Source organism: Mirounga angustirostris, unplaced genomic scaffold, assembly GCF_029215605.1.
Source record: "Mirounga angustirostris isolate CCGP_5_RB_7025 unplaced genomic scaffold, mMirAng1.0.hap1 SCAF_1, whole genome shotgun sequence".
NCBI classification, from domain to species: domain Eukaryota; kingdom Metazoa; phylum Chordata; class Mammalia; order Carnivora; family Phocidae; genus Mirounga; species Mirounga angustirostris.
In genome coordinates, this window is record NW_026991709.1 from 180,000,292 (window position 1) to 180,144,470 (window position 144,179).

General features: G+C 39.5%; 4 protein-coding genes across 11 annotated transcripts in view; 3 read left to right on the top strand and 1 right to left on the bottom strand.

Annotated features, from left to right (window-relative positions):
* Nucleotides 1–11,333, bottom strand: part of ARL6IP5 (ADP ribosylation factor like GTPase 6 interacting protein 5) — a 22,023-nt gene extending 10,690 nt beyond the window's left edge. Inside the window, exon 1 of the mRNA XM_045861992.3 lies at nt 10,860–11,333. Within this exon, the coding sequence (XP_045717948.1) occupies nt 10,860–11,035 (176 nt within the window). The 5' untranslated portion in view covers nt 11,036–11,333. The remainder of the gene's footprint in view (nt 1–10,859) is intronic.
* Nucleotides 11,334–15,001: 3,668 nt separating this feature from the next.
* UBA3 (ubiquitin like modifier activating enzyme 3) lies at nt 15,002–39,147 on the top strand. Of its 3 annotated transcripts, XM_045861989.3 has the most exons (18): nt 15,004–15,119; nt 15,305–15,346; nt 17,194–17,314; nt 18,663–18,743; nt 22,503–22,585; nt 25,151–25,231; nt 30,427–30,470; nt 30,790–30,854; nt 31,161–31,316; nt 32,195–32,297; nt 32,624–32,737; nt 36,313–36,366; nt 36,864–36,900; nt 36,984–37,065; nt 37,383–37,483; nt 37,817–37,880; nt 37,990–38,044; nt 38,352–39,147. In XM_045861989.3, exons 1-18 carry the CDS (start codon nt 15,100–15,102, stop codon nt 38,438–38,440), a joined length of 1,392 nt encoding a protein of 463 aa, XP_045717945.1. In that variant the 5' UTR covers nt 15,004–15,099; the 3' UTR covers nt 38,441–39,147. The 3 variants fall into 3 exon arrangements, 2 of the variants coding, with proteins under 2 accessions (XP_045717945.1, XP_045717947.1); XR_010412190.1 differs by lacking the exon at nt 37,383–37,483 and having other exon boundaries at nt 15,002–15,119; XM_045861991.3 differs by lacking the exon at nt 15,305–15,346 and having other exon boundaries at nt 15,044–15,119.
* A 1,443-nt stretch (nt 39,148–40,590) lies between these two features.
* TMF1 (TATA element modulatory factor 1) lies at nt 40,591–72,724 on the top strand. Of its 2 annotated transcripts, none has more exons than XM_064593799.1 (17): nt 40,591–41,576; nt 44,849–46,041; nt 47,722–47,825; nt 48,876–49,002; nt 51,292–51,397; nt 56,841–56,983; nt 57,230–57,396; nt 57,658–57,838; nt 61,393–61,485; nt 62,204–62,360; nt 65,515–65,707; nt 66,470–66,539; nt 66,766–66,858; nt 67,732–67,833; nt 68,120–68,272; nt 69,427–69,552; nt 70,517–72,724. In XM_064593799.1, exons 1-17 carry the CDS (start codon nt 41,435–41,437, stop codon nt 70,658–70,660), a joined length of 3,294 nt encoding a protein of 1,097 aa, XP_064449869.1. In that variant the 5' UTR covers nt 40,591–41,434; the 3' UTR covers nt 70,661–72,724. The 2 variants fall into 2 exon arrangements, with proteins under 2 accessions (XP_064449869.1, XP_045717949.1); XM_045861993.3 differs by having other exon boundaries at nt 40,609–41,576; nt 57,682–57,838.
* Nucleotides 72,725–79,888: 7,164 nt separating this feature from the next.
* EOGT (EGF domain specific O-linked N-acetylglucosamine transferase) lies at nt 79,889–116,642 on the top strand. Of its 5 annotated transcripts, none has more exons than XM_064593850.1 (18): nt 80,402–80,664; nt 80,843–81,065; nt 81,712–81,764; nt 83,532–83,755; nt 85,048–85,148; nt 86,003–86,111; nt 88,889–88,983; nt 89,335–89,439; nt 93,372–93,478; nt 96,083–96,186; nt 102,115–102,207; nt 102,551–102,622; nt 103,206–103,292; nt 103,810–103,878; nt 108,979–109,040; nt 112,323–112,442; nt 114,107–114,209; nt 114,647–116,642. In XM_064593850.1, the coding sequence occupies exons 4-18, from the start codon at nt 83,546–83,548 to the stop codon at nt 114,791–114,793; spliced, it is 1,584 nt and encodes a 527-aa protein (XP_064449920.1). In that variant the 5' UTR covers nt 80,402–80,664; nt 80,843–81,065; nt 81,712–81,764; nt 83,532–83,545; the 3' UTR covers nt 114,794–116,642. The 5 variants fall into 5 exon arrangements, with proteins under 5 accessions (XP_064449912.1, XP_054360615.1, XP_064449910.1 ...); XM_064593851.1 differs by having other exon boundaries at nt 80,843–81,061; XM_064593842.1 differs by lacking the exons at nt 80,402–80,664; nt 81,712–81,764 and adding an exon at nt 79,889–80,045 and having other exon boundaries at nt 80,843–81,061.
* The last annotated feature ends 27,537 nt before the right edge of the window (nt 116,643–144,179 follow it).

The window sequence follows — 144,179 nt, forward strand, 5'->3', positions numbered from 1 at the left end:
GAGGGCTAGCAGCAGCCCTGCCTGTGGTCTTTTCCTATGCCACCTCCTGATTCTACACCCCGTCCTCTGGGGCTTCGATCTCCCTCTAGACCTTGCCCTGTCTCTGGCCCCCACAGGCCTGCGCACAAGCCATTCTCTGCCTGATTCACTCCTACTTCCTTCAAAACCCAGCCTAATCAGCCCTTCTTCTGTCTCTGGTCACATCAGAGCCCCGTATAGTGGTGCTCCTCCTTCCTAGCCTCATCACAGTGGTGGTGTTACATTTACTTGAATGAGGATTGGATGCATGTTTGTCTCCCACTGGATTAAGCTCTATGAGGGCAGGGACTGTAACATTTTCTCCCTGGCACCTAGCACAAGGCCTGCCTGGCACACAGTAGGTATTCAATATATGTGTGTTGAAAGAAAGAAAAAGGGCGCCTGGGTGGCTCAGTTGGTTAAGCGACTGCCTTCGGCTCAGGTCATGATCCTGGACTCCCAGGATCGAGTCCCGCATCGGGCTCCCTGCTTCTCCCTCTGACCCTCCCCCCTCTCATGTGCTCTCTGTCTCTCTCATTCTCTCTCTCTCAAATAAATAAATAAAAATCTTTAAAAAAAAAAAAAAAGAAAAAAAGAAAGAAAAAAGGTAGGTAAGGATCTTGCGTATTTTCATGTTATTTAAAGGAAGCTCAGCAACTTTCCATGGGTATGAATCAAGTGACAGGAGGTTTCTCCCAGACAAATCACTATTATTCTCACTGCACACTAGACATTACTGGAGAAATAGTCCCTGTCTTTGTACCTTCATAGAGTTGTGATGAAAGGAACAGAGGAAAAAGAAAAGTAGGAAATATCATGCGTATGCCCGTGCAGATGTGAGGTAGAATGATTGTGACATGGTCAGAAAGGGCCCTTGGGCTTGCTGGCAGGAGGAACTTTGTAAGTCTTGCCACTGGTACGTGCTGGGGGTCAGGAGGGAGAGTGGGAAGCACAGGAGACTCATACTCCTGCAGACATGTCTAGATAGGCCCCTTTTGCTCTTTGATCCCTCAGATAACCCCAATGGCCTTCCGTGGTTATTTTGGTTTCCCAGCATGGCTTCCATCCTGGCAAGTACTATTTCTGACCACAAAGTATAGATGTAAATGTATAAATCAGCTTTGAGTCAATGTGATCAGGGTCACCTTGGCCTAATAATCACCAGGTAAAGGAGACTTTGGAGCAGTTAAGGTGGGATGGGAGCCCGCCTCTTTTGTCACAGAAAGGGCGTAGTAGCCTAACGTTGAGATTTTTCTTAACCACTTGAATTAGGAAGACCCACAGTATTTATTGTATCCTTGTTGATACTATTTGTTGCATCCTGTCCACTTGGCACCATGAAACTAAACATTCAAATGATCCACTGTCTTGGCAGCAGCTGGCATGTTTAAAGTATTCACAGTAAGACATACCTTATGAACTTCCATGTTTTCTTTTGTGTTTATTAAGCTAATTGCTTATTTTATTCTTAATAAACAGTGAGTTGGGCCTGGTTTAGAAGCCATATATCTCAGACTTCCCACAGTGATGGAACTTCAAATGATCTGATTAGCTTGCAACTGTTCCTTTTTAAACTTTATATTCGGGCAAATTTCTACCATATACAATGTTAGAGAGAATGGTATAATGGACCCTCATGTATACTCATCATTGCTTTCAACAATTAGGAACCTATGGTCACTCTCACAACAGATAGTCTTTTGGAACTGAGGTGGAAAGATCTTTTGTTTACAAACTGTTCCTTCTGAATCCTTTCGGTAGAGTAAATTCAATTGTTTTCCCATGGCAGGTTCTTACAGCGCTGAGAAGGCTGGGGATGGGGAAATGAGCCCGGTGACACATAATCTTCCTTCCTATAAGGAGGCTCCTGTCTGTTTACCTCCCACCAACACCCAATTTCTGCATTCCCTTCTGTTTCTCTGAGACAGGGAAAAACCACACTGATGGCGTATGGAAGCGGATTATAGAAGCAGGAACCAAAGCCTTGGTTTTCTACTTCAGACGGACTTTCTGCCTTCTGCGTGGTGTCTCCGTTAGTGATTGCTCCATGGAAGGGCAGGCTGGGAAATCCTGTTTATGGTAAATCCTTGCAGAAGGGAGAGGCAGCCTGCAGCTTTTGTCTGAGATCACAGGCATGAAAGTGTTCTCTGAAACAAGGAGCAAGCCTATTGCAACAAGACAGAGGAGGATGTTATGGGTATGTATTCTGAAGCTGAGTGATAAGGGATAGAATTCATCTGTCCAAAAGGAAAAGAATAAGAAATTTCCAACAGTGCTGCACATTTTGGTATTAAGGTCAAGTTCATCTTTTAGAATTGGATTTCTTATGCAGAGCTCTCGGCCCCTACTAAGTAGATTGAGAGCTTTTGCCTTCTAAGAATGGGGCCAGGAATCCAAAATATGCTCATTTGTACACATATCCAGAATCATTATAAATCCTAATGTGGGAAGAAGGAGACAGAAACTACCATCCCCAGGCTGATGGTGGCAGGGAATATATTTTTTTTAAAGTGTCCGGGGAAAAGTCAAGAACAAGGTTGCATAAGTGGTGTCCGAGGATTTAATAAAAGGCAATCCTTATTTGACGAAGAATTTTGAGATTAAAATTTTATTGAGCACTGACAGACCTCTTAAAGTTCTGTACTCAGAAGAAGCACGTAACCCATGAAGGAAAGACATATGCCTGCATTACATGTGCCTCAAGTGCAGATAAAGAGGGATGGGAGGGCAGGAAGGGATTAATTCTGGGAGGACTGGGAAGGCAGGGTGGAGCTATACTCCTGCTCGTATCCTTGGTGCCTACACAGTATCTGACACACAGCAGGTGCTCAGTAAATACTTATTCAACTGAATAAAAGACATCTGAGCTGCAGGGGAGGATGGGAAGGAAAGGTATAATTATCCTTTCCCCCGTCCACATACTCAATGCCTGTCCCATTTTCAACACCTGAGTTTTGAAATTTGGGATAATAATGCACAAAGGAAAGAAGGTAAGTTGAAAAGAATGTGTTTATGTAGGTGCATATTTTTGTACACTTGCTATCCTTGTATAAAAATTAATTATGTCTGTAGTTTCATCTTGCTGCCCCTCTAGACTCTAAACACGATGCAAGTCGGAATCACAGTGTCTTACTCTCCACTGTATCTCCTAGCCCGGTGCCTGAGAAGTTGGCAAATGCTTCATAGTCTTTGTGTAGCGAAAGAAGCAAAAAAGAGAAGCAAAAAAGAGAAGAGTAATATTGTAGCATTGGCGTGGAAGCTGATTAATCTCAAAAACAGAATTTTCTGCTAGGTTTTGGCATAAAAGAACTGCAATTAATTCCATCTGCAAATGTTTTCATACATTCCCATCCAGGGCTCTCATATCCTTTTCTTCCTTTACCAACTAGAAACTTGGGTTTTTCATCCTTGCAGCATTAAAAGGTACAAACAGTTTGACTATTTTTCAATACCAGACATTGGCAGCCATAGGCCTCAAATATATTATGGGACCACACTCATTTTAAAAAGATTAAAGTAACGCTCTTTTCAAACAGAAGTACAAGCCTTCCAGAAACGCCTTGCCATTTCAAGCAACTACAAGCATAAAGTGGCACCTGGAATTTCCACCCTCTGGAAACACCCCCACAGGCCACATGGTGAAGAAGTACTTTAAGAATATATGGGCTCATTCAGCAGCTACACTGTGCTGTCTTAAAGGGGAGGCCTGAACATACACATCTGAAAATAAATGAGCCTTTTAGCTGGAGATGTACTGGAGGCATTTATATATTTGAAAATTTTGTGTGTGGTTGGTGCTTTCTGATGCCACGCCAGGAAATAAGACTCCTGATGGCAGGGAGGAATTTGTGAGAATAAGAAAAGCAAATAGAGCCCCCGGGTGGCTCAGTTGGTTAAGCAACTGCCTTCGGCTCAGGTCATGATCCTGGAGTCCCTGGATCAAGTCCCGCATCAGGCTCCCTGCTCTGCAGGGAGTCTGCTTCTCCCTCTGACCCTCCCCCCTCTCATATGCTCTCTCTCATTCTCTCTCTCTCTCAAATAAATAAATAAAATCTTTAAAAAAAAAAAAAAAAAGAGGGCGCCTGGGTGGCTCAGTTGGTTAAGCGACTGCCTTCAGCTCAGGTCATGATCCCAGGGTCCTGGGATCGAGTCCCGCATCGGTCTCTCTGCTCCTTGGGAGCCTGCTTCTCCCTCTGCCTCTCTCTCTCTGTCTCTCATGAATAAATAAATAAAATCTTAAAAAAGAAAAAAAAGAAAAAAGAAAAGCAAATAATACAAATGTGTGAGTTGGCGATGGAGCTGAATTTGGTTAATTAGGAGCTTCAGAATATTTGCAATATGACTTAACAGAGAAAGTATTTTACTTCATAACAATAAAAGAGGCTACTAATGATTAGCAGTTTTTGGTCCTATTTAGCCACACCAACTCCAGCCCTCACCATTGTGAAACTGGGAGTTTGATGGGATCAGTACTTCTCAACTTCAACCTGGGGGTGTATATCAGAATCACCTGGGGAGTTAAGATCCTGGACCCACCCAAGAAATATATATTCAGTATTTCTGAAGTTAACACCTGGGCATATGGGTACATTTATTTAAATTTTCTCAGTGGTTCTTTTGAACCAGACCAGACCAGTGCTTCTTAAATTTTAATGTGTCTTTGAATCATCTGAGACTCTTGTCAGAAAGCTGACTGATTCAGCAGGTCTGGGAGGGTGCCTGAAATTCTGCATTTCCAACAAGCTCCCAGGGTGAAAGATACTGCTGTTCCATGGCCCATACTCTAGATTTCTCCAGCTCAAATCTTTTGGCATTCTGTTAAGCACAGAAATTCCTGTCCATAACCAGAATGTATCACATACTGAGCACTTAAACTGCAAGGGCAATTAGGTGTTGCCTTTGCTTTTCACTTTGAAAATAGAGGCAGAGACTTCTATTGCTGTTTATGATATAAAAAGAATATCGAGGGGCGCCTGGCTGGCTCAGTCAGTGGAGCATGTGACTCTTTATCTCGGGGTTGTGAGTCTAAGCCCCACGCTGGGAATAGAGATTACTGAAAAAAAAAAGAATATCTAGTGCCAAGATGTATTGTGTAAAGAATGGAGGAGGTAAGTCATATCTTCTTCAATCTTAGGCATTTTCCTTTCTTGATTTAAAAAATGCAAAGCCACTTTCAGCAAAACACACACTTCCCAGCTTGTTATTCATGCTATTCCTTTTAAGTCACCCAATCTCTTCTGAAGTGACACCTAAATCTCAAAAAGAAACTGAAGTCTTCAAGGGAAGCAACACAAGTGTTTATAAGAAACACAAGTTACAATTATGACAAAACCACTAAAGTATATCCATCATCTAATACTTCTAAGAGAAGTCACAAGCTGTGAGAATTCCAAATATACCTAGAACCTAGGATTTAATATAATATCAGCAGCTACTGTTTAAATATTATCACTTGCTGGGCCTTAATGCACTTTATATTAATTAAGTCATGTAATTCCAATTTTATGGTAGTGGAACTCCAGAGCACATGAACTTTTAAGCAAAAATGAAGAAAAGCAACAGCCAGAATGCTGTCAAAAAATAGAAAGTGAGTTTGTGGAATCAGTAGAGTCTTCCAGGCAGATTAATAAAAGAATGATAGCATAACAGATTTAATAAATCAAGGATAATGATCAAAGCCATGTAAACTTCAAATCTGCTCCATTCTTAATGTTTGAAAAGTCAGAAGCCAGGAGCTAAAATCAAATTGTTTTGCTAAGAAACTGCCAAGAACTGTTTTTTGTAACTTGTTATAAACTAACTTGCATTTAGTGAAAGTGATCACCAAATTATCATGATTTTCTTAGCAACAGAGCTGTGGTTCTCCACCAGGGGTGATTTTGACCCCCAAGGGACATTTGGCAATGTCTGAAGGCAGTTTTTTTGAGGGCCTGGGGGCTACTGGCATTCAGAGGGTAGAGAGCAGGGATGTTGCTAAATATCCTAAAATACACAGGACAGCCCTCTACAACAAAGAATTATATGATCCCAATTGTCCATAGTACTGGTGTTGAGAAAGCTGGCAGGAGAGTATTTCACCAAAATTCTACAAGGGCAATATGAATCAGTGAAGAGTTTGAATTATAACCTTTTCTAAATGGAATGTTTACGCTGTAGTCATCTTAACCAATATGTAGCAAGTGCAGTCAGCAATGACCCAGTTAGAATCACTTTAGGAGCATGCTGTTGCTATGTACTAGCGTGCTGCTACGTGCTTCAAAATAATTTGTTCCATTAGGTAGGTTAAAAGTTGCCCCCGTGACTACATTGAGGCCTTCTGTTCATTTATTTACTCTGCATTCATCAACTGAGCATCTGCCAAATAGCAGGCCTCAGGGATACAGCAAGTAAAAGTAATGATAACGACGACAAGAAAAAGAAAAAGCAATCACAAACAAAACCCACAGTCTCTGGCCTCAAGGAATTTATAGTCCAGAGTGGAGACAGGTAAACAGACAACTTAAAAGCCTGTGAGGGGATTACCAGGAAAAATACAGGCATGGGTGTGCGGCCCAATTAACACAAGGAAGTGAGGGACAAAGGGAAAATGTCTCCTGTGCGGCCCAATTAACACAAGGAAGTGAGGGACAAAGGGAAAATGTCTCCTCAAAGAGATGGTACCAAAGCTGAGTCTTGAGGGAGAGGCAGGAGTAGGTGAGTTAGCAACTGGAGCTTGGGTGGATGGAGCTGTTGGGATAAAGATGCTATGTTTCTCACACCAACAATGATTAGAAAAAAAACACCACCACCACCACCACAATAATAAGTAACATTTGTGGAGCAAAAACTAAGAGCTGGACACTAGTCTAAGAGCCTTGCCTGTAGTAACTCGGATAATCTTCACAGAAGCCCTATGAGGCAGGTTCTATAATTAGTCTCATTTATAGATGAGGAGGCTGAGGCACAGGCACAGCTGAAGTCCAAGGTTACACAGCTAATGACTGGCAGTTGGGATTTAAAATTTACTTAATGTGGCCCTGGTGCCTGAACTCTTAACCACTACTTTATACTCTTTAAAGAGCCAGAAGATATGACAACTATCTTCAACAAGGACTGTTAGCTAAGAGACTTACTCAGAATTAATCTAAGAGGCAGAGTAGATCTATTGAGTGGAAGTCACATGCTTGGTAAACCAGGCTTTTAGGATGAAGACCAAACTTCTAACCATGGATTGATTACGAGGCCCTGCCTGATGAGGCCCTCAGATACAGATTTACCTCTATCCTAATCCCTCTTACTCTCCATCTTGGGAAAGGCAGCCCTTTCTGTTGTTTTTGGAGCTAGATGATATCCACTTGGTCTTCCCTCTTCTTTCCTGAGAGTTGGAAGAGCAGGCTTTCTGCATCCTGACTCAGGCCAGTTTTCAACACAGGAGAATTCACAGTTGAGGCTAGAGCCCTGCAACAATGCCCTGGAGGCCCCTCCTCACTACTAGGGGACAGAACCATTGAAGAACACCCTTTGAACATGGTCTCTTCCCCAGTAAACACCCAGGCCACATTTTCACACACACTCTATCAAGATACGGGAAACTATCAGATGCTGTAGAAGACAGCCCCCAACTCTGCTCTGACCCACCCATCTACTGACATCACTGAGAGGAGAGTTCTCTTTAGAATGAGAAATGTTCCAGAGTCAACTAAGCTCTCTGACCTTGAAGATATTTGGTTTCTTCCAGCTTTAAGAGATGAAACTTCATGACTCATAAGAAGATGGCACATTATGGCACATTAGGGGCACCTGGGTGGCTCAGTCTGTTAAGCATCTACCTTCGGCTCCAGTTGTGATCCTGGGCTCCTGGGATTGAGCCCCTCCTGGCATTGAGCTCCCTGCTCAGCCAGGAGCCTGGTTCTCCCTCTCCCTCTGCCCAGCCATCCCTCCCCCACCCGCACTGGCTCCTGTTCTCTCTCTCTCTCTCAAATAAATAAATAAAATCTTAAAAAAAAAAAAAGATGGCACACTGTTTAGAGCACAAGACTGCGTCTGTGACTTTGAGCAAGTCATTTATACTCTCTGAGTCTCAGGAATAATAGTAATCATAATAATATCTCATCTCACTGGGTTGAATGAGATAATGCACGTAAATGACTTAGCAAATACTTGGCACACAGAGCACTCAATACTCAATAAATGTTTGCTTTTATTATTGTTATTAGATTATAAAGAAAAAAAGTCATTTGTGGAAAAATCACTGACTGTGTGTTTGTGGATGCAGAGAAAACAGTTAAAGGTCATATACCAAATTTTTACTGGGGTATGAAGGAGAGGGAAATCTCGTATTTTACACACATGCAATTTTCAAAATAATTTACTGCTAGCCTGTGTCTTTTGTAAATTTTTAAAAATAAGAATAATAAAAAGTAAAGATGGCTATTTTTTACTTTTACCGTCAAAAAGTTCACTGCCAACCAACATTTCTTATTTAAAAAGGAAAATGGGAAGGGCCAACACTCCAAAACTGCCTGAGTGAGTAGGCTAAGGCACCATAATGAGGGAGCTATATTTAGTAAGGGGGCTGGACCCTGACCTTCACAGTGAAAAATGGATTCCAACAAAGCAGCAAGGCTGCCCAAGCCTGTGTCTGGTCTGGGCAGTACCCCTCTTTGAAAAGCAATAGTTTTCTCTGAACATTTGACTGGTCTGTGTCAAACCTTGCCGATATCTAACAAAACAAAGCAGGCAAAACAAAACACCTCATATCTAGATCACCAGATAGTATGTCTGGCTTGTTTCTTTACTAAGAGGGAGAAAAGAAAAAGAAAGCAAACCAACAGATGCAATCCTATACACTATTTATTACGTTTTAAAGAAATGTTTTAGTGTTCTGGAAAATGAGCCTCACGCATAAGGTTAGGGGAAGGTTCAGGAGGCAGCTGCCCCAGGCCTTAGGCCTGTCCTACCCTAGCTAATTTTAACTTGGCTGCCACTCTAATTCAGAGTCGTCTCAGAGCCTGTGCCCTCCACACACCAAGTCATTCTCAGAGTTTGTGATTCCTTAAGCAACCCAGAATGAGGATCTGTGCAACTGTCTACTGAATCCCACAAATGAGCATTCTCTTCTGCATGGGGGCAACGACCCTGAACCACATATGGAAATTGTGAACTCTCTCTGTGCTGTGTTCCTGGTCCTATAGCTTCTCAACAATTGTCACATGCCCTTGGGCTAGAAGTCATGTCTGATTGATCTTGGTGTTGTTTTGAGCTTGGCACAGAGAAGTGACTCAATAATAAATAAGCCAAAGATCAGCAAACCACCCTAAGAAACCACCCTATTTGGCCTTTCCCACACCCTCCAAGTTTGGATTTCTCCTCTTTCTCCCAGGCCAGCTTGTACTTTCCCTCTCTAATGGCAAGCAAGTTCCTTTATAAAATCTGAGGTTGGCTTTTTCTTTAAAGATGCATAGAATCAGCAAGATCTAGAATATCACCATCCTGCACAAGTGAGAGAAGCATTTCTTAAAGGGTAAACTACAAGAAAAGGTGGTTTCTAGTAAATCAGGTGTGTGTGTGCGGGAAGCGGGTGGAATCCTATGTAACACAGATGGAACCTTTTTATTTTAACATCTGTTATTGAGAAGGCCTTTAATACGATGAGACCACGGGCTAGGAAGTGAAGGAGAGAAAGTAGCCACGCCGGACGACTCCTGGATGAAAACGCAAGAGAACCCGGTTCCTAGAGTCAGGACAGCCTTCACCCCACACCGGGAGATGCGCCACCAGGAAACACCCACCCTCTTGCTCCCAAGCTCATCTTCCTCCTACAGTGCAGCGGGCACTAGGCGGATAAACCCACAAAGCGCGTTGCTTCTTGGGTGCCCTTTTTACACTAAAACCCCAGAATGCAGAGTTCGGATCCACACCCAGTCGCCCAAGGCTCCCAGGGCTGCGCCCCTTCCCGCCAGCCCCAGGATAGGGTTACACCACTTTCCTCTTTCTTTCTTTCTTTTTTTTTTTTTTTTTAAGATTTTACTTATTTATTTGACAGAGAGAGACACAGCGAGAGAGGGAACACAAGCAGGGGGAGTGGGAGGGGGAGAAGCAGGCTTCCCGGCGAGCAGGGAGCCCGATGCGGGGCTCGATCCCAGGACCCTGGGACCATGACCTGAGCCGAAGGCAGACGCTTAACGACCGAGCCACCCAGGCGCCCCTCTTTTCTTTTTTTTTTAAGCTTATTTATTTTAGGGGCACCTGGGTGGCTCAGTTGGTTAAGCGTCTTCCTTTAGCTTGGGTCATGATCCCAGGACCCTGGGACCACGACCTGAGCCGAAGGCAGACGCTTAACGACCGAGCCACCCAGGCGCCCCTCTTTTCTTTTTTTTTTAAGCTTATTTATTTTAGGGGCACCTGGGTGGCTCAGTTGGTTAAGCGTCTTCCTTTAGCTTGGGTCATGATCCCAGGACCCTGGGACCACGACCTGAGCCGAAGGCAGACGCTTAACGACTGAGCCACCCAGGCGCCCCTCCTCCTTCTTATTTTTAAAAGACTGGGGCGCTGCAAATACCTACAAGAGCCTAATCAGGGCACAGAGGAAAAATAAACGTCAGTTTTTCTTGTCCGAAGCTGGCAAAATTTCTTCACCCCTAGAAATGCCCCCACGTCTCCGCCCGAGGCCCGGTAAGGAAAAGGGGACCCCAAGATTGCTGCGGCCTCGCCCTGACAAGTTTCCACAGGCTTGACCGCTTGCACTTGCCAGGGCGGAGGCTGGGCTTGGAGAGCGTTTCCACATCCCGGGATCCTGTATGTACACCCGGAGCCCCACGGTGCCGCCCTCGATCAGTGCCCCGGAGGGGGACTCCACTTACCCCACAACGGAAATCATCATGGCAGCCACCACCAGGTAGTTGGTCTGATAATAGAGCAGGTTGCTCACCACGCGGTTGTTCCATTTGGAAATGTCCCTGAAGTCCGGCCGGGCGAAGCGGTCAGAGCCAGGGAAGAAATCGTCCCAGGCGCGGAGCGGGGCGAAATTCACGTCCATGTCTAGTCTCTCAGCTTCTTGTTCTTCTCCTCTGGAATCTGGCGGCGGCGGCGGCGCCAACCGATCTGCTAAGCTGGGTTAGAGGTGACAGCGGCTCACGCTCAGCGGGCTCTGCGGTTGGTGAGCAGCGGAGCGAAGGAAATTGGGAGCGGGCGGGCGTTTTTCTCTTCTTTACTTCTTGATTGGCTCTAAGAGGTTGGTTACAGAAAAAGTGGGGCCTCGCGACGGAGCAAGGGGCAGAATGCAAAATAGAGATGAAATAGAAAGAAACGAGCGGAAAACCCCAGTGTGAAGCGAGATGGCATTGCCTTCCCTGACAGTCCGAATACACACAGCCTCCTTTAAAATGCCCCCTTTTGAGTGTTCAACATAAGAATGTGTTCTGGATTTTAGGGAAATTTTTTGCAGCTGTTCAGATGCTAATCTAAGTGAAATGGAATGGAAGGCAACTATAGTGTTACTGGAAGATGAGCTGGTTTTGAAAACTGAGCAGTTACTAACCTCTGCACATCTGAATGCAATTCTCATGTTTTCTGTTTCACCATGAGTCACTATGAGTGAAATCAGGTTGGCAAAATGGGAAAGAAGAACATGTAGAATGGAAGGGTTGGCTTGTTATTTCACTTCTATTTTTTTGTTCTCCATCTCTATCTTCTCCAGACAAAATTATTGAACTACTGTGCTATTCTGATGCAGTGGGCACTCTAGGCACATCAGCCTTGAGCTGGGATGTTGTTCACCTTAGAAAGCAAACAATGGTCTGCAGTGACCAATAGTGTAGAGTAATTGCTTAGGGTTAGATATTACTGCTATTGTTACTAATAATAGCACAGGCCATGATTCATCTGTATGGTATTAATAATAGTGCGCTAACCTGATTTGTTTTCTGTGGTTTATAATGAATATCCACTGACTTTTCTCTATCTTGTTGCAATTTTATTGTTGTGGTTGTCTCTGAGTAGGCTTGATAGGGGACAAAAAGGTAGAAGATTTCAGTATGATGCCAACAGATATTTTGAGTCCTTTCAAGGCTCTGTGAAAGCACTCTGGGGGATTAAAAAAAAAAAAAGGTGAGAAGAATGCAGCCTTGCCCTGCCTTCAGGGATCTTGCAATGCAGTGGAAACACTAACTTAAATGTATTACAGTAAGAGGAGTGCTAGGTAGAGATGTGCCAGACCTTAGTGCTCAGTTACAGGAAGTTACAGGGTGTGGAAGAATTCCCTGGGGCTTAAGAATTTCAAGGAGCAACACTGCGGGCAAGCTGAGAAAATGATCTTGGTCATGACCAGCATACCAGCACCATTAGGACCCCACACCTGTTGGAGAGATCAGTGAGCATTCGGAGCTGTGACCAAGAACCTTCCAACTGCTCAGGACTGCATGACCATAAACTGTCAGATGTCTGTTAGTAATAATATGATTCCTCATTGATCATAGGCAATTGATATCCAGTAAACATTTGTTCTGTGAATTTTTATTTATTTGTTTAGAGGCACCTGGCTGGCTCAGTTGGTAGGGCGTGACTCTTAATCTCAGGGTCTTTAGTTCCACATTGGGAATGGAGCCTACTTAAAAAAAAAAAAAAAAAAAAAGAATGAATTTATTTGTTTAAACCTCCGAAGAGGTTTAAAAATAAAGAAATGAAAAAAAAACCGGATATAACTGTATTTAGCATGATTTCCTTCTCCCTCTCTCATGAAGTATTAACCATGCTTCTCTCTCTGGCTGCATACGAGAGAATTTGTTTTCCCACTACACATTTCTATCTTTGTCAAAATAATTTTAAATAAAAATGGACGCATCTGGAATCCTTACTTGATTTCAGGTACTCTTCGAAATGCTATTAGTAGCAGCACTTTGTCATTATTCATTCAGGGGTTGGCCTTCCTGCAGCTCCTATATCCACACTTGTGCTTCTAGATAGACCCATTCTGAATATTTATCTGTCTGTATACAAACCATAGTGGATAGTCTAATAGTTTATGATATATTACCTTTGAAATGAAATAAGTCTGTTTCATGTCTGTTACTTCCATTGCTGGCAAGGGCAGGTGGCTATTTCTAATTGGCCTGTCTGAGCCAATGGGAGTGCCTTGGTGTCATCTACCAAAACACCACCACAGGAGTCTAGGTGTTAGGCACATGGATGAAGGCCTAGATGCCTTTGCAGTCCTCTTCATTGTCCATCAGCACCCTGTTCCCAGGCCTCAGCTTCCTCCCTATGAAATGGGTAGGTTTGGACTAGATGATCTCTAAAGCACCTGTTGGTTTTTATCATCTGAGGGGGGCTGTGGAGCTTGCTGCCACTAATCGGAAGGTCTCCTCTCTGATCAGAGAGTAGCATTGCTGGGGCCCCGCCCGCATGAGTCTGTTTTGAAAAGCGTGGGCTTAATCTCAATGGTTTCTATCTGCAGAGTAGTCTCGGCAAAATTAAAAAAAAAAGAGGTTTCTAGGTTGATACTGAGACATGTGACCCACGAAAGTGGCTGGTGTCTCCTGCTACAGACTGTGGACTGTGAACTCTGTCTTCTCCCATTTACTGCCTGGCACTGACTTTCAGCTCAATGAGTGCTATTGAACTGAACCTGATTGAGGGATAATAAAGGACAAAGAGGAGACAACATATAATTTATTAACAGCAGTTACATTTACCGAGTACCCATTAGGTTTTACGTACTCCATGTCAGTGGTTCTCAAGCTTTATTTTGCACAGAATCATCCAGGGTTTTGCAGAAGGTTGGGGATGGGGCCTGAAAACTTGCATTTATAACAATTCCCCAAGTGATGCTAATAGGACTGATCAGGGGATTATATTTTGAGAACCACTGTATTTCATTCAGTTCTCAGTCTTACAAGGCAAATATTTTACAAATGAAGACCCAGCAGTATCCCGACTCTTATAGTTTAAGTGGAGAGTTAAGAATTTAAACTGTTCTTCCTAATTCTAAATCTAATTTTTTTCCGGCTCCAAGAAAGGATATATGTATATATATGCGCATACATACATATATTTTTTTGAATACGATGTTTTGTATCCAGTCATCCAGACACCCCCCCCCCACATACACACACTTACATCTATCTATCCATCATTTATGTCTGACTATGGAAGAAAATAGTCCAAATTTAATCATTTATCTTCAGGTGATGCGATTATAGGTGTTCTAAATTATTCCTTAATTTTTGTGCTTTTTTTCTTTATACTTTTATTTAAATACATATTTTTCCCCAGAAAAAATGTTTTTTTCTATCCAGTTCCATTTCTGCTGAACTTCTTATCTGACAGAATCATGTGACATTAAAAGATTACCATTGATATTCACAAAGGAGGAAAATGATAATCTCTCCATCCCACCACTATAAACTGATTTAGATTTTATTCTTAAAGTGCGTACTCTTATGCAAAAATGTTTCCTGAAAATTTAAGGTGAAAATTACTCCGATGCTTTGCCTCAGAGAGACGCTCTGCAGCATGAGGGTGGCTCTCCCAAGGAGTTTTTTCATAGAATATACCATTTTTTATAATTATTATTATTTTTTTAATGATTTTTTTTTAAAGATTTTATTTATTTATTTATTTGAGAGAGAGAGAGAGAGAAACAGCATGAGAGGGGATAGGGTCAGAGGGAGAAGCAGGCTCCCTGCTGAGCCGGGAGCCCGATGTGGGACTCGATCCCAGGACTCCGGGATCATGACCTGAGCCGAAGGCAGTCGCTTAACCAACTGAGCCACCCAGGCGCCCCATTTTTTATAATTATTAATTAGCACGTAAATTGTATAAACGTATAATGTATTATGTGTATATTTTCACGCAACTTATACACTGGATAAGATTTATGTAACTAAGTGTAGTTAATCAAGATTATAATTACATGCAAAAGCTTTAAAGCCCAAGGGAGCCTCCGCGCCGTCAACCCCACCCCTTCCCCTGGCCCCGCCCCCTTGCCCCTTTCCGCTCCTCCCCGTCCTGTTCCAACTCTCCCTGGCGGCCCCGCCCCTTCGCTTCGTTCCGCCCCTCCGCCCCGCCCGCCCTGGGGGCACCTGGGAAGAGGCGGAGAACAATATGGCGGATGGCGAGGAGCCGTAAGTACTCGGGCTCTGCGGGCGTGCGGGGCCGGGCTGGGTTGTGAGAGAGCGCGGCGGTGGGCGGTCGCCGCCGCCACCCGGGGTCCCCCCACCCCCCGCCCCGTCCCCTCGCCCCCCATCCCCTCGCGGCGCCCGGTGTGTAGCGTGATGCTGACCCTTCTTTTATTCTCTCTTTCTTTTAGGGAGAAGAAAAGAAGGAGAATAGAGGAGCTGCTGGCTGAGAAGTTAGTGCTGCCGGGAGGCCGGGGCCCTCTCCGGGGACCCCCGCCTCCCCCCACCCCAGGCCTAGGGGACCAGCCGCAGCGGGCCCGGGGGGCTGGGAGGGGGGCACCCGGAGCGCAGGCCGCGCGGCCTCATCCCCTGACCCCCATCCCGGAGCCCCAGGGGCCCGGCGGGCCGCTCCTCGTCTGTATCGCGGGCGGGCGCCGGGCCCGGGGTCCACCGCAGCAGGCCCGGCACCGGCCAGCCGGGGTGGTATTTGACCCAAAGGTCTTGCGTAAGGACCCTTGAGCCCCACCCCCCCACACCCCAAATTGTCATAGCCGTGACCTTGTGGAAAGGGAATCTTTATTAAACACGTGAAACGGACACTCGGCCCTTTTTGGCCTTTCGTAAACACCGAGACAATAGTATTACTGCAAACTTTTTATGAGAACTTTATGTGTAAGGTTTTGTACTAAGCACTTCATTTTTGCAAAATAGTTGGCTCTTAAGGGTTAATGTTGACTCCAAAGAGTTTATTTTCTCCATGTGTTACACACCCTATTTTTTATCAGATGTTTAGTTTTGTGCTGGTGAGACAGATCTAATCTGTTTTCTAACCTGGCCCACGCCACATAATTTTTCTTCTCCCTACATGGGAGGAGTAGAAGGTACTCTTGCAGGGGGTGTGGTGAGTTAGTAATTTCTGTGCCAGTTCCCAGTAGTTCCCTCCGAAAGTTTCATTTCAGTTGCAAAAGGATTGGAATGACAAGCTTAATTTCACATTCCTTCCCACCTTTCCCTTCCTTTCCACCTTTGCTTAAAATGACAGTAAAGGCTTGAATGCTTACTATATGGCAGGTATTGTACTAAGGCCTCTGTGTGGATTATCTCTTTATCCTTGTTCTGACCCTAAGAAGTAGCTCCAAACAACTTACAAATGAGATTTATAGCCATTAATAATCAGCTCAAGGTCACAGTGTTGTTGGGGAACCAGACCCAGCTTGACATCAAATGCTATGGTCTTTATTGTTAGGCAATACTTGTAAAAATTGGATATTACTAATACGTTTGGAGGTAGAAACTGTTGGGTTACGGGAAATTTGAAAATTAAAAATAATCACAACCAAACATAAATCCTTCAGAGAGTAAAAAATACATTTCCATTAGAAAATACATTTTGTATTTTGTTAGAGGAGTCCCTCTTTATTCAGTTGTATGTTCTAAAAAGTTGTTAGATGGTAGTGCCTATTTGTAGTGCAATTGTAACCCCAAACTTCTTTTGTGTTGAGTGGAAACAACACCTCATAGTGTTAAAAGATTCTTTTTTGAAAATTGGGATCTCTTTCAGGGAAAAATATGTGAATGTTCTTCTCATCAAAAATAATCATTAAATCACATCTTTCAAACTTGGAAAGGACACATGAATTATATTAGATTTGAAGCTTCACTATTATGAAAGTGGAGTTTCTTTTTTTTTTTCTTTCTTCCTTTTTTTTTTTTTTTCTGATCCAAGTGTGTTGTTGGAACAAACTGGGGAAATTTACAGTGATCTTTTATAAATTCCAAATGTGGAGAAGCCCATTTCTCACCAGTTGACCAATAATATCCCAGGTTTGATCTTGGGATGCTTTAGGATCCCAGAAACATGTAGACTGATTTATCTCATCATATGTGTCGTTCTTAACATTAAATAAACTAGATAATAGCCAAGAGGAAAGTTCAAAGCATAAGCATAACCACATTGATATTTCCCTTTTTATTTAAGCAGGTCTGGTGTGGTTACTTTTCATTTGGGGAAACCATAATAGTTGTAGGTGTGGCTTTTTCCTACTGATCTTTGCAGCTGAATTTACTGTGTTCTGTGCAGAATGGCTGTTGATGGTGGGTGTGGGGACACTGGAGACTGGGAAGGTCGCTGGAACCATGTAAAGAAGTTCCTCGAGCGATCTGGACCCTTCACACACCCTGATTTCGAACCCAGCACTGAAGTGAGAAATGTTTATTTTTAAATAACTCCTCTAATAGTTTTATGTTTCAAAAATAATAAAATGCTTTCTTTTTAGTTTGCTCTTTAATAAAACTATTAACAATTGTATAAGTTACCTTAAAATACTAAATTGAATATTTGAACTGATTATAATTGAATGACAGATATTTGAGTCATTATTTTCACATTTCTCATGTAATATGTTGAAAATTCTCAAGAGTAAAAGAACTGCATAATCTCATTTAAGATCTAAGTTATACTTCACTGAAAATTAGTTTTAAAATGACTTTTGAGACACAGTCCCCTTTTTAACCCTACTATGAGAAATTAAATTTGATAGAAATATAGATGTGCTTGCTTAAATTTTGAAATTTAGTTGAAATGAGCATCTTTACCTAGAATTGAAAATAATTAATTGCATGTTAAAAATCATATGACTGCTATATAATAGAGGGATAGAATTTTGGACTGGTAGTGTTTGACATAAGGCAAATGTTCAACTAAATACAACTTATTTTTTACTGCAAGGTAGAAAATATATTCTTTATAGTTAATTCTTCTGTCTTTTGTGTTTATAAAGAGATGTTGTTTTGAAATAGCAGTATTATGCTACTCCTAAAATTAAGGTACAGACTCTTGGGTTTCATTCACTGTATCAGTATAACTTCTCTCCTTTAATCTTGGACAGAATCGAAAGTATTTTGTGTTTCTTTGGATACTCCACCATATTTTCTTGTGCTTCTGAATTTTTTTTTTTTTGCTGGATAATTTACGATACCGTTCTTAAATCATTGTTTTAAATTGTATTTCTGCTGATGTACAATTTTCTAAGAGTTTTACTGTTTTTTTCTTCCTGTCATCTCTTGTTTTGTAAGTTTCACTCACTGTATTCAAAAGCAGCAATTATTGTTCTTACCTTTTTACCTTAAGACCTTTATACACCTTGTGTAGTGCTTGAGGCTCTGTTTTAAGGTTTTTATACTTTTCGCTTTTTAGCAAGTCAGTTAAATTTGATACTTTCCATCCCCTTTCAAAGTTTAAAAAAAAGATAAGTCTTAATTAACTAGGTATAGTAGTTTTTCTTGTTGGAAATAACCTTTTAATTTCATAAAATTAAAGTCAATTTAAAAACATTAAAATTGAAACCCTCTGAAATCATTAGATTACAGAATTTCTGGTTCTACCTTGTTCATAAATTTAAAATAGTTTATTAAATACAAAGTCTGCTCTTTATCCTCAATTGCATTTTTCATGGAAACATCAGAAACTGTTTTATGGCTTATTGCTTTATTGATGGTACTTATGGTTATTATCAAACAGATTTTAATACGCCTTTTCATTCTTTACAGTCTCTCCAGTTTTTGTTAGATACATGTAAAGTTCTGGTCATTGGAGCTGGCGGCTTAGGATGTGAGCTCCTAAAAAATCTGGTAATATATATATGCATATATATATATAAAAATGTATTTTTTTCTCTTTGTGATAATTAAAGCTTTTTCTTTTTCTGTTCTAGTACTAGGAAATTTCTTTATTATGATTGTTAACCTTTTTTCCTGTGAGCCTTTGTTAGATAAATTTAGCAGGTCAAATTCGAGATAGTAATTAAAATAATGATATAACTGGAACGCTCTAAAGTCCCCAACTATAAAGTCATTGATAGAAAATTCTTGTTTTCTTCTCTGATCTTTATCAAACAAATCTTTGTGCTTCCTCTTGCATAGCAGTCATTAATTTCAGTGATGTAAATAACAAAACTGGTAATTCATATTTTAACATGTAATTTTAAAGAATTATTTCTTCTGTTCCTCAAAATAACCCGATTAGGTGGCTAGGATATTGTGTCATTCTATATAGAGGGAGAAACTGAGGTTTAGAGATGTTAAATGACTTGCCTCAGTTTTTCTGAATAGTGATATCCGTAGAACCTAATCCAGGTCATTAATTCTTAGTCAGTTGTGCTTTTCACTGAACTATTAGGTCATTACATGACTTAAACATAAAATTTGGGATAGCTAAGCTTTTTTTTTGGTCAGTTTGTTTTCACTGAATATCATCTTAAGAGGGGGTACTCTTTAGATAAGCTATTTCTGTGTACTGGTTTGAAATCCATGATATGTGACTTACTAGTTTTACTGACTTCCCATAACCACAAATAGCTTTTTATAAGGCTTTATTGGTTTATTTAATAAAAATGAATAGGGGAGGAATTGATTTAAAGGTGTTGTATGTCAGCCGTCTCAGTGGTGTGTAGAAAATGGGAAATGCGAGAGGAAATCCTTAGACAGTGAATCAGGTCACATAGCCAGATGAGGGACCTAAAAAGTTGGCCTTGTGGCTATAGTTTAAATGTCAACAGCTACATTCATTTTGCTAAGAAAATATTAATGTCACTCTTAGTGTAACTGCAGAAACTTAATACACTTCTTGGTACTTAACTGCTGTGCTCAGTTCTGAAGGGATTGTAGGTCATCATAGTCTGTGTCCTTAATGAATTTCAAATTTCACTGGAGAGACAAGTCTTACACAAAATAAATAGCATTATGTATGATATACTATGGGATGGGGTGCCAGAATGACAGAATTTTCTCAAACATAAAAACCCTTGCAGTACCAAAGAGTTCTAGAAGGGAAGGATTTATGGAAGATGGGTAGTGGTTTTGGTAGGCGTTCTATGTAAAAATCCTCTAATGCTTAACTTTTTCTCTTACGAAGCTGTTACTTGCAAATGTGACATATAGTGATTTTAAATGTAAATTAATTGGAGATTAGATCTGAGGAATAGTTGTCAAACAACTTTAGGAATGGCCTTGTTATTTATTGCATTGTAATGTCTTAAAAGAAGAAAACTAAAGCTTGTCAATTACCACTTGTTACTTTGCTTATTTCAGACATAAATATATGAGAGATGTACATGGTTTTTTAAATTGACTGTAGGTCCCCCCCAAAGGCTCATTCTGAAAAAAGAATATGATATTAATATTATTGATTGAGAAAATAGTTATAGAACCTCCTCCCCCCGTATGCCAGGCACCATTTTGAAAACTAAAGATACAGCATTGAAAAATACTGACAGGTGTTTGTGTTTGTGGGGCTTATGGAAGGAAAAAGACAAGTAAAATACATAGTATGTCAGATGGTAATAAATACTATGGGGAAAGGAAGAATGGAAGATAGGTAGCCTGGTGGGAAGGGAAGTGGTTTACAAAAAGATGCTATTTGAGCAGAGAGGTGAGCAAGAATATTCTAGGCAGAGGGAACATTTGGTGCAAAATCTGTGAAGTGGGAGCATGGCTTTTATGTTCTAGGAGGCAAGGAGGTTATTAGAGCTAAAGCAGAAATGGGCAAGGGTGAGCAGTTTCCCACAGGATATCGAGAGGTAATGGGAGATGGAAGGGCTCAGAGTGAATATTACAAATGGCTTTAGAGGCTACTGTAAAAACTGCCTTTTACTCTGAGTCAGGAAGACTTTGGAGAGATTTAAGCAGATGAGTTGATTTGATCTGACTTTTAACCTGGTTCACTGTGCCTGATGTACGGAGAGAAGACTCAAGGAAGAACAGAGCAGGAAGCTGAGAGGCTGGTTGGAAGGTTGTTGCAGTCATCTAGGCAAGAGGTGGCAATGACTTGGAGCAAGATGGTAGCATTGGAGGTGGTGAGAGGCAGTCAGATGATGGATATGTTTTGAGGTTGGAGTCAACAGGATTCACTAGTGGATTAATTGTGGAACATGAGAGAAAGAGAGGAGCCAAGGATGACACGACAAGGTTTTTCCCCTGAGCAACTGGAAAGATGGAGTTAGCATTCCCTGAAATGGGAGACACTGGGAAAAGAATAGATTTAGTGGTGTTGGTGAGCAAGGATGATTGAGTTTGGTTTTGGAAACTGTTAAGTTTGAGATGTCTGTAAAATGATGCTTTATCTTATAAGATTGTCGGAGATCACCAGCACTAACCAGAACTAAGCACAAGGGCACTCCAAATTCTGGCCAGTAAAGTAGGAGGAAAACTCCTGAGTGAGGTGAACTGGAAACCAGTTTTTAATGTTCAGATTTCACATGAGTGTAGTGACCAAGTGAAGAATGTATTTTAAAGATACTTCAGGTGGGTAAGATCAGAGAGACTGAAAATTGTCATTAGAAGTAGTAACATGGGAGTCACTGGTGACCTTGACAAGAGCAGTTTTCTGCAGTGGTGGGAGTGAAAGCTTGTTTAGTGTAAGTGTGAGACAGGAATATGAGAAAGCAAGTATAGACAACTCTGGAGGATCTCTTGCTATAAGAGGGGCCGAAAAGTAGGGAAATTATTATTATTATTATTATTTTAAAGATTTTATTTATTTATTTGAGAGAGAGAGAGTGAGAGACAGAGAGCATGAGAGGGAGGAGGGTCAGAGGGAGAAGCAGACTCCCCGCCAAGCAGGGAGCCCGATGCGGGACTTGATCCCGGGACTCCAGGATCATGACCTGAGCCGAAGGCAGTCGCTTAACCAACTGAGCCACCCAGGCGCCCAAGTAGGGAACTTATTGACACCTGATTTAATTTGACTACTTAACTGACCAAGACCAGAAAAGCATGATTAATTATTGAGACTTGTTTTTTTTTAATCTTTTGCTTCTGCTGGTAAATTTGAGCAGTGGTTGTACTGCAACAGTTTGTTGCTTTTCCCTAGCTTTTTTGATTGCTTGTTCTTGACTTAATACTTTTAAGATACTCCTTTTACATGTGCTGTGTACATATGTGTGTTGATAATATACAACTTCTAATAGTTACTTCTGAATCGTGACATACTTAATGTTCTGTAAACTAAGATAAAACTTGTAGGAATTGCTTTTTAACAGTATTCTGAAAAAAAATAGCAAATTCAGTTTATTAGTAAGACTAGTAAAATTAAAACATCTGGCGGCAGCAGCAAAACAACAAACTTTACAAATGTTTTTATGGGATTATAAAACAACTGTAGAAATTCTGAGTTTTTCTCTTTTGGTTATAGACTGAGTACTCAGTTACACATTTTTGACCTTTACAAGAACCCTGAATTTTACATACTTTGTAAGACTCTTTAACCATTGAATACAATTATGTAGAATTTATTATTGAGCATTTATAAATTTAGGACTACCTTAAAAACAAATCTTAAAATTTCAAATGTGCGGAAACTTCTGCTTAATTGGATTTTTTTTATTCCCACAGGCATTGTCTGGTTTTAGACAGATTCATGTTATAGACATGGACACTATAGATGTTTCCAATCTAAATAGGCAGTTTTTATTTAGGTAAGTTTTAAGATCTTAGTTTAAAATTCTGATAATCACTTGAATTTGAGTACATTGTAGTTTAATAATTTTTTTAAAACTATGAGAGGGTAACTAATTTTATTTTAAAAATAACTACCACTCCCTTTTTAGGTAAAAGTTTGCAAGAAAATTGTGAGCATTCTGGTGAAACTAGTTTTATAAACAAATATATGATTTTGTTGTTGTTGTTGTTATTGTTGTTTAAAGAGATTTCCAAATGGGTTATGTGATTTGGGGGATAATTGTGCTCTGAAGACATGGAGCAGGGCTCTTTTCCTTCTGTTGATTTCATAAGACAACAGTCGCTGGAATAATAGGCCCTAGTGAGATATATTGGTGGGGATTTATGAGCCAAGAATTGTATGGTGACACTGGGGCAATGAAGTTGTGAGAGAGTTTGGACTTTCTTACAGAAAAAAAAAAAAGTCGACAGTTAGGGAGAGAAAACCCAGGAGCAGTTGAAATGGAATAAAGGGATAATTATCATAGACAAACATGAAATACAGAAAGCATCTAGGAATGGATTGTTAGAAATGACTTACAAACTGCAGGTGGGCATATATGCAGGCATGAGGAGAGGTTCATTAGTGAATTTTAGTATGTAGCATTTAGAGATTTGACAAGCTCAGCTATAAGTGCCGTTGGGTCAAAGAATTATACATATGGAGAGATAAGGACTTTTATTTTTCTCTCTAGTGATTAGATTATTAGCAGGAAGTGCTCAGATAGATGGAGGTATGCAGTATAAGGTTAGGTTAGCAGAGAAGGTAAATTTAAATTTTTGGATAGGCATGAAATCTCTCTGGAAGATATTAAAGAGGCAGAAGGATGGGTTAAACAAAGTCAGATTAAGGAAGTATTGTAATTGCAGTGTGAACTCTACGTTTAATGTTTAGGCTTTATTTTTTTGTTGATTTATTTATTTTTTAACCCTTGAAATTACCCTTCTCTACAGAAAACTTTGTGGATCCTGACACATTTTTAGTATATGAATGCTCTAACAAAGATAACACTGAGTTGATTGGTTATTGATAATGGACCATAACCTTTAGTTTGTAGCTAAAATAATGATTGAAAATCGTAACAATTTATGAGTGCTTAGGTTGTAGTAAACACTTCCTAAACTCTTTATATTACCTCCTTTGATCTCAGAGCAGCCCTCAGGGCAGGTACTTGTATTCAAGATTAAGCAATTAGGCCATGGTGTCCTCCAAAGATGATACCTGTGAAAGGCCTTTTTGTTCAAAGTGCAGTTTTTAGGTGGAACAATCTGATCCCCTAATTCTGGAAAGGTAAATTAGCAGTCTCCACAGAAACCATCTAGGAGTTTTTTTATTTGGGATCTACTGTGGAAGCACATATAATCCACAACATAAAAGAACCTTCAAAGTCTCCTTTATTCTCTTTACCAAAAGAGCTCTGTCCAGAGTGGTTGAATGCAGTACTGAAATCAGGTTCCTTGATTTATAACTAGAGCCTAGTTATAGGACAAAGTCAGAATAAAACTCTTACCAGAAGCTTTGAATCAAGAGAAGCACACTGCTTTATTGGAGAGAAGAAAATTGACCTGTTAAATTATTTTTCTTTAAAAGAAGTAGTTTTTATTAGGAACATTGATTTTTTTTTAATTTTCATTTATTTTTAAAATATTCTGTGCTTATATATGAAGGAATATAAAGAGAGAAGAATATGGTTACTGTCTTCCAGGTGTTTATAGTCTAGTGGGTATGATAGACCTCTGTAGCTAATGAAAAATGTTGTGAAAAAATAGTAATAAAGCACTTACTATGTATGTGTGAGGGAGTGATTTACTTTTGTGAGGAGAATGAGGAAGTACTACGAAAGAAAATACCATTTGTACTGAGATTAAAAGAGAGACTTCCCTGTGTCCTTTTCTAGCTATAGCTATGGTTCTTACCTAGAAATGACGTTTTGAGGTCTTCTGTTTTTAGTTTAAGAATGTTTGGGTCATTTGCAATTTTAGATAATGCCTTTGGCATTATTTCTTCTTCAAAAACGTGCTTATGGCTTCGTTTGGGACATAAAATTCACTGTTTAATCAGCATACCCGGGAAGAAGAGGATAAATGAAGGTTCTTGTATCTCCAGAATGAATCCTGTATATATTTCAGCCAAGACCTCCATAGTAACACCTTGAGGTTCTGGGGTTCAGGGCAGATTTGGAAGGCTCTGGGTGTGGGATAATATTTTACATTGGGAAATGCCACAGTGAGAAGTGGCCAGGAAGCATGCCATTGTTATGCTTTCCACGGGGGGTGGGGTGGGGGGAGCACTGTTTTATATTTTCATTTAAGAAATAATTAGACTTGTCAGTACTTGTAAATACTTCATTTGGAACATCAGCAGGCGTTGACATTTGATGTTGAATGGCTAATGACTCATCAAAAATATTTAAATAAAAGTGTTCCTTCTAAATATCCTCTAAATAAGCTCACCGTGAATATTTTTTATGTCTGAAAATAAATTATATAGATCATCTAGATTTATATCATGAATGATAATTTAAATGTAATTTTTCCTGTAGGCCTAAAGATGTTGGAAGACCTAAGGCTGAAGTTGCTGCAGAATTTCTAAATGACAGAGTTCCTAATTGCAATGTAGTTCCGTATCCTTTTGACAAAAAGTTACTTAACTTTCTAAAGCTTTGTGTTTTCTTTATTATAAAGGAGGTGTTTAACATAGAAAATACAGATAAGCCAAAAAAAAAAAAAAAATTAGCAGTAAGCTTATTACTGGTACCTACTGGTGACATTTTGCTTTATAGTCCTTCCAGTCTTTTCTTTAAGGTTATATAAATACTTTTTGCCCTAATTTTTAAATTAAGCATTTACAGCCAGTGCAGTTGTTTATTTTGCATTATTGCCCTTAATTTCAGCTTGAATTGCATATCTCTTATGTTAGACTATTAAGTTCCTTGTCTGGCTATAGTTAATCTTTGTGTCTCCCTACAGTAGCAGACTGAATAGGCTATATATTAACCAAATGGAATGTGTATCAGAGTAAATTTATTTTTCCAAGAAGTGTGTTTTTAAAAAGAAGTGTTCTTTAGATCTGGAGAACTTCCAGTGTTTTATAGAAATTCAGGAGGTGAGCTTTGCTATTTGGGAAATGCCAGAGGATACAAAATAAGCATACAAAAATCAATTGTATTTTTTGTATACTAGCAGTAAAAATCTGGAGAATGAAATTTAAAATACAATGAATGCCATTTACAACCGCTCAAAAAAGGGGGAAATACTTAGGTGTAAATCTAATTAAGTATATGACTTGTATGTTAACACTGCAAAATGCTGATGAAGAAAATCAAAGAAGGTCTAAATAAATGGAAAGATACTCTGTATTCAAGAATTGGGCAATTTGACATAGTAAGGATGTCATATCTCCCCAGGTTTGTATACAAATTTAATACAATTTCTATCAAAATCCCTGCAAAATTTTTTGTTGATACAGACAAGATTATTCTAAAATTTATATGGGAAGGTGAAGGAATACCTAAAACAATTCTGAGGGGCGCCTGGGTGGCTCAGTCGGTTAAGCATGTGCCTTTGACTCAGGTCATGATTTTAGGGTCCTGGGATGGAGCCCCTCATCGGGCTCCTTGCTCAGCGGGGAGTCTGCTTCTCCCTCTGCCCCCCGCCCCCGCTTGTACGCACTCTCTCTCAAATAAATAAAATCTTTAAAAAAATTAAAATAAAACAATTCTGATAAAGAATAAAGTGGGAGGAATCACTGTATAATTTCAAGACTTACTACACCTACAATAATCAGGACTGTGTGATGTTAGCAGAGATGGAGACACACATCAGTAAAACAGAGAAACCAGAAATAGCCACAGGCAAATATGGCCAGTTGATGTTTGACAAAAGTGCAAAAACAGTTCATTGGAGGAAAGGATAATAATCTCTTCAACAAATTGTGGTGGAGCCATTGGATGGATAGCCATAGGCAAAAATATGAATCCCAACTCAAGCCTCAAAATTATAAAAATGAACTCAAAATGCATCATATATATTAAGCATAAAATCTAAAACTTTGGATGACCGTGTAGGAGAAAATCTTTGTGATGTAGGGCTTGGTGAAGAGTTCTTAGATCACATCAAAAAAGTATCCATAAAAGAAAATATTGATAAATCGAACTATATCAAAATTAAAAACTTTGCTTTGTGAAGGGCCCTATTAAGAGAATGAGATACAATGATGAGAATGGGATATAATTATGAAGTAGGTATCTGACAGAAGACTCATCCAGAATAAATAAAGAATTCACAAAATTCAGCAGTGAAAAAACAAGGCAATTAGGAAATGGACAGAAAATGTGAAAGGACATTTCACTAAAGAAGATAGCAAAAAGCACATGAGAAGATGTTCATCATCACTATAAGAGAAATCCAAATTATGACAACAGTGAAATATTACTACACACTTCAAATAGCTAAAGTAATAAATAGTAATATAAAATCCTGGCAAAGCTACGGAAAAACTGGATCACTTATACATTGCTAGTGGGAAATGTAAAATGATATAGTCATCTGGAAAATAGGCTGTTCTTTAAAAACGTGAACATATACTTTGCATGCAACTCAGCAGTTTCATTCCTGGGCATTACCCCAGAGAAACAAATACTTAGGTCTGCATAAAACTTGTTCTTGAATGTTCATAGCATCTTTATTTGCATTAGCCAAAAACTGGAAACAACCCAAACATCTGTCAATAGGTGAATTATTAAACTGTGGTATAGCCATACTGTGGAGTATGGCTAAGCAATAAAAAGGAATTAAGAAAACATGGCAACAAGTTGGGTGATACCAAAGACATGCTGAATGAAAAATGCCAGTCTCAAAAGGTCATATGTTGTATGTTTCTATTTATGTAACATTCTTCAAATGACAAAATTAGAGACAGAACAAATTAATGATTGCCAGGGATTAGGCATCAGGGGATGGAGAGGTGGGACTCTAAAGGGGGGTAGCAGGCGGAAGAGCTTTGCTGTGATGGAATAGTTGTGTAACTATGGTGGTGGTAGCTACACAAATCTACACAAGTATTTAAATCACAGAACTGTACATACTTGTTTTATCAATGTATTTGTGGTTTTGAGATTATAGTCCTGTAAGATGTAACCATTGGGGGAAACTGGATGAAAAACACATGGTAACAAGAGTTCTAGAGGGGAAGGGAGTGGGGGGTGGGTTAGTCTGGTGATGGGTATTAAAGAGGGCACGTACTGCATGGAGCACTGGGTGTTATATGCAAACAATGAATCATGGAACACTACATCAAAAACTAATGATGTAATGTATGGTCATTAACATAACATAAAAAAAAAAGCAAGAAGAAAAAAAACCCAACAACAACAAAAACACCCAAAGCATTTAAAAAATATTTTTTTTGTAGTAGGGTTGTCATACACATGAAAAATTTTTGATAAGTTGAATAAAAATGTCACACTGCATGCCTTTAAAAAAAAAAGAAAACACATGGGACCTCTTATACTAGCTTTGCAACCTGTGGATCTATATTATTTCAAAATAAATGTTTAAAAAGGTAAATACAGGCCTCCGTAGGGAGAAAGAAAAAGAAGAATATGCGTGCATACTCTAAAAGTTAGATCTGTGAACTTCAGGTATTTTATAGAAATCTAGGATGTGGGATTTCTTGGTGTGGCTCCTGGGTCCTATTATTGCTATTCCTCTGCTTGCTCTGGTTCTCTCTCTTTTTTTAAATACTTGTTTCAGGGGCACAGGTCTGTGATTCATCAGTCTTATGTAACACTCAGTGCTCATTACAACACATACCCTCCCCAATGTCCATCCTCAGTTACCCCATCCCTCCACCCTCCACCCCTCCAGCAAACCTCAGTTTCCTATGATTAAGAGTCACTTATGGTTTATCTCGCTCTCTGGTTTCATCTTGTTTCATTTTTTCTTCTCTTCCCCTATGATCCTGTGTCTTGTTTCTTAAATTCCACATATCAGTGAGATCATATGATAATTGTCTTTCTCTGATTGACTTATTTTGCTTAGCATAATACCTTCTAGTTCTATCCACGTCGTTGCAAATGGCAAGATTTCATATTTTTGATGACTGTGTAATATTCTATTAAATATATATGCCACATGGGGCGCCTGGGTGGCTCAGTCGTTAAGCGTCTGCCTTCAGCTCAGGTTATGATCCCAGGGTCCTGGGATCGAGCCCCGCGTCGGGCTCCCTGCTCAGCACGAAGCCTGCTTCTCCCTCTCCCAGTCCCCCTGCTTGTGTTCCCTCTCTCGCTGTCTGTCAAATAAATAAAATCTTAAAAAAATAATATAAATATATATATATATATATATATGCCACATCTTTATCCATTCATCTGTCGATGGACATCTGGGCTCTTTCCATAGTTTGGCTATTGTGGACATTACTGCTGTAAACATGGGGGTGCAGGAGCCCCTTCGGATCACTACATTTGTATCTTTGGGGTAAATACCCAGTAGTGCAATTGCTGGGTCATAGGGTAGCTCTATTTTCAACTTTTTGGGGGACCTCCATCCTGTTTTCCAGAGTGGCTGCATCTGGTTCTCTTTTGACCTCCCTGTTCTAGCTGCAGCTAATGCCTCCTGTTTGCCTAGCATTTAAAAAGAAAAGAACCCTGAATGGGTGAGGGCGAGAATTGAATCTATTTTTTATAGCTTTATTTGTAGGCCAGAATTAAAAAATCTAGGACAAGTGTATTTTTATATTGTCCCTCTTTTCTCCATTTTGGTTTTTTAAACTATATAATGGATTATTTATTGTAATTTTGGAGAAGTATATATATTATTAAACAGAAAATTGCTCCATTAGAAAAATTAAAATTTTTTGTATACATGTGCTGTTAAAATATTAAGTGCTATAATTGATTAACACCCACAGCCATTTTTTTTTTTTTTTAAGATTTTATTTATTCATTTGAGACACAGATAGAGAGAGCATGAGCAGGGAGAGAGGCAGAGGGAGAGGGAGAAGCAGGCTCCTCGCCGAGCCAGGACCCCGATGCGGGGCTCGATCCCAGGACCCTGGGATCATGACCTGAGCCGAAGGCAGACGCCCAACCATCTGAGCCACCCAGGCGCCCACCCACAGCCATTTTTGATGAGGTTCTTTTTGCAGCCTCCAGGCAGGGAAAGACTACTGATTGGGTTTGGTAGAGTAAAAAGAGACTTGGAAAACTGAGAGAGGAACAAATAATTCATACCTCCCCTTACCCCCAAAATAACAAATCATATTTGTACCTGAAAAAGCAATTGGAAACATCTGTTTTTTTTTTAAATTAGCTTTGCAGCAGTAACTCTTATTTTTAATTGAAAATATTTGATATATAACATTGTATACATTTAAGGTGTACAAGGTGTTTATTTGTGTTCTGAGTCTTGCAGTCATATGCCTAAATGGGAGTTGTAATGTGCTTGTTTCCTTCACTAAAATGCATTATTGCCTCTTTGCTTGGTGCTAATGGTTGAGGACACACAGTCTGCTTTCCCAGGATGTACGGTTTTATATAAAAACTGAAGCAAGAGTAGAGAGTATAACAGACATAAATGTAATATGGGGGTTCAGGGATGAGAGAAACTACTCAAAGTAGTTAGGAGAGGAATGTTTAGAAAAGAGGTTTTGTCACAAATTAGAGTTGTGTTCATTTTGTCATATTCCCTGAATTCCACTGCTTTGAGCATTGATGATTTATTTCTTGTGTACATTTATAATTTGCTCCTTATAGCATGTTAAATTCACTTTATAAATTAAAAACTTAGCAGCTTAAGTTCCTTTACTTATATTCAGACATTTCAACAAGATTCAGGATTTTAATGACACTTTCTATCGACGTAAGTTGTCCACTTAAAATTCTCACTAAATTCTTATTATATTTTAGTTGTTGGCTATTTGAAGGCTATTTCTTCATTTGTTTTCATCTCTTGATGTTTGCTTTTCAGTGAGGTTGAACAGAGAATGCCACTGTTTTAATTCTTAGCCGACATCATTAGCTGCATTTTTATATGCTGTCTTGAGTAAGGAATACTCAAGGATTAGGAGCTGTGTGTGTTTGTGTTATAATAAAACGTGGAGGGGGGGCTTGTTTCTTAGAAAGCGAATTATTTTGTGCAGTGGCATTTTTAAAAGCTAAACTTGCTTTTTCTTCCATAGAATTTCATATAATAGTATGTGGACTGGACTCTATCATAGCCAGAAGATGGATAAATGGCATGCTGGTAAAGACTTTAATGTTGTTACAGTTCTTTGAAATTCTTGCTGCTGCTCTTAACATACCAAAAATTAGAATGCCATACTATATTTTTGACAAATCAGAGTTTATTTAATTTTCAACTAGGTAGATGTACATCATGATATATTGCCAGTCATTAATTTTCAAGTCAGAATATAAATTGCTAATATAGTGATCCCATGGTTTGATAATCTAGTACTCAATAGTGCAATTGATTTGTGAAACTACTTGACAGCATGTTCCTTTTTTTGAATTCTTACTCCCCTCTCTTGCCTTTAAATAATTTTCCTAGATATCTCTTCTGAATTATGAAGATGGTGTATTAGATCCAAGCTCCATTGTCCCTTTGATAGATGGGGGGACAGAAGGTTTTAAAGGAAATGCCCGGGTGATTCTCCCTGGAATGACTGCTTGTATTGAATGTACACTAGAACTGTATCCTCCACAGGTAATCAAAGAAGTACCTGCATTTGTTTTATAGTCTCTTGGGATAGAGTTAGGATTAATTATTAAGTGTAGTCAATATTGAGGATTTTTAATTAGGGGTAACCATATTTTAAAAATCATACTAAGAAGAAAGATAAAATATGAAATTCTCTGTGGAAAGATAGGAACTGAATATCATGGTATTAATTTTTTCATTTGGAGAGAGGGATCAAGGGATCAATTACTCTTATATGTTGGGGTAAGGCTATAATCTGTTTTCTTTGGTTTTTGCCTGTGATTGATTCAGGGAGATAAAGATACCAGGGATGAGAATGATCCTTCCAAAAATGAGGCTCTTTAAGCTATACACCCACTTTAAGGAATAGTTAGAATTTTGATTTATAAATATAGTATTTTTAGTATTTACCTGGAATTGATTTAACTCTGTGAATTTGCTTTTGCTTTGCATTATTTTATACCTTCAGATTTAAATATGTAAACATAATAAAATGCTCATATTTGAGAACTTACTTGGAATTGATTGAACTCTGAATTTGCTTTTGCTTTGGTTTATTTTATACCTTCAGATTTAAATATCATGTAAACATAATAAAATGCTCATATTTGAGAACTTAGCACTTCTTATGATCTAACAAAGCTTAAATTTATATACCCCGTAAATGTAGCGCAAACCTACATTCCTGTATGAATGTAAGTCAAGTGACTCAGATGCTGTCTTTTAGTTTTAGAAGCATTATTAGTGTTATAAAATGTTTTGTTTTTATAAGTGGAAAGCTAAGAAGAATTATAACCTACCATCTACTTTTACGAAGTAGTCCTAAGTAGTCTAAAATAATTTATTGTTTAAAATCTACTAAAAAGCACAAACTGTGGTTTTAGGTTAATTTTCCCATGTGCACCATTGCATCTATGCCCAGGCTACCAGAACACTGTATTGAGTATGTAAGGATACTGCAGTGGCCTAAGGAGCAGCCTTTTGGAGGTAATAAACTGAATTTCATAATCTGGAATTATGTAAGAGTAATTTACATAATTAAATTACTCACGGTGACTATGTATTTATTTATTTATGTAAATAAATATATATTTATATTATTCATTTGTATAATTATATTAAACTCCTTACTGTTTATAATTACATTAATACTCCTCACTGTGACTATGTATTTATTTATGTAAGTATTTATTACATAAATATTTATTTATTATATTATTCAGTTGTGTAATTACATTAAAAGACAAGTTGATTTAAGTTTGCATGTTTCTGTCTTACTCTCCTTGTTTTTTGTTTTTTGTTTTTCCTAACAGAAGGAGTTCCATTAGATGGAGATGATCCTGATCATATTCAGTGGATTTTCCAAAAGTCCCTCGAGAGAGCATCACAATATAATATTAGGGGTGTTACCTATAGACTCACTCAAGGTAAGGTAGTGAATTGTCATGAATTATAACCTTGGGATAATCCCATTTTCAGGGGTTGGGATGCTCTGAAGGAAATAATGGGTAAGTGATTTCAGATAGTACCGGCCATTTGAGATTCAGTCAAGGTACCATGGAAATGATAGTTTGCAGGTGTCCTAAATTTGGCTGGAGGGAACAGAATTGACAGAATCCATACTACTTTGCTAGGAGGAATTTTTTTTTTTTAAGATTTTATTTATTTGAGAGAGAGAACGCGCTCTTGCAAGGTGGGGGAGGAGCAGAGGGGGAAGGAGTCTCAAGCAGACTCCACGCTGAGCGCAGAGCCCATTGCAGGGTCAATTTCACAACCCTGAGATCATAACTTGAGCCAAAACCAAGAGTCGGACGCTTAACTCCCTGAGCCACCCAGGCACCCCAGCTAGGAGGAACTTAATAAAATCACTGAATCTTACTAGAACTGAAGAGGTCCTAAATCATCTAAGTCAAACCATTCATTTTACCTTTCACTGAAGAGGAAGGTGTCACCTCCTGGGGCAATCTATTTCACATTTGGTAAGACTGTTAAGATAATTATTTTGTATATTGAGCAGAAGTCTCCATCTTTAGTTTGGTCTGAGTATTGTCCCAGGGTACATCATATATAAATCAAATTCCCTTTTAAGTAATAGCCTTTAACATATATGGAACAGTAATCACATTCCCTCCAAATCACTGTCATCAATCTTTCTAGTTCCTATAACCCTTTTACATGTTGGCTGACATTAAGTTCCCATCCTGTTTTTTTTTTTTTTCTTTTTGTAACCATATTCTAGTTATCCATACTTCTCTTATCTAGGCTAGAATGCAGCATGCAGAGATTAAAATAGACTTCTGATAATTGATGCAGTCTTAGAGGAGAGCAAGGTTTTTTGTTCTTTCTTTGTCGTTTATGTTAGTGCTATACTTCTGTTTCTTTAAGGTCACTGTCCACTAAAATCTGGAAGTTCTCTCTACATGCAATTCCTAAGCCCCATCTTCCCATTATAGGTTTGGCAGTTTTTTGAGGTGGTAGTTTTGTCATTCTATACTCAAGTATGGGTCTTTACAAGTTTATTCTTAAACCTTTTGTATATACCCTGTTATGCCTGGCAACTTACCTATTCTTTCCAGCATGTTTTCATCTGTTATTTTGATAATCATGCTTTATCTCCATTCCGTATAACTAGTTAAAAATTTTAACGAGACTGAACTGCCTGAGAACAGACATTTGAATCATACTTCTGGTCAGGCCCTTTTAGTTTTCTCTCATCTCCTGATCAGGCCTTTTTGAGTACTTCCTATTTCTTTGTCTTGTTCACATAAGAGACCTTTCTAACTGCTCTCCTGAAGCCTGGATGTACTATCTTCCACATTTCCCTGAGTGGCCAAGTTACTAGTCACAGAAATGGCGTCCAACATGACTTGTCTCAGTGAACAATCACAATGCTCAGTCTAGTGATCAGTGTTTCCTAATCTAGGTACTCATAGTTCATCTTTCTAAAATTTTGTCCCAGGTTCATCACTGAGTTCATCAGAAAAAAAGCTTTGTCTTCTTTTGGAAAATGTGCCGTTTCTTTTCTGTGATTATTTCCTCATACTTTCTGATTTCTGGTGATGTCATTTAATAATTCTATTCTTACACGCTCCTTGTTGCTCCCTATATTCCCCCTATTCCAACCTGCTTTGTTTTTGAACACACCAAACTCAGTCCCGCGTTGGAACTTTAATACTCCTGATTCTTAATGCCAGGAATGTCCTTCCTTGGATCCCGTTAAGGCTGGCTGCTTATCGCTCAGGTATCAAGTTAACCAGTTTACTTGATCATTCAACTGAAAATGACTTCTGAGCCATTTCACTATCGATGTTTTTATAATTTCTCAGAAATAACGGTAACCTCATTTTACTGTGCAAAGAATATTTCATACTTACACTCTCATACATCCTTTCCTTGGGGCGTTTACCCTTAACTATTTACAGAAATGCTCTTTCCCCAGGCCATTGCATGGCTGGGTCTTACGGTTTTAGGTTTCAGCTCAAATTACCACCTCCCTGAGAGGGTCTTCCCTGATCATCCACTCCGTCCATCGTTGCCAACTCTACCATATACCTTGTTTTACTTTCTTTTCATAGAACTCTTCAGTATTTGAAATTTTGTTACTCACTTGCATGTTATCTCCCTCAGCAGAAGGAAAGCTCTGTCAGAGCAAATAGGTTATTTTTACTGCTACTCTGCACAACACCTAGAACAGTTTGGCATATAGGGTACATGTGGTAACTGTTTGAATTAAATGATTTCAGTTTGTCCTGATCAGGAACTATAAACTCATTTCAATATGTAGTCTCATTCATCTTTCTGTACTTTTTAGCAAGGTTTGGTATGTACTTTTGAGCCTCATGATTGAGAGCCTTGACAAGGAGTACAGAAGCAAAATTGGAAGTGAAGTCCAGCTTTTTTAAGGGGTAGGGGATGAGAGGACTCTTTACCATTTTGGCTCTTATTGGGCACTAGGTCTTATACTCCTCACTGTGACTACCTATTCTTCCTTTCAGTACATCTTGCTCTATGTGGTTCACTGGAGAGCTTCCGGTTTGACCATCATGAAGTTGGCTCCTCCCTATTTCCCTTTCTCTGAAATTATATGTGATCATATAGCCAGAATTAACATTTTGAAAACAGCTTTCCAAACTTTTGCACTGTCTTCATGTCTTAGATTATTTGGCTTTTTTCTGAAGTTTTTGAAATCTGCCTACACCTGAAGCCTTGGGGACACGTCTTTTAAGTGCTCTCCACACCCCAAGATAATATGGCTACTTTTTTCTGAAGTTTTTGTTTTCTAAAATGAGCAATTCAAATACAGTTGGGGAATATTTATATTTTACTTTAAAAAAATGCTGTAAGGTAGAGCTTTATTCATTCCTAATCTATGAATACTGATACATGGAAAACGTGCAGTAGAAATAGAGGTACAGTTAATATTTCATGCAGTCCATGTTACATAGTGAAATGAGAAGACGAGGGGCAGTTTTTTGTTTGTTGTAAATTTTGGGGAATCAAATGGCTGAAACTAGTATATGAAGAAAATTAGTTAACTCTTATTCCTTATACTTTAGTCACACCTCACTGAGTGTAGTTCGTATGCCATTCCTATCACTTACTAGATATATAACTGGATATTAATTTGTCTCAATTTCATTCTTCTTATCTTTAAAATCAGAGTTAAGGAGACTTAATAAGGGTGTTATGAAAATTCTGTCCTATCTTATTTATTCTTCATACTGTGCCTGGAACATTCTAATTGTTAGCTATTATTATATTGTCTCATCTTTATTTGAAGCTTAGTGAAGAGTTTTCTTTGCTACTGTAACTTGTTTAAGATCCTGAACATAAAATTATGGGAATGTGAAAGAAGATCATTTCATTGTTAAACTTATTTTCTGACTTGAAAGCCTGAAAAATCAAGTTGTGGAAAATGATATTTAATAATCAGATTTTCTAATTTAAGATACTTATTCTTTAAAAGAAATGACCATATTTTAATCAATATTTTTTTTTTCAGGAGTAGTGAAACGAATCATTCCTGCAGTAGCTTCTACAAATGCAGTCATTGCAGGTAAGGAAAAATGGCCACTACTTAACTTTGTTTTCTTTCCTTAAATTTTTGATTCACTATCTAAACTGACATTTCTGCAGCTACTTGGTTTCAGAAAACTGGTATTCTAGGAATTTGATATCTTCTTAGGTGAGTGGTGTAATTTTTAAGCTGTCCAAAAAGAACAAGCTGTTAGATCTGTATATATTTTGTCTTACATTCTGTCATAAGGTGCACTGCATTAAGGGGACATTTTAGTACCTTTCCTTTTAATCAGTGTGACAGGTTGCTCATTAATCTGAAGAAGAGGAAGGAAAGCATGTAATGCTACTCTATTGCTTGGATTATACAAAACAAATATAAAATTTACTACTTCTTCATTTTTGAGAGTATATTCTTTATCTGTTTTTAATCAGTTGCCTTATAAGTTTATCTATAACTAATTTTTAAAAAAACTTGAAATTTTAAATGTCTAATTTGCATCGAGCTGAAGCACCTTTATTTTCTCCCCTCTTCAGCTGTGTGTGCCACTGAGGTTTTTAAAATAGCCACAAGGTAATGGATTTCATTTTTTAATATGTATATAAATTGATGTTTTGATTTGGCTCAATTATATAAAGAACCATTTTTCTTTACAGTGCATATATTCCTCTTAATAATTACTTGGTATTCAATGATGTAGATGGACTGTACACATACACATTTGAAGCAGAGAGAAAGGTTAGTAATATTACACTAATGAAAACTTTTTGATCACGCATACTTAGATTTTTACATATTCATTACAGGTTAGAAATATAAATGAAATTGCCCACAGCCTAAGTATTTTCTAACTTCTAGAACCTACTCACTGTCTATCTTTTGCACTATAGCCTGAAATAAATACTATGTAGCATAATAATTTAGGAGATTTTAAAGCATAAAAATTTGTTCATAGGAAATATGCATGATTATAAAACAATTTGATTCTCATTTCATCATTATAGACTATTATTGGTTCATGTGCCACTATGATTTGTTGTGTTTTATATATGTAGGAAAACTGCCCAGCATGTAGCCAACTTCCTCAGAATATTCAGTTTTCTCCATCCGCTAAACTGCAGGAGGTTTTGGATTATTTAACTAATAGTGCTTCTCTGTAAGTGTTGTGGACTTTTGTTCTGTTGTAGAAACACTTTTGTGGGGGCGCCTGGGTGGCTCAGTCGTTAAGCGTCTGCCTTCGGCTCAGGTCATGATCCCAGGGTCCTGGGATCGAGCCCTGCATTGGGCTCCCTGCTCAGCAGGAGGCTTGCTTCTCCCTCTCCCACTCCCCCGCTTGTATTCCTGCTCTTGCTATCTCTCTCTGTCAAATAAATAAATAAAATCTTAAAAAAAAAAAAAATACTTTTGTGATCTTAAAACTTTAAAAAAACAAGAATTGTTTTTAAAAAGTGATCTTTTTTTGTTTGTTTCCTCTCTCATTATTATTTAGGCAGATGAAATCTCCAGCCATCACAGCCACATTAGAGGGAAAAAATAGAACACTTTACTTACAGGTAATCAGTGTTTGATTGTTTTTTGTTTTTTAGTTTGTTTTCCACAAAATTATATTACAAGTTTAATTTCATTTAATATGCTTTACATTAAAATAATTTTATTTTCTAGTCAGTAACCTCTATTGAAGAACGAACAAGGCCAAATCTGTCCAAGACTTTGAAAGGTATTTTAAATGAATATATTTACTAGTCAATTTCTTCTTTTTTTTCTCTTGGTAAAAGTAATAAATGCTTATTCTAGGTTTGTTTTAATGCCTTTAAATTGTAATTATATTTTTAGAAGCAATAATAGAATTGTTCTTTTAGTAGAATATTAAAAAATCTCTAAGAAATCCAATATAATAGTACCTTGATTAAAGAGAACTAGATTTTGATGTTTATCTAGATATAAAACTTTATACGTATGTGTGTGTTGTTGTGCTTTTTGTTGAGACTTTTTTGCTTGGGTTAATTATACTTTTTCTGTTTTAGAATTGGGACTCGTTGATGGGCAAGAACTGGCAGTTGCTGATGTCACCACACCACAGACTGTACTATTCAAACTTCATTTTACTTCTTAAGGAAAATAAACCTGCACATAATAGAAAACTCATGGAAATATATTACATGGATGCTAAGAAATTTAATGTCATTTTTAGCATTAGTGTTGCTGGAATTTGACTTTTTTTATATAATGAACCACTCTTTTTTAAATTTATAACTTCCCCTTGAAGACAGAATTTTGGGGTTGGTATTTGTAAGCATTTTCATTAATAATATGGGAAATGATGCCTGGAGAGAGAGATAATGAGCAAATGTATTGCTTCTTTCAGAGGAAGAGGGACAAGCACTCTCTTGTGTCTGACTTTTGTTACTGTGGTCAAAGAATGCATTCCTCAGTTTTCATTTGAGCACCCACATATAGAAAAGATAGCCCTTTAAAGAAAAAAAGAAAATTAAGTTTTAAATAACATTGAATATTATACCCTGACATCTACAGCATATTGAACATAGCCTATTTCTTGCTTGATTTAATATTCATTTAATTGTGGTTGTCCAAATGAATATTAATTATTGAAAAGGTTACTTTGTCCATAATAATTTGTAAATGGTGTTATAGCTGAATACCTATGCATGGAAATGGGAACTATTTTCATGTTTACTTGTGCCATAGAGGCCAATATGCACAATATTAAAGCCAAGATATGGATGTTTAGAAGAATTTAATGTTAAGGCAGTTATCACTGATGCTTTCACACTATTTATTAATAAAATCATATATTGTCAACTTTTCTCACTGAAATTTTTTAAAGTATATTAAGGATAGTAATAAGTAGTTCCATAGTAATATAGGAATAATTTTTAAATGTGTAGCAGGATTACTAATACAAAATTTTTATGGTACCTGAATTAATACTTTTACCACAATAAATATCTCCTGATTTAATTTGCTCCAAACATAATAATGTAATGAAGTGGAATCTTATTAAAGTCTCTTAAAATGCCTTTTTCCCACTAAAAAAATAAGCCTTAAAAGAAAATTTTAGTGTAAGTTTTGAAAAATTAGTTTTAGTATCTCAGTGTGGGAACATGCATTATGTATTTCAGTTTTTTACTTAGATGGCAATTTTCTACTCAAAAACCTTGTGATTACATGTCACTGGGTTAAATTTTTATTTATTATTCTTTCTAGCTCCAAACTGACAAATAATTTGTTTCATTATAAAGTCATATGAGATACATAGATATGCTTTATTTAAAGTTACAGATTCAGTTTAAATTTTTTAATATGAAGCAACTAACATTTAGCACCTCCTTTATACAGGTGCTCTAATAATTCTCAAGGTGATAATATCTCCATCTGAGAGTTAAAAGGTTTTAGAAAGTTTAATCAGGGGCGCTGGGGTGGTCCAGTCGGTTGAGGGACCAAATTCTCGATTTCGGCTCAGTTCATGAACTCGGGGTTCTGGGATTGAGCCCCGTGTCTGGTTCCGTGCTCAGTGGGGAGTCTGCTTGAGGATTCTCTCTCTCTTCTCCTTCTGCCCCTCCCCCTGCTCTCTCTCTCTAAAACAAATAAATCTTAAAAACAAAAAAGTTTGCATCATTTACCCGAAACTGTACAATTAGAAATCTTGGAACAGGGGTTCCAAGCCCAATCTGCCCCAACCTCCTCCGCAGTCTACTTATTTAAGCTGTAAACAGCTTAATACTTCATGGGTAATCTACTACTTGTGTAGATTACTAAATATTAAGAGTATCAACATGCAAATTTTTACTGGTTAGATGAAATTATTGGAAGGTTATATAACTTCTCAAGGGTAGAATTTAAATCTGATTTTGTTTTAAAGAAAAATAATTATTTTATGGCATAGTTGCTTACATTTAGGTAAAGTACTCAAATATAGGGGACAGGCAGGGAATGCAAATACAGCAGGGAAGTATAGTAAGAGGTTTAATAAGATTAGTGGGGTTTGTGGCAAATTGGAGTGAAAATTATTTGTCCAAAGGGGCAACGACCTCAGCTAACTGTTCCATGTTGGTATCCATATATTTCAAAATCATCTGGAAATCTGCATTTTTGTATGGAATCCGATTTTAAATGTTGACAGAATTTTGCGTTTAAGTTATGGAGTCCAAATCCCATAGCTACTGACCAGATTAGGAAGGCCAGCAATTTTTTTCAAATAGCGAAATGTTTGAAGAGTGAACGCAGAAAAAGTCGTATTTCAAATAATGTGCACAACACACATTAATAGATTCATAGTTTTAGTGTTTCTCAGGTTTGTTTTGACTGGGGCCAAGAGTGGCCCTGCATTGTGAAGAGGTTGTGCCTTCCGTACCCACGTTCGAACCTTCTGCAACAGCTTGCAGAAGACGCCTTTTTACCTACGTCATCAGGAGGACTGGATCAGGCCTTTTACACAGCGTGCAGTCTCCTTAGGCAAACCCAAACCCAGGGTTCCACCGTAAGGCCACGTTAACACAGGACTGATCAAATATTTGAGGCAAGCTGCTACTAGGCGAGAGCCAAACTTCCTCTGCAATTCTTGCTGGCTAGGCGCTAGCTTTTAGTACGTGAGCGATCTTCTAGGAAGGAACTCACGTGAGAACTAGCTTTCCTACCCAGACGACTCTACCTCTGCTCGTAGCCACAGAGCTTCTCTGGCGGCCAGGAATTTGCGCGCTGTGCCTGGAATCAGCATCCACAGCAACAGTTCCGCGTTCTTCGTAACTAACGACACGCTTCGGGCCCCGGATGTGACGTCAACGTTCCTCCGGTTCTTCCGTCTATTGACGGAACTCTGGGCTCCCGGGTTTGGTGGTTGTGTACGTGGAAGAAGCCAGCTCATGCGCAGTCCGCGCCTTTGGGCTCAGCTGTGCGGTCAGGGCTGAGGGTAACATCCCGGGCTCGGGGGAGACCGTCGGGGGCATGGCCAGCCGCTGACAGGGCCCGCCGAGCGAGGAAGGGGGCGAGGCCGCTCCGGTGCACCCTTCCCCGGGCCTGAGGCCGGTCGGCCTGGCCCTCGGTCTTCCCGCTTGGTGCTGTCGCCGCGGCCGCCGGCTCAGGAGGGGAGATGAGTTGGTTCAACGCCTCCCAGCTCTCCAGCTTCGCGAAGCAGGCCCTGTCCCAGGCCCAGAAGTCCATCGACAGGGTCCTGGATATCCAGGAAGAAGAGCCGAGCGCCTGGGCCGAGACCATTCCGTACGGAGAGCCGGGTAAGGGAGAGAGGAGCGGGGTCCCGGGGGTCCCTGTGCTCGCGGAGGCAAACAGGTGAAGAGGTGTAGACAGGGATCCTTACCCGCTGACAGAGTTCTGAGCAAGTTGTGTCTCCCCAGCCCGTCCACGTTTCTCTAAGTGGGTTTTCGCGGTTTTCCTAGGAAATCCCAGCCCCGGGGTCCTCTGGGCCCGTAGCCCGGGTGCGGGTCTTGCCGGCCTCGGAAAACCCGGTCGCGATTTGTCGGGTTTTGGCCCCGCCCTCCCTAGTCGTAGCTCGGAGCGCGAGCATGCAGAAACTGGAATTGCTGCGGGCTCCGGACACTTTTTGGGAGACAGCGTCTGAAGTCCATTGACGGGGACGGGAGGAACAGTCCCTAACACTTAATGAGCACTCCGTGCTTGGGAGCGCGGAATGTGCTTTTTTGTGGCTTTCTCATCTTCCAGACAGCTCCTCCAGTTAGGTTCGTTAGAGTCCGTGTGGCCGAGAAAGGCTGTAACTAACTTCCTCTAGGCTACACAGCAGGTGAGGGGCAGAATATGGTGGAGGTATCACCCGTGGAAGCCGGCGCAGGAGTTTTGGGTTTCATCACATTGTATTTCCAAAGAGCTGCCTTTGGCTCCCTTTGTCAGATTTCTTAAGCTGAATCTTTCAGGGATCTTCATTTGCTTTGGCTTTAAGTCTAAGGAACAGTTCAGCGTTTTTGGTGTGAGGGGTAAAAATTTGCATTGGGGTGGGGGTGGGGCCTCTGAACCTCTGTGAAAAAAGAATAAGTGTTGACTAAATTTTTCCGATTTGTTTTTAATTTTAAATCTTTGAAAAGTCAGGACCTAAGTTGGAGGTACCTCATTTTCAGATATTTTTGGCCTATGTCTGTATGTCATGATCTTACTACCTTATACAAGATGCTATATGACCTTGTTGGAGTAGCTCAACTTCTTTTTTCACAGATACCCCACATTTTGAATCACTAAACTTTAGAAGAGACAGAATATAAACTTAAAAGGATACTCATTTTATGAAATCTGGGGCTTGAATCTTCTATGATGTAGGAAAGATGTGAGGGTTCAAAGCCCACGGCCAAGAAAGAATTCTTGGTGGTTTTATTCAAGCATGGGGACAGGACCCATGGAGCTGCACTGGGGTCATGAGGAGTGCCCATTTTATACGTTTTTTATACTTTCAAGTGGGGCTAGCTATTGTTAGGAAAAAGTCATTTATTACTGTTGAGTAAAAACTCAGTCATGAAACTCTTCGATGTAGATCGGTGGATCATATCCTTGGAAGGATGATTGCCAACATGTATCTTGGGGATAGAGATAAGGGAGGTTTCCAAAGGAATTTTTATATGTTAAAGTAGACTTACAGGATCCTGCGGGGTCGGGCTAAGATTTCCTTTTGTCCTTAGCAAAGTATTAACATTGAGGCAACTGAGTTCCTAAAGGAATGTCACTCTGCCTATTTCAAGGACTTGTCAATGGGCTGCAAGTAGTAAGGAAATTTAATAATTTTTCTTTTGCCTTTGTTTCCCATATCAGTCTATATGATTCATTTTTCAAAATAGGTTATCCAGAATAGATTCAGATTTAGTGAAATGCTGTTGAATATTTATTGATCACCTATGTTTTACATTGCCTTACTCAAAGATGACCACTGGATATCAGATGACCCCCCCCGGAATTTGTATAAAACATTCTTCAAGAGGCAAATTTAACTTCTGTCATTCTTCAAGATGACCTACTAACTTAAACTAATTAGCACACTTAAGCTTGCTTGCTCATTTGCATCTTTACTTCTGGTTTTCTCCTTTTTTTCATTGTTTTCATATACTGAACCAATGGGTATAAAACTGTGTCCCCAAATTGAAGTTTCCTACAAACTTCTGAAGTCATATTATAGGATAGACTTTAATTTAGGACATAATAGTGTTTAGGAGCTTTTCAGTGTTTGTTCTCTCCCCACCATCCTCTAATTGTGCAGAATTTGTGATAATTCTGCTCAGCCACTTTTGAATTTAGAAAAAGAAGGTTTTTTTAGAAGAAATGCTTTAAATATTTTAGTAAATATGTCATTTTTTGTTTATCATTGGGATTTTTAGTAGCATGTATTTCTGTGACTGAATTATCTTTTTTTACCCAGAAGATAGTTATTTTCTTCTTAGTGTTTTTAAAAAGGCCTAGTGTGAACTACCATCTATTTATAAATATATATATATATATATACTTCTTAAAAAAATGCACATCTTTGAAAGTCGTATGATTTTTTTTTTTAGGTTTTATTTTATTATTTATTATTTTTTTAAAATAGGCTCCACGCTGGGCATGGAGCCCAATGTGGGGCTGGAACTCAGGCCCGTGAGATCAAGAGTTGGAAGCTTAACCGACTGAGCCACCAAGGCACCCCTTTTAGATTTTATTTATAAGTAATCTTTACACCCAGTGTGGGGCTCGAATCCCCAACCCTGAGACTAAGGTACATGCTCCACTGACTGAGCCAGCCCGCTGCCCCTGAAATTCATGAGACCTTCTAAATTCCTCCTAAATTTGGAATTTAGGAAGGGAACAAAACTTTCTCATAGAGTGGGTTTGGAGAGTGACACTTGGAGAATGAGCTTGTCATTAAGTAGATAAAAAATGAATTTGTTTTCTGGAAGGTACTGTTCCCATCAGTTTACTTTGATCTTTGGAAAAGAACATTTGTCATCAGTATGTTGGGTTTAGTTTTTGAGTGTTACCCTCTGTCCAACTCATAACCATGTTTTATTACTGATATTAGAAGAATAAAATTAATATGAAACTAACTGAATTGAAGGTAGGGTCAGTTTGCTGTGATTACTCATGCATGACCTGTAAGTGAGGATACTGCCTGTTGTTGTGAGATGCATCACGTGTGTCTTAGACTTAGCATGAGTTATATAACATATACTGGTACTCTCTTAATTTGTTGTTTAATGGAATAACATACTTGCTTCTGGTAGGCCAGGCCCATTTTGGTCTCTGGTCTTTACTCCTGGTTCCTTTAGGGCAGATCCATACCAGTTTTCCTCTTTAAGGCCCAAAGTTCAACAATGAACTAATTAATTATACAGTAAGCAGGATCTTAACAGGTCCAAATTACAGGTTATAGTCCATAAGTTTCCTTTTTTAAAACTTTATATTGACTTATATATAATGATTGTAATATTAATGTAAAATACATATAACTTATTCTCTTCTCTTTTAATAATATATATATTATTTATTATTATTATTTATTTATTTTTTTTGGTCAAAGGAATAAGTACCCCTGTCAGTGGAGGATGGGATTCTTCAACCTGGGGGTTAAAGTCAAACACTGAACCTCAGAGTCAGCCAGTAGCCTCTCCTAAAGCAATTACAAAGCCAGTTCGGAGAACTGTGGTAGATGAATCTGAAAATTTCTTCAGTGCCTTTCTCTCTCCAACGGATGTCCAGACCATTCAGAAGAGTCCAGTGGTATCAAAACCACCAGCTAAATCACAACGACCAGAAGAAGAAGTGAAAAGCGCTTTACAGGAATCCTTGCACACTGGACTGTCAAGAACACCTGAAACAACTGAGTCAAAAGTAGAAGACTCTACTCCATGTGTACCAGGGGAAACTCTCGCTGTAGATACTCTGTCACCTAAAACTGAGGGCAAGCATGAAGAAACTGTTAATAAAGAACCTGATACGAAGGTGTCAACTGTGCGTTTGAAAGTGTCTGAAAGTGTAATTAATGTGAAAACAACTAGAGAAAACATATCTAATATATCTACGGCAGACACAAAGGACATGGCTTTGGAACCTAAGGAACAAAAACATGAAGACCGACAGAGTAATACACCTTCTCCTCCTGTTAGTACCTTCTCGTCCGGTACTTCTACCACCAGTGACATTGAAGTTTTAGATCATGAAAGTGTAATAAGTGAGAGCTCAGCAAGTTCGAGACAAGAGACTACAGATTCCAAATCAAGTCTTCACTTGATGCAGACATCTTTCCAGCTTCTCTCAGCATCTGCTTGTCCTGAATATAATCGTTTAGATGATTTCCAAAAACTCACCGAGAGTTGCTGCTCTTCTGATGCTTTTGAAAGAATAGACTCATTTAGTGTACAGTCATTGGATAGCCGTAGTGTAAGTGAAATCAATTCAGATGATGAACTGTCAGGCAAGGGATATGCTTTAGTACCTATTATAGTTAATCCTTCAACTTCAAAAACTAAAATAAATGAATCTGTTGAAGGAAAGTCTGAAGAAGTGAATGAAACATTAATTGTACCCACAGAGGAAACAGAACTGGAAGAAAGTGGACGAAGTGCAACACCTGTTAATTGTGAACAGCCTGATATTTTGGTTTCTGTTACACCAATAAATGAAGGACATACTGCCTTAGACAAGGTGGCTGAGCAGTGCGAAGCTGCTGAAAGTAAGCCAGAAGCACATTCTGAGAAGGAAGATGTTTGCAAGGTAACTCTAGAAACCAGAAGGGGATTTGGGAATATGCTTTCCAGAGATTAAATCCTTGTTTATTTTCTTTTCATTGTTTATTTTTAGCATTCAGTATTGTTTAATGATTAGTACTGATTAAAAAAGACAGGCATTTTGACATTTAAGTGTGGCATTAAGGATTTTAAAATTGATTTATTGATGCTAAATTATTTGAAATTTCTCTGAGACAACTATGATAACATAAATGGATATTTCAGTATAACTAAACAAAAAAGTTTCCATCTTGCGCCATTACTGTTGAGTCCTTTCACCTTACAATTCTTGTATGCTGTGCTCATTAATTAGTCATTTTGCAAAGGATTGTCTTAAGGTAACATATATCTTCAAATCCTTTGTAGGTAAAGGTGCTGAAATGAATTTAAATACATGGTTTTTTTTTACATCAAAAAATTTTCGCCTGTTCACATTATTTGTAGCAGATCTTAAATGAAAAATGTAGTCTTTAATTAATTATTGATGTGTTTCTGTTGTTGTTAATTACTTGTTTTCTCTTTTATGTTATTTTGATGTTTCCCTGATAGCTATCTTACATGAATAAGAATGGGAAATGTCAAAGGAACAATGGTATTGCTTAGGAATGACAAATTGCTTCTACCTAATACATATAAAAGGAAAGTGGTGTAAATTCTTTAACATTAAGTCACAGTTTTGGTTTTTCCTATGATTTTTAGATATAGAAATTGAGTTGGATTTGGCATCTTTAATAGACTCCTCTGAGATATAGGATGTCTTGAAGAAATGTCCTGTAAGTGCCATGTATTGAATTATTTAATGTAAAAAAAAGTGCCAGATTCTGTTACCTAGGTTTAATATTATTCACAAACGAAATGCCATGCGCTAGCTCTAATAGCAGTTTGAATTCCTGAAACCAACACTATTTAGTATCAGTAAGATATTTTTGAGCTACTTTCAGAAGGTAAGTGATTTCTAAATTAACCTAGACCTCAATCAGGTAAGACTTTTTTTTTTAGTGCGTAAAAGCATCATTCCTCCCCTCATAGACAAGTTTATCATTACTTCAGCAAGACCTAAGGAGTAAGATATTCTAACCATTCCTTTTTGTTTAGCTTTATACTGATATATTCTGGAGATTTTAAAGTTACATGCCTATAGATTTTCTAAAATTGCTTTTATTTTTTAAATGCAAAGTATCATACTAAAAAAGTTACACATTACATATTTGAATTAAAGAATAAAATCGAATAACAGACACTTGTATATTTGCTACCCAGCTAAGATACAGAATACTACTAGAGGCTTTAAAGCCCTACGTAACCAACTTATCTCTTCTTGTCTTGCTTTAACAAACTTGTAAATATTCTTGTATATGTATGCAAGAGTTTTCTCCTCTAAAGTATATCTAAAAGAATTTTCTACGTTAAAGGGTGTGTAGATCTTCAACTAGATGTTGTCTAATTGTTTTCCAAAGTGGTTTACTAATTTATACTCCTACCGGCTATGTATGAGTTCTTGTTGTTCTGAATTCACTGTGTTCTCGGTATTGTTTTAAATTCCTTTCATGAGATAATGCTGTTTTATTTATTAGAGTGATTAGTTTACCTTTACAACTCATCAACTGCATGTAGAAATGGTTTTTTAAGGTTAAATGCATGACTTTTGTGTATTCTCCTTATTCAGAGACTTGAATTTCTGAATGAGAAACTGGATAAAAGGGAGGCTCAGTTATTATCTCTTAGTAAAGAAAAAGCACTTCTAGAAGAAGCCTATGATAATCTGAAAGAGTAAGTATTTTACAAATGTGAATAATTTTGTATGTTTTGTAGAAGCCCAAATACTTGGTTATTATTTAAGAATGTTTTTTAAACTAAAATGTTTGAAATTTAACTTGTGTATAATTATTGAAAGTGGAATAGTGGGACATCCGGGTGGCTCAGTCAGTTAAGTGTCTGCCTTGGCTCAGATCATGATTCCAGGGTCCTGGGATCAAGTCCCACATCGGGCTTCTTGCTCACCCGGGAGGCTGTTTCTCCCCCTGCCTGCTGCTATTCTTGCTTGTTCTCTCTCCTTCTCTCTGACAAATAAATAAATAAAATCTTAAAAAAAGAAAGAAAGAAAGAAGATGGAATAGTTTTTCAATTCTCACTGTAGAGATTTCTTTTCTCCTTAAATTATCTTTACCATATTACCTTTGGCATTGAAGAGAGGTATTTTGCAAAAAAAACCCAAAAAACCATTTTCCCTTTCAGTATAAGAGATTTAAAATGTGTATTTAAAGAAAACTATGATATTTAAAAAGACACTGAATATTTGTTTGCTTTAAGGAGGTGATTAGTAAAATAGATTGAAAAATGAAAAATTTTGTTTACCATTATCTTACTTTTACACATCAAATATTGGTGACATTTTCATTTTCTTTCTTTTTTTTTTTTTAAGATTTTATTTATTTATTTGACAGAGAGAGAGACAGCGAGAGAGGGAACACAAGCAGGGAGAGTGGGAGAAGGAGAAGCAGGCTTCCCGCAGAGCAGGGAGCCCGATGTGGGGCTCGATCCCAGGACCCTGGGATCATGATCTGAGCCGAAGGCAGACGCTTAACGACTGAGCCACCCGGGCGCCCTGACATTTTCATTTTCTAATGGGTTTTCATTTAGGTGCTTTAAAATAAATTAAGCAGGTAATTTTTCTCTTAAAAGTTAACAGGCCTAAAACTAAACTGTTTTAGTAAGGTATATGTTGAAGACAATGTTATTTTCCTTTTGCAAACTGCACTCATCTTGTTACCTTAGGAATATGTAAACAAGTATCTCTGTCTCTGTTGTTTTTTAATTTAGTGAAATGTTTAGAGTGAAAGAAGAAAGCAGCAGCATTTCTTCTTTGAAAGATGAATTTACTCAAAGAATTGCAGAAGCAGAAAAGAAAGTTCAGCTAGCCTGCAAAGAGAGAGATGCTGCTAAAAAGGTAATGAAAGTTAAAAATAATATTAATTAAATTCTATACAGACATGGATTTTTGAGGGATGCATTCATAATATTTTGGTATGGAAAAAAAGAAGTAAGATTAAAGGATACCATATAGTATATTAACACTTAAATTGTAGATTTTTTAGTATCTTCAGACTTACAGATTTTTGATACTAGAAGAATCTTAAGCTAGTATTTGTATAATTTATCTATAAGTCCTTGCAAGATACATAGCTAGGATCATTAGAATAATTTTTATAAATGATAATTTCATTAAAATAAATAACAATTAAATCTAAAAGGCACTGTGTAAATTAAAAAAATATATCCTTACTCTCATTTGTTACTGTCTAACTATTTCAAACATATATGTTCTTCTTCAAGTCAAAGTAATTTTAAAATAAAAAAATTGTAAGGGTTAGTGACTCTTGTGAGGCATAATATTGATTTATTCTAATATAGGATTTCTCCTCAGCACTATTCACATTTTGGGCTGGATAATTTTATGTTGTATGAGACTTTTCTGTGCATTGTAGGGTGTTTACCAGCATCCAGGCCTGTACCTACAAGACACCAGTGTCACCCTCACCTCCTCCTCTCCCAGTGCACGTCCATCACCCCCTTCCATGAGTTAAGATAATTGAAAATGTTGGCAGACTTTGCCAAATGTCCTCTTGAGAGCATAGTCACTCTTGGTTGGGAACCATTGTTCTAATTCTTAAAATTTGTAGCAGTTGGCTATTTCAGAAGTTGGTAACCAGCTAAGGTTAGTAATTATTTCTTCTATCCCAACTGTTAGTAATAACTTTTCTCATCATTTGCCCTTCTCAGTTAAGTTGCTTTCCTTCTTCTTGACCAGTGTTAATATTTATATTTTTTTCTTTGTATACTCTTACAGAAGAGAAATAAGTCATAGACTTCCTTCTGCTTAGGTTGCTTTAATTAGCTAGCTCATTTCAGATACTGACAAAAACCTGAGACTACGTAACCAACTTATCTCTTCTTGTCCCTATAGTATTCCATCTAGACCAGTCTAATTGAGAAATTAGATTTAAAAAAAAAAAAAAAGAAAAAAAAATGTCAACTAATTAAAAAAAAAAAATTAGATTTTAAGTAATGCTTGTTTCCTGTAATGTACTTTGAATTGTAGATCTAAAATAGACCCAAACCATTGACTATAGGTGGGAAAAGCTTGGGCTCTAAGTTTTAACAGATTTTTTGTGTACTGATATATATAAACCCCCTACTTAGGATCTGTAGGAAATTCAAGGTGAATTGAATTACCTTAAGTAAAGAGTTTGCTTATCTAATGATGGAAAACAGATAATGTCAACACCTATGTAGTACTAGGCAGAATAAAATAAGTTACAGATAAAGATGAATAAGCGTTTGGAATGGTATCACAGAGGATGAATTCTGACCAGGGGAATTGAGGAAAGTTTCATGGAAGGCAGGATAGTCTTATTGGGCCTTGATGGATGAATCAAGGAAACAGCTGGAAAATGCACAGCTGTGTTGTGGATGGTACAGAGCATGGGCTTTGTGGACTCATAAACCTGGTTTCAAATTAAACTCTACCACTTAATAGCTCTCTGACCTTCAAACTTTATTCAGTCTTGCTGTGTCTTAGTTTTCTTATTTGTGTAGTTGAATAAAGGACCTCCTTCATAGGATTGTTGTGAGGATAAAATGATAATAGATACAAAGCATGGTTTAATACCTAATGCTAGTTGTTTTTAGCTGTTGTTTGGTTTCAGGTCATTGGTTAAAACCTAATTTTAAATCATAGAACACTTTTCACATCTCCATTTGTGGTTTTAAGAGATAAACTGTCTTGACATGTTCTTGCTGAATTTCTGCTTTATTAAAGTAAATTGAACCTTATATAATTATGTTTTCCCTCATTTTACAATGCACTAGCAAGTGCAAGTTTTAGATGAGGAAAAGAAATACAGTGAAAAATGGAGACATATGTTATTCTAAATATAATGTTTAACCTGAAAATATGTGTATAGAGATACTCAAGAAAGGTATTGAAAGTTAACTTATTCTCATTTGCATTTCCATATTAAAACCTGTTTATATCTGAATTCAGGTTTTCTATGTTGTTTCAAAGCTGTTTACATAGTTAACTGAGGTAATAAACTCAATTTAACAGAATAAAACTTACAGAACTTTATCGAGAATTTCATTATTGATGACTTCTTTGAATATGGAAAAAATCGAAAAATATGCTGAGAGTGAAAGTAATTCTTTATGGTATTCACATTCCTTTTTTTTTTATTAGGAAATTAAAAGTATAAAGGAAGAACTTGCTACTAGATTAAATAGTAGTGAGACTTCAGACCTTTTGAAAGAGAAAGAAGAGCAGATCCGAGGGTTAATGGAAGAAGGTGCGTAAAGTATTTAGTTAACTATGAAAAATACCATAACAGGAGAAATGCTTGCCACATGATTAGCTGCTACTTCCCAATAAAAAATAATTGGAAGCAAGAAAGATTTGTGCTTAAACCTCAGAAATGGTAGGTGACAATTTATGGAAGAATGGGGAGCAATATGTATAGAGGCAGAGATGCATGTATGTAGCCTTTTGTTTCTAGGGAGGTAAAAAAAAAATAACTTGCTGAAAAATAAATGTTTGTGCTTTCATAAAAAAGCTTTTTAACAGGTTTTAGAGCCTGTCATGTAACCCAAGATATTTGAAGGTTATAATCCTGGAATTTATATAGTATCTGAATCTCTAGCGTGGGTACTATGTGGTATCATCATATGGTTTGGTCGACTGATAGTGAACTTTTCATTATATTCTTGTTTTAATTTTTCAGTTATTTAGCCCTCTATGAAAAAGACTTAAAATTAGCAAGATTATAGAAATTAAATATCCTTCATGAGATAAATTATAAATAGACACTGGATTAATTTCTTTATACATAAGGAGAGAAGGTAGTTTTGGAAAAGGTGATTAAATGAATTTTTCTTTTCCTCTTAATTAAGGTTTTTCTAGTTCTAAGAATAACACTACTTGCAGAAATTTTTTAAGTTTTAGGAGGTGTAGGAAGAAAAAAAGAATCATAATCGGTTTTATAAGGAACTATCAATTTCTTATAGTTCTTTTTTAATGTTTTTAATACATTGTTAAGCATAATTAAGGTCATGTATTTAATCTGTAATCTTTTACATTTTCGTAATTCTTTTACATTTCCCTATGCTATTAAATGCTTTGCTAGCATTATTAATGGCTGTATTAAAGTCCATTATATGGCTATATATACCGTAATTTATTTTACTGTTTTCCTAATGTTGTACATTTATTTCTAAAATGTTAATATTACAAATAGTGGTGGGATGAGCATTTCAAATCATTGAACTAAAGAGAATTTCCAGAGTAAGTGTTTGAAAAGAATTGGAAATAATCACTGTATTTGAAAAAGTTAGTTTTACCCAATCTTTCTTTTTCATTTATTCAGCTAATATTTAACAGTTAAGTGTGTCAGATATTATGTTTGATACAGTAATACATATGACACACTCCCTGTCTTTTAGGAACTTACAGTTTAATGAGAGGGAAATATAAGTACACAGATAATTATAAAGCACAGTCTAAACACTGCAATAGAAGAATGAAGGGAGAATTGATAAAACACATAATCATTATCTCAAGACATGTTGAGGTCATGAACTGCCTGTGTTACAACACTAGAAACTGAGGAGAAGACTGTGTGCATGGTTTCATAATTAAAAAAAATATTTAAAATATTTATATCAAGTGTCACTATTTTGGTATTTATTAATTTAGGTAGGAGGTGGGTTGATGTTCTCTTTTGCTTAATGAACTTCTTTATACTGAAAATAGAATGATTTCATATGGGATTATTTACTTACTGCTCTGTATCCCCCAGAAGTATTTTTTTAAAAGATTTTATTGATTTATTAGAGAGAGGGCACACAAGTGGGGGCGGGGAGAAGAAGGAGAGAGACGCAGACTCCCCCACTGAGCGGGAAGCCCCATGTGGGGCGTGATGCGGGGCTCCATTCCAGGACCCTGAGATCATGACCAGAGCCAAAGGCAGATGGTTAACTGACTGAGCCACCCACGTGCCTCTCCCCCAGAAATATTTTTAAATTCACAGCTGAAAATCTGAAAGACTAACAGCTGAAAGTACACTACAATGAATAGCTGATTACTTTATTACCTCGCTTCATCAGTTATTAACATCTAGGCACACCTGCTTCATATCTTTTTGCACACACGCACTTCCCTTTTGCCAAACCATTTGAATGTAGGTGACAGAAATAGCATTCCACTCCTAAATTCTTTTTTTCCAGCTTTATTGAGGTATAACTGAGTAATAAAAATTGTATATATTTTTTGATACACATATACATTGTGAAATGATTACCACAGTCAACTAATTAATATATCAATCACCTCATGTAGTTAACATCTTTTTATGTGATGAGAACACCCAAGATCAATTCTCTTAGCAAATTTCAAGTGTATAATATAGTAGTATTAACTGTAGTCACCATTCTGTACATTAGATCTGCAGAATTTATTCACCTGCATAACTGAAACTTAGTACCCTTTGACCAGTATCTCCACATTTCCCCCATCCCTGGTAACGAGCATTCTACTCTCTGCTTTTGTGAGTTAAACTTTTTTTTTTTTTTAAAGATTTTATTTATTTATTAGAATGAGATAGAGAGAGCATGAGAGGGGGAGGGTCAGAGGGAGAAGCAGACTCCCTGCCGAGCAGGGAGCCCGATGCGGGACTCGATCCAGGGACTCCAGGATCATGACCTGAGCTGAAGGCAGTCGCTTAACCAACTGAGCCACCCAGGTGCCCGAGTTAAACTTTTTTATATTCCACATATAAGTAAGATCATGCAGTATCTGGGTCTGGCTTATTTCAGCCTCCAGTTTCATCCACATTATCACAAATGGCAGGGTTTTCTTCTTTTTCAAGGCTAAATAATATTACTTTATATACACACATGCCGCTTTTTTATTTTTTAGAATATTTAATGAATTGGGAAAATACTTATAATTTTAGATACCAAAACAAGTTACACATTTGTATATACTTTTATTCAAGTATAATTACATACAATGTTATATTAGTTTCAGGTGTACAACATAGTGATTCAACAATTCTGTACATTACTCAGTGCTCACCATAAATACAATCACCATCTGTCACTATGTAACATTACTACGATATTATTGACTATATTCACTATACTGTAATTTTTATTTCTCTGACTTATTTTATAACTAAAAGTTTGTACCTCTTAATCCCTTTCACCTATTTCAGTCCTCCACCCCGACTTCCCCTTTGGCAACCACCATGTTTTTTTCTCTTTTTGAGTGTTTCCTGTTTGCTTGTTTGTTTAGGTTTTTTTTGTTTTGTTTTAGATTCTGCATATAAGTGAAATCATATGGTATGATCCTTTTAATGTATTGTTAAATTCAGTTTGCTAATATTTTGTTGAGGATTTTTACATCTATGTTCATCAGGGATATTGGCTTATAGGTTTAGTTTTGTGTTGTGTGGCTTTGGTTTTGGTATCAGGATAATGCTGGCCTCATAGAATAAATTTGAAGAATAGATATTAATTCTTCTTTAAACGGTACAACTTACCTGTGAAGACCTCCTGGTCTTTTGAGAGGAGTCTTTTGATTACCAATTCAGTTTTGTTACTAGCAATTGGCCTGTTCAAATTTGCTTGTTCTTTCTGATTGTTTTGGGAGATTTTATGTTTCTAGGAATTTTTTTTTTCTAGGTTGTCCAGTTTGTTGGCATATGTAATCTTCATAGTATTCTCTTATAATTCTTTGTATTTCTGTGCACAACACATTGTCTTTCTTTATCCATTGATGGACACTTAGGTTGTTTCCGTAACTTGGTATTGTGAATAATGCTGCGGAGTGCACATATCTCTGAGATACTGATTTTATTTCCTTTGGATATATATCTAGAAGTGGGGTTGTTGCATCATATAGTAGTTCTATTTTTAATTTTTTGAGTAATTTCCAAGTTGTTTTCCAAAGTGTCTGTACCAATTTATATTCTTGCCAGTAGTATACCAAGGTTCCTTTTTCTCCACATCCTTGCCAGGTCTTATGATTTGTCTTGTTGATAATAGGTATCCTAATAGGTGTGAGGTGTAGTTTTAATTTGCATTTCCCTAATGATTAGTGATGTTGCGCACCTTTTCATATACCTGGTGGCCATTCACTTCACATGTCTTCTTTTGAGAAGTCTGTTCATGTTTTTTGCCCATTTCTTAATTGGCTTATTTGTTTTTTGCTGTTGAGTTGTATGGGTTCTTTGTATATTTTGGATATTAATCCCCTATCAGAAGTATGGCTTGCAAATATTTTTCTCCATTCTGTAGACTTATTTCTTCAGTCTATTGATTGTTTGCTTTGCTGTGCAGTATTTTTTTAGTTTGATGCAATCCCAGTTGTCTATTTTTGCTTTTGTAGCTTATGCTTTTGGGATCATACCCCAAAAAATCATTGCCACCACCAGTGTCAGAAGGTTTTTTCCCTGTGTTTTCTCCTAGTAATTTTACAGTTTCAGGTATGTTAAGTCTTAAGTCTATTTTGAGTTGACTTTTGTATTTGGTGTGTGATAGGGTCCAGTTTCATTCTGCATATGATTGTCCAGTTTTCCCATCACTATTTATTGATGAGACTGTTCTTTCCCCATTATGTGTTCTTGGCATCTTTGTTGAAGATTAGTTGGCTGTAAATTTATTTCTAAATTTTGTGTGGATTTTCTAAGCTCTCTATTTTGTTCCACTGGTCTGTATGTTTTTATGCCGGTACCATACTGTTTGGATTACTATAGCTTTATAACATGTTTTAAAATTAGAAAATGTGATACTTTCAGTTTTGTTCTTGCTAAGGATTGCTTTGGCTGTTTGAGGTCTTCTGTGGTTCCGCATGAATTTTAGGATTTCTTAAAATTTTTGTGAAATATGTCATTGGAATTTTGATAGATATTGCAGTGAATCTGTAGTCCACTCCTAAATTCCTAAGTCTCCATCTCCCAATAGCAAGTACACTTTGCTTCACAAACACAACATCATAATCATACCTAAGAAAATCAGTATTAATTCAGAAGTGTACTCCAGCATATATTTCATTATTTATCTCCATGGTCTCTAAAAATGACTTTTATACCTGGTCATTTGTCCTGCCCCAAGATCTAGTCAAAGTTTGTATATTGCATTTGACCATTATGTCCTTTTAGTCTTCTACCGATCTAGGATAGCTCTCTCTTAATGACATTGAAGACTTTGTAGAGTCCAGGCCAATTGTCCTACATATTCCCCATGTTCAGGAGTTTATCCGTTTCTTCATGATTAGATTCAGATAAAATTTCTAGTGAGAAATATCATTGCTGATACTGTGTACCCACCTCTCCCTTATATCAGTAAATGCATAATATACCACAATTGGTGATGTCAAAACAATGTTTCGTTAAGGTGGTGACAGCCAGATTTCTCCATTGTAAAAGCACATTTTTCTCTTCATAAGCCATAAGTAATATGTGGGAATGATTTTTTTAAGGTGTAAATATCCTATTGTCTACTATCCTTCCACCTAGTAATTTTAGCATTCATTGATGGTTTTTGTCCAAATCAGTTTAACATTCGTGGTTACAGTTTTGTGATTTTAAAAATATTCTATCATTTTATGTCACTGGTTAGATAAAACATTCAATCCAGATTCTTAAGGAATCATTGTTTGAATTTATTTATTTATTTATTTATTTATTTATTTATTTATTTATTTATTTATTTATTTATTTTTGCCATTGCCAGGAGAAAAACTTTCAAAACAGCAGCTGCATAATTCTAACATTATTAAGAAATTAAGAGCTAAAGACAAAGAAAATGAAAATATTATTGCAAAGCTGAACAAAAAAGTTAAAGACCTAGAAGAAGATTTGCAACATTTAAAACAGGTGAATATTAACCATTCTCTAGATATATATATTGTTATTACTTCCTATATGAACAATTGGCTGTGGTTTATAAGACATTTAGAATAATTTATCAGGGTATTTCATGTGGGAAGAATTTATCAAGCAATTTAATAAATGAGTGTTAAGATTTTTCTTCATTATTGTAACATTTAAGATTCCTGGAATACAGTTATTTACCATGGTGTTATTTATTGAAAAATACTTTTGTCTGTTTTTATAATATAGGTCCTTGATGGCAAAGAAGAAGTTGAGAAACAGCATAGAGAAAGCATTAAAAAACTAAATTCTGTGGTGGAACGCCAAGAGAAGGATCTTGGCCGACTTCAGGTAGATATGGATGAACTTGAAGAAAAGAACCGAAGTATTCAGGCTGCTCTGGATAGTGCATACAAGTAAGAAAATGAACAAATATGCAACCCATTTAAAATTATCAGAATGGGATATTGAAAAAATACTTTTTCTGTTATCTAATCACTAACAATATTTATAAACTTAGCTATATATGAACTTGTAACTGGTCAAAGCAAGTTCACAAGAGTTGTTACCGTAGTCAATGTTTATTATGTGGTGAACTCTCCCTCATTGTGTAACTCTTATGGAAATCTACATGCAAACTTTACTAACTTGGCCATGTAATTAACTATTTTAAATAGAAATTATCCATCTAATTTTTTAAGAGAACTTACTGATCTCCACAAAGCCAATGCTGCAAAGGATAGTGAAGCACAGGAAGCTGCTCTAAGTCGTGAAATGAAAGCTAAAGAAGAGCTTTCTGCAGCACTAGAGAAGGCCCAAGAAGAAGCCCGTCAGCAGCAAGAAACATTAGCAATTCAAGTAAGCAATAGATAATGAGTTACATTAGTCTTTAAAAACTTTATGCTTTTGCAAATTAAAGATTACATTAGTTATTTGAATCAAACTTTATATATTGGTACGTGTGTTAAATTTCCTTTCTAATCTTATTGGACACTTTTCCAAGAGTACTTGATTGTGCCAATCTTAATCGTGTTTTTTTGAACTTTGTTAAAGTGATGCTTACATTGTACTGTATTGCTTATTTTTTGTGACTTTCAGACTTATTTAATAATACTATGAAAGGCAAAGACTGTGTTACTGCACATATGCAGATAAATACTAAACATTGCTTATAATTTTAGGAGAATCCATATAAGTCCTGAGCTTATTCATAACATCTGTGGGAGTCCATGTAGTTCAGATAGAGGAGGAAAACTGAAATTTGTCAGGCTTTTTCTTATAAAATCATCAGTTGATTGATATTTGGGGTTATTTTCACTTTTTGATTATTATGATTAATGCTGCTATACACATTCATTTGCAAGTTTTTGTGTGAATGTTTAAGTTCTTCTAGATATGTATATATACTCTCAGATCAGTACGGTAACCCTATATGTAATTTTTTGAGGACCTGCCAAACTTTCCCATAGCAATTGCACCATTTTACATTCCCATCAGCAATATATGACAGTCTGCGTCTTGCCAGTATTTTTTTGTTATGTCTTTTTTTTTTCATTATAGCCCTTTTAGTGGGTGTGAAGTGGTATCTGATTGTGGTGTCCTTGTTTACATTTCCTTAATGACTAATGATGTTGAGCATCTTTTTATGTGCTTATTGGCCATATGTATTTTTTTTTTAAGATTTATTTATTTGAGGCGGTGTGTTGGGAGAGGGGGAGAATCTCCAGCAGACTCCCCACTGAGCAAAGAGCCCAGTGTGGGGCTCGAGCCCAATGTGGGGCTTGACCCCATGACTCTGAGGTCATGACCTGAGCAGAAATCAAGAGTTGGACACTTAACTGACTGAGCCACCCAGGCGCCCCTGGCTGTATATATCTTATTGCAATTTCCTTGGAGAAATTTATTCGAATACTCAAATCCTTTGTCCATTTTTAAATTGGGCTTTTTAAAAACTGTTCAGTTGTGAGAGTTCTTTATGTATTCTGCACATTAGGTCCTCATCAGATGTAGGATTTGCAAATATTTTTTCTCATTTTTTAGGTTGTCTTTCATTTTCTTGACGATGGCCTTTGATGTACAAGTTTTTTAATTCTGATGAAGTCCAACTTATTTATTTTTTCTTTTGCTGCCTATGCTTTGGGTGTCATGTTTAAGACCCCATTGCTTAATCCAAGGTCTTGCAGGTTTTCATCTGTTTTCCTTCTAAGAATTTTATAGTTTTAACTCTCACATTTAGGTTTTTTGCACATGGATATCCAGCTGTCCCAGTACCATTTGTTGAAAAGACTATTCTTTCCTCATTTACCCCAGTGCAGATTTGATTTAATTTTACACAAATATGTAAAACATTGACATGGTTCCAAAGTGAGAGGTACATAACAATATATTAAGACAACATTTGCTTCCAACTTAGCTCATCCCCATCCCCTTTCTTTGCCTGTAAGTAACCATTTTATTAGTGTTTGGTTTATTTTTTCAGTGTTTCTATTTGTAAATGCAAGAAAATATATAAATCTATACACTTACTTATATACCTCTGCACATATATATACAGATACATTTATACCCATTTTTTTTTTTTAAAGATTTTATTTATTTATTTGACAGAGAGAGAGCAAGAGAGGGAACACAAGCAGGGGGAGTAGGAGAGGAAGAAGCAGGCTTCCCGCCAAGCAGGGAGCCCGATGCGGGGCTCGATCCCAGGACCCTGGGATCATGACTTGAGCTGAAGGCAGATGCTTAATGACTGAGCCACCCAGGCGCCCCATTTATACCCATTTTTATTTGTATCTCCTTCATCGTTCTTACTTAACCAACTGAGCCACCCAGGCGCCCATCGTTCTTACTTAAATATAATTTAGTATTATACCATCTTACAGTTCACCTTCTTTAAATATTCTGGTGATCATTCATTCCATAATAGAACTTAGAGCTTTTTACAGAATTTCTTTTTACAGTTTGTAATACTTCACTGTTACTATTTATACTGTTGTTATATTGTTATTATACCATTGTTAATTCAGTCATTTCTTACTGATGGATATTTGGGTTGTTTCCAGTATTTTGTCATTATAAAACACACCATGTCCATGTACCCCTTGTGTTTCTGACCACTGGGTTGGATAAAATCTTAATATTTTCAATTTAAAAATACGCTAGAATAATAATAAAAATTAGGGGAGTGGGAGACAGAGCATATGGGGCTACCGTTTATAAATCATCACCTTTTAGGGGCACCTGGGTGGCTCAGTGGGTTAAGCATCCAACTCTTGGCTTCGCCTTAGGTCATGATCTCGTGGTTGTGGGATCAAGCCCCACATAAGGCTTTGCGCTCTGTGCCGAGTCTCTTTGGGATTTTTTCTCCCTCTCCTTCTGCCCCTCCCCACTTGTGCACGCTGTCTCTTGTTCTCTCTCTCTCAAATAAATAAAATCTTTAAAAGAGAAAAATCATCACCTTTTATAAATAATGTCAATTTTGGGTATTAACTTCTTGTCCTCATCTCTGTGTATGTATTTTTAAATAATTGGTATCATATATGTTATAGTTTTCTCATTTAAGATTAAATTATAAATTTTTACATATTCTTTACATCCATCATAATTATTTTTAAAGATTTATTTATTTTATGAGAGAAGGAGAGCATGCACACACAAGTGAGGGAGGGGCGGAGGGAGAGGGAGAGAAGCAGACCCCCTGCTGAGTGCCCAACACGGGCTGATCTCCCAACCCTGAGATCACAACCCAGAGCTGAAATCAAGAGTGAGACGTTCAACTGACTGAGCCACCCAGGTGCCCCACATTCATCATAATTTTTAATGAGCATATTCGTGTTGTATAAAGATTTGCAAAAATAGATTACTACTGATGGATATTTAGAATATTAGTTTTGTCTTTTTTTGCTAACAGTATTGGGAGTATCTTTGTATGTTTAGATCTGCTTCTACTGAGTAAATTCTCAATACTAGGATGACCAGGTGAAAGAGGGTGAAAAGTTTTATGATTATTTAAACATGTTGCCATAATGTTTTACAAAAAGACTATAGCATTTACATTTGCAGCTGTGTGTGAATATAGCAGCTAGCTTTTATACCTATCACATTCTGCCTTACGTTGCAAACATTTATAGATGCATTGTCGCTCCTTCTATATTGTATGGCAATGGCTGTGCCTGTTTATATGCCTTTTTTTGGGGGGGGCGCTAACAGTGCTTTTCTAAGTATATATATTTATCAAGTATACATACAGTTTAGAATTGCTTGATGAATGGGATATGTTATAATATGTAAAAGCTCACTGGATAGTGTAAATAATATACATAAACAGTAAGTCAGCATAATACAGTATGTAGTTAGGAAGTTGTAAGTAATGTTTTGATGTTGTTTGTGATAGTGTATTGGTTCCCCTCATACAGGTTGGGGACCTTAGGCTGGCACTGCAACGTGCAGAACAAGCAGCTGCCAGAAAAGAGGATTATTTACGCCATGAGATCGGTGAACTCCAACAGGTACTGTCACAGTTTTCCTAAACACAAATCAAAGATATGTTTTCCTAGAAATAAAAAAGTCATTTAGTGGAGATAATGTTCATGGAATTGAGAGGATTACTACCATACTTTATCATTTGCTATATTTTTGTGGCTTATATGAATAAAACCAGAGTGGACACTTTAAAAATGAACATAAGAAGCCTTAATTTTGTTTAATAGAAAATAATTTTATCATAATAGATTTATTTTGTGTCAGTATTGTTTTTTTCATTCGTTACAGCTAGTTTATTAGTATCAGTCTTTGATTACTGTGGGGCAGATAATCAGTGCCAGTTTTTATACCACTACTCAGTTAATTTTTAGTCAGTGAACATGCATGGGAAAATGGAGAGAAAATGCAACTCAGATTGATCTTTCTGTTTTTGTAAATACTTAGAAATATTTGGATGATGAGGCAACTGCTGGGAGGTTTAAATTACAGTCTTTTTTTTACCTTAAGGTAATCAAAAGCTATCTTTATATTAGAAAAGCTTTGTAAAGAAGTAGTTATTTAGATACTGATGCATTCTAACTCTAACTTAAGGATTGAATAATTAGAAAATAATGTAATTAAAAACAAATAATTTTATCTTGGTGAAATAATATTTTCCAGAAATCTTTCATAAAGTTTGTTTGCTAGTATTTTTAGAGTTTTCATTGCCATTAATGGTAGTGACTTAAGAATTTCATGATTCAGAGACTCCAGGAAGCAGAGAATCGAAACCAAGAGTTGAGTCAGAGTGTTTCATCAACAACAAGACCATTGCTTCGACAGATAGAAAATTTGCAAGCAACTCTAGGGTCCCAGACATCATCGTGGGAGAAGTTAGAGAAGAATCTTTCTGATAGACTTGGTAACTGCTTTAGTTCTTAAGCTCAATGCAAAAGCCCTTTCCTCTTATTTATAGAATTAGAATAATGGTATGAAATTGAAATTCACTTGATTTGATAGTTATACTTTATGTCTAACTTGTAGAGTTTTACCTCTTCTCCTTTTTTACTTTTATTTTCTAATATCCTAATTGACTCAAACCATTTGTTTTCCCTTACAGTGTGTCCGATACTGTCCCATATACTTCCATGTCATCCTTCCATATTTACAGACCACTGCACTCATTTTTTTCCTTGTCTTTTGCTACATTTGACCCCTTTCTAGCTTGTCTGCAATAATATAGGAGATAGAGATCAGATATGATTCTAGTCCTTGGTAGAATTCCAGGAGCCAGAGATAGGTCTAAGAAGGATCCTGATCAAACTCTACCAGACAGATTCTGTGGAGTCTTAAGATTCTTCTGTATAGAAATGCTTCAGGTTGTCTCTATGTGCTGTTATTAAGAAAATAATTATTCCAAGATGTTTATGCAAGCACAGATAAGTAGCGCACACACACACATATATACATATATATATATCTTTATATATATATACACATACACACACACACACATATACACACACATCTATTAGATATCCCAGAAGCTGGCTAATTCATGAAAAATTCATGTGTCCTTTCTATGCCTAAAACTAACTGTAACTTGAGAGACACCATGATAAAAGCAGTGATAAAAGCAGGCCTGAATGGGTGTCCCTATAAATCATGAGGGGTAGACTAGATTAGTGGTTTTCAAACAGTATTCAGTGGATCCCTTAGATGTCTTAGGACTAGCTGTCGTGGTGAGAGGGCAGCTCTATAATTAAGGTGCTTGATATATCCCAGGCTGCTTTAATGAAAGTAGTGCGTCCTTTTTGATCTTGTGTTATTTTTTGAATTCCATATGAGATTATGTCTGGAAAAAGATTCATCTGCTTAAAAAATCACTGAACTAGATGAACCTTTATATATTATTTAATTTATAGGTATAAATTTTAGGTCTGTCATTTGTTATTAAGACCCATTTGCTATGAAAATGAGACATCTGAAAATGACAGCTTCTGAAATGAATTTTTTAGCAGTAAATGAAAACTAGAAGCTGTTTTTCTTGTGGTTTTTAAACTGGACTTTATATCCTCTCAGTGATATGTGGTATTGTGCTCGAATATAAGCAGAGCCATGGGACACACATACCAAATAATGCTTTTAATAGGAGTGTAAATACATTATGTAACAATATAAAGTAAAAAAATAGAGATAGTATTAGGTCTACTTTGGTGGGGAAAAAATAAATCTCAGAGTTGTATCCAGTAATTTTTTTTTAACTGAAATTTTTTATTGAGATAATTGTAGATTTACATGCAGTTATAAGAAATAATACAGGTGGTCCCTTGCATGCTTTACCCAATATCCTCAAATGTTAACACTGCAAAATTATAATATATCATGACCCAGGGTATTGACACTGATACAATGTATTAGTTTTTTTCAGATTTCCCCAGTTTTACAGGTACTTAACGTGTGTGTGTGTGTCTGTCTGTATTAAGTTCTGCACAATTTTATCCTTTGTGTAGGTTCATGTACCCACTCAAGATGTTTAACGGTTCCAACACCACAAAGATCCTTTATGTTGTCCTTTTGGAACCTCAATTTGTCACCCTTGTGGCCCTCCTTTTGTGTCCTAAATCTTGGCAACCACTAATCTGTCCTCCATCTAAAATTATGGAATTTCAAATGTTATATAAATAGAATCATATACTGTGTGACAATTTGGGATTCGCTTTTTCTCTCGCAGCATAATTCCCTGGAGGTTCATCTAAGTTATTGTGTGTATCAGTGATTTAGTCTTTTCATTAAGCTGAGTGTGTTTCCATGGTATGTGCATACCACATTTTCTTTAACCATCTACCTGATGAATGATATATGGGCTCATTCTAGATTTTTTCCATACAGATAAAACTGCTGTGAACATTCTTGTACAGGTTTTAGTGTAAACATGTTTTCATTTCTCTGGCTAAATGTCTAAGTGTGCAGTTGCTCGGTTGTGTGGGTAGTTGTATGTTGAGTTTTTTTAGGAAAACGCCAAACTGTTTTTCCGAAGTGGCTATAGGTATGACAGTAATCTAGTTTCTCTACATCCTTGCCAGCATTTTGTGTTGTGTCTATTTTTTCTTTTAGTCAATCAGACAGACATGTAGTGATATCTTACTGTGATTTTCATTTGTATTTCCCTAATGACTAATGTTGCACATCATTTCATGTGCTTATTTTCTGTTTGTATATCCTCTTCAGTGAAATACCTTTTCATGTCTTCTTTTTTTTAAAGATTTTATTTATTTATTTGAGAGAGAGAGAGAGCACCAGCAGGGAGGAGGGGCAGAGGGAGGGGAGAAGCAGGCTCACTGAGTCGGGAGGCCAACTCAGGCTTGATCCCTGAGCCGAAGGCAGATGCTTAACTGAGCCACCCGGGTGCCCCACCTTTTCATGTCTTTTGCTCATTTTCTAATTGGATTCTCTTTATTTTCACTGATAAGTTTTGAGATTTCTTTATATATTCTAGACACCGGATAATATGGTTTGCATTTTTTCCCTCCAAGTCTGTAGCTTGTCTTTTTATCCTGCTCACAAAAGCAAAAGTTTAAAATTTTGAAGAAGTCCAATTTATCAGTTTTTCTTTTTATGGCTTTGCTTTGGTGTCAAACCTAAGTACTCTTTGCCTGTTCCTAGATCCTGAAGATTTCTATGTTTTGTTTTGTTTTTTTTTTCTAAAAATTTTATAGTTTTGTTTTGCACTTAAGTTTATGATCCATTTTGAGTTAATTTTCATATATGGTATAAATTTAGTTTGATTTTTTTTTTTTTCCTGTGGATATCAATTGCTCCAGCACCATTTGTCGATCCATTATCCTTTTAATATGTGTCTCCACATTCAAATTAAAATATTTTAGGAAGAAAATAATAAAGCAGATATAAGTTAAGATTTGTTCTTTTGTCTATGTAGGCAATCCTGCCTTAGGCAATAAGCAGTTCCAGAGTTCAGTGTGGCTACTTGAATTATTAACTATTTGAAGTCAGAATATACTTGATATCTTGGCCTTTTGGGTATATGTGATTTTTCTTTTTTATCCTACGATCAGGTGAATCCCAGACTTTGTTGGCAGCAGCAGTTGAAAGAGAACGTGCAGCTACAGAAGAACTCCTTGCCAACAAAATTCAAATGTCCTCCATGGAGTCACAGAATTCACTCTTAAGACAGGAAAACAGTAGATTTCAGGCCCAGTTAGAATCAGAGAAAAATAAGCTAAGGAAACTTGAGGATGAAAATAATAGGTGAGCATGTTTTTTGAGTGTTATTCTTGGTAGTTTTGTGACATCTTAAAGCATTTTAAAAAGAGATGTTACAGTGTTTAGTAATAGGATATTATAGCGGGATGGTTTTGGGATTCATTGAACTTTAACATAGGCTCGTGAAATTGTGTGGCGTCTTCTATATGTATTTGCATTTTCTAGGGAAAGGATTCATTACTTTAGTCAGGTTTTTTAAAGGAAACTGTAACTACAAAATAGTTTGGAGACTACTCATTGGAGTTATTTTTATATTTTTATATTTTGCAAGGGTCTTAGCAGTGTTCCAATCTTTCTAAATAAATGTCTGGGTTCTTTGGAACTACAAGCAATAAAATTCATCTATCTGAAATTGTATTAAGGCTGTGATTAGTGTGGTTTTACTCCCTGAGTTCTTCCTTAGAAATTTTAGTGTAAAAAAAAATGGTCAAGTAAAAATGATTTATGAAGTAAAATACCTGAACCTCTACAGATATTTTCATAGGACTCCCTAACAAGCTTTTGCAGAATCTGAATCTATTCCAGAATGGTGGTATTCAAATTCTTTTTAGAAAGTCTCTTTTTAAATTAAATCCTAGCTCAGAGCAGCAATGTAATAAAAAGCACAAAAGTAGTAGCTTGGCTTCTGAGTGTAAAACCCCTGTCATCTGGAAAATACATTTGGAAAATCAAGCTGGTAGTAGAAATATCTATTAAAGAGTTAATAAAGTAGTGAGTTTTCAGTAGTGTGTACTGTCATCTTTGTAGGTACCAGGTTGAATTAGAAAACCTAAAAGATGAATATGTAAGAACGCTTGAAGAGACAAGGAAAGAAAAGGTATTTACCAGTGTTCGCTTGCCTCTTCGGTCTTCCACTAGAGAATGGCTGGGGATGGTAGCCAACTAATGAGATGCCATGGTGAAGTGGGTGATGTGACTACTTTCGGAAGTTGGTCCTTAGTAGTAAAACAAAGAGGAATATATACTTTATGTTCCTGACTTTGGAATGGACTTAGAAGGATAATTTAGTACAGAAATTATCTAACTGTACCTCTCTCCATTAGACACTACTGAACAGTCAGTTAGAAATGGAGAAAATGAAAGTTGAACAGGAAAGGAAGAAAGCCATTTTCACCCAAGAAGCAATAAAAGAAAAGGTATTGAATTTTGGATTTTGTTTTGTTTTTGGTGTAACCAGTTAGTAGCTGTTGTGATTAATCATTGTTATGTAATTTTAGCTATACCTTATAAATATCATTTCTTATGTCTAGAATCAATAGAGGGACAGATTCTAGTATCGTAATCAGTATCCTGTCAGAGTGGTTCCAAAGTAATTTGAGTTTATCCAAAGAGATCTGTGATTTCTAGGATTTGAATGATAGAATCTGTTGCCCATTTTTAAATGAATTTTGTGGTCTTTCACTGAAACTAATGCACTTCATTTGGCCTGTAGGCACCTTGGGAATAAAACTGGTTTATTCACTTTATTTCTGGTTAAGGAAGGTAATTTTTCTGAAGTGAGTTTCCTGTATTTGAAGGATTGGAGTATACTTGGTAGTTAGCATGTTATATTAAAACTGCCTGTATGTACATGGAAATTACCTTTTGAATTTATTTGGAATTTTAAAAATATATATTAAAAATAAAATGGATAAGCTGGAAACTTGATGGTATAGAAAACTCATTAGTAATCTTATTCTAAAGAATTAGGTTTAATTGGTGATATGTTGTATAATATATAATAATATGAAGAAGTTAGTTCATATACTTGTTAGAACAAAAACATTCTCATTCCATTAAAAATAAATTATGTTGTAATATAAATGGGTCCTCGGATGATTTGACCAAGTCTGTCTACAATTTTAAATTACTATTGTGCCTTTAATAAGACTTCAGAAATCCTATCTCTAACATCTTATGAGGAAATGAGAATGAGTCGTTGTTGTCATTTGTCCTAGAAAAGTTTCTTGCTTTTTTTATTTACCATTTTAGTCTTTAATGTGACCTGAATGTTTTTTTCACTCCTTAAGGAACGGAAGCCATTTTCTGTTTCTAGCACTCCCACCATGTCACGTTCAAGTTCAATAAGTGGAGTTGATATGGCAGGGCTACAAACATCTTTTCTGTCTCAGGTGATATTTTATTTCTTACATGTGCCTAGTTGTTAAACTCAATGATGATAAAGGAAATATGCAGGTAGCATTTTGGCTGTCAGCAATGACCTTGCCATTCCATAGGCAATTCATCTGTATATTCGTGAAGGAGTGCTAATTGCACTGAGGAAATAGAGATGATTTTCTACCCTTGAGAAAGTCATGGACATTTTGAGGCAAGAATTAGCAGAACCGTTTTGTTTGAACCTTATCATGGAACTCATTTATAATAACTGAATAACTGTATATGGTTTGTTTAATATAGGATGAGCCTCATGATCACTCATTTGGACCAATGTCTGTATCAGCAAATGGAAACAATCTTTATGATGCTGTGAGAATGGGAGCAGGATCCAGCATTATTGAAAATCTACAGTCTCAGCTAAAGCTAAGGGAAGGAGAGATTACTCATTTACAGGTATTGGAAAAATTAAATGTGCTACAGAAGTAAATGAAATTTTGGGGCCCAATAAGTAGCACCCTATATCTCTACCTCACTTCTGAGCAAATTGAGAAATAAAGTAAAATAGTGGCATGTGAAGTTTAAAATATATCACATATATTAATGATAAAGACTAGTTGGAGAAAATAGCCAAAGAAGAGAACCAAATGAGCCTGCTAACTGACTGCCAGAATTAGGGTGACTTATCTACCCCATCACAGCAAATGCGGTGCCAGAGTGGGCCTTCCTATGTGTTGTAGCCTGCCAGCTAAGACTTTTAAGCATCTAAGAGCAGAGAACTCCTGGCAGGCACCTTTTCCCAAACATTAAAAAAAGGGAAGTTGCTGATCTGAACAGTCATTTTATTCTTCTCAGATTTACCACTTAGGTAAGTCACTCCCCCTTGTGAGGAAGGAGTGAAAGAGATTAGAGAGATTAGAACTAGAACATCCTGCATGTGAGAGGAAGCATCATGAATAGGGAGGCAGCACTCTCCCATCTTACCTTGCCTTTTAAAAACTTAATGTGGTAAGATGTTAAAACATTTTACCTATTTTCATTGTTGCACTTGATACACTCAGAGGTAAATCTTTCCTTTTAATCTTACTATGTAATTTTAGTTAGTTGAAATATTACTCTATTAAAGAACAAGCGTTTGAATTGGAAAATAAGATCAGAATAATCTTTGTATGTGTTATGTTCATGTAGCCCAGAGTGCTGTACTTGAGGGCCCAGATTAACTTCTTGGGTAGTGATGATAGATTCTGTCGATATGACCTGCACAGCTGGGGCTGCATTAAACTATATTTTTATTTCTCTGAATTTCTGTAGTAATTTAGAATGACTGAAATACATGCTGTTTCTCTAGAGAAAAATGTAGGGCTGCATATTTCAAACAGATGATTGGATTTTCTTTAGTTCTTTTTCTTTCATAGTAAGCCCTGTAAACAGTAACCTCTGAGGAGAGCAGAAACTCTTGTTTTTGCCACTGTTTCCTTAAGAAAGAGTTAGCTCATGGCTGTATGTTGACATACTATTTCTCCAAAAATAATATTGAATATATTTATAATAGTAGAAGTATTAAACAAGATATACTTTGATTTAAATTACTTTCCGGTAATGTTTCTCAGCTAGAAATTGGCAACCTAGAAAAAACACGCGCAATAATGGCTGAAGAGCTAGTTAAATTAACAAATCAAAATGATGAACTCGAAGAGAAAGTAAAGGAGATACCCAAACTTCGAACTCAGCTAAGAGTAAGTATTCTTCCTTTAAGGATGAGTCCAAGGGGGCACCTGGGTGGCTTAGTTGGTTAGGCGGCTGACTCTTAATTTCAGCTCAGGTCATGATCTCAGGGTCATGGGATCGAGCCCCTTGTCGGGCTCCATGTCAGGCTTCACACTCAGCAGGAAGTCTGTTTCAGGATTCTCTCCCTTTGGCTCTCCCCCTGTTGCTCGCACACATGCGCTCGCTCTCTTTCTTTCTCTCTAAAATGAATAAATCCTTAAAAAAAAGAGGAGGATGAGTCCAAGGTATTTTTATCCAGTTACATTAAATTCCATATTGTTAGTTTACATAAAATGTATAAGTTTTATGATTTCTTTGAAAACAGTATTAATATTTCAATAAAGAAGTTTCAAGAATCTTCTTCTTGTCACATTACACAAAGTATTTTTCATAACATGTCATTCCCCAAATAGGAAAATAACTGGATTTTATTTGACCAAGGCTCATTTATAATACTGTTCTTTTACATGATCTTGTTAGTATTTTGTTCATTGATGTTATATGTATCATCACAATTTGCGTATTTGGTATTAGGAGTCATTGTTAAGCCGTATATGAGAATATATTTTCTTTCAACTTTTTTTATGGGGTAAAATGCCAGGTAATACTTAAACCACAATGAACCAGAGAGAGTAAAATTTGATCACATGTGTTTAAATTAATGGGAAAAGAGACAGATTAAGCTTTATATAGGGAGAATTGTAGATTAGTGGAGAGATAAAATAAAATTGATAACCATCTGGCTTGGGTTTTTTGTTGTTGTTTTTTTTAATTCCTTTACTTGGCTATTTATTCCAGCAGATTGGAATATCATTTTAATTTTTATAAGAGATTACTAACTAGGTACTTACTGTTGACTCATTTATAATATAAATATAATATTAAAGATGTTTTGTGGAGTTATTTTAAAAATTATGAACACATGTTTTGTAGGATTTGGATCAAAGATACAACACTATTCTGCAGATGTATGGAGAAAAAGCAGAAGAGGCAGAAGAACTTCGATTAGATCTTGAAGATGTAAAAAATATGTATAAGACTCAAATAGATGAACTTTTAAGACAAAGGCTCAGTTAACTTCTGAAAATTACATTCCTATCAAACTGAATGTAAACATTTAATATCTAAATGTAGACTTCCAATAAATTCTTTTATAGAAATAGAAAGTGGAATTTACTGTAGAGTTCAAAAACTAAAAAAAAATTGTTTTATAGTATATAGTAATACTTGCAGTTAAATTATTTTGTGCAATATTTGAACTTTATTTTTGAAACTATTCTTTAAAGATTTATTTTTTAAAGCATCAGTGGTTTTTTTGTTTTTGTTTTTGTTTTTTTTGTCTTGAATATCAGCACAGAGATTACTTTTCCTCATATCAATATGGTTAGGGAAGGAGAGTAGTGTTCATATGTTGTATTGTAAATATATAATTGTATCTAATTTATATGTGTTTGTATATATTAAGGACATTTAAAGAGTGATATTAACATATTGAAACTTTGAAATCTTTCACATTTCAACATATCTAATTGCTACTTCATGAACATGGACATTAAGTGTTCTAGTAAAAAAAATTATTAAACCTGCAGTTACTAAATTTTGAACTAATTTTTTTCTTTTAAAGTAGAAGTCACACTGACAACTGTCTGAAGTTTAAAGGGTGAATGATTTAAACTTTAAAATTTTTGTGGTCTGAGAATTTCTGTCACCCGGACTCTACAATAAAGTCTGTACAAATTTTGGTACCTCTCTAGTGAAAGCTGTAGCTATTCAGTTAGTTATATAGGCATGATTGGATAGTGGAAAATTTTACTTAAAATGATTTTGTGATGATATCAGTGACATTTGAGTGATTTTGAAGAGGTATTGTTTTACTATCCTATAAAATGAATCGAAAGTGATTAAAATAATACCATCATTTTCACTTAAAAACTAATTGTTCACATTTTGTAAAGCCTTATTTTTTGGCACATTAAAAATCAATGTTTGATATTACAGAATATTCATAACAATGTAGAGAAATTATCGGAGTTAATTTAAATTTGGCATTCTGTAATTCTGTATAATTTATCATTTTATTTTTTCTCAGAACTTTACACAAAAAATAATGTGGAATAGCTTTAAAAAAATAGCTGTGCTTTCTTCCAAGTGTTATTTTGTTTAAAAGTTAACCAGGCCTTGTTTTAGATTTGTGAAATATTTTGATACATTTTATTACTAGAAGTCATTTAGCTGACTTTACTTGCAAATAAAAACTCTCATTTAATTTTTAGTTGAATTTTAAACACTAGAACTTTGGAGTATAACTACAAGCAAGCCATGTTGAAGAATTTGGAATGCTTTTCAGGGCAATTCAAGTGACCTCATTTTTGTTCTTTTTTATTCCTGACAGTATTTCTGTCATTGGATCTCTGATTTGTAGCACTAATAAATACTCTTTCAGTGTGAACCAAATTCATAAAATTAATTTTCTATATTTTAGTGGTAAAAAGAAAAAGCAGTGTAATAGCTTTTTGTCAGCTTGGACTTTTTGGGGGGGATTTTTTTTTTTTTTAATATTCAGGGGCTGACAAGGAATGACAAGACTGATAGCAATAAGAAATGTATAAAATTAGAAAATATAGGAAACTTAAGTTGCAAAATTGTCATTGAAACTAGAAGTTCAGGAATTATGAAATTATTCTTTTAAAATATCCATTAGCGAGAAAATAAAACCTTCAGTTGTGGAGAAAAGATTCCTATACCTTTCAATTTCATAATATTAAACATTCTCTTTTCTTAATTCTTATTAACATTAGTAAAATCAGTTCAACTTAAAATTTTAAAGTGTCTTTAATTTATTTAACTTATAAATGATAAGCAATTATTTAGGGCTCTGGCTGTATATTATTACCATATGTTCTTTATGCAAAAATTAATAATGGATTCACATACATTTTATTATACACTTGGATCTCTCAATACATTTATAAGTTGAGAAGGTGTAGTGAATAAGTTTCTTGAAAAACACTTAAGTGGCAGAATACCTATTGAAATTTTGGTTGCTATATTTTACTGTTGGTCATTAAAACTTCTCTATCCATATTTTATAAAATAATGTTAGTATTTTAATGGTTAGGAGAATAGTTTGCAATCAGATGTTTCTCTTGAAAAGAAAATAGATACTAAAAATCATAACAATTTCAGAAATATGTAAAAGAGGTATGAACCTTGATACGTAGACAACTGAGCACAGACTGTAGGTGTTTTTCCAACTCTTGGGAAGCCAGATTGAGACTACCAATTTCTTTCTTTTTCATTGACTCTGTTGAGAAGTTTCAGTTGTGTACTGTTTAACAAATGGGAATGTATTGAATGTATCTATATTGTGATTTAAGACATTCTAAATATGGATAATTTCTGACCTAGGGAAACATGAGTTTCTGTAGTTAAGCAAGTAAAAATTTTTTTCTCATGATTCCTCAATTGGCATTTGATAAATAAATTGAAAATTTTATTCAGATGCTTATTAAAAAGTATATGATTTGTAGTATTTAGAAAAAAGCTACAAGAGAAAAGAGAAAATGACTATACTTTATCTTGTTTTACTACTATTTGTCTGGTATGTGTACATTTTCTCCTAGTGTATCATAATTTTTTATTTCCCTTTAAAATTCTAATTTTCCCTATTCCATTCAGTTTTACACTATAATTTTAATTTCATATTTTGTAAAGGGCTAAAGTATGATTTCAACTACAGATTGATAAAATATTTTAATTCTAAATGAAAGGTAATATAAATAAGCATGGATCTGATTTGAATAAAGATTTTAAAATAGTATTAATGTATTTCACTGTTACCATAATTTAGACTGGCCAGTACCAATGAATGAAGGTAGTATCGTTTTATGAAGATAATAGGACTTGTATAACTTTGGAATTCATATTTTAAAATGAGGATAAGCCCAAATTTTCTGAGTTATATTATGAAGAGTGTTATTAGTATTAGACATAGTTTTTCCAATGAAGATATGTTTTTGGAAAACAATTCTGAGAATTTACTTATTGCAACTAAATTACTGTAAGGATGATTTGTGTCTTAAAAATCTTAAACACTGTCAGGATACTCTTCTAAAAGTCTTAAGACAGTTCTGTATTCAAATAATAATGATAAAATAAGTTGTCCTCTATTCATAAGTTATTCTGAGTTCATATTTTAATACTGAACTCTGCAACTTTGATCCTTAAAAGTACTTGTAAACTTTTGCCTTTACACATAGCCATTTTACCTTTAGCAAATCACGATCCTTTAATAAGATAAAATGGAAATTGTTTCTTTCTTCTTAATACTAAATGCTTCTCAAAACAAAAAACCCAAAATACTTTAGTAGTCCACAGCTGTGGTACAGAGAATTTGCTGTTAGTGCTATCCAGAATTTATTCTCCATTTTGCCCTGCTCCTAAGTAAGGTAAATGTAATTTTAGAATCTTCAAATAATACTAAGCAAGGGGTAATAAGAGCTATTGCTGTTTACTTAATATTAAACTCTCTTGTTGCTTTTATAGGTAGTGATGGACAGACAGAGGTGTTCCTTTCGGTTTTATACAGTGCCATGTCCATTTGTCTCTTGAAATTATAATCTTAATTTTTAAAAATACATTCTGTTCAAAAATCTGTGATCATGTTGATTATAGGAAACACAGTGCTTGCTTTGTTACTGTGGAACTAATTCACTTAAATAGGATCATAATCCCTTATCCACTGTTCTGAAGTGTAGAAAGCTCTGAAAGCTGATAGGTGGTGTTTTTATGTTTGCTGTCAAATCTGCTTTGGTGGTAAAGCCTAACCTTTACTGACATGGGGCTATTTAGAGACTTTATCTCATTCGGTGTGAATATTCATACATTTTGCTGCAGAAATATTGTGTGAGATTATGGGGTGTTGACCCAGGGCACATCGAGGGTGTTAAGTAGTAAACTTAGTGTGCATACCCTATTGTATACAAAAAAATTCAGGAACACATACCGTCCCAAGGATTTTGGAAAAGGGATTGTATACTTGTACTCTATGTTCAAATCAGCTTTTTTTTTTTAAAAGATTTTTTTATTTTTATTTTTATTTATTTGAGACAGAGAGAATGAGAGACAGAGAGCATGAGAGGGAGGAGGGTCAGAGGGAGAAGCAGACTCCCCGCTGAGCAGGGAGCCCGATGCGGGACTCGATCTCGGGACTCCAGGATCATGACCTGAGCCGAAGGCAGTCGCTTAACCAACTGAGCCACCCAGGCGCCCCAAATCAGCTTTTTAAAGTCACTATTATCATCTCCATTTTTAAAATGAAGAATGGTTTAGTTGCTTAAGGTCATGTAGTAAGTAAGTGGCAAAGATGAGATTCTAATTTGTGCAGTTCGGCTCCAGAGAACATGCTCTGAACCATTAACTGCAATGCTGCCTCTCTTACTCCTTTTCTGTGAAACCATAAATGTATAGATCAACTGTAGCATAAGGTCAACTTCTGTCAAAATTTATTTGCTTAAAACTTCAGAACTGTTGAATTACATTTTAAGCAGTGGGATATATCAGATAACCAATAAGATATATTCTGATAGTTCAGCATTTTGCTGACACTGTGAGCTCTCCAAATGTCAATATATGTGCAACGAGCTTAAAACACATTTAGAAAGATTGTAATGCACTGTAAAAATGATTATATAAAATTTCAAACTTGTACAAGAGAGAGAACAGACAATGAATCCCCATATACTCATTAACATAAACTTAACTGTTCAACAGTTCAGGGCCCATTTCGTTTCATTTATAGTTCACTTGTGCTTCATCTCAATCCACACTATTCAGAAGAAAACTGCAGACATAAGACTTGATTATCATGTTTAAGTATGGAACGTTCCTGTAAAAAGTACCTCGTCAACTATTTGGTTACTTGCATCATGATTCATATAGGAAAGATGGGATAAATACACTTGAATCATTTTCTTCATTTACCAGTGTTCATGTTTTTTGTTTTTATTTTTTTACCGGTTTTCACATAAGAATTGGTTCCCTTTTGCCATCAGAGATGGACAATGAGGTTTTGGCTTGTGCATTTGGTTGATTGGTTGTGTCTTTTTGATTATAGGATTTAAGTGTATGTGTACTTCAAGCAACATTACAGTTACGTTTATTATTATTTTTTTAGATTTTATTTATTTATTTGACAGAGAGAGAGACACAGCGAAAGAGGGAACACAAGCAGGGGGAGTGGGAGAGGGAGAAGCAGGCTTCCCGCGGAGCAGGGAGCCCGATGCGGGGCTCGATCCCAGGACCCTGGGATCATGACCCGAGCCGAAGGCAGACGCTTAACGGCTGAGCCACCCAGGTGCCCCTCTACTATTCCTTCTTACATGTTGTTTTCATAATGGAGCCCTGAGAAGTGGTAAACTCCTGGTCATGCCCCCAAACCCCTGAGCAATAGGACTCTTTGAGCAGTAATAAGAAGAGAGAAAATTTGGCAACCTCTCCTGCAATTACATAGCCCGTGCCTTCTCGTGCTTCCCCTTTGACTGGGGATCTGCAGCCTGTAAGTATTAATTTAAAGTGAACTCTTTAAACGGTAACTTGGGCAGGCTTCCGGCTGTGCAGACAGAGAGCCCTTCTGCAAAAAGGTTCCAGGCCGGTGGCTTTGGTCCAGCCCTAACCCTGCACATACATACTCATAACCCAGAACTCACTGAAAGTGATTGAAATGCAAGTTTGTGTTGAGCTGAGATGCTAAATTCAGGATTGGGAGCATATGGATCGCCCCATATTTGTTTTCTGCATATCTGATGTTAGCAATTTAGAACATCACTGGGACGTTCCCTGGAGAATTTCAGTTCTGTAAATGAAACAATTATTTTGGCAGTTTGGGAAAGAAATATTCATAACTTTCATGGTATTTAAAGGGGAAATACACCTTCCCCGAGTCCCTTTTTCCCTGCCAGATAGGAAGAATGAAATTAGCGTGCCGAGGGAATAGATGGCATAAATAGAAAAATTGACAGCGTGTTGCATTCACAATTGGATTTCTAGGATTGACAGGGAGACAGGAAGTAAAAGGATTTCTCCAAATCTGGGCACAGAGAAGTTGTAGAGAACACCATGCCTGGGGCATGATGTTCATTCATTCAATCATAAGGTATCTAAGCAGCACATTTGATGTGCTCCTGCTAAGGTCTGAGAGGAAAAGGACGCATGCTTTGTCCTTGGTAACTGTTGAGCATCTACAGTGCTAAATAGCAGGATTCTTGGGCTGCAAGTAACTGAAAGCAACTTAGAGCAATCTTAAAGGGAAAAGAGAAAATTATTCTAATCATGAAGGTGTATCTCATGGAACTCAAGTGAGGGGAATCCTACAGGTGAGAATGGGACCTGGACCCAGGGGCTAAAATGTCGGGACTCAGGCCGTCCCCTCTGTGTCTCTTGCATTCTCACTCTTCTTTTTTTTTTTTTTCAAAGATTTTATCTATTTGACAGCGAGATATAGCGAGAGAGGGAACACAAGCAAGGGGAGTGGGAGAGGGAGAAGCAGGCCTCCCGCGGAGTAGGGAGCCCGATGTGGGGCTCGATCCCAGGACCCTGGGATCATGACCTGAGCCGAAGGCAGACGCCTAACCACCGAGCCACCCAGGCGCCCCTACAGTTACATTTATTGATGCTTTAAATTATCTTATCTTTGGCCAGAGGAAGCCTTTTCAGATTGGTTCCTGAGTCCTTTTGATATGGCCCTCATAATCTTTGATTGCTTCCCTGCCTCCTCATGTAAGATTTTTCAGCTTCTTCTTGTACATTACCTGCCCCATATTTAAGATGATCCATTTTTCTATGGAACCCATGTTCCTTTTAATGGGAAATGTTTGCAGATCATAGTCTGGGCAAACAGGTGCATCTTGCTACAGGGTTGGTTGTTTCTAGGCCTTTTCAATGGATGATGGAGGAGAGATCTGTTTTTAACAATATGTTAATTTACATTATTACCTCCAAATTCATAACTACGGGATTTTTATATAACCTCATGAGGCTTACATCTATACCACATGCCAAAAAATTCAGCTTCAAAGATACCATCTTAATTACTCCTATTTGGTGTATCCCAACCAATATTCCCACTAACAGTTTGGTTCCTGAAAACAGTTTGTGATTTTTTAAATTCTTTTAGTCCTGAGGGTACATCCACCAGGATGTGCTAATTATGTTTCAAAGTCACTTGGGATGGTTCCTTCGTTGCGATATATGCTACAACTGGATGGCATTTAAATTTAGTTTCATTTTACTTTCAATTTTTAAGGATTACCTTTTAAAATTTTTGTCTTATAATGTAAAATATTTACATGATTCTAAAGCCACTTCTATATAACGTACATCCAGAGAAGTTATCTTTTGTCCCTATACTCATATTCCCTCCTTCCCCCATAGGTAATCATTTTAAATGTTATTCTACTTGTAAAATAACAAATATATATATATCCCCTTTCCTAGATGAATAATAGCATATTACACATCCTTTGCCCACTCAATAACAAACCCTGAAGTGTATAGAGATATTTCTCAGTTCTTTTTTTTTTTTTTTACATATGCATAGTTCTACATTGTGTGGATATACCACAGTTTATTCAATCAATCTCCTAGTAATGGACATTTGAGTTTATTTTAATGTCAGTTTGGAGAAACTTTGAATTTTAAGATTGGTATTTTGGGTGGAAATTCTATGTTGCAAATGGCTGCTGCAGTATGTTAGAACTGGATCTGATGTTCTTAAAGCTCTGTCATGTTTCCTCTTAGCCTGAACGACCACAATTTAATATTTAGCCATTTAAAATAGTACCACCTGTATGTCACACCAATTTAATTGGTTCGTTGTCCTTGCAATGAGACTAACCTCTTTTTAGAAACTTTTCTCATGTATTAGGTTTAAAATACATAAATACAAATATATTCAGTGACAAAAATCTATTTTAAATGAGTGCAATTCATTTTGAATCAACTAACAGGAAAGCTACATTTCCTGTACATGACAAAAATAGGATGGTGACAAGTAAGCTGAGAAAGCACTTTTAAAATTACTGCCCTTATTGGTATGGGGTGGGCAAAGTATATGACATAATAGAGCAGTAGTTCCCTTAGACACAGTCTATTACATGAAGAGTAAATGAGTTAATACTGTAAAGTGCTTTAGAATTATGCCTGCAGGCGCCTGGGTGGCTCAGTCCTTAAGTGTCTGCCTTCCACTCAGGTCACGATCCCAGGGTCCTGGTCGGGCTCCCTGCTCAGCGGGAAGCCTGCTTCTCCCTCTCCCACTCCCCCTGCTTGTGTTCCCTCTCTCACTGTCTCTCTCTCTGTCAAAACATAAAAATAAAATCTTTAGAATTATGCCTGGGACATGTCAAATACTACATGTGTCTTTGCAGTATTATTTGAAAAAAAAAAATCCAGATAACATTCCTTATCTAGCAGATTACTAATGGAACTTGTAACACTTCTCTTAACAGCATCTTAAACAAAATATTTAAAAAGCATTTAAGCCTTCGGAAGCAAACTTGTTTCTTTATATCATATTAATAGTGGTGACTCTATGTGTCTGCGCGTAAGTTTATCTTGATGTTATCAACCTTCCTTTAATCAGTTCAAGTTGAATCCGTAATGATCAACTCTACTATGCTCTTCAGTAGATAGCATACTAGAACCAAGGGTGTCAGGACCGAAGACAGTCAGTGTAGGAGACGGGCGTTCAAATAACTATGATAAAATAATATAATTACAAAGGAATTCAAATAATTATAATACAACGATAAAACTTAACGCAAAGCAGCATTTGAACTTGTCGAGTTTCCGGGAAGTACGGAGAGGGGCCAGGACCCTGCTGTATAATGTACGAGGACCCCAGAGAATCCCCACCACCAGTACGTGCTGCCCACTTGGTCCGCGCCCTACATCGGGAAGTTAGGGCGGCAACTTCTGTCCTGATTAAGAAAACAGTAAGCAGCCGCGCCAGTGCGACGCAGTCAGAACGGAGATGAGAAGGAGAGTCAGGTGTCCTAGAGTCCTCTAAGCGCCTTACCTCCTTCCCCCCAGGGGGCCAGGCCAGCCTGGTGACCCCGCTTCCCTCTCCGGCTCGGCTCAGGCGCCGGCTCACAGGCTCCCGCACTGCGCGCCCGCGGGCGAGCGCGACCAGGAACAGACGGAGCCCCCGCCCGTCTCTGCCGCCCCGCGTCCGGCCGTGCGCGCCGAGCCCCGGCTCCCGCCCCTGCCCCCGGCCGCCCCTCGGCGGGGCTCGGGCCCGCCTCCCGGCGCAGGCCGCCTCGCACACCCGGCGGCTCCCTGGCGCCCCCTGGCCCTGCTCCCGCGCCCGAGGTTTCCGGTGAGCCGCAGCAGCCGGTTATGACGACTCCGTGCTCCCGAGCAGCGGCTGTCTCCTCCTCCTCCGCAGCCCTGGCTCCCCCGGCTCCAGGTGGGACTCGCTCGGCGACCCGCGGAGTCCTCACCCGCCGCCCTGCCGCCGCGGCCCGGCTGCGCGCGCCTCTCCCGCCGGGGCTCCCCGCGCGCCTTCCCCGCGGGCTGCAGCCTCTCTGCGGACTCCGCCCGCGCCTTCCCCCGCCTGCGGGCGGGGGAGGCGGGCGCTCGCCCCTTCACGGCGCGTGCAGCGGCGCGCGCGGGGCTCCCGGGAGCCCGCCGACCACTGCGAAGGATGCCCTTCTCCGCCCCCCGCGCCGCGTGGGTCGGTGTGCCAGACCTGGGCGAAGCCGCTCCCCGGGTCCTTCCCAGGCCCCGGGGACTGGGTGGAGGTGGGGGGGGGGAGCGTAGTGCAGGGTGGCGGGCGACGTGCGGGGACCCGGCGACCCCGAGGCAGCCCCGCCGGCGCCTGGGGTGAAGAACCCGAGCGCGGCGGGGTGGCTGCGGAAGCGCTGTGGCCGCCGCCCCCGCCCGCCCCGCTTCCCGGGCTGACGTTCCGGCACGCAGCTGGTGCACCTCCCCTCGGCATCTCAGGCAGCCAAGCCCTTTCTGACCCCCTGCCTCTACCGCCCGTGAGACCCGTGGCCCCAGTGCGGGCGAGCCGTTTAGGAGTCCGTGTGAGTCTCAGACGCGTTCAGCTTTTCATCTGTCCACTGTCTTCTTGAAACTTCCCGAGCTCTGTCACGGAGCACCAACCCATCTCACCCACTGTGGTCCCTGTCCGCCTCAGGCTCTCTCGTCTCTCATCATCTTTCAGGCTCTTCCTTTTTTTTTTTTCCCTCCTCCACCTTTTAGGCCCGAGGAAATCCGGTGAAGGAATACAGAAGAGGAAGGCGCCGGTTGCTTTGTACTGAAGGAAAAGTAGCGCGGCGCTCCAGCTTCCATCTGCTGGAGAAGTGCACCCACCCATCCTTGGGGGGCCTTGCAAGAGGACTGCGCGCCAGACCGGCTTTCTGCCAGGCCCCGGGGCTGCGCTTTCCATGCTGGAGCAGCCACCCCTTCTAGCTTATGCAAGTAGGTACGTGCCCTTTGAGCCGAGACTTCAGATTTTTCCCATGACTTAAGTCTGACTCCTTCTCCGTGGATCAGTGGGTTTAGTTTTAGCCAGAGCTCAGTCAAGGACAGTGGACTTGAAGAACTGAAGGTCAGGACTTAGTTATAACATGACTTCATTACTGGAAAGAATGAATCAGAAAAATAGGCCATCCTGCCTGTTGAATGGTCAGGGTGGAGTAAGTAGTAAATAGGAAAGCTCAAGTAGCAGTATGATTCAGTGAGTAGGATTAATAGGATGAGAACCAGGAACATTGTTTCCTCTAGGAATGTTTTACCCGCAGAGTGTCCCTTTGGCCTGTACCGGTTGATGCCTGTATAAAGTGGACCATATCCTTCTGCGTACCATTAGAATCTAGTTTAAGTGACAGTGTTGAGAGTGGTACCTATAATTTTGCTTTTCGCAGTCTAGTGTTCACTAAGGAAAGGAAAGCACACTATGAGTCAGGCCTTTTGCTTACACAATGTCTCGCTAAGTGCCAGGCCTTGTGCTTAGAGGTTAGCTCATTAATTTTTTTTCTCTCTTCATATTTCCTTTAATCCAAAATATCACCTGAATGATAAAGTCTACTTTGGCATCCTTTTAAGGTAATATGTTTCATTTCTGACAGATTTCTGATCTCTGAAGCATCACAACAGCTGCATGGTTCTGATAATTAAAGAGGTAAATAATTCCATTAGAAGTACACTGTTACTATTAATATGTATTTTTAACTTTTCTAAAATCACTGTTGGATGAAAGTCCTAACTAAAAGTATTAATTCAGATCACCTTTCCAACAGGTAACAATATGCTCTTCAGAGCCACGAAAGAGAGAAGCGACTATATTTACCACTCCAGAGGGGAAAAAGATCCCTTTTCAGTGTCCACACTCTTTATTATGAAGCCTTGGCCTTGGGACTTTAGGCTGGACTCACATAGCAGTTTGTTTCTAAAGGCCCCATCTTCGTTAGGCATAGTCAGTGAAGGCTGATTCTGAAAGCTGGTTTTTCCAACATGCTCCAGTGACTGTAGATCTCACTGGGGAGTAGCTCATGTGTAATACGGTCCTATCATTTGGTGGGAAGAGCATCGTTTTTTTTTTTCATAGAGCAAAATATTTCACTAAAGTTAAGCAAGAATGGCACAATTATTGTCTGGGTTACATAGAATTCTAGTCCATGAGATTTAATCCTTATGGGGTGAGTTAGACATGCAGTAAGGTCCATGATGGTTATTGTCTCTTTTCACATTGCTAAGGCAAGATGGGGATAGATTAATGGCACAGTTTCCGAGTTTTCGGAGTTGTAGTTACTATTATCATAGATTGTTATTACACCCACTAGAAGGTGAGCTTCACAAGGGTAAAGAGTTTTGGACTGCATGTTCATTGCTGCATCCTAGGTACTTGGCATATAGAACGAACCCATATAGGATTGTGATTATTAGGGTTTGTTTGTTTGTTTGTTTTTTAGTAGGCTCATGGAGCCCAACTGGGGGCTTGAACTCATGACCCCGAGATCAAGACCTGAGCTGAAATCAAGATTCAGACGCTTAACTGACTGAGCCCCCCCAGGCGCCCCATGATTATTAGTTTTTATTCAGCAGATACATATATGCTCAGAGCTATTGCACTTTCTTTTCTTCTCTCTCCCTGGCATGATTTCCCTGCTCCTCATCATTCAGGTCTCAGCTCAAATAGTATTTAGCAACCTCTTCCTTACCCCACCATTCCACGTGGCTTTAAACATTTACTCCATGAATGCTTGTATAGCATTTAATGTGCCAGGTACGTCTAAATATTTTACCAGTATTTAAGTCACAATAGCCCTATGACAAAGGTTTATTATTATTTCCATTTTACAGATAGAAAAGCTGGAGCACAGTGAGGTTAAATAGCTCAAGATCAACAAGCTAGGAAACTGTAGCTGGATTTCAAACCCAGGTGGTCTAGCTTCTGAGTTCATGTTCTGAACCACCATGTTATATTGCCTATCATATTATCTACTTTATTTCTGGCATCAGTAATATGTGACTGGGGTCACATCAAGGCCTTTGCCCCATTTTTATAAATAGAGTTTTATTAGAACACAACCACCCCCATTCTTTAGGATAGGCTGTGGCTCTTTTCATGGCAAAAGTACTGTTGCGTAGTTCCCGCTGAGATTGTATGGCCTCCCGAAACAAAAATATTCACTACCTGGCTCTTGACTGAGAAAGTTTGAGAAAGGTTATAAGCTCTGTCAGAACAAGGGCCTGGTTTTGTTCACCCCCTGTGTACCTAGCTCCTAATGCAGGGCCTGGAGCAGAGCAGGTGCACAATAAATATTCGTTGAACAAAGGAGCGTTATTCAGTGATGTAACAAGGTTCCGTGTCATTATACTGAGCCCTCGATCCCTTTGACTTTTAAAGGATATGTCTTAACAAAAACCTTTTCAATATGATCTCTAGGTTTGGAGGTTGCTATGTTAAAGCTGCTTGTCCTTGGAGTATTGCTTCATGGTGTTTCACTGAGTTGCCAAGATGAGGCTTCTCCCAAGGCTGATGGCATTCCAGGCGAACCTCTGTTTAACTATGCCAGTATCCGCTTGCCCAAGGAGCACATTCCCTTCTTTTTGCACAATAACAGGCATATCGCCACGGTCTGTAAGAAAGACTCACATTGTCCTTATAAGGTAGGTATTCATTTTTCTTCTCTTATTTATTTATTTATTTTTAAAGATTTTATTTATTTATTTGACAGAGAGAGACACAGGGAGAGAGGGAACACAAGCAGGGGGAGTGGGAGAGGGAGAAGCAGGCTTCCCGCCGAGCAGGGTGTGGGGCTCGACCCTGGGATCATGACCTGAGCTTAACGACTGAGCCACCCAGGCGCCCCTCTCTTATTTATTTTTAAAAGGATTTGGTTCTGCTTTATCACCTGATCTTGAAGGTAGCATTCTGTAAGGTAGCTGTCAGACTTTGTTTGCATTTCGTCTAGTGCTTCTAAATGCCTAAACTTTGCTTAAGATTATATCCCATTCACAAGAGTGGGATTTAAAATCTGAATCGCAACTAAAATTTAAAATCTCAATCACTCATAAAATAAATTGTCAGTCAATACTGTTTGTATATTCCGTAAACAAAAGGAATTAGATTTTATCTAGACAAGAATGTATAATTAAAAGTCACTAGAGAATTTCACACCTCTTTTTTTCTTTAATCGCCCTTCAGAGGGTCACTTAGCATTTAATTTCAGTAATAACACCTCCGCCCCTGTCTGCACATAATTATGACTGTTACTATGGCCATCCTTCTGTTTTAGAGTTGTTGGAAAGGCCTCCAATTGGAGCCCATTAAGATGTCTCAGGAGGTCTCAGAGATCAAAGCTGGGCCTTGTGAGAAACTTCCTTTCCTATGGTGCTGGCTCAGGAAGCATATGGAGAAGCAGACCTGGGAATCAGACCAGTGTTGCTCCTGGGCCTTGCAGAAGAGCGGCCTCGGCCAACAGCTGCTGCTGTGTCCAGTCTTGTGGCATTTCTTACTGATTTCTTCTTGATTAATGAGTAAAGACGCTAATCCGTTTAATTTTGCTGTGATTCTTTTGGTCATAGAAATTTCATTTTATGTGACTCTTTAGGGATTGATTTTAGAATCACTTTGCTCACTGAGAAAGGCAGCTTCATTAAGCTCCTTCAGGAAATTCCAGTTCAAGTGTTCTTTGGTAGTGTAGGGAAAGGCTGTGCTTTTGGTTGGGGCCCAGACGTGGTGGTGGGGGAGTGATGATTAAGGATCATTGTGGTTGAGAACTTGGAGACTGTTACTCTTAGGATTTATTCTAATTCCTTTTATTATATGAATATGTATTATAAGATGTGAAAGTGAAAGTTCTATGAAAATTTGTTTTCTTCATGGGAGAATCTGAAGAGTCCTCTCTAAATGTCAGAAGGAGGGAGACCAGTGTAAACGTACACGTTTTATGTTCTAGAAACACTTAGAGAATCTAAAATACTGCTGGGGTTATGAGAAATCCTGCAAACCAGAGTTCAGATTTGGTTACCCCGTCTGCACCTATGTCGACATGGGATGGTAAGCTTCTAGACGGAATCCTCCTCCCCTTTAAATCATCTTTCTTTGTACTGTATGCTGATGGTCCACCACCCACCTGGATTCTTTTGGTTTTAGATAGTAATTCCTTTAGATATTAATTTGCTTACACAGTCATGGATTCAAGTTGACTTACCTCCCCACCCTCCTGCCGCCATGTACAGGAATATCAGTTCTTTCCTCTGCCAGAGAGAGAAAGCAGTATGGATCACCAGAAAGTTTTTCCCTCCAACAAACACTAAAAAGATAACTCGATGGTTTCCTCTTGATTCCGGAGGGGAGTGTGAAGTATAATTAGTATTTCTAGTACAAGACATGCAAGGTTAGTGGAGTAAAGAAAATATGGTAATTAGTAGCTCGTTTTCTCTCATTTTCTTCAGTTCCAGATGACCCTAACTTCATACATTTTTGTTGTATATTCTTAGTATAAGAAAGAAAGAAAATCTGTGAATAACTTATTTTGGTATCTCCTTGTAGCAAGGGAGTTGCAGGAAGATTGTGATGGTTAAAAAACTTAATGACAGACTTCTGGCAATTTAACCTTTAGAAAGGAAACTCAAGGCTCAGAAAAGGCAAAAGAGAAAAATCATGGAATCTTTTTTTTTTTGAAAGATTTTATTTATTTGACAGAGAGAGACACAGGGAGAGAGGGAACATAAGCAAGGGGAGTGGGAGAGGGAGAAGCAGGCTTCCCGCTGAGCAGAGAGCCCGATGTGGGGCTCCATCACAGGACTCTGGGATCATGACCTGAGCTGAAGGCAGACGCTTAATGACTGAGCCACCCAGGTGCCCCCCCCCCCTCTTTTTTTTAATGGAATCTTTTTGACTGCAAATAGGACAGATACCCTTGAATCCGCCCAGGACATATTCTGGAAACAAGCTGACTTTGGATATGCGGGAGAGCGTCTGGAGGAACTGCATGTGCTCTGCCAGCCTAAGGAAATGGTGAGTGTTTCTTTTCAGATACTCCTAGTGTTTAGATTGTCCTGTAAAAACAAGATAGATGGCTCCAGGAGAGGGATCCTTACTCACGTGTTTATTGGCTGTGACTTTTATTTAACTTCCTAGAACAAGTCATTCTGTTTCCTTTGGAAGCCCTGTCGTCATTTTCACACATATATCAGATGGTCCTATTTTGAGGCAGTTAAAATATTACTAGGTTTAGAATTTCCCCGCCCCCAGCATTATGCTAAAGAAGATAAGTTGATAAACTGCATCTTTCTGAATTCCCTCACAAGGAGTTCGGGACAGAGGATACATGCCCCCCCGCCCCCCGCCAGACCGCTCTATGTTTGTTTAGGACTTTACAGTTTGCAAAAAGCTTTTCTCTATGTTAGCTAGCCCTGCAGCAAGATAGACAGGGTAGGTATTAACTGATGCTACTTGACCACAGAGGAAAACAGGGTCCTCTGAAAGGTGAAGTGACTTCTCCAGGAGCACACAGCTCCTAGGTAGACTCGTCCATCTAGAATTGGGATACAGATCTTCTATGTGCTTTCAACCATAGTGCATTGTGCTCAGTGGGTCAGCCAAGCACATTGCCAAGAGCCAGTTTTGGGTAGTCAGGAGAAAAGCAGGCTCCCTCCATACTGTAGGGTTCAAAACCTGATTCTTAGAGCACTCAACCTTTCCATGTTTCAGTGTCTTTTCCTTTCAAGCTATGCCCATGTCATAGCTTGTGGTTGGGAAGAAATGAGCTTATAAAAATGCTCATTCTGCTTATAAAAATGCTCAGTGCGGGGCGCCTGGGTGGCTCAGTTATTAAGCGCGTCTGCCTTCGGCTCAGATCATGATCCCAGGGTCCTGGGATCTAGCCCCACGTCGGGCTCCCTGCTCAGCGGGAGGCCTGCTTCTCCCTCTCCCACTCTCCCCCTGCTTGTGTTCCCTCTCTCGCTGTCTCTCTCTTTGTGTCAAATAAATAAATAAAATCTTAAAAAAAAAAACGTGCTCAGTGCGGGACTGGGCTCCCAGCAAAGGGCTCAGTGTTAGTTTTTAAAGGTCCATGGGGGTGTGAGCACTTACTCTTAAGGTCTCGTATCTGTCAGTGTTCTTGAACATCTCAGGGGTCTTTATTATCTCCAGGCAATCTAGAAAATTAAAAACAATTTTTTTTCTTAATTCACTTTCATTAAGAAACTGAATATATGCTCTATAGCGCTTTTTAAAAAGTATTTTTACTTATTTTATTTTTGCGAGAGAGAGAGAGAGAGAGAAAGAGAGAGAATGAGGGGGAGGGCAGAGAGAGAAGCAGGCTCCCCACTGAGCAGGGAACCTGATGCCAGCCTGGATCCCAGGACCCTGTGATCATGACCTGAGGCAGATACTTAACCGACTGAGCCACCAGGCGCCCACTCTATAGTGCTTTTGGAGATATCATGTAATAGAACTTGAAGCAATTGTGGGGAGATGGATGAACCCCAAAGGAGGGAGGCCGGGCTTTAGCCACACTGCTGCTGGGTACCCTTAACATACACTCTTTTGTGTGTGTCGCATAGTCTGGCTGGAGTCCACCTGTTGATGTGGAAGGGGCAAGGGGAGAGCCACAACCCCACCCCACACACCTCGTCCAAGGCAGTATGTAGAATCTTCCCTGGCCAAGATCTACCTTAATAGATTTTGTGCAAGGGCGCCTGGGTGGCTCAGTTGGTTAAGCGACTGCCTTCGGCTCAGGTCATGATCCTGGAGTCCCAGGATCGAGTCCCGCATCGAGTCCCGCATCGGGCTCCCTGCTCGGCGGGGAGTCTGCTTCTCCCTCTGACCCTCCTCCCTCTCGTGCTCTCTGTCTCTCATTCTCTCTCGCAAATAAATAAATAAAATCTTAAAAAAAAAAAAATAGATTTTGTGCAATCAGAGCCTGATCCCTTACCAACTACTGATTCCAAAACCCCATATGGGTTAAGGTGAAGGCCTTGTGTTCATTGGGAATTATGGGAAAACAATAAAATGGCATTTAAATCTATAAATAAAATCCAGAGTGGATAAAAGTTTTTGAAACCATTCCTATTTCTGAACAAACCAGACTGGAAAAAAGAGAAGCGGGCTCTGGTAGTTGACTCTTAAGCTCTTTTATTTCAGTGGTTTAAAAAACATTGCCCTCTTACTGCTGTTGAGACAGGGACTCCCAGAAGCTTTATGGTTTGTAGAAAGCATGTCTTATTAAAATTAGCAAAGTGCCCTTCCAGCCTTCGTTTTAATGTCTCTTAACGTGTGCATTCATTCTTCTTTGTTTCATTTGGCTTGGCTTTGAAAAATGCTTTTTCCGCATAGCTACGGGGTTATTGATGGCTCTGAGTGCTTTTTTTTTTTTTTTTTTTTTTTTAAAGAGGACTGAACTGAACCACACATAAAGCCGTAAAGTTTGAGATGATATAAATAGAACATTTGGGAGTTCTTTGTAGTAACCTGAAAGTATTCATGTGCACTGGCAAAATTAGCCTTCACCAGAGTCTGCTGGGGAGGGGAAAAATCCATCTGCAGAAGCAGCTTTTCAGAAGCTATTCTCCTGATGAATCACTGAACTCTACCTCTGAAACTAATAATACACTGTATGTTAATTAATTGAATTTAAATAAAAATGTTTTAAAAAAGAAGCTGTTCTCCTCATATTGTGTGTTTTCAACCTGAAGGTGCACATGCTGTGAACTTGTCTGGCAAGTCTGAGAATGTCCTCAAAATGTTAGTACCTGGAGTTAATTTTTTCTTTTTTCCCAAACTCAATTCAGCATGACTCAAGCCTGGTGTGTTCCCGTTATCTTCAGTACTGCAGAGCATCCAATCTCTATCTTGATTTAAGAAACATCAAGAGAAACCATGACAGGTACGGAAGTGGTTGATGTTAAAACCTAATGGAGATTCTGAAATATTTCCAGGTCCAGGGATATGCCTTGGGTTTGCTTCATAATAATATGGCGATGAGGTTGGGAAATGGGTGGAGCATGGAAGACGTAGTCAGGCCACAGGTTAATCATTGAAAAGCTGGATTATGGGTCCATCGGGTTTCTGTCCCACTCTGCTACTTTTGTGTATATTTGAAACATTCTCTTATAATAGAGTGAAATTCTACCAACACACTGATTTTGGAAAGTGGTAAACCACCTTAGTTACATCCCATGTGCTTATGTAGTGGTAAAATTTTTCAAACTCAGCTTAAGTTTTGGTCATCCACCAGATTTAAGGAGGATTTTCTCCAGAGTGGTGAAATCGGAGGATACTGCACACTGGACACTCGGACATTAATGTCTCAAGGTCAGCGCAAAAGCCCTCTGCAGTCTTGGTAAGATTATTTTTTTAAAAATATGTTTCTAAAATATTTGCTTTTGTTTCTGGCACATTGGAAGGGACTTTCGAATGGGAAGTGTTACTTCATTTGTGGAGAATTTGGCATGAGCTTCGAGGGAGTGATGGCTACAGAGTGAATCTATCAGTTGTATTTGGATTAAACATATGTTTATAAAATATGAGGAAGTATGATATAGGATTTACTGATTGCTAATGAAAGAAAAAAATCTGTTCAAAAATGAATTTTTATTAACTCCTTGTAACTGTACATGTGTTTGAGAAACACATGTTTAAAAGGGATAGACATTTAGGGGTGCCTGGGTGGCTCAGTCGGTTAAGCGTCTGCCTTCGGCTCAGGTCATGACCTCAGGGTCCTGGGATCCAGCCTCGCGTTGGGATCCAGCCTCGCGCTGGGCTCCAACCAGCACCCCAGGCTTCTCTTCAAAGTTGTAAACCCTACCCTGACTTTCAACACCTCTGATCAGCTTTTTGAACTTTATATAAATTGGAGAACACATTTTGATTTAAAACATTTTTTTTTTTTTTTTAAGATTTTATTTATTTGACAGAGAGAGACAGCGAGAGCAGGAACACAAGCAGGGGGAGTGAGAGAGGGAGAAGCAGGCTCCCCGCCGAGCAGGGAGCCCGATGCAGGGCTTGATCCCAGGAACCTGGGATCATGACCTGAGCTGAAGGCGGACGCCCAACCATCCGAGCCACCCAGGCGCCCTTAAAACATTTTTAATAATAAATTAGCTCTGTGGTCTGATTTGTTATCTCTAGAAATTAGGAAATTAGGGTACTTTAAAAAACTTTTTATTTAAAAATAATTTTAGGCTTACAGAAGTTTAAAAATAATATAAAGAGTTCCCCTTGTACCTTTCCCCCAGCTTCCTCTAATGATGACAGCTTACGGAACCATAGCACAATGGTCAAAACCAGGAAATTGACATTGGTACAATATTATTAACTAAACACATTTGAATTTTCCCAGTGTTTATATGCACTCTTTTCTATTTTTTTTTTATCTTGGATACATAGTTCTATGAAATTTATATCACATGTCCACATGCATGAACTACTACCACAATCAGAATACAGAACTGTTCTGTCATCCCAAAGAAACTCTCATGCTGCCCCTTTATTCGAAGCTGAGCACTCAATTCCAACCTGTATGTCAGGTTTTCCACACACCACCAGGCGATTCTCCAACAGCTAGATGTCTTACAGTTTAACTCAATTCTGACACCGTCTACCTGGAAACAGCATCAGATCCCACAGGTTAAGGACTCAGTCCCAGAATTTAGACCCCAGTTGCAAGCCTAGGTGATCACCTGGGCTTCTGACCAATCTGCTGTAGATTGGGTTAGATTCATTTGCTAGAGCGGCTCAAATAACTTTGAGATGCATTTTACTTATGAGTCTACCAGTTATATTATTATATCATAGAATATTGTATTATAGAAGGATACAGCTCAGGAACAGCCAGATGGAAGAGATGCCTAGCACAAGGTTCAGGAAAGGGGTGCAGAGCTTCCATGCCCTCTCCCGGCACCTGACTGTCCTTGTATCTCCATGTCTTCTCCTACTCAGAAGGCCTCTGAGCCCTCTCCTCTTCGGTTTTTATGGAGGCTTCATTACATAGGCACGATTGATTAAATTATTGGACATTGGCAATTGATTCAAACTCCAGCCCCTTTTTATTCCCCTAAGGTGGGGGATGGGACTGAAAACGCCAACCCTCTAATCACGTGATTAGTTCTCCTGGCAACCAGCCCCCAGTCTTAGGGAGGTCAAAAGTACCTCGTTAGCATAACAAAAGACACCTTTCTGACTCTTATCACTTGGAAATTCCAAGGCTTTCAGGAACTCTGTGTGGGGAAATGGGAAAGAAGACTGAATATGTATATATCTTATTATAAATGACAATATCACAGGTCACATAGGATACTCTTACTTAATGTTAATTGTTGAGGTCAAACATTCATGCTATGCATATCCTTCGGGATAATATTCTACCATACATTTGTACGGCATTTGACAGTCTACACTGTAACATCTTCCCTAACTTATGTTAAAAAATCAAAATTCAGCTGAGTAACTTTGAAGACCTAGCTGGCTCTATTCAACAATTCACAAATTGGGCAGCATCCCATCTAGCAAACAGAGAGGAGCTCCAAGGATCTGTACAAAATGGAAGGCTTTTCGTGGAAGAAGGGGGCAGGGACAAGGAAAGGAGATCACCTCATCTTCCAATGGGGGACAGGGAGGGTCTGTGTGGTCGATGACCTCGTTGGTGCTGACCAGAAAATTATAGACGGGCTGGTTAAGACTACATTCCTAGAGAAGGTTGAAACTGTAATTAGGGTAGGCATTAAGCCTTGGTTTGGTGACGTGCCTCCCTTCTGGGCCTGTTGTTTCTTTTTAACACTTAATAGAGTTCTGCAGTAGGAGTTCTTCCATTCTAGTGGACCTCTTGATTCCTAGCACATTTTGATAACTGATTCCACATGGTGGAAGTTCTCTAAGGTGTATTTATATTAGTTATTTATTGCCATGTAACAAATTACTCCAAAATATAACCTAGGGTAGATTTTTTTTCATTATCTGTTTGATAACAAATTACTCCAAAATTTAACAGCCTAAGACAACACACTTCATTAGCTCACGAAGTTTCTTTTTTTCTTTTTTTTTTTTTTTTAAGATTTTTATTTATTTATTTGAGAGAGAGAGAATGAGAGACAGAGAGCACGAGAGGGAAGAGGGCAGAGGGAGAAGCAGACCCCCCGCCGAGCAGGGAGCCCGATACGGGACTCGATCCCGGGACTCCAGGATCATGACCTGAGCCGAAGGCAGTCGCTTAACCAACTGAGCCACCCAGGCGCCCGCTCACGAAGTTTCTGATGGTCAGGATTTGGAGGAGCGTAGCTGAGTGTTTCTGGCTCAGGAGCAGCTATTGACAAGGGCTGTAGCCATCTCTAGACTCAACCCGGCCTGGAGATTCTGCTTCTAGGCTCACTCAGTTTGTCTCTGGCTGTTGGCTAGAGGTATCATCTTTTTGCCACATGGGCTTCTCCATTAGTGCTCCTTACAGCATGGCTTCCCTGAGAGAGAGAGAGAGAGAGAAGAGAGAGAGCATGAGAGAGAGCGCACAAGCATGCACGCAAGAGACCAAGCATGTACCCTAGGATGGAGGCTTCAGTCTTCGTATACCCTAACCTCAGACGTCACACACCATCGTTTCTGCCATATTCTGTTCATTAGAAGTAAATCACTAAGTCCAGTCCACCCTTAAGGGGAGGGAATTAATCTCTACCTCTTTTTTTTTTTTTTTACATTTTGTAAATTTTTTTTTTTTTTTAAGATTTTATTTATTTATTTGAGACAGAGAGAATGAGAGAGAGCGAGTACATGAGAGGGGGGAGGGTCAGAGGGAGAAGCAGACTCCCCGCCGAGCAGGGAGCCCGATGGCGGGACTCGATCCCGGGACTCTAGGATCATGACCTGAGCCGAAGGCAGTCGCTTAACCAACTGAGCCACCCAGGCGCCCACTCAATAATTTTTGGAATGTCATCTGTCTCAGCATCCAAGAAGTCTATCACAAGACCCCAGGAAGCCTTCTTGAATCTTCCCACTTTACTGGGTAGATTATTTAGCCAATTCTATGTGTAAATTTCTTCTTTGTCTAGGAAATTCCCAGTTATCTTGTACATGAGGCTGACATTTGAAGTCATTTTTGTTCCTTGTCTCAGCATTAAAATTTGGTATCAAGTTATAGAAATGTTAGTATGTTTGAGAAGTTCCACACGTCTTCATAAAATCATATTCCAGAAAGAAAATCCCTGTATTAAGCAGATCCTAAGTTACAGTGTTGCTGTCAAAAGTTCAGGAGGACCTTTGAAACTATCTTCCAATTCATTATTGCAGGTTTGCTGAGCTGCAAAGCTATGCTCAGCTCAACTTCAGACCTCTAGAAGATGCTAAATGTGACGTTGTTATTGAAAAACCAACCTACTTCATGAAACTGGATGCAGGTGGGAAGTTAAATTTGTCCGATACTTAGTTACTGGTGAATGAGGCTTTGATCCATTTTTGATATGTGTATGTCGTGATTTCCTGGGACTTTCGGGCAGGCTGTGTGACGTGAAGTGGTGGGTTTGAGTTTTGCTTTCTTCTCTGAAGGTGTGAGCTAGTTTGAACTTCCCATGATATGAAACCTTTGGTATTTTAGAGGGGACCTGCACATTTGTATCAAATGACTCACTCAGAATCAAAAGATGAGAGAAAAAGCTATATATGGGCACCTTCTGTAACTAAATTGACCCCACCCGGTTTCTCTAAAATCACTTGATTTTTGTGTTGTGCTTCGCTAGAAAAAATTTAAAAGTAAAAACCGTGTGTGTACTGTGGGTGGAAAAGGAATGCCCACTGAGTTCTTCTGGCAAATATCCTGACATCGGTTCTGTGACTGAAGTGAACTTAAAATTCCTCTGGAAGTCAGCAGGGCCCTATATTCTTGGCGGGGGTGGGGAGGATGAAAGAAAAGTTAAATTTAGAATTATTTTCCCATTTACACTTAGAGCTTGTGACTCTCAACTCGCAAGCACAGCTTAAACTTGGTGAGCCAGTTGCCGTGCAGGTTCCATGTCTCCTCTTGAGAGCTGAAGCTTACTTGGCCACGTCCACGTGCATCCCCCCGCCGGGCCTCCCGGGCGGGGGCGGGGGGGGGAATATACAGAGCCCTCTGTCATGAATAGTTCAGATTCACTGTCATGTATTGATTATATTTTTAATGTGCTCTGCTTCCTGAAGCTGCAATTCTTATGTAACAACGCATGAGGTCCAGAAACCAGACAAGTGGAGGTTTTTGAAATATGAGCGAGTAGGTACTTTGAGGTACAAGAATGCTGCATGCCTATTTTTCAAATACGCAGACTGAGAAGGGGCCAAGCATCTATTCAGGTAGATGTCTGTGAGCTCTTAAATGGATGCTGGTATGCAGGCAGTAAAGTGTGTAAAGTGAGAATAATAGGCCAGTGTAGACCCGGGCGCTTTCTTTCCTATATTCGAAACTCTCCTTTTTTCTTCTTTCGCCCTCATCCCATTTCCCTTTCCACATCGACTCTTCACCGAGAGAGAATGAACATTTTATAGAACACGACTCACTTGGGGGCACATTTCTAGAGCATGGAACCTGCGTTTTCTCCCTCCTTGCACCACCGAGCACGGGTCTGGGCTGCCTTCCCCAGTCCATGTTATGAACTTGCTGGATAACCCACGAGGGAGTTCATGTGTGCTCTGTGCTCACCTGGAAAGAAGGATATGTTGTCACAGAACTGTGTTTTTCTCATTAATTTGAAAATATGCTCTTTGCCAAATGGTTCTGAAGGATGAAAGGAGTTGTCTCCAAATATTCCTCTCTAAAAACGATTTTCTCTTTTTTCTTTCTGTTCCATTGAGATGTAATTGACCTGCAGCCCTGTATAACTTGAGGGTATACAGCATAATGACCTGGCTGACATAAACTGAAGATTTTTTTACTCTTATTTTCGGGCATACAATGTTATTATTCACTGTGGGAGTGAAGTCATGATGTGTTGTGATTTCTGCTTTTGAAATAGTCACTTTTTTGTTCAGTCAACATTTTCTGTCCTTTTAAAGTGCATGTGTCACATGTCACTTCTTGGAATTTCATGCCATTTAGATTTGCATATTGACAGGTTGGATACTGGGTCCTGGGTACCTATGTTGAAAGAGCGCATGTTCGGTTTCTTTGGAATGATGGACTTACCACCTTAGAAATAGCTGCACCCACACCCCCCTTCCCCTATTTGACCCAGCAGGACCCAGGTAGTCTTCATTACAATTTCACTGTGTGCCATGTGTGGGGCTGGGTGCTTTGAGGTACAAGATCTTTGGGTGTCTCCTAACAAAGCTGCCACCTAAGTATAAGGATTTCCTGTTTCTCGTAGAGAAGCTAAAGTTTAGGAACGTTACCAGCTCATCTGAGAATGTTGCTCATGAATGGCTGAGCTGTATTCAGCCTGGTTTTTCTGATTCCAAAGTTCATCCTCTTTCAATGAGAACATGAGACACTGAGCCCTTTTAAATGATAGTTGGTTAATATTTTCCCAAGAAGCAATGCTATAAATCACGATGAAAAGGGAAAAAAAAAGACAGAAATAAAAAATACCAAAATATTAATAGTGCCATCATTGTTGATACTTCTGTGATAAATAGGTATTGCTTAATTGATTTTTAAAAGTAAGTGATCATAAAAAATAAACTTAGTCTTCATGGCCTTATAGTTCTACCCCATTTTGAGCTAAATAGACTTCTAATATTTTTTTCTTGGAATTTACTGATCATTTGTTATTTAGTGTATATGGGATAATGCATTCCTGATTTCTAAATAGGCAATTTTAAAGTGAATTTTTGAACCCAGTCGTCTATTAATTGAGGACTACCTGAGTACAGATCCTTTTGTGTTTGGAGAAAACTCTTATTTTTTTTTTTTTCCTCCCAATTATTTTCAGCTAAAAGTCTATCACACTATAAATAGGTGGGGTAGAATAAAAATTGCTGAATCCTTTGCTCTCTGGGGTTAATTAACATAGATTTCTTTTTTCCAATACCAGGTGTTAACATGTATCACCACTTCTGTGACTTTATCAATCTTTATATTACTCAGCACGTTAATAATTCATTCAGCACAGATGTATACATCGTGATGTGGGACACAGTAAGTAAGAATGTCCTCTGCTTCGTCTTTGTCTTTGCCTGTCTCTGTGAATGTGTGGCTCTGATGTGGGGAAATGCAATCTTCTAAGACACACACAATGAAATATACACACATGTGCACACCTGTGCAGATAGATGGGTGTGAATGTGTCTCTGCACGCACATGTCCGCATACGTATGGGCAGAAATGTTTGCGTGCACATATACCTCTGTTCTTTAAATTTTTGAATGAAGCAGTGGAAGATTTCTTTCCCCCTTCGGGCAGGTGGAGCTCCAGAAACGTGTGCTTGGTGTTGCTCTGAGACACACGTGTGAACACTGTCATTTGTTTAACCTCTCTGACCCCCCGACCTGACCCACGTGGGACGAGCTTGCCTCTCTTTTGCCATGTGGCCTCCTGTAATTGCCATCGGCCTTTGCTTGATTGTAGCTTCCCTTTGCTACTCGCTCGGTGACAATTTGTGCCGTGCATGTCAGCTCACTACCGAGGGCGAATCTTAGGCATAAACATAAAGACATGTGTTGAGGGGCACCTGGGTGGCTCAGTCGTTAAACGTCTGCCTTCGGCTCAGGTCATGATCCCAGGGTCTGCATCGGGCTCCCTGCTCGGCAGGAGGCCTGCTTCTCCCTCTCCCACTCTCCCTGCTTCTGTTCCCTTTCTCACTGTCTCTCTCTCAAATGGATAAATAAAAATCTTAAAAAAAAAAAAAAAAAAGACATGTGTTGAATTATACCTGCTCTTTGCTTAGTTCTTTTCAGCAGTCATTTTTCCCTTTTCTTTCTTTGCCTGCCGTTTCCCTGCTTCTTCCCATATCCTGCTCCACCTGCCAAGGTATCCCCCGAAGTTGCCCCTGTCCACTCACCTGTGAAATAGGATGATTCTAGTATCTAGCTCAGTGTATTTTGAGGATGAGCCGTAGAGTGTGAGGTCAGTCACAGTGCCTGGCACATAGCACGTGCACTCTGCATGTTGACTAGGACAATGACGACGATAAGGAGAAGAGGGGTTTATGCTATACACAGCAGGCTGCCTGAACTGGGAAGTTGGGACAGCCACTAAGAGATCATCTACAGTTCACCTAGGCATTCCAGCTCACAGGATGCTCATAGCACCCCCTCTTGGCATGAACGTTCCTGCAGGGGGACCACAGCTTGCTGGCAGGGCAGCGTCAGACATTTCCTCCAGGGGGAGTCCTTCTAGAAGCCTGAACAGCACCGCTCAGGGGCGAGGGGCTGGGATCCACCTGGGGCAGTTTGCGACACCTCACGTCCCACAGGGGCCAGTATCTCCTGCACCAGCTGCTCTGGCAGATTCCAGGATCCCCATAAGAGACGGCCAGTTTCCAAGAGTCGCTGTAGCTTTTCCCAGTCCAGATGCAACGTACCGGTCAAGCCTCTTTTTTAAATCACACGCAGTGTTACCTAAAAACACAGTTGATGCGTGCCGTCTTCATTTCTGGAGAGCAGAGCCAGCCAGTTCGCCGAAGGTCACGTTCTCGTGCAGAAGGGGAAATGGTTTCATGAATGCCTTTTTTTCACTGATACGAGGCTCACAGTAAAGCTGCATAGAAAGGTTTTTATCACACTGCTCCATAGACCTGAAGGCCAGTGAGAACTGGTTTATAATTCTTGACGTGTTAACGCTCTCTTCTGACTTTCTTCTTTGCAAGGATTTCCATTACCCTCTCGGGTGCCGGTTTGGCGACCAGCACAGTTTCCGTTCTCGAACATGTTTCTGTGAGCAAAGGGCACAACAGTCCCTTTCTCCTCTTCTCTCTGTGCAAGTGGTTCTAGCTCTCAGAAGCCCTGAATGATTAACTCAGGGTAGTTGTACTTTAAAAAAAAAAAAAAAAAATTACACCCTGTGTTATCTCATTTAATGCTTACAACCCTCTGTGAAGTAGGGTTTTTATTAGCTTGTTTTACAGATGAGGAAGCTGAGGTTCTGAGCCTCAGGCGGGTGTTGTAAGAGAAGGCAGCCAGTGAGGGGTGGAGTTAGGGCTCCAGGTCAGGCAGTTGGACCCCAGTCCTGTGCCCTGAAACCACAGTGCTCTGTCTCCTCCCTCTAGTTCTCTGCAGATCCTATTAAGTTGATGGAAAGTTTTCTAGACACTTTCCCAGAAGTCCCAGAAGCTTCCTTATATCTTGTTGCATGTTTTTCCATGTCTTCCTTAAGTGGACTAAGTTAAACTGAGCCAACTTTACAACCCTCCACTTCTCTGCACCTGCGGGGAGGGCATAGATAGGGTTCACGGCCACCATGAAGTCCCAGGTTACTCCGTTAACTGGACACATGATGTGAGGGCATTCTGGCCACAATAGGCAGGCATGGACAGGATGGATTTAGCCGAGTGGGTTGGCCACCCTATGACCTCCCTCCTTTGACTCTCTGTGCATGCACTTTCAACCTGCATACTTGGTCACAGAGGTCTTTTTTTTTTTTTTTTAAGATTTTATTTATTTATTTGTCAGAGAGAGAGAGAGAGCACAAGCAGGGGGAGTGGCACGCAGAGGGAGAAGCAGGCTCCTCCCTGAGGAGGGAGCCTGATGCGGGACTCGAGTCCAGGACCCTGAAGGCAGAGGCTTCACCGACTGAGCCACCCAGGCGCCCCGGGTCAGAGAGGTCTTCACTGGTTGCTCAGTCAGGTTCTTGGGACAAGTGATTCTGCCTGTTGCTCCAGAATCGAGGTCCACCGGACACTGTAGGTTGGATGAGGACAGCATTAAGGTGTTGTGTGGCCGTGCAGTTTTCTTTTTCGCTGGCAAGGCCTTGGAGGAAGCCACACTGCAGCCCCCGGGGAGGTGGCGAGCGATGGAGCCTCCAAGCTGGGGCTGAGCAGCTGGGAGAAGAGCCGCCGGTGGCTGTGGCTGATGTTCACATCTTAGTGACATAACTCTCTCCCTGTCACCCTCTTCAATCTCAGCAGTTTGGCCGTTTCTCTGGCACATGGCTTCCTAGGTGAGATGGGCAAGGCCACCAGCCTCCAGAGGTGCACGGAGGACCCTCTGCAGATGCGGTTCTGGCCACAGCAGGGCTGCTCCTATGAAGAAGAATGAACGAGAGGGGACTTACTGCAGGCTTTCCACATTTTCTTGTGCTAGTAGTAGTGTAGCTTCATTATGATTATTTTTAATTTTGCAAGTAACACCTGTTTATAATGAGTTCAGACAACACAGAAGTATGAAGAGTTAAGAAAAGTCGCCCGTCGGGGCGCCTGGGTGACTCAGTTGGTGAAGCGTCTGCCTTCGGCTCAGGTCATGATCCCAGGGTCCTGGGATCCAGTCCCGCGTCGGGCTCCCTGCTCGGCGGGAAGCCTGCTTCTCCCTCTGCCTCTGTCCCTTGCCCCCCTGCTCATGCTTTCTCTCTCTCTCAAATAAATAAATAAAATCTTTTTTTTTTTTTTTTAAACAAAAGTCTCCTGTCCCTGGAGGGGAGGGAATTGGAAGGTGGGCAAAATGGATGAAGGGGATCAGAGGTACAAACTTCCAATTATAAAATACATAAGTCATGGGTTGTGAAAAAAAAAAAAAAAGATAAAAAGGCAAAGTCTCCTCTCCTTCTTCCTCATTTCCAACTCCATTTCCCTCAAAGGTGACTAACTACAGTTCACATGTATGAATCCCTGGCAAGACTTTATTTTAGCGAAGATAAATATATCCTTATCCAAAATTTATATAAGGATTTGTATAAGGATATTTTAAATTTGTGTTAGGGTGTGTTTCTATTATATCCTTACAGAAAATATGTTCTCTCATATTTGCTAACTTAATATTATATCAGGGACATCTTTCTAAGTGGGTACATTTAGGGTTTTTTTTTTTTAGTGGTTACATGGTATTCAATTTGGTGAATGTTATGGATGTTCACATATTCAATGCATGCCTCAGTGCATGTATAATCTCTTGGCCCCAATCACATTTTGTTCGTTTCTATTTTGTGCTATTTATGGAAATGCAGTGAATATCCTTTCCATAGACATGTCTTTATACTCTTGTCCCAGCATTTCTGTAGGACACATTTCTAGAAGTAGAATTTCTAAGTCATGGGTCAGGAGCATGTTTAAGTTAGAGACATACCCAGGAGGAAGTTTTATGTCATCTTTAAGAATATCCAAATATTCTTCAACATGAGACTAGAAAGAAGTTCCTCCTTCCCCTGTGGCAGATAATTTGAAGTTGAGGGACATGGATAAGAAGCTTCTGGAGGGGGGCGCCTGGGTGGCTCAGTTGTTAAGCATCTGCCTTCGGCTCAGGTCATGATCCCAAGGTCCTGGGATTGAGCCCCACATCGGGCTCTCCTCAGTGGGAAGCCTGCTTTCCCTCTCCCACTCCCCCTGTTTGTGTTCCTGCTCTCCATATCTCTCTGTCAAATAAATAAATAAAATCTTTAAAAAAAAAAAAAGCTTCTGGAGGTGGTTGTTGCTGAATAATACATGATTTCCCTGGAAAGGGATCAGTCAGGATTGCTGTATTTTATTATTAAATTTTCCTTTCAAGGGTATCTTATTTTATTTGAAGTATTTTATCTCAAGAAACTGTCTAGAATCACTTCTTTTAATTGCCCTTTATTTATTATTGAGCCAGAATAGGGACATTTCATTTTTGATGGTGTTGAGAAGGGCCTTTATTAGAATGGCACAGGAGAAACATCGAAGGGGAAATTTTTTTTCTTATCACTACATCTGACAGTTCTCACTAACTTTGAAATTAATATGTGCAACATAAAAATTTCAAAATCTGAAAAAAGAATGCTATAACGATAAAAAGACATGAACATAATGTAAAACCTGCTGTAGACCTTGAATGTCATCCTACAATACATAGCTCTTATTTCTTTTGGCTGAATTTTTCAATCTAAGTTATTCCATTTTTAAATAAATTGATCTCCTTCCTTTAGCTGATGGAGCACGTAATTAATTTCTACTTTTCAAAAGTGAAATGCATTCAGTAAATGTACTAGAAAGAACTACTTCCCACTGTGAGGCAAACTGCCGTACGTAGATACGTAGATTAAGATCTTGGAGTCTGGAAGCAAACAGACTGGATTTAATCTCAGCCCTGCAAACACACCAGCACTACTGTTTATGCAAATTACTTAAATTTGTATCTCGGTTTCCTCATCTGTAAAATGGGGATAATGATATCACCTAGCTCATTAAGTTTGTGGGGTGTTCATTTCAAATGCTAGCGATATAGGAAATATGCAAGATGCTATAATAATAATAATTATTATTAATGTTAATGGGACGTTATCACATGTTACTCTTTAGTCAATGGGGAGATCATTTCATAGGATAATGTTCATCATATTGTAGTGTTAGGACTTTCAAGGCATTTTCTTTTCAAAATTTCTTTTCAAAAGTGTATTCCATTTACCCTGATAATTTTTGCTCGCTGAGAATATCCAAGTGTGTACAAATGATGGCATCTGTGTATGTTTTATGTGTGTGATTTTTTTTCAAGATTTTATTTATTCATTTGAGAGACGGAGCATAAGCGGGGGAGGGGCTGAGCCCGGAGCCCGATGCAGGCCTCTGGGATCATGACCTGAACTGAAGGCAGGCGCTCAGCCAACTGAGCCACCCAGGCGCCCCTGTATGTGTGTGATTTAGATAGAAGATTCACAGGGAAAAAAACCCACACCAGCTATCATTCAGAGATATGAATCTAAAAAGGGATAGGGTAGAAAAACAATGTTTTTAACAGACTAAGATTACAATTGTGGGTGATTATTTCTGATGACATTATATCATACTAGGTCCTTGCTCAAGCCTAAGATGAAAATCCATTTTTCTTCCATGAATTTTATGAGCTTGTTTAGAATCATTAGTTCTTAACATTGACAAGCTGATTCAAATATTTTGTTGCACTTTTGAAAAGCCACGTTGTAGACTTTTGTTGCCCTAACCTCTTTTGTTTCCACTTTCAGAGCTCCTATGGATATGGTGACCTGTTCTCTGACACCTGGAAAGCCTTTACTGATTATGATGTTATACATTTGAAAACTTATGATTCCAAAAGGGTACTGGAAACTTTCCTGAAATGTCTGTAAATAACAGTCATTGCAGATGACTCACTCATCAAATAAATATTTAATATGAGTTTCTATTAGCTATTGCCATTGATTTCTGACTTTGTAGTTTCTTTTTTTATAACTTTGAATCATTCTTAATTATTAACCATGTAGTGTTAAGAAAATTTTTCCTTTAGATTCTCCAAAATTATGAATTTCCCTTGAGTGAAATAGTTTGCTATTCAAAATATTTCAGTGCAAAAAGATTAATTAAAATTTATTTTCTGGTAAGTACTATTTTGATGTGGTACAAATTGTTTTCTCTTACCTTGTATAATACCTTCATTCTTAGGTATGTTTTAAAGAAGCTGTTTTTTCCTTACTCCCCCGGATGCGATACGGGCTGTTCTATAATACACCTTTGGTAAGCATATCTGTTATTCATATTCATATTTATACATTTATTCTTCATAGGTTTTTTTTTTTAAGATTTATTTATTCATTTTAGAGAGAGAGAGGCACACCTGTGCAGGGAGAGGGGAGGAGCAAAGGGAGAGGGAAAGAGAATTCTCAAGCAGACTCCCATTGAACGTGGAGCTGGACTCAGTGCTTGATCCCCGGACTGTGAGATCATGACCTGACCTGAAATCAAGAGTTGGCCGCTTAACCAACTGAGCTATCCAGGCATCCCTATTCTTGATAGGTTTTTTTTTTTTTTTTAAGATTTATTTATTCATTTGAGAGAGCGAGAATGAGAGAGAGTACATGAGAGGGGGGAGGGTCAGAGGGAGAAGCAGGCTCCTCGCCGAGCAGGGAGCCCGATGTGGGACTCGATCCCCGGACTCCAGGATCATGACCTGAGCCGAAGGCAGTCGCTTAACCAACTGAGCCACCTAGGCGCCCTATTCTTGATAGGTTTTAAGATAACATTTATATGTAACTTGAGAACATCTTCAAGAGTAATACACAATTATTCACTGTAATATGAACTATTGTTTTCATGTTAGATATCTGGCTGCCAAAACACGGGATTATTCAGGGCATTTTCCCAGCATGTGCTACACAGACTGAACATCACACAGGAGGGACCCAAGGTAAGGATTACCTTGTGAGTTCTGACGTGGGCCTGACTTTTCACCCGAAATAAAAATCAATGCCACCTTTGCAGAAAAAGAATCAGAAGACAGTGTTTTCTCAGTTAATACTTTCTCACCTGAAGTGATCCAAAATCAGATGTCACCAACCTGTGACAGATAAGCTAAGGGACAGTGGAAGTATGTGCTTTTTTCCTCCTTTTCCTTTTCCCTGTCTTTCCCCATGTCAACCTGGTTCTCCCCCCAAATCCCCACCTAATCCACAAACCCCTGCCAAAAATTCCATGGAGCTAACCAAACAGAAGTGTAATAAACAGGTTTTGTCTTCTGTGGCTAAAGTGGATGCATTTTTGTTTCCTGCGAGAACTCTGAAGGAATCAGGCTAAAACCATAATCGTCCCCTAAATGTATCCTGATTGAGTTTCATCTCTTTGTGAAAATCGCATTTTAGGTTCTAGCATTCACTCATATGTGCAGGCATATAGAGCATGATTTTGCCTTTTCCTTTTGATTACAGGACGGAAAAATCCGAGTCACCATCCTTGCACGGAGTACAGAGTACCGGAAAATACTAAACCAAAATGAGGTTAGTGTTTGGTAGGCATTTTTAATATCATTGTATTGAATTTAACTTCCTGTGACTGATGCGCTTAATTTTTTTCACATTGCATTAAATGCTTTGATTTGAAATTATTAGCTTTTAGAAAAGTTTGGTGGCTATGCCTGGTTCATTTATTGGACTTCTCGTGGAAGTCAGCAAACCACCCATTGCCCAAACCAGCTTTGCCTCACGGGAAACGTGCATCTGCCCCAACTCAGAGGGGAAACAGAGGCAGAAATCCTGATTCCTGCCTTTACTGCCATAGATTGCCAAACATTCTGCCTCTGGACAAACGAGCAGCAGAAATGCAAGAGTATCTCTTGAGAGGTGGTTGATGGAGCATTGTGATACGGTAGCATCCACCACCTAAGTTGGAAGAGTCTCCGTTCTTTTCATGACTGTGTGTCTTAGAAACTATTCACCTCTGAGTTTCTCTGATTCATTTCGATAGCATCAACTCGTACATTGTACTTAAATAAGACCACCCTGTAAGGCACCTGCCTACAACAGCATGGCTGGAAGATGTTCTCACAGTAGTATGATTGATTGCACAGAAATGTGTTGGGCACCTGCTGTGTCCTGGGCCATATTCTAGGCCCTGGAGCTACAGGAGAGGACAAGACAGGTAAGGTCCCTGTCCTCATGGAGCTTATGCTCTCAAGGTGGGACAGACAAGAAATAAGTAAACAAGTCCCTAAGTAAGATGATTTCAGGTAGTGGGCAGTGCTACAAAGGAAGTAAAACAAGGTGATGTGTTGGGGCAGGAGATGCAGGAGGAAGGGGGAAGCAGTCAGGTGAGGTGTTTAAAGAGGTGCTGTTGGCAGAGACCTTATCAGTAAGAAACCAGCCAGGGAGAGAGCCTCCCAGGCAGAAGCAAATGGCCTGTGGTGTTCAGAGCTTTAGGTGCTCCAGGAATGGAGGGGTCACCAGCGTAACTGGCACAGTGGGAGAGGTGAGGATGACCCCACAAGAGGTCAGAGAAGTCAGGCAGGGTATGAGGAGGTCCCCTATCTTATCAGCCTCATGGGCCTGGGTGAGGAGATGGGCAGGTTTTATTCCAGTGGGAGGGAAGCCTCTGTGAAGTTTGCAGCACGGTGTGGTAGGCAGAATCATGGGCCACCACCAAAAGATGTCCACGTCCTAATCCCTGGAACCCATGACTAGGTTAGGTTATGTGGCAAAGGGATGCTAAGCTTGCAGGTGAAATTAAGGTTGCTCATCAGCTGGCCTGAAAATGGAGAGATCAACCTGGATGATCCAGGAGGGCCCGATGGAATCACCAAAGGGCCTTAAGCTGTCTCCACCAGAGAGCTTTTACCTCTGCCTGGAATGCTCTTTGCTTAGCTGGATTCTTCTCACTGACCAGATTTCTGTTGAGCACCTCCTGGAAAGTGGAAGAGGAAGACAGAATCCAGGAAGGAGACATGAGGATAGAAGCAGGGCCAGAGAGATGCCACGTTCCTGGGTTTGAAGATGGAGGAAGGGCCCCGAGCCAAGGAATGCGATGGCTTCTAGAAGCTGGGCACGGATTCTCCCCTCGAGCCCCCAGAAGGAGCACAGCCCTGTGGACAGCTGTCTGTCTCACTGTTGGACTACTGTCCTGCAGAACAGTGGGAGGGTCAGTTGTGTTCTTGTGAGGTGTGGACTCTGTGGTAATTGGTCGTAGCAGCTCGTTGAAAATGAATACACAGGCAGAGACATGAACTGGCTTATTTATTTATTTGTAAACCACTCTTGCTGCAAGAGTAGGAGCAGAGGGATTCATGCAGAGCCATCACTGTGGCCCCGGTAAGAGTTTGGATGAAGGTGATGACAGCAGAGATGATAAAGGAAATGGATTCAAGATCAGTCTCGGAGAGTGAGTCTAGGAGACTTCCTGTCGGTATATGCAGGTACACATGAGGTCAGCCCAGGAAAGGCACTGAGAATCAGAGGTGAACTCCCGGGCTTTTAGCTTGAGCAGGCCAGTGGAATTGAGATGGAAGAAGCTCAGTAGGAGGGGACTGGAGGCAGGTTTGGATGGGTAAAATGTTTTACATAGATTAATTTGGATGCCTAACTGGCGGATCAAAATTATGTAATTAGTGTCTTGAGATCCATATGGATTATGGAGGACATGAACATATGGTGTAATGAGACTAGTGATTGGAAGCCGTGGGTGGAAGAAATGAGCAGTGTGTGTGTGTGTGTGTGTTAAAGACCTGGGAATAAAAATGTATCAAGTGATGCAGGGCTGGGGTAGATGGATGGGAAGCCTGACAAGAACACAGAGGCTTAGAGGTTACAAAACATGCCTAAGGTCACCCAGCCAGGGAGCAGAATAATGGGGGGTAAGCCGTGGTCGTCAGGGTCTGAGCCTTCTTCTTAACCAGAGAACTCTACTGCTCCAACACAAATAAATGTGAGGAGGCTGACCCACCTTGGCTGCCAGTCCACTGGAAAGGCTGGCCAAGGAGCAGCCTCAAACCCTGGCAAGCGGTCCAGCGCAAAGGGGTAGTGCCAGTGGGTGCCGCGGTATAGCGAGCGACGTGTTCGCATCTGGTCCCACTGATCGTGCAAACGATGTTGCCCACGGGTGAGATTTGGCAGTTCGGATCTGAACTCTAAGCCAAAGAGCACCCACCGGCTGCTTTTCTCCCGGTGATCGGCATCACTTGAAAAGGCAGCTACCAAGCAGAGAAGAAAGCACCTTTGACTCTACCTTGATTCATGAATAGGTAGATAGATAGATAGATGCCTGTTTTTGTTTTTACTGGAGGCTCAGGTGGCACTTGACAGTTCATAAAATGGCTTCAGAGGTAGGGGCTAGAGGAGAGACAAAAAATAAACTGGGGTGGGAAAGAAAAACAACCAGGAGGAGTTAAGAGCTGACTGGTTCCTTCTCAGTCTGATGTAGGGGAGGGAGGTGGTGCCTCTGAACAATAAAATGGATCCCTTCCTTCAGCCCTTGGTAGGGGACAGAGAAAAAGCAAAAGACCTTTGGCCCTCCGGAGTCTCAAGGAAAAGGGCTGCCTGCGTGGCTCAGTTGGTTAAGCGGCTGCTTTCGGCTCAGGTCTTGATCTCAGGGTCCTGGGATCGGGTCCCGAGTCGGGGGTCCTTGCTCAGCGGGGAGTCTGCTTCTCCCTCTCCGTCTGCCCCTGCCCCTGCTTGTGTGCTCTCTCTCTCAAATGAATAAATACAATTTTTAAGGAAAAAAAAAACCCAGATGCTCTCATTAAATGACAGTTCCTGCAATGCTGCCCAACCTCAGGACTGGATAATCATGTCAGAGGGCTGTGGCCACCTCCGTGGTGTGACTAGAAATTGTAAAAAAAAAAAAAAAAAAAAGCCTGTTTGCTTGAGGACCCTCTGAAACGAGATTCTTTTTATGTGGACCCATCTCATTACAAGACCAGGGCTCATGCACAGGGATTAATTCGCTCCTGGAAAACGGAATTCTAACCTATCCTCACTCTTTCAACTCCCTGACATAAGCAGTATATTCAGGGGAGTTCAGGGGCTATCTAGAGAGAGAAACTTCCATTCTATAACTGTGTATGTGTGTAACAGGGGAAGGAAGTGGATGTAAGTCCTTGCCTGTTGCTTTTACCAGGGCACTGCCTAAAAACACAGATTCTGGGGTCAGAGGACCTAGATTTAATTTTGGCTCTGCCCTTTGCTAACTGCAAGATCCTGGGAAAGTTCCTTAAACATCTCTAAGCCTCCATTGTATCATTTTAAAATAGGCATATGGGGTGGGGGGGAGGTGCCTGGGTGATTCAGTCGGTTAAGTGACTTAGTTTCAGCTCAGGTCATGATTTCAGGGTCATGAGATCGAGCCCTGAGTAAGGCTCCCCGCTCTCAGCTCAGAGTCCGCTTGAGATTCTCTCCCCCACCCTCCCCCCTCTATTCCTCCGTTTGCTCACACGTGTGGCTTTCTCCCTCTCTCAAATAAACAAATAAACTGTTAAAAAAAGGCATATGGGGGGGGAATCGGAGGGGTAGACGAACCATGAGAGACGATGGACTCTGAAAAACGAACTGAGGGTTCTAGAGGGGAGGGGGGGTGGGAGGATGGGTTGGCCTGGTGGTGGGTATTGAGGAGGGCACATTCTGCATGGAGCACTGGGTGTTGTGTACAAACAATGAATCATGGAACACTTCATCTAAAACTAATGAGGTAATGTATGGGGATTAACATAAGAATAAAAAAAAAAGGCATATGGGGGTGCCTGAGGCTGGCTCAGTCAGAGGAGCATGTTACTCTTGATCTTGGGGTTGTGGGTTCAAGCCCCATATTGGGTGTAGAGATTATTTAAAATCTTTAAAAAAAATAGGCGTAATAATATTTACTTGGTATGAGACTTGTATGAGGATTAAGTGACGAGTACCTAAAGCACTGAGCATTGCCAGCACAGTTGAAGTGATACTTTTGTTACCATTTTTGTTGTATAGTGCACGCCACAGGCCACAGGATACAAGGGCAAAAATTTCTGAATAGCAGTGACCCACAGTGTTGTGTTAAGACGGCTAATTGTGAGGGACACAGAGAACCATGGCTGTATTTCTGATACTAGGTTAATTGTGCTTTGTTACTTTCTGTTTGCTAGAAGAATAGTTGTTTTTCTGTGTAGAAATATTGAGAACATTTTTTTCTGCCAAAAATTTAATGTTTTCAGAGGATAAGGCCAAAAGCACAAGTAGTTTGTCTGAAATGAGATAAGGCATAGGGAGAAAACTCTTAACATAAAGCCCGGAACAAGGTAGGTGCCCAGCAAACCTATGTTGAAAAATTGAGGGATTAACTAGCAAGTAGTAATAATAGCAGTTAACAGGTAGTGGGCTCTGTGCCGAGCACTTCACTCCCATGAATTTGCTGCTTTCAGCCTTTATGACAGCCCAGGTGGTGGGATTTTAGGGAGGTCATGTGACCGAGGGGTGGAATCTGCATTTGAACTCAGTTAAAGGTTAAAACAGTAGATCTGGATGATAGGTAATACCTGAAAAATATTATGTATGAAAATAAGAAATTTTAGGACTCAAAGGAAAATAAAACAGAAGAGAAGGAAGGAAAAGACATTCTAAATGTTTTTTTTTTCCCCCTAGCTGGTAAACGCACTGAAAACGGTATCTACACTTGAGGTTCAGATTGTCGATTACAAATATAAGTAAGTAATATCCCGCTCTTGGACAGACACTGTCATCTTTTGCTTGGATGAGTTAATGGAAAATCAAAAGGGTTTTTCGAATGGTAGCCATTGACACTGATAGACCAGGAAGGGACAGGCAGACACCTCCGTGAGTGAAGTGAGCAGGTGAGGACCCTGGGCGGACAGGGGCAGTTGCTCTTCGGCTGTGTGTGGTCTGATGTTTCGACACCATCTCATTGTTCAAGCGAAGTGGTGAATCCAGAGTTCTTTTTTCGAGTCCACGTTTTCATTTGAAATTTCTGAATTTTTAGAAGTTGGCAAAAAAAAAAAAAAAAATAGGGGCGCCTGGATGGCATAGTCAGTTAAGTGTCCGACTCTTGGTTTCAGCTCCCGTCCTGATCTCAGGGTCCTGAGATAGAGTCTCACATCAGGCTCCATACTCCGCAGAGAGTCTGCTTGGGATTCTCTCGCCCCCCTCTTCCTCTGTCCCTCCCCCACACTCACGCTGTCTCTTTCTCTCTCTCTCTCAAAAATAAATAAATAAATCTTAAAAAAAAAAAAGTTGGCAACTAATTCTGAATTTAAAAAAAAATGTTAAAATGTTCCTGGCCTAATTTGTCCTGTTAGCTGCTGGGTCTCAACTCCTGGCCTAAAATTAGTTCTATGGGAATAATTTGAGGGTCATAGAGGAATACGAGGTTTCTAAAAATATTACAAAGTATTTGCATTTCTTTTAAAACTCCAGCACAAGCAAAAGGCTTAGAAAGACAGAATATGCCTAACATTTACTGTCTAGGTAAGCCCTGTGGATGTAAAAACAACAGTGCCTGGTCCTGGTTGAAAAAACCAAGCAGTGTAGAAAAAAGCTCAGAAGGAAAGGTGAAGACTTTTCTCTCCTCCCTTGCCCACCTACAGTCATTGTCTTGTTTTCCAAGTTTAACCCTATGAACAGTTCCTACGTTAAAAAAGGAAAAGTATCCATATTCCAGCGTATGGGTCTCTGTTATTGATAGGTTAGAACTTAACAATAAGAAGGGCGTCTGGCTGGCTCAGTCCACAGACCACGTGACTCCAGATCTCAGGGTTGTGCGTTCGAGCCCCACACTGGGTGTGGAGCCTACTTAAAAAATAAACAAACAAAAAACAACAACTTAGCAGTAAACAGGGGAGTTCCGCACCTTATTCTTCATACATCCATTCATTTATATATTCAATCTTTATCGTGTACCTGCCAGCCGGTCACAGGCTTTGAAGTAGGAGTCCAGTTATGGAGGATGGCATGGCTTTGGTCTTGAGGACCACAGACCCGGAATACAAATAAATAGCAGTCGTAAGAACAGCTACCATCTGTTGTGACTTACTCTTATGCTTTATGTCCTCTCACTCTTCCTACAGTCTTAGGAGGTTGGCAGAACTATTCCTGTCTTACAAATTACACTATGCAGTGGTGCCTTCACCACAGGAAGACACGGAGGAAGAAGAGGGCCCGAGGTCAGGCTGACAGAACTGGGGAAGGCACCTCGGACGCTCAGGCGTTGACTGGCTTGTAGGATACGTAGGTTTTTTCAGGTGAAGGAAGAGTAACAATAAATTCAGACCTTGCCAGTCCGGGGGAAGCATTACAAAACAGTAGGTGGAGCTTTGCCTCCTTACCCTCAGACTCCAGGGTTCTGTCCATCTGGGCACATCCTCATCCTTCCCCTGGCATCAGTTGGCATTCCTGGAGAAACCAAGGCATGTGCACCTCTTGTGAGACACACACAGGGTGCCCCCTGTCTTCCTTTCCCTGTGTGGTGTGTGGGGTTTCTGTTGTACTTCAAGAGGAAGCTCTTTAAAGAGGAGGAGCTGGGGGGCACCTGGGTGGCTCAGTCGGTTAGGTGTTCGACTCTTGATTTCAGCTCAGGTCATGATCTCAGGGTGGTGAGATCGAGCCCCGCGTCGGGCTCTGTGCTCAGCATGGAGTCTGCTTGTCCCTCTTCCTCTGCACCCCCCCCCCCCAATGCTCACTCATTCTCTCTCTCTCTCAAATAAATAAATAGAATCTTAAAAAATAAAGAGGAGAAGCTGGGAATTCTTATTCTCTTCTTAAATCCCAAATAATCTTGGTCATTTTTTTTTTCCTTTGGGTAAGCGGGACTGGGCGATCTAATTCCATTATGTGTATTCAGAGGATTATACTTAGTCCAGTGTTTCTTGCCAGCCTCATTTCAGTGGACATTTTTGGCGTTGACTTTGTGTTCAGAGTTTGCATGTTTTTTAGGGTCTTGAATTCAGAGCACACTTTGATGATCTTAATGTGCATAAAATTGTGGATTAGTTTGTTGCAGTCAGGACAATGCCTTGGTGGTATCTGAGCTAATTTTAGGTGTACCCAGATGGCATTGAATAAACTCCAGTCACACAAGGAGTATTTATTTTATAAAAAAATTCTTTTATTATCTTAAGGAAGTAGTTTTCAGTTTGGTGCTGGTATATCATAACATCTCTTTAGTAGCCTGCTGATTTCCCTGTTTCATAAAGAAAGAGCAGGCCTCGGGCTCAGAGCTTTGCCTTGCTGTGGGATCTACCTAGATTTGAATCTTTTTCCTTTGATTATATCTGTTTTTACAATTTTGTTGGACCTGTGTTACCGGTTTTTCATTTAAGACAGTGCTAAAAGTTTTCTTCTAAAATAAACACATTTAGGGGCACCTGGCTGGGTAGAGCTTGCAACTGTTGATCTCGGGGTCGTGAGTTCAAACCCCACATTGTGTAGAGATTGAAAACAAAGTCTTAGGGGCGCCTGGGTGGCTCAGTCGTTAAGCGTCTGCCTTCGGCTCAGGTCATGATTTCAGGTCCTGGGATCAAGCCCCGCATCGGGCTCCCCGCTCTGCGGGAAGCCTGCTTCTCCCTCTCCCACTCCCCCTGCTTGTGTTCCCTCTCTCACTGTGTCTCTCTCTGTCAAATAAATAAATAAAATCTTAAAAAAAAAAAAAAGAAAAGAAAACGAAGTCTTAAAATGAAATCTTAAAAAAAAATGAAATTTGAAAAAAAAGGAAATCTTAAAAAAAATGCATTTAGTTGCAAATATTTGCACTTTTTAAAAAAAGTGAGCTTACTTAGAAAACAACGTTAAATTATTAAATTATTAAGCTATTAATTCCTGGAGTAGGCTTGAAATTGGCAAAAAGCCACAGTGGAATGTGATTTAAATTGGGAAAGACACTTGTATGAATATTGTTACCGTGAGTCCTGAGCTAAGTCATCTTAACAGTTTCTGTCTTCTCCCCATCTGTCTTTTGTTGTTCTATATGCTCGCAGGGAACTTGGGTTTTTGGATCAGCTGAGGATCACTCATAACACGGACATATTTATTGGAATGCATGGAGCTGGTCTTACCCATTTACTTTTCCTTCCAGACTGGGCTGCTGTATTTGAACTGTAAGTGCTTTGAGACAGCTTTACATTGAGGCCACGAATAATGCTTTTTATGCATGCCGAGACTGTCATTCAGAGCTTCAAAAGGCCTAATATTTACTCCTTACAGGAAAGTCACATCATATAGGCTTCTAGAAAGAAAACAAACCTCAAGTTAAAAATGTGAAGTCTGCAGCCACCATTCACTTAGCAAGCAAATTCCGCTTTCTCCCTCCATCTCATGATGGTGTGGGAGATGTGCGTCTGTGACTTCCGTCCTCGAAGCTCGTTCCTGTGTGCCTCTCAGGCTGTGATCATCTCTCTGCCCTCTGTATCATTGTTATGGTAAAAGGCAACCTGTATGTTGCATACCTCTGTTCACGGCAGCACTGTTCCCAATAGCCAATGTGGAAGCCATCCAAATGTCCATCAGCGGATGAACGGATAAACAGAATGTGAAATGTGGGTCTATCTGCATACCTCTGCATTAGTCAGCCTTAAAAAAGAGGGGGATCCTGTCACAGGCTACAACATGGATGACCCCTGAGGATATTATGTTAAGTAGAATAAGCTACTCACGAAAGGACATACACTGTGTGATTTCACTTATGTGAGGTATGCAGAGTAGTCCGGTTCACAGAGATGGAGCATAGAATGGGGGTTGCCAGGGGTCCGCGGGGGGTGTGGGGGGAAAATGAAGAGTTCTTGTTGCATGGAACAGAGTTTCAGTTTTGCAAGATGGGGACTTTCTGGAGATTGGTTGCACAACGCGAATACTCTTAACACTACTGAACTGTACACTTAAAAGTGGACAAGATGGTAGATTTTATGTGTTTTCTACCACAATAAAAACAAGAGAGTTCAAGAGCCTGTATGTCTCATGAAGAGCACAGGCCAGCCACTCTGCCTTGTGCTCACTGATTCCATCCACAGGGAAACTGAGCCTTCAAGGTGAAAATGGTCTTTCCGGGGCACTCCTCTAACCGGGGTGGGTGGTTATGGAGACATGGCCCGCTCCCCCTTGGTAATTCTGCCCTGGACACCATGCCTCATCTTTCACTCTGGACACGCCAACAGTGGTTACTGTTAACCTCATTTCTCTCTTTGTGTCTAAGCACCTAGATTTCACTCAGGTTTTAAATGGGAGACTATTTAGAAAAAAAGTTGTGAACTTCCCACATTCTGCAAAAATATTTGAAATACATATACGTTAGAGAAATAGCCAGATAATTATGGATTCTATCTCAGTGCTTCATTTCCCCCAGAGGGAGGGAGGTAAAGAAGGAAGGGAGGGAGGGAAGGAAAGAGGTGTAATTGATAACCCTTGGGCCTTGGAGCTCAGCAGACTGGGCTCAGTTTTTGCTTCCCTAGCTGTGTGCCCTTGGATGTGGTACCTCCCCTAAGTCTGCTTCCATGTGTGTAGACTGGGTATTAGGAGATAATATCAAGTTCACAGGCAGTTGGCCCTATTGATAAACTTCAGTTCCTTCCAAACCTTGATCCTGTTTGGTTTTTTTAAACTTGAGGTAGCTTAGTTATGACGATATTTAAAAAATAATCTCCATCGATCTTGTATACTAGTTACACAACCTTTTGTAGGAATATATTTGGGAGGCGTGTTATTTCCCAGAGAAATGTTGATTGGCAAAATGCCTGGACACAGGTCTCATGTGTGGGTGCATCCTTAGGTACAACTGTGAAGATGAGCGCTGTTACTTAGACCTGGCCAGGCTGAGAGGCATCCACTACATCACTTGGCGAAGGCAGAACAAAGTCTTTCCTCAGGATAAGGTAAAGTTCAGTGATGAAACTCACCTTGTTTTGTGTTTTTTTTTTTTTTCTTTTCACCTCATTTTGCTTTTTCATTGGTTTAAAGTATCTAATTAATATGAAAAACTATCATTAAACTTCAAAGATAAACTGTTCTTCTCTGGAACATTGAGTTGTATTTTATATTTGCAAGTTGGGGGAAAAGGGAAATAAATCACTCTGTATCTGTATGTTGAGAAGACAACTTTGGGAACTTTGGGCCTAGGAAGATGTATTAAATTATATATAGGAGGGATCAGCAAACTATAGACCAGTAGGCCAAATCTGGCCCCCCACTGTTTTTATAAGTAAAGTTTTATTGGGACGGTTGCCTTGGCCAAAGTAAAATGATTTTATTCCTGTTCAGAAAACCGTATCCTCAGTGACTTACAGATTTATGTTTTGGTTTGGTTTTGTAGGGCCACCACCCAACTCTGGGGGAACATCCGAAATTTACCAACTATTCTTTCGATGTAGAAGAATTCATGTACCTTGTCCTTCAGGCTGCAGACCACGTATTACAACACCCAAAGTGGCCATTTAAGAAAAAACGTGATGAGCTATAAATGTGCTGAATCTGTTTGCAAAATCTGTTTGTTTAAATATTCCACCACCCAGACTCACAGTTAAGTCAGTAAAACACCTTGTTATTTCCTAGCCCCAAATTACCTTTTCTATACCAAAACATGCCTTCAGGATAGTACTTAAGTGTTTTAGAGTCTTTAACTGTTTCCTGGGATTTTTGTGTCATAGCTATTTATCAAGATACTGTTTTTGCACTGAAAACTTTACTCTTTATAGTTCAAAAATAAGGCTGTATTAGGCTGACTAGTACATTTGAGCTTCTTAGGTTTACCAAAGTTTTCACCTTTCTTGGCTTTAGAATTTGTAAATGTTTTTGTAGAATAACATGGGATTATAATTCTAGAGGCTTCTAACTTGTTTGTGTTATATTTGAGTAAATTCACAGAAACTTTTTTATTTGCCAAAATCTGTTCATAACACTGTTTGTGGTAGGAAAGGAAAACATACAACACACACACACACACACACACACACAGAGTGGTGTGATTCTCAGTACCAAGCTATAGGTAGCCTACTCCATGTTAGAGATCAGTGTTTATAAACAGGTCTGTTTTACCCTCTCAGAGTCCAGACATACTCCCACAGAATTCTCTGCTGTATCTGCTAAGTGAACTCCAGGTTATATGCACCAGTAATTTGTATAAACCATGCTGCTACATTAATTTATATTAACAGATTGCATATGCAAATCATGTTTTTCCCAAAACGTAAACTACATATGATAAAAACAAATTAGAACATCCCTTAGGACGTCTTTGGATACCTTCTAGCTGGTTTCCACTAATTCCTTCTTAACCCTGGAGAGCATTTATGTTGAATTTATGTATCAAAGGGTCGTTTCCAGTATGCACCGACCTATGACTGCATACCCCTGTGTGTGTGCATCTACCTCTTTTAGCATGGATGTATTCCCCTTTGAGTTCACAGGCTTCACAGTAGCTACATGAAGAGCGTTTTTCCCTATCAAAAATGAAGACCAAAAATAAATAAATAAATAAAAAATAAAGACACATGCGAATTATCCATTTCAAAATGAAAAAGAAGCCATGAGAAAGTACCATTGATTAAAAAGAATATCTGAAATGCAGACCCACTCTTTGGGATTCATTTCTCATGGATGATGAACTTTCAATTCAGGGGTCAGAAACCATGGATTTCATTTACCACAAAATGTGAAGTTTACATTTTATTAACACTTGAGAAATCTAATTTAGAGATGAATGACTTCTATTTTTTCAAGTAGAGGATTAGCAGAGCTGAGAATTTTTTTAAAAAACATTTTAGCATTGTAAAAAAAAGAGAGAGAGAGTATGTAACAGAGAAGTAACCTGAGAAACCTAAAATATTTGTTTTTTGGATCTTTACGGAACAAGTTGGCTGACCCCTGCTTTTAAGGATTATGAACAGTCTTCTAGAGTTTAGGGATATTTATTAAAATCTCTGTAAAGAAAGTAATGCATCATAGCTTTGATTCGCGTGTTAAATTGCGTAAAAAGAATTAGAACCTATGAATTTTGCAATGAGTGGTGTGGCTGCTCTTTGTGTAGAATAGTGAGTCACCACTGGGAAAAGATTTCACTTGAAAAGCAACGTAAAAGCAGCATTGCACTTGATCAGAGAGGTATGAACATCCGAAAAAAGTGTCAGCGTCTATAGTCGTATAAGAAGTATGTAGAAATGCGATTCTATAGCCTAGCAAGAAGTCTAGAAACTGAGGACAGTTGCGTAATACAACTATTGTATTTGAATATTTTGCATTTATAGAAAGAATGCTTTTTATATAAATGAGTACATTTGACACTTTATGGAATTAACTTTTATCAGACTTTTTATATGGGAGCAAAAGATCTTTAAATGGTTATAAAATTTAAATGTAAAGAGGGCTTTTTTTTTATTTAAGTCTTGAAAAGAGATGCATTTCATTGTTTGTACATTTTGGGTATGACTTTGGAATAAATCTTTTTATATTTTATTTAAATACCAGAACAGTTTTCAAGGTTTTCTGTGTCTGACGGTTATACACTTACTCTTTGGCAGTCTAGTAGCTTTAGATTAGAAAAATTAAGTAGCTCACTGATGAAGAATTCATTTTCCGGAAAAATTACGCATTATGTTTATTTAGCAGTTTATTATATGACGCTTTCACACATGGTATAGTGTGTAACTTTTACAAAAAATGACATAAGTATTGTTCTCATTTTTCACATGAAAAAAAATCAGATGCTGTTTAAGGGACTTCCCTAAAGATCACAGTTCTTCTAGTTCCATATCCATAGTCTTCCATCATGTTACTCGCTTGCTTGTTCAATAAATATTGAGTAACTGCCATGTACCAGCTATTTTAGGTTCTGGGAATACAGCAGTGAAAAGAACAGAAAAACGTCCTTGCCCTCATGGAGTTTGGGTTCTGGTGGAGGAGACAGACACGAAACAATGTAAATAAGGAAAATACACTGTGTGCCAGATGCTGATACATGCTAGAGAGAAAGCTAAAACAGGAGCAAGGGATGCGGGTGGATTCCTGGGGTGAGGTGGAGTCGGGTACACGTAAGCAGAGGTTGAGGGAAGTTTTCAATGAGGTAACATTTGAGTCAAGATTTGGAGTAGGTGACCCAGGAAGCAGTGGCAGATAACTGGGCAAAGAGCATTCCAAGAAGACAAAACAGTACATGCAAAGGCCCTGAGGCAGGAGCATGCCTGGCACATTTGAGGAAAAGCAAGGAAGCCAGTGCAGCGAAGCCTGGAGCAATCGAGGGACAGAGGAGTAAGGGATGACAGGTTCTGGGACTGGGGTGCGGATGGCAAGACTCTTTGTCTTTTGTTTCTCATAAAATGGAAGTTGTTGAATTGCGGAAAGAAGTAATAATCTGACTTACTTTGAACAGGATAACTCTAGCTGTTGTGTTGGGAACAGATTGCAGAGGGATCCCTTAGGTTGCGTTCTCTGGAAAGCAGACTCTGGGATGGAGATGTGTATGTTGTGTACTTCCTATTGTAGAAGGGCTGTGTGGACCCCATGTGCTCTCTGTCTCATCTTCTTGTTTGTTGGTCCCTCCTCAAGCTTTTAAAAATGTAAAAACCATTCTTTAGATGTTTAAACAGAGAGTGGAGAGCTTAAGCAACTTACTGAAAGCTACACAGCTAGGAAGTAACGGATGGAAGAGAAAAATTAGTTGGGGAAATAGAGAATAGAGAAAACACGCCTGGAGTTAGGCCCTTTCTTGCGGTTACAAAATAGTTTTCTTTGAAACACTGTCAATGGAGAGAATTTGAAAAATACGTGCTTTTTCAAAACTAGGCGCATTTAAAGCAAATCAGCTCAGGTATGATGGCCTTAGGTTTAAAATAACCTATTCCCAACCAAGGACTATTGCCAAACACTTTAATGCCTTTCTTCTCTTTTAGCTTATTGGGGCATGTCAAAAGATGTCATAAGCTTTCTTGTCATAAAAGAAGTGGCTTAGAGCAGTGCGTAAGTTACCTGGGCCCTTGCTTTGGACGGTAATGCACACTTTCACCACGAGGTGGCAGTCGAGCCCTTCCAAATGGCCTCTTTGTGGCCTGAGGCCCCGTGTCTTCATCTCTTTGTAGATAAGGGACACCTGAACTCCAGGAGTTCAGACCTAGCTTCCTGATTTGAGGGAAAGTGGGAAAATTTTCACGGACAGTTTCACATTTAAGTGTGGAATTTCTTAATTGCAGCCAATACCTGATTCCCATGTGATAACTCCTGATCCTATGCAAAAAGCATTTGGCCCCTGGAAGAAGATGTCTAGTGACAGAAGCTGTTAGCAGAATGCATTCTCAGTGATGTGCACAGGAACTTACTTGGGACTTGAGCTCTATTTTACGACCTATAGATGGCACCTTAGCTCTTCAATTCTTTTCAGGGGCTAATTTCTTTCCTGTCTAGGCTTTATGGGTTAGCACATACACAATTGCAGTTATGGTTTCGTTTGAGCAGAACCAGACCGTAAGCAGAGGTGTTCCTTGAAGGCTACATGGAAGCTAGTGGGACATTAATTAAGCAGTGCTTTCAGCATAAACAAGAGAGTGTCGACCATCGAGTCTTGATGTGGGTGTGATGCAACGGCAATTCTCAAACTGTTGAGTATCCTTCATTCTTCGTAACTTTGAGTTGCAGAATTTAGGGGTGCTTTGCCAAGAGGGACCTTGGAGGTCCTTCATGGCATTTGTTCATTCCAGCATGGTCTGTTGACTGCCCGCCAGTAACAGGCACCAGTTAGCAGGCCAAGAAAGGTGAGTTCCTGGAAGAGGCAAATTGTATAGACCAAAGGACTGAGACACAGATGTCAGAAGACCCTGACTTCTCAGCCTTGCAACCCATGAGCCGCGTGATCATGTTGCCTAGCCGCATGGAGCTTCAATTTTCTTACTTACAAATGGGCGCTAATACCTATTAGGCCAAGTGGGTTTAAGGATGAAATTTTAAAAATGCAGGCACACTGGTTTTGTCCCTGGCACCATAGGATATGTCCATTAAATGCGATTGTTATGCTATGACATGCAGAACTATGATTATGTAGAACTCTAGTATCTGGGGAGCATTTGCATTCTGACCTCCAAGCCTCTCCCCAGACCTAGTAAATCAGAGTCTCTGGGGCTACAGTTGACCGACTCTGTGCAGTCAAATGTCCCCAGGTGGTTCCTATGCACAGGAGTTGGGGGCTGCTGGCTTAGGAGACAGTGACAGAGCTGGTAGCATTATGCAGTTCATGAGATCTAAGTCAGCCCTCGTCCAAGTCTCTTGCAGTGGGTATCGCTAAGATGTTACATAACAAATGGTTTTCTTGGGAAGTGTTGCCACAAGCCACATTAACTGGAATTATTTATTGCAGGGCTACTCCAAACCTTTGATATATTAATGTGCATTGTGAATCTTTAAACAGGAAGATATAATATTCACTGTTTCAAGTTTATTTGACCACTGGATCTTTTTCTCAAGGAGCGTGAGAATCAGCACTGCAAGAATCCCTCTCCAGGTACCTGTAAGCATTTGCTATGGCCACAGCCCCCTTCTGGAGAAAGGGTACCTGGCGGTGCTTTTGGGATGAAGTTGCTTTGGTCAGTTGCACCTTGTATGTGAGTTAAGTCAGTGGTGCTACGTGGTCACAGTTGATTGGACCAGGCAGGGATCAATCGTTGAGCCAAAGTCTATCCAGTCAGGAGACTGCAAGACAGAGGGTAAATAAATAACCCAGCCATTCTGAGGGGACACTTGGATGCGAGATGCAAAGAGAATGCCCCAACATCCCTGCTGCCAAGACACCAGATCTGAGCTCCTGGTGCCTCTCCTGAATCAAGTTCAATTATGAGGCACTTTCCAGTCACCCACGAGGCCGCTTGTCCATTCAGGTCATGAATTGGATGGTCAATTCCTGAAGGTCTGAAAGAACCTATCGGATGCAGCCACTCCCGCCCTCCAGGTATGGTTCTCCCCACGCTACACCCCGGAGATGGAAGCTAACAGAAGTTGAAGGACTTGGACCCAGGTCTTCCTACTCCAAGTTTAACGCAGTCCAGCTACCCTGACATAGTGTTGCCTCTTACCTTGAGGTCATTCAATCTGCATGACTAATGTTGGTAAGGAACAATCCAGAAATAATCTGGAAAGTAAATTGTGAGGACACAATTCTGTTGAAATGCCTACTGCTTTGGGTGGAAATCTAAGCTGGGCCGAGTGTTCAATCAATGTTCCGGAGGAATCAGGCCAGTGTGAGAGGAGGCAATGGGGTGAGGAATCAGCAAGTAGGATACAAAGCTAAAAGGGGCTTGCAGGTGCCAGAGGCAAACCAGCAGTTAACGTGATACGGGCCTGGAAATAAAGCAAGGACCAGAGTCAGACGAGGGAAGTACCAGACACATAGTGAACAGATGGAGGAGAGACAGGGAGAGGCTGGGATGAACATCCGAAAGCCGGCTCGAAAGGAGGTAGGAGGAGGCACAAAGAGGAAAAACTAAGGTATCAAGCACACATCACGCACACAACCCTTCCAACTTGGGGCAGGTAGAAAATGGGGAGAACAGCAAGAAAGCACTGCCTCACGGGAGGAGCCATTCTATGCTGATGGAAAATGTCAGTCCTCTAGAGAGATGTCTTTGTCTACGTATCATTTTTCAAAAGTGCAGGGGATACTCAGCCACTTCAGGGAGAGAATTTACACAAGTTGCTTTTAGAAGTGTTTATGGTTCACCCTGTTAAAATGGGACCAGGAGTTTTTCCTCCTCTGGTCTACGAGGATGTCACCCCATCTGCTTTTCTGGAAAATTAAAAGCACGATGTGGTGATGGAGTGTCTCAGAGCACCATCAGCAAACCAAAGCCCGGAGCGGAGATGGACCCTTGGTTCCGCCTGTCGGGTATCACTATGCAAATAAATCGCCCTTTGGAAATCGCTTTGTAATACTATCGTTTTACTTTTTACTAGATTATATGTTCTTGGATAGTTTTGCTTTTGCAATTCAAATAGCAGTCTATTGAAAAGAAGAGTTTTATGGTGGCGGCTACTGGATGCAAGCAATAAATCCAGAGGACAAGGGAGTAAAAGTTATACTCAGAAAAAGGTGTCCATTCTTCCATAGCTTTGCTTTTAAACTAGTGAAAAAGACCAACAGCTGGGAATGATGTGTTCTGCTTTTGCCTTTTTTCTTCTTCTCCTTCCTGTTCTCCTCCCCCTCTTCCTCCTCCTCCTCCTTTCACTATTAGCATTTAAAAGTCCCTTTCTAGGTGGAAGTGCACAGCACCCATGGCCAGCCAGGAATCCTGCACAAAGGTCTTGACTAGTTGGTTACTAGCGAACAGCATCCTGTTCCAAGGGCTCGCCCGTGGGGGTAAGACATTCTAGCAGGTTTTGGACTTACTCAGGGTTGGGCTGTGGCCATGGCCTTGTCTTGGAAGAGAACCCCTAGCAGCCTGTGGATAACATCTACTTCACCCACTGAGATTTCCTGAGATCCGTGGAAGGTCTTCTGTAGGGTAAGGACATTTGGCAAGTGCAGGTACATGAAGGCGCCCGAGAAATTGGAGGGGCTTTGCAGAGCCGTGACGAGAGGCAGTGTGGTTGAACAGCGGAAGTTACGGGCATGCCCCGTGTGCTACTGACCGCCTGGGTGACCTACCTAGGCAAGCCACCTGCAGTCATGGAGCCTCCATTTTGTCATCTGTCAATGGGGGCTACTGAGGGAACCAACCTCAAGGTTACTGTGATGTCATTCTACATGAAAGGTACTGTGCTGGGCAAGCAAGGGTGAGGGAATAGGGGAGACTGATCTTAATCAGAGAGCGACACAGGTGAGGGTGTTTAAGTTATGCTGAGGTTAGTGTCCTGAAGGGCAAGAACGTGCCATAACCAAGCGAAATGCTCCAGATGAAGGGGGAAGGTGACCCCCAGGGAGATGTAGGATAGCAGTGTCTGGAACATGGTGTGGCCTCCACAAATGGGAGAAGAGAGGGAGATGAGGAGAAGGAAGAGGAGGCAGGTGAAGAGGAGGAAGAAGACACAGACGCACGGGAAGCCAAGGTCTTGCACCGTGAGCCCCAGAGCAACGCTTGGGTTGTGCCACTCACATCTGAAATGCCCCAGGACAGCCGGGCCCTGAGGTCTGCAACCCTGGAATGCTCCATCCAGGGAGGTGATCTCAGGGAGAAGGCCAGGGGGGAGACCAGATGGCAAAAGACGTCCCCGGCGTCGCAGACGTGCCAGGGCTTCGGGACTAGAACTTGGCTTCCCGCTTGGTGGGTTTGTGGGCGTCACCTGACAGCCTCCCACTCAGAAGGGCACATGTGCTCGCCTGCCCCCTCCTGGCCTCAGCGTGCCCAGCTGGGAAGTGAGGAGTTTGGACTCCCTAACTGTGTTTCCTCCGTGCAGTCTGCGATTAAATGGCAAACGGTATGTGGAACTTTGCAAATATATGCACATATGTAAACCCACAGTTCAGTTACGTAAGGCAGCCCCGCGGTGGCTCTGATGGGAGGGCCTCATCCTAAAGTCTTTTTACAGACTGCGAGTGTCCTTAGTCCTAACACGGGCAGGGGGTTCATTCACTTGCTAATGAATGTATTTAGGGATGGGCTGAGTCTTAGAGAAATCCTGGTATAGTCATAGTTTTCCATTATTAGTAGGCAAATAACTACCAGGAGTGGGGGATACCAAAGCTGGGGGTTTTTGTTTGTTTTTTGCTTTTTTTTTTTTTTTTTCCAGGGGGGCTGCAGTTTGGATAAAATAAATAAAAGGATTGCTTTTCAGTGGTGGAGGAGGGACGTGCTTGAAGCAGGTGTTGTTATTGACGCTCATTGCTCAGGGCACGTGGTAGAGGAACCCACGGACCGGAAGCTAGAGATGTGTCTCAATGAAGGTCCAAGCCCGCCTTTTAAATACAGGGAAGTGAGTTCTTTCCGCGAGTGGGAAGGCGCCTGATGCATCAGTGCTGCCGTGCATGGTGACCTTTTGTCAGCACGCAGCATTTTGTTGAATAGCCCCTGGCAGGTTTGCTGGGTAGATTTGGGCTACCCTAGAGGTGCAAGAGTGGACGAGGGTAACCTAGGAGCAGAGTGAACTTGGGAATACAGATACGACCCATGCTAAGGACAATGCCTTGGTGCCTTTTATCTGGGAGCCACCTTTTTTTTTTTTAAGTTTTTTATTGGAGTGTAGTTTCACCAGTTTCACCCAGTTTCACCCTCATTTCCTGTAACAATGCACTGGGAAAATAGGAGATACTATACTATATTAATTTCAGGGGTACAACAGAGTGATGCCACTTCTCTCTACGTTCCACTAGGCTTGCTGGCTTGCTACAACATCACCGACTCTATTCCCTGTGCTGTGCTCTTTATCCTCGTGACTTATTCATTCCATAACTGGAAGCCCGGACCTGCCTCTCCGCTTCATCCATTTTGCCCATCCCCGCCGCTCTTCCCCCCTGGCAACCCTGAGTTCTCTGTATTTATGGATCTGTTTCTGCTTTTTGTTTGTTTATTCATTTGTTCTGTCTTCCAGATTCCACATCTGAGTGAAATCATATTCTTTTTGCCTTCCTTGTCTCTGAGTCAGAGGAGTTGAGTTTCTGAGTTGAAGGCAGTAGCCACAAATAGCTTCCGAGTCACAGGGAAAAAAAAAACCACCCTTCCCAAGCAAGAAAGCAGAATACTTGGAAGGTGGTGTTTTGTTCCAATCATGTCAAAATGTGGACTCGTGTGTATTTTTAGTTGTGAAGAGTATGACATGTACCACAGTCTTGGCTGACCTTTATGGGATCCCTGACCTTCACCCCATTCCTACCCCCACCCCCTTTTTCAGCAAGTGCCTGTACCTGACCTCACCCTTCTAGTTTTACACACCAGGGAAAGAGCAGCAGTGTTATTCATCACCCTGAAAAATGCTGCACGGAGCCCAAGGGTTGTGTGAGATGGTGATGTCAATGGGAACAATTCATTATTCCATCAAGGGCTTGGCATGTCAGTCAATGAAAAAATATGTGTTTTAGAACTGACAGCTCAAAATAGTCTTTTCAGCAATTGGCATGCCAAGATCTTGATAGTATAATGAATTATTCTTTAAACCTATCATTTCATCTCATCAATTTGGCCATATAGACTTCTTGGGGGGGCGGGGGAGGGGCAGGACTAAATTATAGAAGTTATCTAAAATAGCAAGCAAAATAACTTTGCAATCTGGGAAGCAAAGCCCGGAGCTTTGAGGAGTAGAATTAAAAAGAATGTTCCTCAGGGAAGATACTGCAGTAAGCGTACGATTACAATTCACAAAAATGTAAGAAAAGCCCCCTGACCTTATGTGACTCTCGGGCAGGAAAAACACTTGATTCTCATTGGCCACCTGTGGAATGACACGGCAGTTTCACCCTCATTTTCCGTAACAATGCACCGGGAAAATAGGAGATACTATACTATCCTGTTTGTATTGTGGTGCAAGCTTGCTGAGCACTATAGTTCCTGATTAGTTAGGACCACAGGTGTTGAGAGCAGTCTTGGATTGGCCTTTGAGCCTAGTTGGAAGATCAATTTTTCCCTTTTAACCTCCATATGTAGATTACTTTTCCCACACTCTTGAGGTATGGTTTTTCTTATACTCATGTGGCTAATTAAATCTGTTCGTTCTGAAGTCCGTCCTCTTCAAAGATCTGTACCCATCTCTTCTCTGAGTGTTTGAAAGCAGGGTGAGAAATCGCACAGCTCGCTGACTTTATGGAGCGTGTTTAGCATGTTGGCATGCATTTGGGGTGACTTCTGAACATGGCACAAAGCATGTTTAGGTTTCAGCTGGTCAAATTGCTTTCATCCTAAAATGTCAGCTTTATTTCTAGGAACAGCAGCTGCCACATTTTTTTTTTTCCCTCTTGAATATCTCCACTGAATCGCTTGATGTAAATGCTCATTTTCCGTTCTGTTAAATAATACCCTGTTGCTCCAGCAATGGTCATTTTAAATACCATCACAAAATAACAAGCAACACCAATTTGTCCCCAGGATTGGGTCTTAATTGTCTACCCATTGTTTGAAAATCGAGAACAGCCTCATTAATCCACTGCAGAATATTACGCATTTCATTAAAATATTTGCCCGGAAAGGAGAGCTACTTCAAATCCCCTTCATGTGTCCTTCACGGCCAGCAATATGATCTAGTCTGCATTTTAACTATCAACCTGAAGAAAAATCTGGGCATCCGTGACCTTTTAATTTGTGCTTCAAAGAAAACATTTCTTAATGTTATGTGATAAATCAATCATTACTTGCTTAATAATCTTAATGCATGTCTTTGAAGTTAGCAATTCGCAAGAGAGGCTGGGATTTTTAAAAATTGACAGCTCTCTGGTCATTTGATGTAAACTGTATTTTATTGATCAGCTGTAAAACGGTACTTGATATTAGCTGAATGTAAAGGCATGAGATCATGGGGAACAATGAAGAATGAAGACTTATTAAATATATGTGCGTATTTATATATAGTCTCTGAAGTCCACAGGAAATATGACTTTGTAGTACTTTACTATTTGAAACTTGTGAGATAATACTAAATTCCCTTTAACTTTATCTCATCTTGTCCCTGAACATACTAACATACACAATACTTTATATATCTTATGGTTCTTTTAACCTTGAAATGGAAGTCTCCGCAACTGTATTTTCTATGTATTCTGTGGATCCATTATCTAAAATGCAAATCTTCCTGTTTGTTCAGTCCTCTGTTGTCTCTTTGCCCTGATTTCTTTTGTTGTCTGACAAATTTTTCTTTTCTTTTTGAGAAAAGGAACACAGGCAGGGGGAGTGGGAGAGGGAGAAGCAGGCCTCCCGTGGAGCAGGGAGCCCGATGCGGGGCTCGATCCCAGGACCCTGGGACCATGACCTGAGCTGAAGGCAGATGCTTAACCGACTGAGCCACCCAGGTGCCCCACGAATTTTTCAATTTAGACATTTTCCAAGTTAGAAACAATATCCTGGTTACTTACTATTAATGCTCTGTTTATCATACCAAAAAAAAAACCCACAAAAAACAAATGAAAAACCCAATCTTGGATTTTCATGTTATTTTATAGATGAGCTTCAGATAACAGTTGCAGATTCACTGCTACTGTAATGACTAACTGCTGAATTATAGGTTTCCTGATTTGTTGCATATTTAGAAAAAGCAACAAAATGCCATTAATCTGATAGTAATAGGAACGGAAGTTAATATGGGCCTGAAGCTAAGCTGCTCATTGTAAACATCTAGCCTGAATAATTTACAGTCACAAAGGCTCACTTCTGGTTCCTAAAAGAGTCCTCTGTTGCTGCCTGCACAAGTCAGCTTGACCCCATTCCTCTTCAGAGAATTCTACCCAGACATTACCGAGATCCTAGCCTGGTCGCTGACACCACGGTGACAATCCTCTCCGTTTTCAAGGGCCCCTCTTCTCTGGGTAATGGAGACTCCCTGAAGCTTAGTGGTGGGCTAAGCTTCAGGGAGTCTCCTAACCTCAGCTCAAGGGCTCCTTGGGCTCCGAACCTCAGCTCCAGGCTCCAGCTCTGACCTTGGGTAAGGCACTGAGCCCCCTGGGCCACCCTTTAGGAAGACCTACCTTGAGGGATTGCTGTAAGGGTCAGAGGATAATGCCTGGGACACTATCGGAATTCCAGAAACCTCTGGCACTCCAGAAAAGGGAGAGAAAAGGTGCTATAGTATCTTACTGGTTTGGGGTCTGCAGCTCAGAGCTCCCAGCCTCAAGTCGGGACATTGCTACCAATTGCAGACGGACTCTGACCTTCTCGCTGCTCCTTTGCTCGTTACCTTCTCCATCATTTCTACTCAATAATTAATACTGAAAGGCTTTTCTTTATTGAAACAATGCTCCCCAAAGGATTTTTTTACATCTTCCGCAGGTTTTTCCATTTTGCTTTTATCTCAACACTTGAAACACATTTAGACAGGACAGGTTTTGTCTGTTACTTCTGTTTCTTCTAAAATCTCTTAGGTAGGTATGGCATTCCCTGGAGAAATACATGAAACTACAGAGAGGAGAAAAGAAAGCATTCGAAGGAAACCATAGTATTCATCAAGCCAGGCGTGGGTTGTGCACATACCCCCAACACAGACACACAGGTTTTACACACACATGCATATGTACATAGATAAAACTTTTTTCCTGCTAGGCTTTGTATATATTCACACTATGCATATTCCTGGGTAACCTGCTCTTTGCCAAGAGGACTTAACGGTACCTCCTCATTACCAACATTATCCACATTTGCAATGTTTGCAGGTAATTCCATAAGCCAACCTCACATTGTTGGATAGTTAAACTTTTTGTACCTACTTATTATTGTTAAAGAAAACATGCCATGCCTTGAAGATCCTTACACATCCATCTTTGTGCATCTGTCCAATTAATTCCTTAGGACAGATTCCTAACTATGGCATTGCTGGATCCCAGGGTATGCACATTTGCAGAGATTTGATTCCATACTGATAAATTTCTATCCAGAAATGTGGCACGTTTCACGCAACCCTGGGGCAGATATGCGAGAATCCAGTTGTCCCACGTACTCACAGCCCTGGACATTGTAAGTTGGCAGGAGAGTTTTAAGGTAGAGTTCAGGATACCTTGTACACGGAAACACTGAGAGAAGGGGACATATTGGATCAAGCTGTGTTTCATATATTGAAACAATTCTAAACGGTCTGGTTAGTGAGACAGTTTGCAGGACTGCAGTCTGGCAAGGATCGTGACAGAATACAAAAGATCACCAGGTCTGCAGAGCTGGACCATACACAGGGAGCTGTTTTGATTGAAAAGACCCAATAAAGGAGTAGCAGTGAACATTATTTAGACAGCCCAAGTGGCTGTCACTTTTCCAACTAGGTTAAGTAAAAAAGGCTACACAGGTTAATTAAAAGATAACAATATGCAGTTGGACAAGTGCCCAGGTAATTGTTTCTTCCATTAAGACAAGTATGCAATGCATACCACGGTGGTCTAGGAAAAAAATAAACTTGTGTGACAAAGATGAGACATTTGTTTCTAAAGCTGGAGTGCTTGCCCCAGATCCCCACATTAGGTAATTTATAAGCCTGGATGCATAATGGAACATTTTATAATTATCTGTAAACACTGATAGACTGCGATGATCGGGAGGCTTGGGCTATTTATAATTGTCTGAAAAAGATGACGTTAAAAAAAACCCACTTTTTTATTTGATAAGTTTCAAACATACACAAAAGTAGAATGAATAGTATAATGAACATCTATGTACTCATCATCCGCTTATAAAAATTATCAATTCCTGGAGACTCCTGTATCATCCACACCCCACCACCTCCTGCTTTAGATTATTTTGAAGCAAATCTCTGACATATCATTTGACTCAGGAATATTTGAGTGTATGAAAAAATGATTTTGAGTGATTGGTCCTAATCAATTTAAATTTTTGATTCAGCATTATTTGAATATCTTTGTAAAATATCAATTAATTGTATGACCTTAGCAAAATTGCTTGACTTCTCTGAGCCTCAGTTTCCTATCTGTAAAAGAGATACTAACAGTACTTAGGTATTGCAGTGGTATTGTGAGGATGAGAGGAAATAATTCAATTTTAGTACATGTGCTGCCAAAGCGAGCACAGGAGATAGTTCGAGATAACAACAAGGTAATGCACAAAATATTAACTAATCATCGTTGCCATTATCATCACTGAAATTCAGATTTTACAGGAAAATGATATATGGGAGCATTGAAAGGCCAAGTGATTAGATACAGGGGCTTAAGAGGCTGCTGGGGAAGAAGAAGATGGGATGTGGCAGGTGTGTCAGAAAAAAGTGAGTAGAGCAGGAGATATTTGAAGAAGGAGCATCAGCAGAAATAGCCAGGAGCCCAGGCATGTGGGTGGGTGAGGCTGTGAGTGTTTCGGTGGTGGTGGTGATCCATTTCTCGGCAACAGGACAGGAACTTGGAGAAGCAGAATATCAGCGCGAGATGGACAAAGAGGAGACAGAGAACTTGAGTTTCAAAAATGTTAAAGTCTATTAAGGGTCAAATCCTATCATAGTAGTAATACTATTACAATGCAGAAATTGAGCTAAATATGGAAACGATTTTTGAGTGTTGCTTGATGGGTCCCTAATTTCCAGAAATGATCGGTACTGCAAATTCATATGGGACCAGTGCATGTAAGTCATCCCTTGGAATTTATTTTTGGGGGGATTTGATTGGTTTCCAGCTATGGTAATCTTATCCAATGAGGACAGTTAGCTGATTCACCAGATGATTTTGAAGTTTTGGATATAAAGTGGCTGTCTCCACCATTCCATTTCACTTTCTTTTCTTTTCTTCTTCTTCTTCTTCTTCTTCTTCTTCTTCTTCTTCTTCTTCTTCTTCTTCTTCTTCTTCTTCTTCTTCTTCTTCTTCTTCTTCTTCTTCTTCTCCTTCTCCTCCTTCTCCTTCTCCTTCTCCTTCTCCTTCTCCTTCTCCTTCTCCTTCTCCTTCTCCTTCTCCTTCTCCTTCTCCTTCTTCTTCTTCTTCTTCTTCTTCTTCTTCTTCTTCTTCTTCTCCTCCTCCTGTTCCTCCTCCTCCTCTTCTTCTTCTTTCTTTTCTTCTTCTTTCTCCTCCTCTTCTTCTTCTTCTTCTTCTTCTTCTTCTTCTTCTTCTTCTTCTTCTTCTTCTTCGTAATATCAATATCTGTCTGATTTTTTTAACTAAAAATGGCATACAGGATAATTTCACAGTACAGAATGTCTCCAGATACTCGAGTATTTTATGAAATCAGTAAAATATTTTAATTGTTATGCATCAGAAATGGCTCCAGGCACCTACTTAGAAAACCGTTGCTTTTTTTTTTCCCCAAGACTTACCTATTCTCTGACCTATCCCCAGAAGATCAAGTAGCCACAGTGACACTTTGATGAATGAACCCCAGTAAAGGAGTTCCTGGCTGATAAGGTGTTAATTGTGGCTATTCCTCTCAGTATCTATTTGCAATTAACAGAGACTTCAGATGCCATGACTGAAAGGAGTGGATAATATGAATGTTTTACTGGCAACACCAGAGAGAGAAATCTATGGAGGCAGAAGGGCATTTGTGCCTTCAAATCCAATCATACAAGAACAAAATTTGTAAATCACATTAAAGATTTTGGGTTTTATTCTCAACAGCGTGCCTCCCAGCTATAATGGGAAGTGATATAATCATATCTGGACTTTAGAAAGGTCACTCTGGATTGTGTGGAGGCAGGACAGGAGGCAGGGGAAGTTGGAGAAGAGTGTGGAAGTCCATGAGTGAGGAGAGCTGGCGGTGAGGATGGAGCGATATGGGGGGATATTAGGAGTTAGAACCTATAGGTCCTGATTATCAATTTAATGCAGAGTGTGAGGGGGAAGAAGTCAAGGATGTTGCTCAGGATGCAGATATGGAAGAAAAGGTAGATGGCTATATCACAGCAACAAAGAAGACAGCGAGAGAGGCAGGCTTGAGAGGAAAGGTGGTGAGTTTCATTTTGTGCTGGGTTCGAGGTGATGGGGAAGTATTCACATGGACGTACCTGGTGGATGCAGGAGTCTGGGAACCTAGGAAAATAGTTGCCACTGTTATAGAAATGACAGCAGAAGCCATGGGAATGGATAAGCTCTGACAGTAGTCAGTCAACAGAGACTGCAGGTGAAGACACGGGTGCTGAGCCCTGCTTACTTCAGCCCTCTTGGGTTTGTGGTTTCACCTGATGGACATTGTTTCTTTTTATTTTTCCTAAAGATTTTATTTATTTATTTGAGAGAGAGAGAGAGAAAGGAGGAGGGGCAGAAGAAGAGGGAGAGAGAATCTTAAGCAGACTCCGCACTTAGCATGAAGCCCCACACGGGGCTGATGTAGGGCTGGATCTCACAATCCTGAGAATCACAACATGAGCCAAAACCAAGAGTTGGTCGCTTAACCAACTGCATTATCCACGTGCCCCTAGAATTAGTTTCTTTGAGGAGAATAGCTCCTGCTATTAGCGAAGGTGTCAGAGTCATTGGGCTATCTTTAAACGTTTAAGTTGGAAGAGATTCTCAAGATCTTATGCAGATTAAAGATGGCCACAGATTTTTGGACACTCTTCCCTTTTAGAGATGGAATCTATTCCTCCCCTCGACTCCCGTCATGTTTTAAGTCTGGGTGGTCTCTGTGACCACTTTGAACAGTTGACTATGATGGAAGTAACCCTGGGCCTGCACACACTGCAAGATCGGCGGCTTCTAGTTCCTATCTTTCCGAATACTTGCTTTTGGCCGCCACGTAAGAAGTCTCACTATCTTGCTGGAGAGACCACTGACAGAGGCTCTGAGACTTCATGGAGCAGAGGAACCTGGCCAAGCCCAGCCTTCCAGCTGGCCCCCACCAAGGCGCACATGGGCGAAGCTGTTCTGGACGCTTGGAACCAGCTACCAGCTGAGTACCACAGAGTGAACCCTGTGATCCCAGTCAGTGCCATGTGGAGCAGACGTGCTCTGTTAGGCTTTGTCTGAATTCCTGTCCCACTAAATTATGAGATACAATGAAATGTTTGTTTCACTGAGTTTTGGGGGGTTATCTATTCAGCACTAAAGACACAATTGTCTCTAGAACTTTGTAACACATGGTGTCATCAGTTGAGTGTTCTGTTAACCCAGAGACCTATACGTTGGACCAAAACCTGTATTTTCATCTGTAAACCAAGGATGATAAAATCTGCTATTCCTTCTTCTTAGAGTTATTTTAGGGCTCCAGAGAGGTAATATATATATGCATTTCACAAATTATAAAGCACTCAACAAATACAGATGAATTTAAATAGAATCGTGAAGTACTCTACAGATACAGTTTAAATATAATTTTATTGTAAAAAAAAATGGTTTAGGGGTGCCTGGCTGGCTCAGTCAGAGGAGCATATGACTCTTTGATCTTGGGGTTATGAATTCGAGCTCCACATTGGGTGTAGAGATTACTTAAATAAATAAAGAAAGAAAGAAAGAAAAGAAAAAATTAAAAGAGTTTTAAGCTGATATTACAAAGTTTTAGAACAGTGTTAAATATAAAATGTTAATTAATGTACTTACAATTTTAAGTTACATTAGATTAATCAGAATTACTTTGACTCTTCATAAATTGATTTGGAAGCTTTTTATCAGTCCTCCCTGCTTGTTTAGTATTTTGATTCTTTGTAAAAAGATGGAAGTTCATTTTTACCTCTTCTTTCACCATGTGTTGCTCTAAAAAGGGCCTTATTTACTTAAAGAAATTGAACAGATTCATTTTGGTTGAGAAGGAGTAGAATTGGATCAAAATTGATACACAGCAGGTACTGACTTCCTTGGATGGCTTGGTGCTAGCTACAGATGACTAGCTTTTAAACATTTGTCACATTACCTCTTTAGTAAATTGAATTACCAAATTAGCATCAGTTGCTCAGCAATCTGGTGATCTGATACCAGTTTTCTTCAGGGTAATTGAATTAATTTGTATAATTTAAATGAACACCAATCTTGCAATTTTTCCATCACGATGCTTTTGAAAAAGTGGATGGATATAGAGTTCAAATCGAATTGTGGTCCTTAATAGAAACATAGGGAGAGATGCTTTCCAGTGTTTACATTTATTTGTTGGACACACACCTATAGTGTTCAATGCAAAGAAAAACAAGATAAAGTCAGGTGTGAGGTGGGGGTCAGTTAGGATGGGTCCTGTAGACTAGGCTTTCTCATTTTTGGCCCTATTGACCATTTGAGGCCAGATAATTCTTTGTTGTGCAGGGCTGTGCTGTACATTGTAGGATAATTTAGCAGCATCTCTGGCCTCTACCCACTAGATGCCAGTAGCAACTCTCAGCCCTCAACTCAGCTATGACAACCAAAAATGCCTATGGCCATTACCAAACGTGTTTTCAGGGGCCCAAATCGACCCCTGCTGGGCATCATTATTTTAGACAGTTGAGTGTGTTTCTCATACGAGGGAGCAAGCAAATTTTGCCCCAGATTCCTCCCCACTTTTCATTCCCCCCTCCCCAACCAACAGCTTAATGCATCACACACATTTCTGTTTAATCAGCCCATCCCTGGTAGTGTTTTCTAGGGCAGTGAGCTCGTGTTTATCCCCTTTGATATTTGACAACGGGCTGCTCTTCATTAGACTCATTCGGAAGCTGACATACACATTTGGAGGGGATTTTTTTTTTTTTAAAGAAGTCATCCTTTAAAAGGTCATAAAACACTTGGCATTAGGTTCTTAGAGTGTGTGATGAATATTTTAATAGTTAAAAATGTAGCCAGGCAGCAAGGAAATGATTTAATGTTGTAAATAAATCTCTTTGTGGGATTTAATGTGCAAAAATGGACAGGAATGGCTTTAAAAAAGCATTCCCCAAATGATGGGATCTATACAATGGTGCACTCTGTATGTTGGATCCGTATCTGGAGGCAGTGTTCACTATACCTTTTTTAGGTATTGGAGGAAGACACTAAGATCATTTTCTCTCTTAGGACCTCTATCTCTTTTTCTCAAAACTGGAAGCCCATAAAGTCAACTTTCTGGGAAATAGTACTAATACCAGACCCCGGGAGAGAATAGCATTCATCACCTTCCACTAGATAATACGAATACCTTGTAACATGGATGTGGTGCTTATGATGTGTCAAGCACTGGTCTAAGAGTTTTACATGTGTTAATTCATGATTTGATAAACTATGGCTTGTGGGCCAAATCTGGCTGCTGCCTGTTTTGTACCGCCTGTGAGCTATGCATGTTTTTTACAGTTTTTTAAAAAAAGATTTGATTTATTCATTTGAGAGAGAGAGAGAGAGCAAGAGCGGGTTGAGGGGCAGAGAGAGAAGCAGACTCCTGCTGAGCAGGAAGCCTGATGCAGGGCTCCATCCTGGGACTCCAGGAACATGACCTGAGCCAAAGATAGATGCTTAACTGACTGAGCCACCCAGGTGCCCCTTATTTACAGTTTTTAAGAGTTGAAAAACCAAATCAGGAGGAGAAGATTTCTTGACAACTGAAAATTATATGAGATTCAGCAAAAGACACATCTGATAAAGGACTATTATCCAACATATAGAAAGAATTCTTAAAACTTAAAGATAAGAAAACAAACAACCTGATTAAAAAAGGGGCCAAAGACCTTAACAGAAAGCTCACTGAAGATATACAGATGGTAAACAAAGCTATGAAAAGATGCTCCACATCAGAGGCCATCAGAGAAATGCAAATTAAGACAACAGTGAGACCCACCGCACAGAGAGTGGAGCAGCTCTAACAGAATGTGTGGACTGCAAAGCCTGAAGTATTTAATATCTGGCTTTTAGAAAAAGTTAGCTGACCCTGAGCTAGCTATTATTACTGTCCCCATTTTACAGAGGTGAGACAGAAGTACAGAGAAGTAAGTGGTTTGTTCAGTCACATATCGAATATGTGGCAGAGTCAGGATTTGAGCTCACACAGTCTGACTCTAGAGTTTCTTGACTCCTCTGTGGTACCATAGTACCGTGACAATAGAACTCGCCAGAACAGAACTCCTAGTTTAAAAAACAGATCAACAGAAGCAGCTCCCCACAATTGAGCTCTTTTTATTATACTATACAGCCCATTCATCCTTTATTTTTGTACATAGGTCCCTGAGCAGCAATTACTGAATGAAATGAAGAGCATTTTGCACTCCTTAGGCTATGTATATATTCCCTTCAAGATTTCCAAGGATGAACATTGGTAATTCTCCCTTTATTCAGCAGGATTCTTGCCATCCAAGGAAACATCCCTGAGGTGCAGGGTCCCGAAGGCTGGGAATACTGGAAAATGACTGTTTTCCCGCAACACGGGGACAAGTGAGGAAGAAGGAAATGTCAAGGACGGAAGGACGGTTTCTGGGTCTGCTGTAATGGAAGTTTTAATGTCTATGTAGAAGAGTTAGGAACTTAAAACAAAACAAAACAAAAAACCCAGAATCTCATCCAACAGTCCGGCTCAGAATTGGCCGTGCTTCATTCAATTTATCCATTTCAGAAGATGAAAGGCTGGGTCGTCTGCCAGGATTTAGCGTCCAGTTCCAGGGAATCATTGTGTTTCTAATCTGATGTTTGGGCCATGACGCCATCCCCTCTGCCTGCCGGTCAAGATCAGTTCCCTTTTTTGTGATGTTGTTAAAAGGCCCTGGCCATGGGCTAGTTTCAAACAGCATTTGGCTCTGTAGGGAACCCAGCTAACAGGTCTTTCGTTTTATTTTATTCCTTTTAGAATTTAGAGGGGTGTTCAATCCTAGTAGCAGAGGGCTATAATAATTTTCATTTTATTAAAAACAGCCACACCAAAAAAATTAAGAGCATGGAATGTTCTAGATCTTGACTGGAGTGATGGTTCTATGAGTAGATGCATTTGTCAAAGCTTATCCAAATGGTATGCTTGAGATCTGAGCATTTTTACCTCAATTTAAAGGACATTAGAGGGGGAAAAGTATGGAAACCAGATTTTTTTTTTTTAAAGAGTAAGAACAGTTAATTATAGCACCTTTCTAAGGCTGGTTAAAACCAGAATTACTCTCTAGTAATCACTTCTAATTCTTTAGATTTCTTGAATCCCAGATCAAGGTATCTCCTTGCGGGAGGCTTAAATTCATTCTCTCTAATTTGTGTTCTGCATTCCTTTGAAAGCAGTCATTCTGAGGCCACATAAGGATAACTGATATTTATCCCTATAAATAGTCAGTGTCAGAAAGGTAATCTTTATCTTTGAGTCTCTTTATTATGCCACATTGGATTTACAATTAAATAAAGGTAGAAAATCTACCTGGGATAGGGGGCAGTGAATGTATGTAGTGCTTATTTCCTACAGCTTGTGAGGTAAGTGAAGTGTGGAGATAAGAAATATGACTTTAAAATAAAAAATCTTTGGTTGCAATCGTTCATCATGACTCTGATACAGATTTCCAGTCTTAGATATAAATATTTCAGGATCAAGATGCTTTCATCTTTCTCTGCCTTGCAAGAAGGGAAGATTGGAAACAATCTTCCTTAAAGTAAGCAGCTTTAATCATTGTTTCTAAATCAACTGAACTGTGTTGGAAAAAAAGAAGATGTAAGAATCCTATAATCCCTGGTTTAGTGGTAATGAAATTGTCCAGGCTGAGGAGGGAACAGATGGATTTTGATTAATTTCTACTAAGACCAGCAAGTATCAACCTCAATATTCTTTATAAACTTGTCAGGGTAAATGCTTTATGGTCATAAGAGGATGAAGGAAAAAAAAGATGTAAAATAAACATGATTTATAACTGGGTTATGAATAGTTAAGGGGGATATACTTAAAAACACTGTCCTCATCAACATGTCAAAATTCAGATTCACTGAATCAGAGCAGTCTTTTTCAGAGACCTTTTCAGATTTAATTTCACAAAAAAATGAAAGGGTTTGTTTTCGTTGTTGTTTTTAAGAGAGGACCCGTTGCCCTAGGTTTCCAGTAAAGCAGGCCATCCCCTATCATGGGCTTAACAGTAAGAAGGATCCAAACAAGACTCACAGAGCTGAGAAGCCGTTGCTCAGATTCGACATTTATGATTCCGGGATGATAATTGGAAACAAAGATGAACTTTACAAGACATAATTTGGAATGAACTTAGACAATTCAGTTGCCACAGTTCATTAGTTTTATGGTTGATATTCAAGGATGCTGAGGGGCAGATTCTCAGCTTCCCCTGTCCTTTTAGGGACCTCCCCCCTGCCCCAGTCTGTCAAAGAATTGACTGGCAAGGGGGTATCAGAGGGATCTAGGGGCTTAGAGATTTAAATTTGGCATTACCTTGAATTTACAACTGAAGATTAAAAAAAGGCAAAGAAAGAATCTGAAGTGCCCTCCGTCCCACATTGTGTAGGGCGTGAGGCATGAAACTCCAAAAGAAAATCAATAACTGTTTGTTTTCGATTTAAAAATACTTCTGCTGCCTAGCCTGTCTTTTTCCCAGCACAGTTTCCCACTGTCCACTTCCTTCCGCCTGGTCTCTGAGACGCTCACAGACTGAGAGCTGGCTGAGCAAGTAGGATCCCGAATATAAACTTCAAGATCATCAATACTTAACAGATTGCCAATTAAAGGCAGTATTCATTATCAAAACATTCTTGGTTCTCATTTGAAAACAAGACAAAAACCACCAACTTGCTTTTCCAGTACTGGGAGCAAAACTGTGACCTGAGAACACATAGAAATGTTCTCTCCTTTCCAGCTATGGAGTGATGTATTCATGGAGGGGAAAGTGAGGATTATTAATGAAGGATGTGATTGTTGTGCCATCAGCCCCTGGAATGTGGTGAGTCGTAAATGAATTGGGCATTAATTTAACACAAGATACTCCATTTTTCTTTCTTTATTATCTTGTCATCGTAGCTGTGACTTGGAAACAGGATCTATTTAAGGACAAGGATGCCGGGTCTGCTGTAACGGAAACAGGCTGTTTGGGAAATCTGACCCGAGGATCATGATCTTAACTTGATAGTAGCCACCTTCCTGCGAGCTTCTATTTTTTGTCTGTGAGGTATGCCAGGTAGAAGAGACAGCATCTGTCAGAGTCCTGGCAGAAAACGAGCAGGACTGACTTCCCCATTATGCATAACAGGCGCAGTGCCTAGGGCCCATGACGTTTCTAGGAGCCCATGAAAGTGGTCTACTTTCTTTTAAATTCAGAAGAGAAAAAGTAGATATCATCCAACCTGGCTTACATTCATCTTTTTACCAATACAGTCACAAAATATAATTTTTAGTAGTTTTTTATGGAGGAAGGCATTCATGAAAATAGAAATGCCAAGGGCCCACCAAAGGCATCATGTGGACCTATAGACTCATGACAACTTCAAAGGGCTTCACTGAGGAGAATGAAGCAAAGGGGCTCTTTGCAAAGGTGTTGTTTGGGTTCGATAAACCAATAAGGAGTGGTGACACACTCAAGGACGAGCAATGGTGGGAATTACCACCACCTTTGGGCTTGAATTCACAAGGGCAGGAGACCAATGGCCAAACCCAACTAGAAGCCAGAGGGAAAGGAGTTCAGAGGTTCAATCCATGTGGGTCAGCCTTGTAGGGCGAGGAGCAAGGAACAAGGCACACAGGAGCAGAAAATGCACTGGGGACGGGACATGGGGTTGTCAACAAAAGATAACCAGTACTAGGACTCATATTCCAACCATTGCATGCTTCTAGACTTTTTAGGTGAGTGTAACCCCTGCCTTTGTGTAGGTTTAATAGGATCTATGCATGGATTATAGAAGGAGGAACTTATTTTCTTTCTTATTTTTTCAAAGATATATTTATTTATTTGAAAGAAAGAGAGTGCGAGTGGGGAACAGGGGAGGGGAAGGGTAGGAGGGGCAGAAGGAGAGAGAAATTAAGCAGACTCTGCTTGATCTCAAGACCCTGAGATCATGACCTGAGCCAAAAACAAGAGTTGGAGGCTTAGCCGACTGAGCCACCCAGGCGCCTCAGGAACTTATTTTCTGCTTCAAAAGAAAACACACAGATTCGAAAGGACTACCCCACTGTGTGGCAAGTGACCCAACCTTTCATGCTCCTTTGCTTCAGTTTGGAAGCATCTGTCTTAGGTTTTAGGTTTCCTAAATCCCTTCACAATCAAGGGCTCAACCTCTCGTTCTAGCCCAACGAGGAGCCAGGTGAGAGAAGTGGTCAAGGAAAGCCTTTTGAATCAGACTGTCTGGCCAGCTGGGATATATATCGAATAAGCTATATGACTTCCCTGTGCCTCAGTTTCTTTATCTGTAAAAGTAGGATAATATAGTACGTGTTTCATAGGATGGGGGGAGGATTAAATGAAATAACAGTAGCAAATATGTGTATAGTGCTTATTGTGAGATGAGCACTATTCTCAGTGCTTTATGTATATTAATTTCCCACACACAGAAAAGCAAAGATTACAACATGAAGAGAGACAAGTTTGTGATGGCATTATTTGGGTATCTGCATGCAGCTGTGCTCGAAAGTAAACTGCCACTCAAGTTTTCATATATGTGAATCAATAAATATTTCCTAATTTTTTGGAGGGTTTCTAAGCCAGTCAAATTGAATTTCTGTCACTTGCAACCAGGACAGTTCCAACAAAGTGGATGTGCTCTCTCTCTCTATATATGTATGTATACACACCTGTGTATATTGTATATATTGATATACACATAAATATATCCTTATTAGCTAAACAAATCAAGGGGAGGATGGTAGAAGGTATAGATAATGTCTCTGAACTCTGAGGAATGCTACTCTAGAGAGCCTTCCATTAAGAGAACTGATGAAAATGACCTTGAATTTTTTTTTTTTAAGATTTTATTTATTTATTTGACAGAGAGAGACATAGCGAGAGCAGGAACACAAGCCGGGGGAGTGGGAGAGGGAGAAGCAGGCTTCCTGCAGAGCAGGGAGCCTGATGTGGGGCTCGATCCCAGCACCCTGGGATCATGACCTGAGCCGAAGGCAGACGCTTAACGACTGAGCCACCCAGGCACCTGAAAATGACCTTGAATTTGGTCAGTAGTTATAGTGCCAGGTGATGGTGTGTATCTGATTTAAAACTATCCTCACAACCACCATGTGAGGGCAATCAGTACTGGCATTAGCCCACTTTATCGAGGGAGATATGAAGCCCTAGAAAGCTAGATTAACTTTCCTAAAGTCAATTAACTGATGAGTTTGTTGAGCTAGAATTCAAACCCAAAGCCCATGCTCTTTTTCCTATAATAGGCCTCTTCCCCCTCAAAGTGCAGGGATGAAGGGGCCATGGATTTGAGCTGGTGAGTCTTTTGCCAGCTTCTTTTGTTGCATCAAAGAAGCCTGCATAACCACAAGAACAGGGTAAAGGATGATGGGGTCAGAATTGTGGCGATGAACACAGTTGATAATAATAAATGAACATTCTGCATCAGCTTTGAAAAGGCAACCATCTCTCCCACAGAGGAACTGAATGGACGGAGGCTTTCCTCTAGCTGTTTCCACACACTGTATGTGCGTTAATGGCAAAGCTCTCCGTGTTTACTTCTGCAGCAACTGTCTTACTGTGTTATGTGCTTTGGCAACAACAGAAGAGTCTAAAGTGGCACCCACTGGCCCACATCCAGAGCAAATTTCTTCCTAATGATTCCTATCTGTTAACAATATTTCTGCCCTTAGTGCAACCAAAGGCAGGTCCTACTGGTAAGTGGAGGTGGGCAGAGGGTCGGGGAGTATTTCCTGGGCTCAGAGCTTCAGCCCCTCAGTTCTCCAAGAGGGTGCCTGGGGTAGGGGTGGTGAGCTGGTGAGCCTGGAGGCTCACTGTAGCAGGCCGCAGGACTCAGCCTTTATCATGTCCTTCAAAACAGGAATGAAGTGGGGCGCCTGGGTGGCTCAGATGGTTAAGAGTCTGCCTTCGGCTCAGGTCATGATCCCAGTGTCCTGGGATCGAGTCCCGCATCGGGCTCCCTGCTCCTTGGGAGCCTGCTTCTCCCTCTGCCTCTCTCTCTCTCTTTCTGTCTCTCATGAATAAATAAATAAAATCTTAAAAAAAAAAAAAGAAAAAAACAAAACAGGAATGAAGAATGGAGGAACATCCTTAGATCTTTCCAAGCCCAAGGTTCCCATCTCTTGGAACTAATATCAAATGATTGTCAAATTTTCTCTGTCCTTCCTGATGCACAACTCCTTTCTCCTTCCTCTTGCTTCCAGAGCTTGAATACAGCACTCACTGTATTTTTCTCCAATACCTTTTCCTTTTTTTTTCTTTTTTAAATTCATTTCCCTCTCTGTAATGTAAAGTCATTATATTCTAGGGCACTGGAAAAAAGAAAATACTCATAATTCCATACCTGAAAAGAACATTCTAAACATTTGTACTCTCTTTCTTATTTTATTTTATTTTGTTATTTTTTAAGATTTTAAGTAATCTCTATATGGGGCTCAAAGTTACAACTCTGAGATCAAGAGTTGCATGCTCTACCAAATGAGCCAGCCTGGTGCCTCTCTTCCTTTACTTTAAAAGATATTTTATTTTCTATTTTATTTGCTAGTTAAAAGCATGTGACACCAAAAGGGCAGCAGTCTCTTTATATTTTAGGTGGCTAGCACATAGGGGCTTTTGGGAAATGTTTGCTGAATCCACTTGGTTGAAGTGAGCACAAAACCAGTGTTGATTTTCTCTTGCTTAAAAAAAGTTTTTTTTTTTTTAATTACTTATATCAAAGTAGCCTAGAAACTTCATCAGTCAACTTAGACCAAGGAGGAAAGATACTTCTCTTAGTAGCTAAACCTCCTGGGCCTCAGACTCCTGGTTCCTTTCTTCTGACTCCTATCTGTCTCTGCCTGTTTTTTTTTTTTTTTTAAGGCCTTTTTTGAGATATAACTCACATCCCATAAAATTAACCTATTTAGAGTGCACAGTTCAGTGGTTTTAGTCTATTGACAGAGCTGGGAAATCAGCACCATTACCTTATATATTAGAACACTTTCATCCTCCCAAAAGAAACCCTATACCCATTTAGCAGTCAATCCCTGCTTCTCCTTCCTCAGCCCCTGGCTATTAGTCTACTTTCTCTCTCTATGGATTTGCCTCTTCTGGCTATTTCAGATAAATGTAATCATGCAGTATGAAGTCTTCTGAGACTGGATTATTTCATTTAATAATGAAATGAAACATGATGTTCTCCAGTTTCCTCCATGTTATAGCAAGTATCCAAACTTCATTCCTTTTCATTGCTCTGCCTATGTTTTGCTGTCTATTGCTTCTTCACATTCTTCGAGAGCTGTTAATGGTATATTTATTTAGATGGCTCTTGCTCTTTGACATTTGCCTCCTTTACCCAAGCAGTGTTACATCTAACATATCCCTTCACTCAGGGCCCCAAGGATCAAGTAACAACCATGTTAGAATTTGTCAGGCTCTAAGAAACGCTGTATTTACCCAATGGGATGTCCAACTCTTAGAAAGCAAGTATGTTTGAAGGCAATAATCTCCTACAAAGAGAAAGACATGCATGTACAGAACAGTTCCAAAGGCTAGACAATCAGGAAAAGTAACATAAAATTTCTAGATGAATCTGTCAAATACTTTATTAAGAAAAAGTACCAACCTGGGGTGCCTGGGTGGCTCAGTCATTAAGCGTCTGCCTTCAGCTCAGGTCATGATCCAAGGGTCCTGGAATCGAGCCCCCATCAGGCTCCCTGCTCAGCGGGAAGCCTGCTTCTCCCTTTCCCACTCCCCCTGCTTGTGTTTCCTTTCTCGCTGTGTCTCTCTCTGTCAAATAAATAAGTAAAATCTTAAAAAAAAAAAAAAAAGAAAAAGAAAAAGAACCAACCTGAAAAAGAATTTTAATTAACTGGAGGATGGATTGGCATAAACTGGGTTCTAGGAAATAGAAAAGTTATATGATGTTCTAAATTGTGCTCATTTTTTTGGTATTGTTAGAACCAAGAGAAATCGGTCCAAGGTTTATCTGGAGCTTTGAAGTCTAGCCCTCAAATCAGTGAGGGTCAATTTCCTCAACGTATGCTGCCAAGAAGATCACTTATTATTAATGGATCGTGAAATGGATCACTGGGATGTTAGGGTAATTCTTTGTTATGGTTCTGTCTCTGAGTACAATTGAGTTGTTTTCCTACCTGTATTTCAGAGGTCTAGGATATTTCTGTATCTAATCAACTCATCACCTTTTTCCTCTGCATATTATTAAGGCATTCATTAGCTTTCAGTAGCACTGCAGATGTTGGCTTTGGTTTAAAATTGTGCCCATGGTAGAGGGAATGTTTCTACAAACCACTTAAAACATTATTAAGCTGTATTCTTTTCCCCCTCAGAATTTATTTAATCTCATTAAACCTAAAAAATGGCTAAGCAGTGGGTAGCATTTTCATTTTTTTCTTGGTGAATCAAAACATGAAAAAGAATGCAAACATTAAGAGGTAATGAACACTGGATGCACTCTCTGTTCTAACTTTTCAGACTTAAAGCAATATAAAATACTTAGATGTCATTATCTAAAATACTTATGACGGGGTTGTTTTTCCTCGATAAGAAATTAATTGGTAATAAATCTGTGTTAGAGCGTAACTGGAGGTAAAAACAGACTGTACCAACTTAATTTGGCTTCAGGGATAAGATGGAAGCAGATGTTGGAATTAACATTTTAAAATATTATTCCTCTAAGTCAGCATTTGGAGAGGAGATTGGTTGTGGAATTTTGCATGGGAAGCGATAGGTTCACTCATCCAAGGTCTCATAGCCTTGGACTATGTTTTGGGACCTCTGGAATATACACAAAATAGCACTTAGAGACAGAACTCATAACCAAGAATTATCCTAACATCCTAGAGCCCATCACTATTTGCACATCAACCATGAGCGTGGGACATACTCGTCCTCTCTGAATTATTTCCATTTTGGCAGCATATATGCTACCAATGTGAGCACTATTAGCCAAAAACCCAGGTGACTCAGGTGAGATGGGTTTTAGTCCTCTGTTGCTAAATAATTGTGTTGCCAGGGAAAGCTATTTAACTTCTGGGAACACCAGTTTTCTTGTCAGTAAAAAGGGACAATTACTAGCTTCCCTGCATATTTGACAAAGTGGGAAGCACTGTGGGAAAGTAAAAAACACTAGAGAAATAGAAGTAATAATTTAAATCAGCAAACTGTGACTTAAAACAATGAAATAGCAAATGTTATAGACACAACTCCCAAATACCAGTTTTTTTCTAAGAACTTTCGTTAGGAATTCATGCTAAGAAAACAATGAAAGGAATATATGAAAATGTTCATCAGAGCATTACCAATAATGATGAAATATTGGGAGTAAGCTAAACATCCAACAATAGGGGACTGGCTAATTAAATGATGTT

Bases quoted from the DNA above. Each gene is read 5' to 3' on its own strand.
- EOGT (XM_064593842.1), top strand. From the start codon at position 81,028: ATGCTGGAGCAGCCACCCCTTCTAGCTTATGCAA. The intron at 85,149-86,002 runs GTAAGCTTCTAG...GACTGCAAATAG, and splicing joins ACCTATGTCGACATGGGATG to GACAGATACCCTTGAATCCG. The intron at 109,041-112,322 runs GTAAGTAATATC...ATATGCTCGCAG, and splicing joins ATTGTCGATTACAAATATAA to GGAACTTGGGTTTTTGGATC.
- TMF1 (XM_064593799.1), top strand. From the start codon at position 41,435: ATGAGTTGGTTCAACGCCTCCCAGCTCTCCAGCTTCGCGAAGCAGGCC. The intron at 56,984-57,229 runs GTGAATATTAAC...TTTATAATATAG, and splicing joins ATTTGCAACATTTAAAACAG to GTCCTTGATGGCAAAGAAGA. The intron at 62,361-65,514 runs GTAACTGCTTTA...TCCTACGATCAG, and splicing joins GAATCTTTCTGATAGACTTG to GTGAATCCCAGACTTTGTTG.
- UBA3 (XM_045861989.3), top strand. From the start codon at position 15,100: ATGGCGGATGGCGAGGAGCC. The intron at 37,066-37,382 runs GTTAGTAATATT...TTATATATGTAG, and splicing joins CATTTGAAGCAGAGAGAAAG to GAAAACTGCCCAGCATGTAG. The intron at 37,881-37,989 runs GTAATCAGTGTT...TTTATTTTCTAG, and splicing joins ATAGAACACTTTACTTACAG to TCAGTAACCTCTATTGAAGA.